The following is a 113356-nucleotide window of genomic DNA, read 5'->3' on the forward strand; positions in this document are numbered from 1 at the left end:
TTGTCTGAAATCCACTAACCTATCAGGTGTAAGACCCTGTTGTCCCTGAATAGCAGGGGCGTAAACAACGAATTTCGCCCCGCAGGTCGCATTCGGTCTTCACAGAGGTCCCGAGGGCCGCACTTAATATTGATTACATTTCCTCGCAGTCAAAAAGTGCAAAAGATAATATAACCTCTATGGATTTTCTTAATGCTCCCTGACTGTCTAGCTTTCGTTTTCGAAAGGGCCAGATTGAATGGGCTCACTGGGTCCATTTGCTTGACACCCCTGCTATATAGAGTACTTTTGACCAGGGCACGTGGTCTAAAGGAGTTCAGGATATAGGGGAATTGGCTGCCATTTAGGATGCCTCCCATGCTGCCTCTAAATCCTGCCTCCCAATAATACAAGCCCAAAGATATTTACACCACGGGCAACACGGTTTATAAAACTGAATTATGAGTGAGTTTTGGGCTTCAGGAACATGGCTTCCTACGGTTGACTGAGGTATGGGAGACTGAAATCTACAATAACTGAAGGAGGGGGGGGTAGATGAAATGGAGTTATTTACAGTGTGAGGACATGCGAGAAAGTCCAAAACACAGAGTTGAAGAACATGAAAGTTTAAGAAAAGGGATGGAGGGAAAACAAAAAGTATAATCAATAAGTACAAAGGGGAACAGCCATGACGGGTCAGCCACACAGGCAGCGTGAGGGTCACCTGTGGGTCTCGGCATTGTCTGCGCTCAGCTGCTTCCCCAGGACCCGGTGGGAGCACGGCATGGAAAGGAAAGCCTGCTGCTGGCGCTGCAGGGCCCCGCCCCCTCCCAGCTCCACCTCTTGCACCTGGATAGTCACCTGCTGCTGGGGCATGGGGACACCCCCCCCACGGGAAGAGGAGCAGGGCTGCTGCTGCTGGGGGGGCAGTGTGACGGGGCGGAGGCCGCAAGGGGGGGGACTCGCGCTGGAGGGCTGGTAGAGGGCGGGGGCGTGCTGGTACTGCACCGCTGATGGTATACCTGGGGGGTAGGAGGGAGAGATCAGTCAGTCAGGAGAGAGCTAATACACCTACAAACAGGTTATTTCAACCAGCACTTAGTCTTAATAAGGGATCATTAACAATTTTGTCATATTGACTGATCATTCAGTCCTTTAGTCCAATAAAAAGACAAGTAGGAATAAGGGGTGGAGTTAAAACTCACCGTGCCCCTGCATCATCGCTGTTGGAGGGGGACTCTGATTGGGCTGTCTGAAAAGGTGGTTGCTGGCATGTGTAGGCGGTGGGCTGGAGGGCTGGATATGCAACCTGAGGGAAGGGAGAGAACAGACAGGGATGTAAATAACACTTCAAATCAATAGAGCAAAACAAAAGCCTGGCTTGTTGGTGGAGCTTCTCTGATCTCCACGACATGTGTTTAGCAGACTATTGCCATAGAGTGTGTTCCTTTGAACCTGTGTGCATAAAAATAAATGCTTGTTTTTAGACACTAATGAGTATCATCAGTCTCTTGCTCAGAGTGTGCGGGTGTTGACAACTCAGGGTGTGTGTGTGTGTGGTGTTTTCACCTCTGGAGCTGGTGGGTAAGGTGACTGGGCTGGCAGTCTCCGTGTCCCAAAGACAGGGCCTGCAGAATGGAGAGAAAGATTTAGCTAATGGGGAAACTATTTAGGAACGCATAATGGCATGTGTTTACGGTGTTTGTGTCACATCGACCAGCATTTCCCAGTGTGTGAGTGTCTTTCACAGATGGGGACAGAAATGTCCCAGGCTCAAAGTGACTTGCATCTGCTGGTGTAGAAAACACTGCTCCAGCTGATACAAACCACGCAGTGTGTGTGTGTCTCTGTGTATGTGTCTGTGTCTTTCTCTGTGTGTGTGTGTGTGTGTGTGTGTGTGTGTGTGTCTCTGTGTGTGTGTGTGTGTGTCTCTGTGTATGTGTCTGTGTCTTTCTCTGTGTGTCTCTGTGTGTGTCTGTGTCTTTCTCTGTGTGTGTGTGTGTGTCTGTGTCTATCTCTGTGTGTCTGTGTCTGTGTCTTTCTCTGTGTGTCTCTGTGTGTCGTTCTCTGTGTATGTGTGTCTGTGTCGTTCTCTGTGTATGTGTGTCTGTGTCTTTCTCTGTGTGTCTCTGTGTGTGTGTGTGTGTGTGTCTGTCACCGCGTGCGCGCGCCTGTGTCGGTGTGTGTCACAGTGACCTGTATCTGCTGGTGTAGAATCTGCTGCTCCTGCTGGTACAGGAAATGCTGTTGTTGTGTGTGCTCAAGCAGCCTCTCGTCCTGGGGACAAGCGTACATCTTCTGCAGCTGCTCACACTCCTGGTACACATACGCGCACAAACACACAACAAACATATTGTTGTTAGAGACCACACAAAGAAAGACAGTGGAACCTGAGATATAATGAATAGCATTACTTGCGGTCACTTTCACACATCCGACGATAATATAGAACGCAACAATAAAAGAGATTCAAATCAATTCTTTGTCGCATGTCAAAAAGGCCATTTCATTATTATGTATTTTGGATGGGCAATAAAGCTTTTTGATTTAAATTGAATCCATTTCAGGGTCTATGAGGTTAGTGTGTAAGGCATGTGGTCCTTCCTTACACTTCTAAAATGGCTGTTAACTTCATAATACAGACCGGTTCTGAAGTCATCAATATAGAATTTTCCCTATTCCCCTTTTGTGTACTGTTACAACGACCTTGGAGATCCATCCGCCACCTCTCTAGCGCTAGTCTCTCATCACAGCCTCGACATTAAACTGTTCAATCGATTAGCTGATATCTAGCCTGGTCCCAGACCTGTTTGTGCTATCATTTTGGCATGACAAAGAGTTGACATGATAGCACAAACAGATCTGGGACAAGGCTAGCGGACTTGGTTCTGGGTCACGTAATGACTTTAGCTTTGACCAAGGGCAGAAGTGTTGGCGACATCAATGGCAGCTTGTTTTGTATTGACGCTCACCCCCGTGACCCAAACAGCCTAGTGTTTACTCTCACCATAACACCATCCCAAACTTGAGTCTGTGGGATTACCCCTTAATTCCCACCCCAGTGACATCAGCACCCTTAGGCCAATCCCAATATCCTCAAACCTGCTGAACCTCTTGATGCCCCCCACCTTGGAGCTGTGTCTATTACACACCGACTCGATTGCTAAAGCAGTTCAGTGTTTCAGTCCAACACTGCACAATCTGTCCTTGTGTATGGAATCAGACTAATTGAAGGTTAAGTGGGAGTAAGTGGATTACATCAAGTGCCTGCACACTGAGGTGCAGAAGGAAGATAGAGTGAAACAGAAGCGTTTGGGGTAAGGCAGGACAATGCTTAGGAGCTGCAGTGCTTACCCAAAGAAGTATTGTAGACTGCAGAGCAATGCAAAAAAAAAAAAAAAAAAAAAAGTTTGTTTTTGGTAAGTCTTTACATATTGCAATATAGTTGAACGCCAGCCTCGGGCGCTATGTAGAGGTGCAGGTGACAGAAGGTCGAAAAAAGATGGATGGAAAGAAAAAAAAAAAAAAGATGAAAAAAAAGTACATCGATGACTTGTTCTTTACATGGAAACATATTGAATGAAAAGCAGAAAATTAAAAATGTTCTTGGTTTCGGAGAATGGTAGAATGGTATGGTTTCTGGAAAAAAAGATGGATGGGAGGGAGGGGTCTTTAAGTATACAGACTAAACAAGAAGAAACCTGTGTTTTGGTGTCTCTACACTGGTCGATACAATGGAGCAGGTAGGTACGTACGGGTTAAGGCAGGACCAGCGGGAGCAGGTGGGTAAGGGGGAAATAAGGACCAGCGGGTTTGAGAGAATGAGAATTACAACAGGCCTTTCAACTGATGGGACCTCAATGGAGAGCCAGTTCCTGTGTTTCATACCACCTGGAACATCCAGAGGCAAAAGTAGAGCACTTGACAAGCTATTTAGCTATGTGCGTATGCAAGTGATTCTATTGTGACAAAGGCATTAATTGAATCACGGTAAGACACGCTCTTTTCCCCGGATGCGTTAACAAAATACTTTCCAGTGAGGCCAGACAGTTTAGTATGACGATAGACGACATCAGGGTGTCCGTCATTAAGACACCGGGACAGTACAAAGTGGAGACGTACACACTGACTACACTGAATCTTCTCTAAAGAGGCTCAGTATCTAAATCTGTCCTTTCACTGTGTAGGAAAACAAGTGGATGACGTCAAGGGAGGCTTGTGTGGCATTCACACTTGCGCCCCAGGGGTTGTGGGCAGTCTGGGCACCTATGTAGCAGCAGGTAGATACATTGGAGCAGGTACGGGGTAAGGCAGGACTATGTAGGAGCAGCAGGTAGATACATTGGAGCAGGTACGGGATAAGGCAGGACTATGCTCAGGAGCAGCAGGTAGATACATTGGAGCAGGTACGGGGTAAGGCAGGACTATGCTCAGGAGCAGCAGGTGCAGTGGGGCAAAAAAACGTATTTAGTCAGCCACCAATTGTGCAAGTTCTCCCACTTAAAAAGATGAGAGAGGCCTGTAATTTTCATCATAGGTACACTTCAACTATGACAGACAAAATGAGAATTTTTTTTTACAGAAAATCACATTGTAGGATTTTTTATGAATTTATTTGCAAATTATGGTGGAAAATAAGTATTTGGTCAATAACAAAAGTTTATCGCAATACTTTGTTATATACCCTTTGTTGGCAATGACAGAGGTCAAACGTTTTCTGTAAGTCTTCACAAGGTTTTCACACACTGTTGCTGCTATTTTGGCCCATTCCTCCATGCAGATCTCCTCTAGAGCAGTGATGTTTTGGGGCTGTTGCTGGGTAACACAGACTTTCAACTCCCTCCAAAGATTTTCTATGGGGTTGAGATCTGGAGACTGGCTAGGCCACTCGAGGACCTTGAAATGCTTCTTACGAAGCCACTCCTTCGTTGCCCGGGCGGTGTGTTTGGGATTATTGTCATGCTGAAAGACCCAGCCACGTTTCATCTTCAATGCCCTTGCTGATGGAAGGAGGTTTTCACTCAAAATCTCACGATACATGGCCCCATTCATTCTTTCCTTTAAACGGATCAGTCGTCCTGGTCCCTTTGCAGAAAAACAGCCCCAAAGCTTGATATTTCCACCCCCATGCTTCACAGTAGGTATGGTGTTCTTTGGATGCATCTCAGCATTCTTTGTCCTCCAAACACGACGAGTTGAGTTTTTACCAAAAAGTTATATTTTGGTTTCATCTGACCATATGACATTCTCCCAATCTTCTTCTGGATCATCCAAATGCTCTCTAGCAAACTTCAGATGGGCCTGGACATGTACTGGCTTAAGCAGGGGGACACGTCTGGCACTGCAGGATTTGAGTCCCTGGCGGCGTAGTGTGTTACTGATGGTAGGCTGTGTTACTTTGGTCCTAGCTCTCTGCAGGTCATTCACTAGGTCCCCCCGTGTGGTTCTGGGATTTTTTGCTCACCGTTCTTGTGATCCTTTTGACCCCATGGGGTGAGATCTTGCATGGAGCCCCAGATCGAGGGAGATTATCAGTGGTCTTGTATGTCTTTCATTTCCTAATAATTGCTCCCACAGTTGATTTCTTCAAACCAAGCTGCTTACCTATTGCAGATTCAGTCTTCCCAGCCTGCTGCAGGTCTACAATTTAGTTTCTGGTGTCCTTTGATAGCTCTTTGGTCTTGGCCATAGTGGAGTTTGGAGTGTGACTGTTTGAGGTTGTGGACAGGTGTCTTTTATACTGATAACAAGTTCAAACAGGTGCCATTAATACAAGTAACGAGTGGAGGACAGAGGAGCCTCTTAAAGAAGAAGTGACAGGTCTGTTAGAGCCAGAAATCTTGCTTGTTTGTAGGTGACCAAATACTTATTTTCCACCATAATTTGCAAATAAATCCTACAATGTGATTTTCTTGGATTTTTTTTCTAATTTTGTCTGTCATAGTTGAAGTGTACCTATGATGAAAATTACAGGCCTCTCTCATCTTTTTAAGTGGGAGAACTTGCACAATTGGTGGCTGACTAAATACTTTTTTGCCCCACTGTAGATACATTGGAGCGGGACTATGCTCAGGAGCTGCAGGTAGGGGTAAATCAGGACGAGTCTCTCGTGAAAGAAGAAAACATTCAAATGCTTTGTCTTTCGGGAGGCTGTGAGATACAGTGCTTTGAGAAAGTACTCAGAACCCTTGAGTGTTTCTAAAAGAGATTTTTTTTTCTTCTTCATACCCCATAATGAGAAAGCAAAAACAGGTTTTTACAAATGTTTGCAAATGTATTAAAAAAATGGAACTATCACATTTACATAAGTATTCAGACCCTTTATTTAGTACTTTGTTGAAGAATCTTTGGAAGCGATTACAGCCTCGAGTCTTCTTGGGTATGACGCAACAAGCTTGGCACATCTGTATTTGGGCACGTTCTCCCATTCTTCTCTGCAGATCCTCTCAAGCGCTTTCAGGTTGGATGGGGAGCGTTGCTGCACAGCTATTTTCAGGTCTCTCCAGAGATGTTCGATCGGGTTCAAGTCAGGGCTCTGGCTGGGTCACTCAAGAACATTCAGAGACTTGTCCCGAAATACTTTAAACTTGATATCATCAGACCAGGGAATCTTGTTTCACATGGTCTGAGTACTTTAGGTGCCTTTTGGCAAACTCCAAGCAGGCTCTCATGTGCCTTTTACTGAGGAGTGGCTTCCATCTGGCCACTCTACCATAAAGGCCTGATTGGTGGAGTGCTGCAGAGATGGTTGTCATTCTGGAAGGTTCTCCCATCTCCACAGAGGAACAATTGATCTTTGTCAGAATGACTATCAGGTTCTTGGTCACCTCCCTGACCAAGTCAATTCTCCCCCGATTGCTCAGTTTGGCTGGGCGGCCAGCTCTAGGAAGAGTCTTGGTGGTTCCAAACCTCTTCCACTTAAGAATGACGGAGGCCACTGTGTTCTTGGGGATCTTCAATGGTGCAGACATTTTTTGTTACCCTTCCCCAGATCTGTGCCTTGACACAGTCCTGTCTCTGAGCTCTACGGACAATTCCTTCGACCTCATGGCTTGGTTTTTGCTCTGACATGCACTGTCAACTTTGGACCTTATATAGACAGGTGTGTGCCTTTCCAAATCAAGTCCAATCAATTGTATTTACCACAGGTGGACTCCAATCAAGTTGCAGAAACATCTCAAGGATGACCAAAGTAAACAGGATGCACCTGAGCTCAATTTCAAGTCTTATAGCAAAGGGACTGAATACTTACGTAAATAAGGTATCTGTTTCCTATTTTTCATACATTTGTAAAGATATGTGAAAACGTGTTTTTGCTTTGTCATTATGAGGTATAGTGTGTAGATTCATTAGCATTTGTGTTTATTTAATCCATTTTAGAGTAAGGCTGTAACATAAAATGTGGGAAAAGTCAAGGCGTCTGAATACTTCCTGAATGCACTGTATGTACCAGGTGGGGGTGCACAGAACCAGGTGGGGGTGCACAGAACCAGGTGGGCGTGCACAGAACCAGGTGGGGGTGCACAGAACCAGGTGGGGGTGTACAGAACCAGGTGGGGGTGTACAGAACCAGGTGGGGGTGTACAGAACCAGGTGGGGGTGCACAGAACCAGGTGGGGGTGCACAGAACTAGGTGGGGGTGCACAGAACCAGGTGGGGGTGTACAGTACCTGTTTGAGCTGCCTGATGAGGCTGCTGTTCTCCAGGTGGATCTTAAAGGCCTGGATGGTGGTGGCCCCGTCGGAGAAGCGCCTCACGGGGGAGAAACGCTCCATGGGCAAGTGCAGGGTGTTACAGTCCTTGTAGATGGACCTGGGGAGAAGCGCAGAGCCGCAAACAAACAGACACATAGACAGGAGCCAGACATACATAGAAATGGATACAGAGGTGAAGTCGCATACAGACAGAAAAATGAAAGAATGAAAAATCACATTTACATGAGCTCCTCTGGTCTCTCTGCACCATCATAATGTCACTGTAAACAAACAGCTGATCCTAGAACCGTGAGCAGAGGATCCACAGCAACACACAGCAGGACTGCGTCGCGGTGTCGTCATACCCAGTCCAAACCAAGACCTGATCGACAAGGTCATTTGGAGAATCCAATACCTGAAGCGTCCTTCAGTTGCAGTCAAACAAGCAAAAAAAATGTCTATACCGAGAATAGCTAGCTAGAGAAATCAGAGAATAACTAGGCTGACTCAAACTGGCTGTAGAACGAACGGCTTGGAATAATTACAATAAAGATGCTTCTCCTAAACTGAGCTGAGCGTGTTCAATCAGTATCAGAAGACCAGCCGCATGTATCAAACGTCTCAGAGTGCTGATTTAGGATCAGATTTGCCCGGGTAAGATCCCAATGAACGAGATTAGATGGGGAGCTGATCCTAGATCAGCACTCTTACTCTGAGACGCTCGATGATATCTGTCCTCAACCAATGAGATGGCAACTTCCCCACAACCCAGACTGTCCAACGGCTGACCTGCAGCTCAGGAGAACTCGGAGCCCGGCGCAAGGCTCTGACAACTGGTTCTGTTAGCTAACCTACCCCTGGATCACTAGAAGTCCTCATGTCGTATGCTTCAAGCTGGTGACTGTGATAGTGTAACCTGCATGGTGCAATAGGGTCCAGGTTCCTGCTCCTGTGTGCTGGCTGGAGCCCATTCATGCCCCCCCCCCTGGTATGGACTTCCAGCTCATTATAGCGTGAGAATATGTGTCTCTGTGAATGTCTCCTAAGTTCCTGTGCCCCTTTCCCTGCCTCGCTGAATGCTGGCGCCCATGCACCCCCCCCAGTGAGGACTTTTGGCTCAGTGAAGGGGGTGTATGTGTGTATTTAGTGCTTGTGTCCCTATCTCTAGATACTGTCCCTGCTCCCTCGTTGCTGTGGGTCGGGGCCCATGCATGCCCCCCCTGGCCTGGGGCGGGGTGTCTGTCAGCCTCAGTGTGGGGCCCCTCACCGGCAGTGCTGCTCCGGGGCCCACCCCCTCTGTCGGGAGCCCTGGGGCCTCTGCGAGTCTGCCAGCGGCTCACCGCCGTGCGCCGTGCTCATGAGCGCGTGCGTCGTGTGCCGCTTGGAGCGGTTCGCCAAGTACCTGGGCCGCGGGGAGGGAGACAGGAAGCAGCACTGGTCAGCTCTCCGTCCTCATTGGGGGAGGGGGAAAAAAACCCATCCTCCCCCTTCCTTCAGGCAGGACGAATCACACATCAGATAACGCCCACAACCCCCCGTTCCAATTTGAGGATTGGATTGTTTGAGCAAGCTTAGTGTAAGCGAAGCCGTGGCGGGATAATTTGGCGGCATAATTTGAAATGAGAGAGAGAGATATTTTAAGAGGAGATTTAGAGAGGTAGATTTGGTAGAAGTTGGAGAGGAGTTGATTGATCGCCTTATGAAAGCCAGTTGCGTGATGAGAGGGGCGCACCGGAACAATAGTGGCCAGGTCCCCCGGTGGCAGAAAGCAGTGCTGCAGCCTACTTGCATCTCAACTCCCAGTAACCCAGGAACACCAGCGCTTCTACGGTCACGCTCCAAAGCCCCCCTGTCCCTGTCACCCTCCCAGGCTTACCTCTGCACCGCCTCCTGGTCGGGCTCCCCGTCAGAGCCCTCCTCATCCACCGGAGCCACAGCCGGGATGGGGTGCTGCAAGAGAGAGGGAGAGGGAGAACGGGACAAGGAGAGAGAGAACATGAGGAAAAACAATGTTGGACAGTGACACTCTGAAAACAGGTGGGGGGTGTATAAAACCACTGTCACCTCAGTAGACAGAGCAGGTAAATAGGCACTGACAGAGCAGGTACATAGGCACTGACAGAGCAGGTACATAGGCACTGACAGAGCAGGTACATAGGCACTGACAGAGCAGGTACATAGGCACTGACAGAGCAGGTACATAGGCACTGACAGAGCGGGTGCATAGGCACTGACAGAGCAGGTACATAGGCACTGACAGAGCAGGTACATAGGCACTGACAGAGCAGGTACATAGGCACTGACAGCGCAGGTACATAGGCACTGACAGAGCACATGGCATAGTAGACTGGACTAGACAAAAACTATACTCTTAAGTGACCTGGGTTTAAATAGTATTTAGGCTAACTTTTAAAGACATTTGAAAGTACACTTTAAAAAAAAAATATATATATATATTTTAACACAAGTAGTTGAATACTGGGATGTATTTGGAAATACACTGGGAAAGTACTGGCATGTATTTGAAAATACTCAAATACACAGTATATTTTCAAATACAAATAAATACTCCCATGCATTTGAACCCAGTATTTAAAATAATGGATTTGTAAATAAGTATTTGAAAATATTTTCAAATAGTTGGCATTTAAAAAAAAAGTATTTTTACCCCCTTTTTTCATGGTATCCAATTGTTAGTAGTTACTATCTTGTCTCATCGCTACAACTCCCGTACGGGCTCAGGAGAGACGAAGGTCGAGAGCCATGCGTCCTCCGAAACACAACCCAACCAAGCCGCACTGCTTCTTAACACAGCGTGCATTATACATAGAAAATAAGTATTTAAATAACAAATACACATGCATTTGAATCCAGTTCTGGCTCTTAAACACACACACACACTAACATTGGGAGGGCAGGGACTCACAGGGTTGGCGACCAGAGGGGACTGTCCCCGTGGCCTCTTCAGTAGCTGGGCGTGCAGCTGGATGTTGGCCCCACCATCCGAGGCCCTGCGGCCCAGGGGCCCCATGCCATTCAGCAGCTGCAGGGTGGGCGGCTGCAGCAGGGACTGCTCCTGGAGGGACAGAGAGCGGGAGGAACATCAGTTTGGCCCATACATATATAAATATATATGGACTATGTAACTATACTCTGTCATACCACACACACACACACACACACACACTTTCTGATCCCTCACCTTGTATTCCAGCTGCTGTGTGGGCTGTAGGTGTGGGTTCTGGGTGGGCATCAGTGTGTGCATGTGGCCCATGGTGGGGGGCATGGGGAAGGGGGGCTGGGGGGCCACACGGGGGAACCCAGGGGGCAGCTTCTGCAGGTCCTCCTGCATCTCCGTTCTGATAGAGAACACAGTCAGCAAAGAGATGAAAGCACACACGTACACACACGCACGCACACACACACACACACACACGTAAGTACACACACGTACGTACACACACACGGGTACACACACACACATTGTTAAAATACGGCCAGACAAACAGCCAGACAGACGGCAAGACAGAGAGACAGACCGACGGCCAGACAAACGGCCAGACAGACAGGAGAGATAAGGTGAATACAGTACCTGGGGTCTGGGACGCCCACAGTGTGACGCCTCATGGACAGGTAGCGAGCCATGGCCTCTGGAGACGGCTCCTCTGCGTCATCACTGTCCAGGGCCATGTTTCCGTCCGGCTACACGGCAAAGGACAAACAATATCTGTATGTGTAACAATGCATTAATTTGTGTATGTGGTATGCCAGTGTGTATCTGAGTAATTCAGAGTTGGATTTATGTGAATCACAGGGTTATATTAGTGTAGGATCCCACAAAACAACACAATTGCTGTGCAGTCTAGATTACAAGTTCTTAAATTCCTACTTAAAAAGGCCAGTGCAGTTTTATATATTTCCTCACTATGAGGTTGGAATAATACTGTGAAATTGTGGAAATTATGATTGATGTCCTTTTAGTGTAAGAGCTGTTTGAAAAGCACGCCTGAAATCTCTGCCTGTTTAGGTGGGATGGAGTTCTGGCCTGCCTGGTAAATTAGCTAATAGAACAATAAGATAGAGAGTCCCAAACGTCACTGCCAACAACAGCTAGTTTAGACTACAGTCCAAGCAAAATTCTTGCTTGAGAAATTGCTCTTTGCTAAAAAAGCTATCTTTGTTTCTTTTTGACCGTTTAATTGAAAACAAATCGCAGTACGGTACTTAAATTGTTACCCAGAAATGACTTTGTATCGAGATAAAAAAAAAAAACGTCTTGGACTTTAAAGAAGTGTATAATAATCTTACAGCGACCATAGCAAACAGGCCACCATGTCAGTGTCACTAGAGCAGCTGCATCGCAGGATTGTGAAATGGATGTGGGTGGACTCACTAACCTCAACGATCTGGTTCTCTGGGTTGATCAGCTGGACGTGAGGGACATTCATGCTAACGGGATTACCCTGCTGATCCGTCTGCAGGAAAAAGACCGCGCACACACAAACACGTACACACAGCTAAGGTCACTCCATGATCAAACCTGATTGGCTAGCAATCTGCTCTGGCCTGCTGATAGGGGGATGTGGGTCACTCTGTTCACGGATGGTGTGAGCATGGTGAAGTTAATTACACTTTGGATGGTGTATCAATACACCTGGTCACTACAAAGATACAGGCGTCCTTCCTAACTCAGTTGTCGGAGAGGAAGGAAACCTCTCAGGGATTTCACCGTGATGCCAATGGTGACTTTAAAACAGTTAGAGTTTAATGGCTGTGATAGGAGAAAACTGAGGATGGATCAAGAACATTGTAGTTACTCCACAATACTAACCTAACTGACAGAGTGAAAAGAAGGAAGTACTAAAGTAATACTGCAAAACATGTGGCAAAGCAATTCACATTTTGTCTTGAATACAAAGTGTTATGTTTAGGGCAAATCCAATACAACACATTACTAAGTATCACTCTTCATATTCACTCTTCATATTTTCATGCATAGTGTTGGCTGCATGTTATGGGCATGCTTGTATTCGTAAAGAACTGGGAATAAAAAATATTTTTTTAAAGAAAAATTTTGAAAAAAAGAATGGAGCTAAGCACAGGCAAAATCCTAGAGTAAAACCTGGTTCAGTCTGCTTTCTACCAGACACTAAGAATTTACCTTCAGGCAGGATAATAACAGTGAATGTTCCTGAGTGGCCGAGTTACAGTTTTGACAGATCTGCTTGAAAACCTATGGTAAGACCTAAAAATGGTTGTCTAGCTATGATCATTAGCCAATGTGACAGAGCTTGAGGAATTTTTTAAAATAATAAATTGGCAAATGTTGCACTATCCAGGTGTCAGGTGTGGAAAGCTCTTAATGATTTACCCAGAAAGACTCACAACTGCCAAAGGTCATTCTAACATGTATTGACTCAGGGGGATTGAATAGTTTTTTTCCCAATATACACTGCTCAAAAAAATAGAGGGAACACTAAAATAACACATCCTAGATCTGAATGAATGAAATATTTATATTCAATACTTTTTTCTTTACATAGTTGAATGTGCTGACAACAAAATCACACAAAAATTATCAATGGAAATCTAATTTATCAACCCATGGAGGTCTGGATTTGGAGTCACGCTCAAAATTAAAGTGGAAAACCACACTACAGGCTGATCCAACTTTGATGTAAATGTCCTTAAAACAAGTCAAAATGAGGCTCAGTAGTGTGTGTGGCCTCCACGTGCCTTTATGACCTTTGATTTCACAGAAGTGTGATTGACTTGGAGCTACATTGTGTTGTTTAAGTGTTCCCTTTATTTTTTTGAGCAGTGTATTTAACTAGGCAAGTCAGTTAAGAACAAATTATTATTTACAATGACGTCCTAGGAACAGTGGGTTAACGGCCTTGTTCAGGTGCAGAACATCAGATTTTTACCTATCTAATCAAGATACATTAGTGTTTGTTATTTATGATTATTGTATTTATTTTTACCAATGTTAGAATTTTGTGTAAATCATTGACAAAAAATTACAATTAAATCCATTTGAATTTCACTTTGTAACAACAAAATGTGGAAAAAGTCAAGGGGTGTGAATACTTTCTGAATACATATATTTTACGTACGGGTGGTCCCAGGAATCAAACCCACTATCCTGGTGTTGCAACTGCCATACCAACTGAGCTACAGAGGACCACTAAAGTACTAAAGTCCCTCTAGAATTGAAATTATATGTTTTTTAAGTCAACAATGGCCCGCATATTATGCGAGAGCTTGCACACTTTACCAATCACCGCACTATTTCCACATAAAACTGACCCATCACCGCAGTACAAAGAGGGCTTGCAATTTAAACCAATCACCGCAGTACAAAAAGAGGGCTTGCAATTTAAACCAATCACTGCAGTACAAAGAGGGCTTGCAATTTAAACCAATCACCGCATAATATGGTTCAATCAAGCTACACGTCAAACTTTTCCTCATCAAATCGTACAAAATCATTGCATGTTGCCATCCAAAATGTCAGAATTGCCGCAGCAAAATCAAGCATTTTTGCCTGCAAATATCACAAAAAAAAACATTAAAAATCTTGTTACTGTAAAGCACTAATCTCTAAACGACTAAATTAATAAACTACTAACCTCTTCCATAGTTTAAACAAGTGTGAGCTCTGAACTCAGTGTACTAAGTAGTCACATTCGGTTCTGCCTTTTAAAGATTGATACGGGAGTGAAATTTCAATCCTGTCAAGTCTTGTACATTTTTCCCTGTACTGTTCTGATCCCGCAACAATTCTATAACCCGGAACTTTCCTGTCCTGATAAAAATCACACATTTTTACGTGCAGAAATAGCTTCCGTTAGCTGCTCGTCTGTCTGTCCCCCCACCGCTCTGAAAGTGAGTAACCATAATAACTTCTCCGTTTGACTGGTGCTCAGCGCTCAAGAGACAGTTGCCTGCACAAACAGCTGATAATAACAACCACATTATGAGATGTTGGCAATGAAGGCAGCCCTTCTACTTACCCAGAGTCGGTTTAATTCACGGATATGAACTTTGGGCCTCGATTTCAAAACCTTTGCCCTAAACCAGATTAAATGGCCGGAGGTCTTTGGCGTCCATATCTGCCACCCTATCGTAGTACCGGCAATCCTCCTCTTCACCTCAGATGGATAAGGTTTAGTTAAATAGGCAAACAATTGGGCTTGACCGGTAACGTTGTCGGTAGTAAAGCAGCTAATGCCCCTTGTTCCGTTCTCCGGTTGGCATTTGATTAAACTGCAGTATTTTTATAAATTTTTTTACCTTTAACTAGGCAAGTCAGTAAAAAACTTATTAACAATGATGCCTACATGGGCAAGGCTGGGCCAATTGTGCGCTGCCCTATGGGACTCCCAATCACGGCCGGTTGTGATACAGCCGGTACTAGTGCTGCAAGGTAATAGTGCTGCAGTGACGCCTCAAGCACTGAGATGCAGTGCCTTAGACCGCTGCGCCAATTTGGGAGCCCAAGCCTTCTACTCAGTTCCTTCGTTGTCAAAGACAACTATCAAATGTTGCTAAAAACATCGCTCTTTCCTTTGAATGGCTCTGATGTTAGTGATGTGTCCTTGGCTGCAACGAGACGTTTCCATTCCTCTCTTGTAGGCTTCATCATTCACTGAAGTACAAAGGGATCTGAGGTAAAGTAGTGACTTACCGGAGAAATGCACGAGAGTGAACCGACGGAAGGGGGAGGGGAGAAATACAAAAATACTATTTATCTTTTTCTAAGGTGAACTACATTAGGCCAGTTTGCTCCACAAGTTATATACCTCTAACCCCCAAAAAGACACCTAATTGTATAACTAAACCATGATATGGTATCCGTTCCATATAATCTTAGTAACCAATCAAATCAGATTCCTTAGAATCTGTAGATCTGAGGGGCAAAGGTTACCTGTACAGCGTTGAGAGGGTAGCCAATGGGGCGGGGTGTGGTCGGGGCCACGCGCAGGGTCTTGTGTTTCTTCAGGCGGTCAGAGAGCAGGCTGTAGATGGCGCTGTAGTGATCGTATGCATCAGTGTGCAGAGACTGGAGAGAATGGGCGAAAGAGGGGTGAAACAAGACAACCATTAGCCAATGGCATTTCATATGCACAACAGCATTTGTCTACTGCAACAATCTTGTATCTAGTGTGTGTGTGTGTGTGTTGGTCCCACTTGGAGTGTGCGCTCGCGGTCCAGTCCCATCTCAGACATGGCCATCAGCACCTGCTCGTTGATGAGCTCTGTCTCCCGCTCAGACTTCACCTGCTCACATTCCACTATCAACTGAGAGAGAGAGAGAGACAGAAATTCCATTAAAACGTTGGGTCCATCCTTCATTGAAATCAAAGACAATGGGTCAGAGCAGTCTTGTCAGATCATCCAAAAGCAGCTCGATGGACTCAGAGTTCAGGAACTCACCCTCTCAAACTCTGGGTCGGGGTCTCCCTGCTTCATCCACTTGTTCTTACAGATCTGCTCCATGGAGAGGCGCCTACTGGGCTCCAGCACCAGCATGTGTCGGATCAGGTACTCACAGTCTGTCAGAGAGAACACGGCGTCAGAAGAGCAACACAACTCACAGCAGCCAGTCAGACCCCGTAGAAGACACCATTGTTTCAACTTGCAAGGTATTAGTGCTGGCATCGGGTCTCACCTGTGGACATGAAGAAGGGGATGCGGAACTTCCCGCTCAGCACCCGGGCCCTCAGGTTCTGGAGGGTGCTGCCGTCAAACGGCAAGGCACCACACACCAGAACATATAGCACCACGCCCAAACTCTACACAGAGAGAGATAGATAGAGAGAGAGAGAGAGAGAGAGAGAGAGAGAGAGAGAGAGAGAGAGAGAGAGAGAGAGAGAGAGAGAGGAGAGGGGATGAGGAGGAGGAATAATCCCTTATAGGTGAGACTCTCCACCCTTTTCCAAAAGTGGGCATAGACACACTCCCTGTTGGATTTGAAAGCACTGGATTGGGGTGTAAGTATGGGCTGGAAGGAATGTCGACCAATGTTAAATCTATGCCGGAAAGTGTGAACTGGGATGTAGCCATGGTCCAGTGTAGGCTATGAGGAGTAGCTGTGGTCATTTCTTATAGGAACTAGGATTACTAAGACTAGGACACTGACCCAGATGTCCACTTTGGGTCCGTCGTACTCCTTCCCTTCAAAGAGCTCTGGGGCAGCATAGGGAGGACTCCCACACCAGGTCTTTAGTAGCTGGCCTCTGGAGAACAGGTTACTGAAGCCAAAGTCTTCCATGGACAGAGGAGGGAAGTTCAAAAAAAGAGAGGAGGGAAAAAAAGAGGAGATAAGCGAGGGGGGGAAATCAACCTTCTCTTCCCGTGATCAACCCCAACACACTCCTAGAAATCAAGTGAAAAACTATACCGGCAATCTTGATGTTAAGATTGTGGTCCAGGAGCAGGTTTTCGGCCTTCAGGTCTCGGTGGACGATGTTGCGGCAGTGGCAGAAGTGGACGGCCGCCACGATCTGCTTGAACTTCCGCCGCGCGTCCTTCTCTGCCATCCTGCCGTGGGCCACCAGGTGGTCTGAACACAGACAGGCGAGAGGCCAAAGTTCAAATTCAGTTAATTTGCCTTTTACAGGGGTTTTGCTTTGCATTTCCCCGAGATCCACCACTTCACATCACATTGAAACAATGACGACGTCAAACGCAGGATCACAGACAAACAGATCGTCACTAGTCAGAGCCATTGACATGGGCAGTAAACCATACAATTGTGCACAAGTGGAGCATACAAAAAGACAATGGCTCACTACAAAAGACAAACTTACCAAAAATCTCCCCGCCACTGGCATATTCTGTTACCAGGTAGATCATCCTCTCGGTCTCCATTACCTTATGAGAGAGACAGACATTTGCATTGACAATATAACCGCTTCAGTCAACATCACTAAACATACGGCATCAGCAGTGTGGATCCAGTTTAGGGTGAAGTTGCCTGTAGACACTGATCTTGGGTCAGATTTGCATTCTCCATACAAACGGTTAAGGTTATGGTTGTGGGAAGGGATCCTAGATCTGTACTTAGAGCAAACTCCACCCCAGAGCTGTGATCTACTGACCTGGTAGAGACGAATGATGTGAGGGTGCCTCAGCATCTTCATGATCTGCACCTCCCTGAAGATCTTCTTCAGGTTCTCATCGTCCAGTTGGGTCTTGTCCACTATTTTGATGGCCACCTGAACAGAGACAGAAAGACAATGGAGTGGGAGTTAGTACAAGATATCTATTGAACCATTTCAAGCGAACCAAAACCATTTGAGCAAAATGACTCATCAATGAGTGACCATACCCGACTCATCAACAGGAGGTCAAAGTCAGAGCACTGATCAGGGACACAGTGGCACCCTATTCCCTATTGACTGCACTAAAGGTAGTGCACTGTATAGGTAGTAGGGTGCCATTTGGAACTCAGCCAAGGCAAGCTTTATCAAGCCGAAATTTGCTTCCTGCAACACAAAACCCCCAAAATTCTGGGACTGTAAAGTCCATGGAGAATAAGAACACCTCCTCCCAGTTGCCCACTGCACTGAGGATAGGAAACTCTGTCACCACCGATAAAGCCACTATAATTGAGAATTTCAATAAGCATTTTTCTACGGCTGGCCATGCTTTCCACCTGGCTACCCCTACCCCGGTCAACAGCACTGTACCCCCAACAGCAACTCGCCCAAGCCTTCCCCATTTCTCCTTCTCCCAAATCCAGTCAGCTAATGTTCTGAAAGAGCTGCAAAATCTGAACCCCTATAAATCAGCCGGGCTAGACAATCTGGACCTTTTCTTTCTAAAAATTATCTGCCGAAATTGTTGCAACCCCTATTACTAGCCTGTTCAACCTCTTTTGTGTCGTCTGAGATGCCCAAAGATTGGAAAGCAGCTGCGGTCATCCCCCTCTTCAAAGGAGGGGACACTCTTGACCCAAACTGGTACGGACCTATATCTATCCTACCCTGCCTTTCTAAGGTCTTCGAAAGCCAAGTCAACAAACAGATTACCGACCATTTCGAATCCCACCGCACCTTCTCCGCTATGCATTCTGGTTTCAGAGCTGGTCATGGGTGCACCTCAGCCACGCTCAAGGTCCTAAACAATATCTTAACCGCCATCGATAAGAAACAATACTGTGCAGCCGTATTCATTGATCTGGCCAAGGCTTTCAACTCTGTCAATCACCACATCCTCATCGGCAGACTCGATAGCCTTGGTTTCTCAAATGATTGCCTCGCCTGGTTCACCAACTACTTCTCTGATAGTTGTGTGTCAAATCGGAGGACCTGTTGCCCGGGGCTCTGGCAGTCTCTATGAGGGTGCCACAGGGTTCAATTCTTGGGCCAACTCTCTTCTCTGTATACATCAATGATGTCGTTCTTGCTTCTGGTGAGTCTCTGATCCACCTCTACGCAAATGACATCATTCTGTATACTTCTGGCCCTTCTTTGGACACTGTGTTAACAACCCTCCAGATGAGCTTCAATGCCATACAACTCTCCTTCCGTGGCCTCCAACTGCTCTTAAATACAAGTAAAACCAAATGCATGCTCTTCAACCGATCGCTGCCTGCACCTGCCCGCCCGTCCAGCATCACTACTCTGGACGGTTCTGACTTAGAATATGTGGACAACTACAAATACCTAGGTGTCTGGCTAGACTGTAAACTCTTCTTCCAGACTCACATTAAACATCTCCAATCCAAAGTTAAATCTAGAAATGGCTTCCTATTTTGCAACAAAGCATCCTTCACGCATGCTGCCAAACATACCATCGTAAAACCACTAGGCTACCCTGCCGCCCCATCTTGGCCAGGTCGCAATTGCAAATGAGAACTTGTTCTCAACTTGCCTACCTGGTTAAATAAAGGTGAATTAAAAATAAATAAAATTAATTCATATCAGATAATCAGACACTTCCTTTGGCTTAGATAAAGAACCACAGAAACACCAACACGGAGACAAAGAAAGCAAATATTCCCACCTCTCTCATCTCACACTATCCGCAAAAGCCAGGGAATTTGCCTCATAGGTTCGAGGAATTAGCCTAACATGTTCATCATAAAATAAATAAGACATGGATTTTATAAATAGCCTAGCGCCTGTCAAAGACTCAACGAGGGGCGCACGCCTACAACTAAGCTGAGCCCCCCAGCTAACCTGACATTGACCTTAGGGGAGGGGTTAACTAACATAATGGCACTGAAATAACAGGTCAGCGTATACAATCCAGGGGTGTCAAACTCAATTCCTTGAGGGCTACAGCACCTTCAGAAAGTATTCACGCCCCTTGACTTTTTCCACATTTTGTTTTGTTACAGCCTGAATTTAAATTGAATTAAATACTGATAAGAGTTCAGTGTGTCAAATCGGAGGGCCTGTCAAAGTGGAATTATGTTTTTCAAAATTAATAAAAAATGAAAATGTCTTGAGTCAATAAGTATTGCACCACTTTGTTCTGGCAAGCCTGAATAAGTGCAGGAATAATAATGTCCTTAGCGATGCACATAATAAGTTGCATGGACTCACTCTTTGTGCAACATGATTTTTTAATGACTACCTCATCTCTGTATCCCACACATACAGATAATTGTACGGTCCCTCAGGCGAGCAGTGGATTTCAAACACAGATTCAACCACAAAGACCAGGGAGGTTTTCCAACGCCTCACAAAGAATGGCACCTAATTGGTAGATGGGTAAAAAAAAAAAAAATAATCTTGAAAGCAGACATTGAATATCCCTTTGAGCATGGTGAAGTTATTAATTACACTTTCGATGTTGTACCAATACACCCAGTTACCACAAAGATACAGGCATCCTTCCCAAATCAGTTGCCGGAGAGGATTTCGGGGATTTCACCATGAGGTCAATGGTGACTTTCAAACAGTTTGAGTTGAATGGCTGTGATAGGAGAAAACCGACGATGGATCAACGACATTGTAGTTAGTCCACAATACGAACCTAAATGGGAGTGAAAAGAAAGAAGCCTGTACAGAATAACAAATATTCCAAAACATGTGTCCTGTTTGCAATTAGGCATATGAGGGTGCAGTCAGATACCCAGTGGGTTGGGCGATTCGTTTCTCATCAATCATTTTGAAAAAAATGTGTACCTAACTGGAAATCAACCAATTCCCCATCGTTAACACAATGGAAAGGTCAAATGCTTTATTATTTAAATGTTGAAAGTGCGCATGGGCAACAGAGAGAAACAACATGGTGCAGTTTGAGGCCATGTGGCAGAGAGTGTTACTGGCACTGGAGATGATGCTGTGATCAGGTGGTTCTGGGCAGAGTTGATATTGTGGATGTTTGTGTGCATCTGTATGTTGTCGTTTGTATGTTTTGTATTGTTAAAAAAAAAAAAACACATGTAATACTGCAAAAAAAACATTTCACAGCAATTACATTTTTGGCCTGAATACAAAGCATGATGTTTGGGGCAAATCCAATACATTACTGAGTACCACTCTCCATATTTTCAAGCATAGTGGTGGCCGCATCATGTTATGGGTATGCTTGTAATCGTTAAGAACTGCAGAGTTTTTCAGGATAAAAAATAAACAGATGGAGCTAAGCACAGGACAAATCCTAAAGGAAAACCTGGCTCAGTCTGCTTTCCACCAGACAATGGGAACACAAGGCCACATCTACAACGGAGTTGCTTACCAAGATGACAGTGAATGTTTGTCTAGGAATGATCAATAATCAACTTGACAGAGCTTGAATAATTTTGAAAAGAATAACAGACAAATATTGTAGAATCCAGGTGTGCAAAGCTCTTAGACTTACCAAGAAAGACTCACAGCTGTAATCGCTGTGTATTGTCTCAGGGGTGTGAATACTTATGTAAATGTATTTCATTTTCAATACATTTGAAAACAATTCTAAAAACATATTCTCACTTTGTAATTAAAGGGTATTGTGTGTAGATGGGTGAGAATGTTTTTATCCATTTTGAATTCAGGCTGTAACAACAAAATGTGGAATAAGTCAAGGGGTATGAATACTTTTTGAAGGCGCTGTGTGTTTTTGCTTGTTTTTGTTATTTCCTTTTTGTGTCTAATGAAGACCTAGACAACCGGGTGAGGGGTTCCTAACTAATCAATTACCTTAAATGTATCGATCAAGTACAAGGGAGGTGGGAAACCTCGCAAACACACGACCCTCCAGCAATTGAGTTTGACACCTTGCTGATCTAATCAATTCTGACGGTGCTATCTTTTACCACTAACTGTGACGTGTCAGCTCGACGTCAGGTTTTAGGCTAATGAATAAATGAATAAATTAGCCTAACAGTGTAATGCGATGGTCTGTCAAGAATGAGACGAAAACCTGCTCTCTAAACATCCTTGTGAGCTGGCTTCACATTCTGGGAATAGTGGTAATATCTGATGCTACTCTTCCCCCTCTCTGTTCTTGGCCGAGATAATAGAATGGGGCCATCTGAGAGCAAGCTGCGGGCCCATTTCCGGCTAGCGGACAGGAAAAGGAAGAGCCAGGCACATGGTGTTCTAGCACCCCTCCACCCCATTGTGGGTACGAGGCCCAGCATCTGGAGCAGAAAAACACACACACACATTGAACACCACACCACACACAGAACGAACACCACACACACACAAACACAAATTAACACCACACACAGAATGACCACCACACTACACACACAGTGAACACCACACACAGAATGACCACCACACTACACACACACACAGAATAACCACCACACTACACACACAGTGAGCACCACACAACATACACAATGACCACACACACACAATGACCACACACACACACACACACACACCACACACACACACACACACACACACACACACACACACACAGAGAGAGAATGAACACCACACACACAGAGAGAATGAACACCACACACACACACACAGAATGAACACCACACACACACACTGAATGAACACCACATACACACACTGAATGAACACCACACACACACAAACTGGTATTACACAGTAAAAACAGAAAAGCCCAAATGAGGGAGAGAGGTCATGGGGTATTGAGTTCACACTCCCGGTCTCACGCTGCAAACCCAAATACTTTGGGAACATCAAGTCCCTCTCCATGCAAATGGACTCAAAATAAGGAAATCGAGACGAAATCAAAACTGGAAGAGAGAGCTACGCTGGCCTATAAAAGCTGGCGCCTGCAGGATGTTTGAGAGAACATCATTTGGCCTGATAAGCTGAGCACCAATAGAGGAGTTTGGACACACTATCATAATGACTAGCGCAACTCATTTCCTCACACACGCAATTCAGTTCAATAGCCAGTTGTAGTTGGAACTACTGGCTGGTTTATAATGTACAGTTATAGTTACAGTAATCTACTTGGGAGGGGTGACGTGTCTGGCCTGCATTACTTTGGGAATTTTCCATTGAAAGATATGGATACAGAAGAGAGCCGGTTAAGCTGAAGTGTCACATAGCCCCCGCGATCACAAGACTGTTGACCTAACCATCGCACCACGCCACTGCTGAGACGTAGCAACCAGGAACAAAATGAACAGGAGAAAGAAATAGGTTAACCACGCCAGCAGATTATTTGGGGCAAGGCACTCTAAACAACGCGACTGTGCTGCTGACAATTACACCAACGGAATGTGGACAAGAGGACATATACAAACGACGACTGTCATCATGAAATTCCTTTCAGGCTTTATATAACAGCGGATGACCGTGGAGAGCTCAGAGAGTCGAATATGAAAAACAAAAAATGTCAATCTGGATATCGAAGACGGAATACAAATGATGTTTAAAAAGTTACAATAGAACAAAGGAGGTTAACACAAACTAAATGAAACAGACTGGTTTTGTGGATTTAGCCTGGCCTATAATGATATCATGTGGAATACACGTCATGTCAGTTTGCAAACAATGCAAAGAAATATACACTACCGTTCAAAAGTTCTGGGTCACTTAGAAATGTCCTTGTTTTCCAGGAAAACATACATGAAATGAGGTGCAAAATGAATAGAAATTATAGTCAAGACGTTGAAAAGGTTATAAATAATTATTTTTAATTGAAATAATAAGTGTCCTTCAAACTTTGCTTTCGTCAAAGAATCTTCCATTTGGAGCAATTCCAGCCTTGCAGACCTTTGGCATTCTAGTTGTCAATTTGTTGAGGTAATCTGAAGAGATGTCACCCCTTGCTTCCTGAAGCACCTTCTACAAGTTGGATTGGCTTGATGGGCACTTTTTATGTACCATACGGTCAAGCTGCTCCCATACCAGCTCAATAGGGTTGAGATCCGGTGACTGTGCTGGCCACTCCATTATAGACATACCAGCTGACTGCTTCTTCCCTAAATAGTTATTACATAGTTTGGAGCTGTGCTTTGGGTTATTGTCTTGTTGTAGGAGGAAATTGTCTCCAATTAAGTGCCATCCACAGGGTATGGCATGGCGTTGCAAAATGGAGTGATGGCTTTCCTTCAAGATCCCTTTTATCCTGTAGAAATCTCCCACTTTACCACCACCCCCAGACCATCACATTGCCTCCACCATGCTTGACAGATGGCGTCAAGCATTCCTCCAGCATCTTTTCATTTTTTCTGAGTCTAATGAATGTTCTTCTGTGTGATCCGAACACCTCAAACTTAGATTAGTCTGTCCATAACACTTTTTTCCAATCTTCCTCTGTCCAGTGTTTGTGTTCTTTTGTCCATCTTAATCTTTTAATTTTATTGGCCAGTCTGGGATACGGCTTTTTCTTTGCAGCTCTGAGGCCAGCATCCCGGAGTCGCCTCTTCTCTGTTGACGTTGAGACTGCTGTTTTTCGGGTACTATTTAATGAAGCTGCCAGTTGAGGACTTGTGAAGCGTCTGTTTCTCAAACTAGACACTAATGTACTTGTCCTCTTGCTCAGTTGTGCACCGGGGCCTCCAACTCCTCATTCTATTCTGGTTAGGGCCAGTTTGCGCTGTTCTGTGAAGGGAGTAGTACACAGCATTGTATGAGAGCTTCAGTTTCTTGGCAATTTCTCGCATGGAATAGCCTTAACTTCTCACAAGAATAGACTGACGAGTTTCATAAGAAAAGTCTTTGTTTCTGGCCATTTTGAGCCTGTATTCGAATCCACAAGTGCTTATGCACCAGATACTCAACTAGTCTAAAGAAGGCCGGTTTAATTGCTTCTTTAATTAACACAACAGTTTTCAGGGTTATCTAATGATCAATTAGCCTTTTAAAATGACACTTGGATTAGCTAACACAACATGCCATTGGAACACAGGAGTGAAGGTTGCTGATAATGGGCCTCTGTACTCCTACGTAGATATTCCATAAAAAATCAGCGGTTTCCAGCTACAATTGTAATTTCAACATTAACAATGCCTACACTGTATTTCTGATCAATTCGATGTTATTTTAATGGACAAAAACAAGGACATTTCTAAGTGAGCCCAAACTTTTGAACGGTTCTGTATATATATAATTGAGTTAATAAAGCCGCATGCAAACAGGCAGCTCCAAAATGCAGGCGTTTCAGCCTAGCTCAGTGCTTTCTGTGGTTGTGGGGCAGGCTAGCTGAAAATAGGAGCATTGCACCGTGATTGGCTCAACATTGCACCGTGATTGGCTCAGGGACACTACGTCACCCGCCTTTAAGGGTAGACATCAAGAATTTGAGCACTTTGGGTTCTGCTATAGACTTAGATTATTAGTGCCCATCCAAGAAGGCTCAAGGTCATTGGCCACAGATAAAATTACATCAAATCACATTTATCTACAGTAGCTTTGATTGGACTGATCATGTCAACATCTACCTTTCAAAGTCTTAGCTAGCAGTCATCATCAGTTGTCATCAAGTCGACAATCTACTGGCAAATCCTTTTAAATCCTTGTCAAATTAAGAGAAATAACGAGGATAAATTATAGATAAAACATATCGGTGCTCATTGGCCATGAAGAATACCCAACAAGTTGGAAATCGCAAATTCCACAATGAGTCGTTTGGAAGGAATCTGCAAGTGTTGCAAAGAAACCACTAACATTAGCCTGCTATTCAATGGAATGGCTGTGATTTTCTTTTCCAAGAGTTCCCACCATAAATTCAGAGAATGCCAGACTTTGATGATTGAAGTTTGATGACAAAATTTGCCCACAAAGGACCGCTGTGCCACCTTCACAAGGTGAGTCCAAAAATGTATTGTATGCTGCTGCATAAAGGATGTAATATGACAGGGAGATATGTTACTGTAGCTAAGAAAATAATATTAAGTGTATGTTGTGTAGTAAGCCGTTAGTAGCCCATGTGCCTCACCCTAATCATTTGGTCTATTTTCACCAACGTGGTATTGTAAACACATACGTGGCCTGGTGTGTACTTGATTGGCTACTGTATTGTACAACTTTGACAGTGCTACTGATAGTAGGTGGTAGAGGTCGACCGATTATGATTTTTCAACGTCGATACCGATTATTGGAGGACCAAAAAAAAACGATAACGATTATATCGGCCAATTCTTTTTATTTATTTATTTATTTATTTGTAATAATGACAACAATACTGAATGAACACTTCTATTTTAACTTAATATAATACATCAATAAAATCAATTTAGCCTCAAATAAATAATGAAACAAGTTCAACTTTGTTTAAATAATGCAAAAACAAAGTGTTGGAGAAGAAAGCAAAAGTGCAATATGTGCCATGTAAAAAAGCTCAAGTTTAAGTTCCTTGCTCAGAACATGAGAACATATGAAAGCTGGTGGTTCCTTTTAACATGAGTCTTCAATATTCCCAGGTAAGAAGTTTTAGGTTGTAGTTATTATAGGAATTATAGGACTATTTCTCTCTATACCATTTGTATTTCATATACCTTTGACTATTGGATGTTCTTATAGGCACTTTAGTATTGCCAGTGTAACAGTATAGCTTCCGTCCCCCTCTTCGCCCCTACCTGGGCTCGAACTAGGAACACATCGAAAACAGCCACCCTCGAAGCATTGTTATCCATTGCTCCACAAATTCCACGGCCCTTGCAGAGCAAAGGGAACAACTACTTCAAGGTCTCAGAGCGAGTGCCGTCCCCGATTGAAACACTATTAGCGCGCACACCGCTAACTAGCTAGCCATTTCACATCGGTTACACCAGCCTAATCTCGGGAGTTGATAGGCTTGAAGTCATAAACAGGTCAATGCTTGAAGCACACGAAAGTGCTGTTTGAATGAATGCTTATGAGCCTGCTGGTGCCTACCACCGCTCAGTCAGACTGCTCTATCAAATCATAGACTTAATTATAACATAATAACACACAGAAATATGAGGCTTAGGTCATTAATATGGTCGAATCCGGAAACTATAATTTCGAAAACAAAACATTTATTCTTTCAGTGAAATGCGGAACCGTTACGTATTTTATCTAACGGGTGGCAACCCTAAGTCTAAATATTGCTGTTACATTGTACAACCTTCAATGTTGTCATAATTATGTACAATTCTGGCAAATTAATTACGGCCTTTGTTAGGAATAAATGGTCTTCACACAGTTCACCAAGGCGGCCCAAACTGCTGCATATACCCTGACTGCTTGCACGGAACGCAAGAGAAGTGACACAATTTCCCTAGTTATAAGAAAGTCGTGTTAGCAGGCAATATTAACTAAATATGCAGGTTTAAAAATATATGCTTGTGTATTGATTTTAAAGAAAGGCATTGATGTTTATGGTTAGGTACACATTTGTGCCACGAGTGCTTTTTTCGCGAATGTGCTTGTTAAATCATCACCCGTTTGGTGAAGTCGGCTGTGATTCGATGAGAAATTAACAGGCACCGCATCGATTATAAGCAGCGCAGGACATGCTAGATAAACTACTAATATAATCAACCATGTGTAGTTAACTAGTGATTATGTTAAGGTTGATTGTTTTTTATAAGATAAGTTTAATGCTAGCTAGCAACTTAAATTGGCTTCTTGTTGCACTCGCGTAACAGGTAGTCGGCCTGCCACGCAGGCTCCTTGTGGAGGGCAGGTGGTTAGTAAACGGAAGGTTGCAGGATCGAATCCCCGAGCTGACAAGGTAAAAATCTGTTGTTCTGCCCCTGAACAAGTCAGTTAACCTCCCCACCTAGGCCGTCATTGAAAATAAGAATGTGTTCTTAACTGACTTACTTAGTTAAATAAAGGTTAAAAAATAAAAAACGGCCACAATCGGTGTCCAAAAATGCAGATGACCAATTGTTATGAAAACTTGAAATCGCCCTAATTAAATCTGCCAGTCCGAATAATCGGTCGACCTCTAGTAGGTGGTGGTGCTTGGCTTGCACATGTAAATTCAGCACACACAATATTCTATAATAGCAGTGTCGGGACTCTGCTGTTGGGACTCTCGGCCCTAACAGTTTGTGGGCATTGTTTGTCACCGTTATAGTGCAATTAATGTATTGTGTGGTGGCTTTGCTGGAATGCATCCAACATTTTTTTTTTTGCCCCACCAAGATTTACAAGCTAAAAATCGCCACTGGAGATACCAATATGTAGGGTAACAGCAATGTTCACCCTAAACTGTGCACGTGCAGTAGCCCAGGACTGCCGCCCAGCTCCTGGGCAGAAATATCAGCCCACAGAGAGAAGCATGAGTTTGAACTTCACTCAACTTTCTAGAGCAGTGGTCACCAACCGGTTGATCGCAAACATTTCCGTAAAAAATCCAACAATAAAGACTTGTGTTGTACACGTAGACTTGTGTTGTACAGTAGGTGAACTGTTGCTATTTTGAACCATTTCATGTCTCTGGAGGTACAAACGCTACCTTCCCGGCGGGCCCAGAGAGCAAATCATGTGCACTGTAGGCCTACCGCTGGCCAATCGGGTGGCTCAGATGACTGTCTGCAGTGATGTGGCAGGTATAAAAGAAAGCTACAGCAAAGTTAAGACAGATTTCAAAACCGTGAAGAGAGAGAGACTGTCAACAACTACAGCAACGAGATGCTGTTTTTATGACTGAGTTCATGTTTAAGTTCTTACTCAGCACTGTCAACACTTTATATTCAACACTTTTATAAGCCATAAAATGAGTATTCTTCCCATTTCCACTCTGCACTACAACAAGACCTGCAGCAGTAATGAATAAGTAGTGTATCTATGGGCTTGTGTTGATGTTATTATTATCTTGGGTCTTTTTTAATATCAAGGAATATTTCACTTTCTCTGTTCATAGGAGTAACAACGAACTTATGCATGAGGCAGAAATAATGCAGTGCAACCCGAGTTTCGCCATCATATGGAAGACGGTGTCCCTTTTTGGTCAGTGTCAGTGGAGGACAGGGAGAGCGGAGGGATGTTGAGGCGGACCCTCAGTCTGCTGCTCTCCCCATCAGCTGAAACTGACCATCAGTTGCAGGCACCATCAGCCCGATAAAATAAAAAGCAAATTATTTAAATGTACGCTCACTCAGCTGTGCTTCACAAGTAATACAACAACGGAGCTATAACCGGTGTGATCATATAACCTACCTCAAATTTTGAAATAGAATTGTAAAAAAAAATGTCCAGAACAACAATGCATTGGCAGGGCAATTCAAGCAAAGCCAATATGAGGTGATAATGTATTGGGCCTATAGCTTACTGCACAAACCTCATTGCTACAGTGGGTAGAAAGGCACCAGAGAGGATGGCTGACATTTTACGTGCTCCTAACCAACTGTTATTTTGTTAGGTTTTTTTCGCGTTGTTTAACTTATATTTTAACATCGAAGTGGCTGTAGTGGAGCGGGTCGAGAGTTAAGTTCCTTGGTGTCCACATCATCAACAAACTATGATGGTCCAAACACACCAAGACAGTTGTGAAGAGGGCACAACACCTTTTTAACACCTCAGAAGACTGAAAAGATTTGGCATTGGTCCCCAGATCCTCAAAATGTTTTACAGCCGCACCAGAGAGCATCCTGACCGGTTGCATCACCGCCTGGTATGGCAACTGCTCGGCATATGACCGTAAGGCGCTACAGAGGGTAGTGCGTACGGCCCAGTACATCACTGGGGCCAAGCTTCCTGCCATCAAGGACCTATATAAGGGGCAGTGTCAGAGGAAAGCCAAAAAAATGTCAAAGACGCCAATCACCCAAGTCATAGACTGTTCTCTCTGCTACCGCACGGCAAGTGGTGCCGGAGAGCTAAGTCTAGGTCCAAAAGGCTCCTTAACAGCTTCTACCACCAAGCCATAAGACTGAACAATTAATCAAGTGGCCACCAGACTATTTACATTGACTGACCCCCACGCCCGCTGTTTATTATCAATGCATAGTCACTTCACCCCTACCTATGTGTACAAATTACCTCGACTAACCTGTCCCCTTGCACATCGACTCGGTACCACCTGTATATAGCCTTGTTATTGTTATTTTGTGTTTTAATACATTTTAGGTTAAGGCTGTAAATGCAACAAAATATGGAAAAGGTCAAAGGGTCTGAATAAATACAATTTTATTGCATTGACACGGACTACTCAGCCCGTACTCTACACAGATCTGTGCGGCATAAACAATCAGAGCTGCAGTAGGCCTATATGCAAATAGACGCTTGCCATATATGGATCTGTGCCACTTACTTTGAACTTGACTGTGCTTACAGCATGGGCGGTCATGTGTAGATGCGCTTGTTTTGAGATGAAAGCGAGAGCTGCATGTAGCCACGTGTGCACATTTTGTTCATACCCTTTGCTAGTTTCTCTTTAATAATGGAATGGGAATAATAATGCCTTTTATTTTGTAAAGTGGATTCTTACATCAAACACCTCCTTGTCTGAAGGACAAGCAGATAAACAGGTTAATGTCAATCCCTGCAAGGTTTTTTTGTTTTTGTTTTTTTACAAAAGTCCCATGGAATGTAGGCCTACATTGAACATCACACATTGGCTGCAACTGTAGGCTGAATGATAGCTGTTCTATTTCCATGTTAAAATGTTATGGGATGAATTTTCTCCATTGTTATGATCAAATAGCCACAGTCACCAACATGGCCACTGTTAAAACTAACTTAAAGCAAGTACAGCCTCAGTGTTCACAGAAAATGCACGCTGGAAGTTGCACAGAATTTTCAATGTTCAAGTTTGCGCTCGGCAGACTAGAAATTTGCTCAGTGCTGAAAGAAATTTGAAGGAACATTGGCTAACAGGTGAGAGCGTTTTAAAAGACAGCCGTGAACATTCCATCTCAGCTGTCTGCAATGAGAATAGTCAAAGTTATTTAATCTTTACTGCAGTCAGTCAGTGAGGCCCAAAGCCGCATGGGCTCAGGAGCAATGCTAACCGACAGAGACCAGCACTGTGTCCTCATCTGAGAGGAGACCAAGACTCCCCCTCCAACTACACACATAAACATATATTTATTTATTTAACCTTTATTTAACTAGGCAAGTCAGTGAAGAACAAATTCTTATTTACAATGACGACCTACACCGGCCAAACACGGACGACGCTGGGCCAATTGTGTGCCGGCCTATGGGACTCCCAATCACGGCTGGTTGTGATACAGCCTGGATATTCAGTGGGGCAAAAAAAGTATTTAGTCAGCCACCAATTGTGCAAGTTCTCCCATTTAAAAAGATGAGAGGCCTGTAATTTTCATCATAGGTACACTTCAACTATGACAGACAAAATGGGGGGAAGAAAAAAAGAAGGATAAAAAAAAATTAATTATCGAGAAAATCACATTGTAGGATTTTTAATTAATCTATTTGCAAATGATGGTGGAAAATAAGTATTTGGTCACCTACAAACAAGCAAGATTTCTGGCTTTCACAGACCTGTAACTTCTTTAAGAGGCTCCTCTGTCCTCCACTCGTTACCTGTATTAATGGCACCTGTTTGAACTTGTTATCAGTATAAAAGACACCTGTCCACAACCTCAAACAGTCAAACTCCAAACTCCACTATAGCCAAGACCAAAGAGCTGTCAAAGGACACCAGAAACAAAATTGTAGACCTGCACCAGGCTGGGAAGACTGAATCTGCAATAGGTAAGCAGCTTGGTTTGAAGAAATCAACTGTGGGAGCAATTATTAGGAAATGGAAGACATACAAGACCACTGATAATCTCCCTCGATCTGGGGCTCCACGCAAGATGTCACCCCGTGGGGTCAAAATGATCACAAGAACGGTGAGCAAAAATCCCAGAACCACACGGGGGACCTAGTGAATGACCTGCAGAGAGCTGGGACCAAAGTAACAAAGCCTACCATCAGTAACACACTACGCCGCCAGGGACTCAAATCCTGCAGTGCCAGACGTGTCCCCCTGCTTAAGCCAGTACATGTCCAGGCCCGTCTGAAGTTTGCTAGAGAGCATTTGGATGATCCAGAAGAAGATTGGGAGAATGTCATATGGAACCAAAATATAACTTTTGGTAAAAACTCAACTCGTCGTGTTTGGAGGACAAAGAATGCTGAGTTGCATCCAAAGAACACCATACCTACTGTGAAGCATGGGGTGGAAACATCATGCTTTGGGGCTGTTTTTCTGCAAAGGGACCAGGACGACTGATCTGTGTAAAGGAAAGAATGAATGGGGCCATGTATCGTGAGATTGAGTGAAAACCTCCTTCCATCAGCAAGGGCATTGAAGATGAAACGTGGCTGGGTCTTTCAGCATGACAATGATCCCAAACACATCGCCCGGGCAATGAAGGAGTGGCTTCGTAAGAAGCATTTCAAGGTCCTGGATTGGCCTAGCCAGTCTCCAGATCTCAACCCCATAGAAAATCTTTGGAGGGAGTTGAAAGTCCGAGTTGCCCAGCAACAGCCCCAAAACATCACTGCTCTAGAGGAGATCTGCATGGAGGAATGGGCCAAAATACCAGCAACAGTGTGTGAAAACCTTGTGAAGACTGCCAACAAAGGGTATATAACAAAGTATTGAGATAAACTTTTGTTATTGACCAAATACTTATTTTCCACCATAATTTGCAGATAAATTCATTAAAAATTCTACAATGTGATTTTCTGGATTTTTTTTTCTCATTTTGTCTGTCATAGTTGAAGTGTACCTATGATGAAAATTACAGGCCTCTCATCTTTTTAAGTGGGAGAACTTGCACAATTTGTGGCTGACTAAATACTTTTTTGCCCCACTGTATACACAGACACACACAGAGACATTCAAAACACACATTCATACAAACATAGCCTACACACACACACACACACACACACACACACACACACACTGTGATTATTAACATTTGACAATCAGGATGAGTGGGATTGAGGACAGGGTTGGTTTGGGTACACAGAGTGCTACCAAGCGTGTGTATGCGAGTGACCGTGTTGCATGCGCGTACTTGTATTCTGCTGTGTGAGAGCAAGAGATGATCAGTTTGACATTGTTCTAGTATGGGGGGGGGGGGAATTATCATCTTTGCCAATACTGACATCAAAAACATTCACATTTCCGGCTAAAGGTCAGTTGAAATGGCGTTATCACAACCACTTAACAAGAACTGGTTAAGCTATAAACCGGTTATAATAACTTTATTATTTCGATCAGCTTTTCCCGCTGGGTTCCCTGTTGTAGAGGGTTTCCCTTCTATTCAGGTGTGCCATAAGCATCACATGATCACACAAATAAACCTGCATCATTTATTCAACCCATGTTGTTCGTTGCCTCTGCTTGATCCTTTCAGCGGCAACACGCCGCAGCGCTGCATGCAGGAGGTCCTCACCCAGGCTGCTCAACGTTCTGTCATCATGATGAAGACTGGGTCACCACACAGGGTGAAAGTTCAATTGAACTCCAGACTCGGTGCAAGGTTACCAGTAACGAGTCTCAGACTTTAACCTGGGGGAGGGGGGCAGTGTGGCGGCTGTGGCCTCGTTGTATCGACACGTGCTAGCTACCAACAAGCGGTCACCCTGCCCTTCAACCGCACAGCGGAGCCACAGGCTTTACGCACACCTCCAGGGAGAGAAAGACTGTTCTGTGTGTGCGTGTGCCACGCATGTGGGTGACTCAGCTCATAAGGTCCAAGTTCAGATATTCCTGCATGCGTCTGAACTGTAGAGCGTGTGTGTGTGTGTTCCAAAGTAACAGCCTACTCATATACATACGCATCAGGAGTGCAGGTGCTATTTTAACTGTGAATAGGTCTCATTCATCAATGAGGCAGCCAATACCCTAAATGGACAAACTCAGTCTTTCTAAAAAAATCAAAGCAAGCGAGCAGATAAGTAAAGAGGCGTAAAACACTAACAGACACAACCCAGAGGATAATCTGGATCAAAAAATGGGTAGTTCCAGTTCTGGATGCCGATTGGCTGAGTCCGCGTCCCAGTTGTGGGTATAATCATGATAGCCTATTCACAATATACCACAGTCTCTAGTTCAAATCAAATCAAATTTTATTTGTCACATACACATGGTTAGCAGATGTTAATGCGAGTGTAGCGAAATGCTTGTGCTTCTAGTTCCGACAACGCAGTAATAACCAACGAGTAATCTAGCTAACAATTCCAAAACTACTACCTTATACACACACAAGTGTAAAGGGATATAGAATATGTACATAAAGATATATGAATGAGTGATGGTACAGAACGGCATAGGCACGATACAGTAGATGGTATCGAGTACAGTATATACATATGAGATGAGTATGTAAACAAAGTGGCATAGTTTGAAGTGGCTAGTGATACATGTATTACATAAAGATGCAGTAGATGATATAGAGTACAGTATATACATATGAGATGAGTATGTAAACAAAGTGGCATAGTTTGAAGTGGCTAGTGATACATGTATTACATAAAGATGCAGTAGATGATATAGAGTACAGTATATACGTATACATATGAGATAAATAATTCCTTAGTAAATAGTTCCTTTTTGCTTCAATGGCCACGGTCACATAGGCCAAAACCTCCATCTGATTAAACCACCCACTTAAACCTCCATCAGAAAATATGGGCCACCTCCATTTAAAAATGAGAAGAGTTTTTCTATAGACAGAGTTTGCATTGGATCTTGAGATCAACCAATGAGTGTGGTACCCTGGTGGCAGCTGAGCTCCATACATGGAGAGGGGTCATGACGAGCATCAAGTCTCTGTTGTCCTCCATCTCTATGGATACCAACAAGATTCCAATGGAATTACCTTTCCCGGGGAGCGTGACGTTGATAGCACACTAACGTTAAGTGACTCTAATGTGTACGTCAACGTTGCCAACTGACTCGAGGGGGTGCCGGACTGGCACATGCGGACAGGCAATGCAGTGGGGCTATTAGTCAAGAGGCTAAATATAGCTGATGAGACAGTGTTGTACCGCATGGACCCAGACCATACAGTCAGTAAGACCTGAATGTAGGTGAAAGTCACCATTAAGGGGACTCCTACTAGGAACCTTTCTTTGGTAAAAAGGGGTAGGTTTGGACAATGGTATGGACTCAGTGACTATCAAAAAAGAAAAACCTAATGTTTAATTAAATAGCTGAAGGAATAGTCTACTGCAGGGGTACTCAAGGACTATTTGAGAACATCCGGTCATACAAATTTCCTAGGTGGCAAAGATCGGGATGATTATTGTCAATTATCGGCGTAATAACAAACCCACACCTTGCAACCCCAAACTGTTCATAGCGCATTTGATAGAGGAAAGAAAATTGTGCAGTTTTAAAGCTAACTTCCCACTAATTTCTACACATTTTGCATGGGTCAGGGATTTTTGCTGATTTAAGCTAATTTCCTGCAATTCTACACATTTTCCCATGTCTTATGTGTGTTTATATGATTACCAGGGGTCGAAGGCCGACGTATTTCTATTTACTTTGACCCTGTTCTGGGTCCGGGTCGCCAGTTGAGTATGGCCGGTCTACTGTATATGTGTGAGAATGTTTTTTCACTATAATCTAGCTAGCCTACTACCAAAGAGCTTAGTCAGATATGAAGTCATATAGCTACACACTATAAATAAGTAGTATGAAATTGCCTGTCAAAAACGACTGGTTTTTGGATTTTAAAAAACGACAAGTTAGACCAAGGCCAGATTCCACTAGAGCTAGTACTGAACGCACACCAACGAGAACTATGGGACATGAAGGTAGGTAAAGCAGCAACACCACCTTTATTCATACAAATTCAATCACAGCGTGACACGTGCGTTAGGCCTGTTATCTAACGTTGCCTGGACATCGTGGCTACTGCTCCTCCTCCTCCTCAATGCAAATCTAAACTGAGGAGGAGGCAGTAGGGGAGGAAGTCTGGATAGACACAGTGTAACGTGAGGAGACGGTGCGATGCACCGCAGACAAGCCAGAGCACGCCGGCTGTCATCTTTAACCATACCTGTCTGACTGTAGTGGAGCCAAGAGGAGGTGCCAAGTCTTCTGATAAGGAGGGGGAGGGAGGGAGCTAGGCAGTTGGCAGACATATTTAGGTTTATAAACACTTTTTTTTAAATTCAGGGGTGTGTGTGTTTTGTTGTTGACCTCGTCCCGAGCGTGTCAGGTCTGGACTAGCGGCTCTTGGAGTGTCCCTCTTCCAGAGCTGTGATGCCTTGCTTAGTCTAACACCCCGGCTCAACAATCCCCTTCTCCCTGGCTGATGTTGCAGACCGGAGCACTGAGCTAGAGCTCCGGTCTTTCACACCACTGATTAGGCATGACTAATACTGGCGGAGAAGGTGTGCAGTTAGAAGACTAGTCCAAATATGCTGAAATGGCTCACTTCTACGTAGGCTAACTGACTGCTAGGGAGGGTGTCATGCCAATGTTTGTGAGCAACATACACAATGAATTGTTTCAATTCAGTAGAAATTAGTTGATGTAGCTAGAAGAGGCTCATTTCTTTGTCTATAATTCCATTATCATGCAATTGCTCTTGAATCAGGATGTCAGCAGCTCTTCGGTTGCATAACATGCTCTTGCTTGGACTTTGAATTTCATAAACATGACCAGAAATATCAGCATTTGTAACCTTGAGTTGGTGAGAAGGCAGCACCAATGCACTGGTTTCAGGTGCTTGGGCATCTATTTTCAAAAACATTAGCTAGTCCCATTTAAATTGTACAAACAAACAAGGTGAACCTGAAGCATGTTGGCTGTCAAATGTCAAAAATATATCATGCTTCATAAGATGCAATGGGAGGGGCAAAAAACTGGGGACAAAACATGTTTTGGGTGGTGGTACATTCAATGACAAACCCAAAACAATAATATTTGGGCGAGCTACTTCCTCTAAACATTACATGCAAACCACACTGGCGATGTTGCATGCACGAGCGTCGCAAAATAAATATACACATACACGTTACTCAATCATTTCACCCACACCATTCTTGCGCATCTGCGTTGCCAAGTGCTAAAATATAACTTGGTTATTTTTTAGACACTCCACAAGCTGCAAGTCCCCCCTCCTTATCGGATATGAGGAAAATTACAAACCCACGTGGATGCTTGAAAGACAAACAAGGAGAGATTAATTAAAGATAACAAGGTTTCCCTTTAAATCTGTGGATTAACTGTTGTAGTAGAAAAACACCAGATTTTATATGACTCCGGGTCAAAATTCTACAAAGAACCACATGCAGGTCAGGGAAAATAACAACCCAATGTTCATCACCCGGGACAAACTAGCTAGCTAGCATTTTCAAATTGCACTAATGCAATCCATTCTACCAATCCAGCAGAATGCAAAATATCATGGCCTGTGTGGAGTCCCCCTGCGCAAAAATATCACTCAACAAAAAAACTTGCCCTAACAATCAAGAGATTGTAGTTTTTAGTGGTCAGTGTTTTATCAATGAATCGTTATGTAACTTTAAGGCACTAATATGTGGTTCCCTACAAATACATTTTCACAAGTTCTGTAGATTAGTTTAAGCTGCTTAGGCTATAGCCTAATATGTTTTTGAACATGTTCCAGGTAACCATGTGAGTTAATCTATCAGAACAGTCAGCCTCCATCACACATAGACGTAGTGAGGTTTTCTGTCTTATACACACTTTACAATCGTGATTCCCTTACAGGTAGCCTTCTGTTTATCCCTCTCTAATGACTCTGGCCTCAGTTCGATCCCATGAGCGTGTTGCAGATCCACAGTCTTATTAGTAGGAGTTGTCACAGGTTTAGTGGCACTGGCACAGGTTTAAAAGCATGGCCAGAGTGGGTAGGCTATCATTTGCCCTGCTCTACTCCTTGGTCACCTAGGTCGTTATTGAGAGAAAAAAATAAAACCGCTTCACAATAAGACACCTGGGAAAATAAAACTGAATGGTAATTTGTGTAAAGGCAAAACGTGGATTAAAAAAAAGTAGCCTACTGTTCATGCTAAGGTCTCTCAACAATAAGGATGAATGAGATGTAGGTAAAAATTGGGACTACTATGATTGTTTTTTTGTTTCAATATTGAAAAAAAAGATCTGTAGTCTCCAGTGCCTATCTGCCAGCAATGCATCTGCCTACAGACGCCCACACTATGCAACAGCATACGCACACTCAAAGGGATATCAATAAGCTATGACATATCTGAGGCAGCCCATAGCCCCTGCCTATACCCAAATGAAAATGCCACATAACCTGGCACAAACTAAAATACCAGTTCTTGAAAACACCCCCCTTATATTAAATGAATACACCATGAGAAAATGTTAAACATTCAAACTTTTTCAGTGAGAAAATACATTGTTAAGTCAACACATTTTTAGGGCTGAGATCTGGCCAGACAGCAATACGTTAACAGCCTGTCAAACCAGCTTGTTTTTTCAGTTAGTTACCTAGTCAACGATTGCCAAAGGAACATTCACTTCAAAATCTAACAAATATATATATATATATTTGCAGAAAATAACGTAGACAACACTACTGCCAGAGATATAATCTTATCACGTATATATATGCTTGCTAATGATACGTATAAACTACTGATGACATAAATTACATGATTCTTGTGATCCTACCTAGCTAATACATCATGCCAAAAATAGCTGGTCAGCTAGCTAGCTGATTGCAAACCACAAATAGAACAAATGTAACGTTAGTTAACTACCGCAGCCAAATAGCAAACGTTACCCTCGAAGTCCCCCTCTCCTCTTTCATCCCGGCGGTACCCTTCTCTCCGTCGACAAGTGACCCCCGCTGTCCTTGTTACATTAGAACTGATTTTTTCATGGTAAAAACTCATCGGAAAAACTACAAGGCGAATGGTTGCTTATGATGCCCCATGTTTACACCCCCGCACTGAGCACTGCGACCAAAAGCGGACAAGACGTTGTAACGTTACTCGCTCCCGAGCCCGAAGGCCCAATCTTCAGCCTAGATGAGAGTGACAGCGATAACACAGTCAAATGAGTACAAATCGTTGACAAGCTGTAATTGATCCCGTTCAAAAACCCTTTATTAATCATCGTACCTTTGCTTTGGTGATGATGTGTGTTGCCAATTTAACAACGGCGAAATTCCCCTTCCCGATGGTCCGCTCGATTTCGTAGTAGCCCACTCGGGCTGGGGGGGGCCTGCTGGCCGAGGGGTGGCCGGGGTTGGTGATGCACCCCGCAGCCGGGGTAGGTCGATTGGAGTGGCTGATCCCAGAGGATGGCTGTGCTCGGTTCTGGGTGCCCATGCCTGCGTGGGCCGGTCGGGTAGAGTGCGTAATCCCGGCCGCAGCGGACCCAGCTGCACCTCCGCTTGACACGGCCGCCATCTTCTCGCCTCTCTGCGGGAACAACAACCAGCCTTGCGCAGCGCGCATCGCGGGCACGCCCCCGCCCTGCGTCATATTACGTAGACAGCCCCTTCGCAGCGCCCTCGCTAGGTTGTAACTATAGCAACTATCAGCGTAACAATGACTTCATCCACAGAAACGGTTGCCTTGGCAACAGAACTGCGCATAATCGCGCTAGCGCAAGTCTGTGTGTGTTTCTTAACCGGGAACTGCCATGCAGTTTCACATGTCTGTCGAGTGTACATCACATGGTTGGATGGATTCAACATCTCTGGTTCAACTCATTCTAAATACTTTTTTGCCTGCAAAATGTCACGCATCACCTCATTCAGACGTTCCACCTGAAAAAAGTACAGTTATTATATTCTGGTCTATTCCATTCTATTCTGTTATTTTTCAACTGGCGACCTATACCTACAAACACACATACATCCCATTGGAAGTTATTTTTTAATCTGCATTGTTGGGAAGGGCTTGTAACGCAAACATTTCACTATGAATTCTTCACCTTTGTATTCGGCCCATGTGACAAATACAATTTGATTTGATGTCATGTCATGTCTCATCCATCATCTACGCAGTATTATGAAATATATTGTGAGGTGTCCAATCCCGCTTGAGTAAAATAATCAAGGGAATTCATTCAATTTACTTTAAAATGACCAAAATCCAATTGAAAATGTATAGAAATGATTCACCAACAGTACCAGACCAAGGTTTGGACACACCTACTCATTCAAGGGTTTTTCTTAATTTGTACTATTTTCTACATTGTAGAATAACAGTGAAGACGTCAAAACTATGAAATGACACATGGAATCATGTAGTAACCAAAAAAAGTGTTAAACAAATCTAAATGTATTTTATATTTGAGATTCTTCAAAGTAGCCACCCTTTGCCTTGATGATAGCTTTGTACACGCTTGGCATTCTCTCAACCAGCTTCACCTGGAATGCTTTTCCAACAATCTTGAAGGAGTTCCCACATATGCTGAGCACGTGTTGTCTAATTTTCCTTCACTCTGCGTTGCAACTCATCTCAACCATCTCAATTTGGTTGAGGTTGGGTGATTGCGGGGGCCAGGTCATCTGATGCAGCACTCCATTACTCTCCTTCTTGGTCAAATAGCCCTTCCACAGCCTGGAGGTGTGTTGGGTCATTGTCCTGTTGAAAATAAATGACAGTCCCACTAAGTGCAAACATGATGTGATGGCGTATTGCTGCAGAATGCTGTGGTAACCATGCTGGTTAAGTGTGCCTTGAATTCTAAATAAATTGCCAACAGTGTCACCAGCAAAGCACCCCCACACCATCACACCTCCTCCATGCTTCACGGTGGGAACCACACATGCAGAGATCATCCGTTCACCTACTCTGCGTCCCACAAAGACACAGTGGACTTTTCAGACCAAAGGACAGATTTCCACCAGTCTAATGTCCATTGCTCGTGTTTCTTGGCCCAAGCAAGTCTCTTCTTATTATTGGTGTTATTTTGTAGTGGTTTCTTTGCAGCAAATCAACCATGAAGGCCTGATTCATGCAGTCTATTCTAAACAGTTGATGTTGAGATGTGTCTGTTACTTGAACTCTGTGATGTATTTATTTGGAATTTTTGAGGCTGGTAACTCTAATGAACTTATCCTCTGCAGCAGAGTTAACTCTGGGTCTTCCTTTCCTGTGGCGGTCCTCATTAGAGTCAGTTTCATCATAGCTCTTGATGGTTTTTGTGACTGCATTTGAAGAAACATTAAAAGTTCTTGACATTTTCCGCATTGACTGACCTTCATGTCTTAAAGTAATGATGCACTGTCGTTTCTCTTTGCTTATTTTAGCTGTTCTGGACATAATATGGACATTGTCTTTTACCACAAAGGGCTATCTTCTGTATACCACCCCTACCTTGTCACAGCACAACTGATTGGCTCAAACGCATAAGAAGGAAAGAAATTCCACAAATGACTTTTTAACAACGCAGACCTGTTATTTGAAATGCATTCCAGGTGACTACCTCATAAAGCTGTTTGAGAGAATGCCACAAGTTTGCAAAGCTGTCATCAAGGCAAAGGGTGGCTACTTGAAGAATCTCAAATATAAAATATATTTTGATTTGTTTAACTCATTTTTGGTAACTGCATGATTCCATAAGTGTTATTTCATAGCTTTGATGTCGCCACTATTATTCTACAATGTATAAACATGTAAAAATACAGAAAAACACTCAGTAGGTGTGTCCAAACCTTTGGCTGGTACTATATATTAATCCAGTTTCTTACTGTCCAGCTGGCAAATAATCACTAGACAGTCAGGGATGATCAAACATTTAAAAAACGATGGATAGAGGCATAGATTAAAGAAAAAAATACTGCACTAGGCCTTCCTTAATCATGTATGAGTGGAGTAATACAAATTAAACTAATATTTTGACGGCCAGGAAATATAACACATTTATAACACCCCCATGTATCAGTCAGCACAGAAAGAAAACATCAAACAAGGCCTTAAGAATATCTCAACATGTTCACAATTTAAATTTAGGGTGAAGCAAATGTAAAGTGCATAACTGGGGACATGTTCTAAAGCACATCTTGGATGATTGGCTTTATATTTACACTTTTGGGAGAAAAACCGTTGGGATGCCTAAACAGGCTCATACATCAACGTTGTTTTCATCAGGAGGGTGCAATAGGTTAGGCTTGATGAAGACAAATTAGGGCCCTGAAAGGACAGCTCTTTATGGTGAACTAGAATGGATATAATAGGCCTCAATCTCTTACTTATGCATAATATGCCCGGTATTATGAGTTGGTGTAAGGGTATACAACTGTATTCATGGAGCACCACATTGATCAAAATGTACATCAAAGAGATGTAGGCTAGCATAATGGTTTTATTTGACTGGATATGTTGATTACATGACTTCACTATCAGAGAATCAGCTAGAATCTAGTGTTAAGCAGAGTGGAACAGGGGGACCCAAGAGCAGACTCAGATGAGGAGACTGGGATTAAGTAACAAGGTATTTATTGAAACACAAGGGGGAGATGGAGTGCAGGTCAAGGGGAAGCTCAGGCGGGTTGCTGGAAACCAGGTGCTGAGGCTGGAGCGAGAGGAGTTGAGACAGAGTAAGCATGTCCGGAAGGGAATCCAAGGGAGTGGTAGAGTGAGGAATCCAGGACAGAGTAGCAGGATGACGAGACGTTGGACTAGAGACAGGGACCAGTGTCAGAGCGGGCACAACTGTAGCGGAGAGAAAAACAGCATCAGGCAAGGACAACAGGCACAACAGCATAACAGGATCTGAATTGTAACAAACGGCTAGAACCGTGGACTGACTGAGCAGAGATTGTGATCTGGCAGCATGGAAGTGGCAGGGCTGAGTATTTGTAAAGGTCTTGATTATGGAACAGGTTGCAGCTGGTGGGGATCTGCTCTGACTCCAGCACACCGGTCTCCACCCACACAATCACACACACAGAGAGAGAGAGAGAGAGAGAGGGAGAGGGAGAGAGTACTGGGGGAATGGCGGCAGGTCAAGGAGAAACAGGATGAGCAGTAGAGGGTGTTACAGGAGCAGTGTGATATCTAGATCCTACAAGGGCCATTCACTTTTCTGAATCTAAATTGATCTAGTTCCTTTATCAATATTATAACATATTTCCTTGCCCACCACTAAATCAATTAGTATAATAAGACTAAGAATTTGATGACAATTGGAGAGCTAGTCAACTTCCTACTTTGATGGTAAAACTACAGAGGAAGCAAATATAAGAGTTGAGAGACGAAGGAAGAATGCAAACATTTTTTCTGCTGAATTATAACTGATGAGAAACCTTGCAAAAGAGACACAGCACTATTTCACTGTTATTGCCTAATAATTAAACTTTTTATTTCGGTTTAGGATCCAGATTTGGATTAGCGCCCGTTTCAAGTGTTGATCTAGTTGTGCTGTCCATGGGATGCTGATCATTCAAGTCTGTAGTAGACCCATATCTCACAGGTTGGTATTTATTGTCATGAATCTTGTTCTGGAGGCAGCTCTGGAGAGTGGTCACTAGCTGGCACAGACACAAAGTAATCTAAATCTGATTTTAAACCTAACTGTGACCTTACCCTTAACCTTAACCACACTGCCATCCCTAATGCCAAGCCCTAACCTTAAAAACCAACCAAAGAAATCAATTATATAGCCAATGTAATATATTAAATCTAATATTAAGGAAGTCTCGAGGATTTGCTCGCCTGAGGTAGAGTATATCATGAAACGCTGCAGACCGCACTATTTACCAAGAAAGTCGTCATCTATATTTTTCATAGCTGTCTATTTACCACCACAAACTGATGCTGGCACTAAGTCCGCACTCAATGAGCTGTATGAGGCCATAAGCAAACAGGAAAATGCTCATCCAGAGGCAGCGCTCCTAGTGGCCGGGGACTTTAATGCAGGGAAACTTAAATCCGTTTTCCTTCATATCTACCAGCATGTTAAATGTGCAACCAGAGGGGGAAAAAACTCCATACCACCTTTACTCCACACACAGAGACACGTACAAAGCGCTCCCTCTCCCTCCATTTGGCAAATCTGACCATAATTATATCCTCCTGATTCCTGCTTACAGCTAAAACAGGAAGCACCAGTGACTCGGTCAATAAAGAAGTGGTCAGATGACGCAGATGCTAAGCTACAGGACTGTTTTTCTAGCACAGACTGGAATATGTTCTGGGATTCTTCCGATGGCATTGAAGAGTACATCATATTAGTCACTGGCTTCATCAATGAGTACATCGATGACGTCGTCCCCACAGTGACCGTACGTACATACCCCAACCAGAATCCATGGATTACAGGCAACATCCACACTGAGCTAAAGGCTAGAGCTGCCGCATTCAAGGAGCGGGACTCTAACCCGGACGCTTATAAGAAATCCCGCTATGCCCTCAGACGAACCATCAAACAGCCAAAGTGTCAATACAGGACTAAGATTCAATCATACTACACCGGCTCCGACACTCGTCAGATGTGGCAGGGCTTGCAAAATATTACGGACTATAAAGGGAAGCACAGCCGTGAGCTGCCCAGTGACACGAGCCTACCAGACGAGCTAAATGCCTTTTATGCTAGCTTTGAGGCAAGCAATACAGAAGCATGCATGGTGAGCAGAAGCTGTTCGGGATGACTGTGTGATCACACTCTCCGTAGCGTCTCCGTCCAGAGCGGTATGACGGCTGCGTGGTCCCATGGTGTTCATACTTGTGTACTATTGTTTGTACAGATGAACGTGGTACCTTCAGGCGTTTGGAAATTGCTCTCAAGGATGAACCAGACTTGTGGAGGTCTACAATTTTTGGCTGATTTCTTTTGATTTTCCCATGAGGTCAAGCAATGAGGCACTGAGTTTGAAGGTAGGCCTTGAAATACATCCACAAATACGCCTCCAATTGACTCAAATGATGTCAATTAGACTATCAGAAGCTTCTAACGCCATGACATCATTTTTTGGAATGTTCCAAGCGGTTTAAAGGCACAGTCAACTTAGTGTATGTAAACTTCTGACACACTGGAATTGTGATATAGTGAATTGTAAGTGAAATAATCTGTCTGTAAACAATTGTTGGAACAATTACTTGTTGGAACAATTACAAGACGGTGTGCTAATACATTCAGTCAATCACAGAGACTGTCTTGTTTACCTTTCCACTAACCATCCCAGGGGGACTGTAGAAACTATTATCTAAACCGTAATGCAATTCCGATTCATTCAATTTAGATTTATAGACTTAATATTCTGTGTCCAGGATAAATCATTTTACCTAACTCATTCACACTATCACAGGAACAAGAAAAGTAACAGGTCCTTCATATTATTCACAGAATCCTGAAACTAATCCTGTAATTATTGAAACTCTGTTCATGCAGCACATGAAGCCTATGTACACAGGCCTTTCCTGAAAGAAATGAGGCATTTCCTGCATGCAGGATGGGTCTTACACCAGCAGAGGTACTGTTTCCAACTGAACTACCTTGTTATGTTCAAATCTAAATCAAATCAATTGTTATTTGTCACATGCTTCGTAAAGAATTGGTGAAACTGTGAAACGCATACTTATGGGTCCTTTTCCAAAAATGCATAGTTAAAAGATAAAGATTTAAAAATACAAATGAAAAACAGAAATAGTGATATGAGGAATAAGAAGACAGTGAATCATGTATGACAATAACGAGTAAAAATAACATGGCTATATACATGGAGTACCAGTACCGAGTTGATGTGCAGGGGTACGAGGTAATTCAGGTAGCTATGTACATAGGTAAGGGTAAAGTGAGCAACAGGATAATAGACAGTAGCAGCAGAGTATGTGGTGAGTGTGAAAGTGTGTGTGTGTAATCAGCATACATGTGAGCGTGTGTGTGTGTGTGTGTGTGTGTGTGTTGGGGTGTCAGTGTAAGTATGTGTGAGTGTGTGTGTATACAGGGACTACCAGTACCGAGTTCAGTGTGTGTGGTGCCGAGTCCAGTGTGTGTGTACATAGAGTCAGTGCAAGAGAGTTAGTGCAAAAAGGAGTAAACGCAGGTAGTCCGGGTAGACCTTTGACTAGCTATTTACAGTCTTGTTTAACAGTATTATGGCTTGGGGGTAGAAGCTGTTTAGGGTCCTGTTGGTTCCAGACTTGGTGCACTGGTACCCCTTGCCTTTGCAGTTGAGGTGAGAGACATGGGCAGGTTTACATTTATTGTCATGAATCTTGAACTGGAGGCAGAGCTGATCTATTTCCGTTAGATGAGCCAGCTGCAAAGTCAAATCAAATCAAATTGTATTTGTCACATGAGCAGAATACAACAGGTGTAGACCTTACAGTGAAATGCATACTTTACAAGCCCTTAAATGTACAACCAGTCGTACCTCACTTTCTTGAAATACCCTCACTTAGTCCAGTAGGAAAAATGTAGTAAAATGTGTTTCTCTTTCTATCAAAACAATAATAGATCTAATACGTGTTTTATTTCAAAGGAATATTGTATCTATTCCTTATGTCAGAATTTACTGCAATACATTTGGTCATATGCATTCTATTTCTGTTTGTGCTGAAAAGAATGACGTCATTACGCCGTGCTTGGTTTGTTTACTGCGTGCGTTGGGAGGGTGTGAGTGACACAGATTCATTCGCCGTGGCCAGTCGATTCAACAGATGCAAAAACAACGTTCACTTTACGGTACCTGATATGTCAACCTAAATGATCAAATGTGGAGGATATTAGTTGTAAACACCTTGGAGAGTAAATCTTTCGGGATCTAGCTCGTACAGTAGTAGTTGTGTTGTTATCGCCTAGCTAACGTTAGTTTAAGTCGCAGTACCGAGGAGTGGCTAGCTGGCGATGGTGAAACAGGAGGAGCGATGTGGATGTAATACATTGATCATTAGCTAGCAAATGTAGCTAGCTGGCTAGATTATCACACTACTGTAGGTAGTCGTTCGCTATCAACTGTTCTGTTGTGAATGATAAATTACAACTGAGCTGCCTAGTTAGGTAAGTTTGCCATTCATGCTATTATTGTCATCCGACGGGTCAAGTGCATTTTGGTCGTTTTGATCGACAAACTGTTGCTCAGCTACCACAGCAATTATTGACAAATCGCAAGGAAATGGTTTTGAGGAGCTGTTGTAAATTTGGCCCAGTTTTAGTCTGGTTCCGACTTGGTTATGTGGTCCTGTTGTGGTTATGTGTGACCCACTTGCGGTGCGCACGGGCAGAAACTAAAACGGTGGTCCAAAAAGATGCCGAATTTGATGTTACCTACAACGATACGGTTACCAGTGACAACCAAATCATCTATGCCTTTAATCACACCGTCTCCCGAAACAAGGTGAGTACATAGTTCAGGTCACAAATGCCACTTTGGTCTCTTAGATCCTGCTTTTGCACCGGCCGCCTAGTGCTAACACACCTGTTTCAACTAAATATGTTAGTACTAGGCTGGAATTAATCCTGCCCATCCGGTCCCCAAGTATTAGGGTTGAAGAACACAGAACTACTGTCTTGTTATGAGTGGCCTCATTTGGTTGTATAATAAGATAGGATTGCAAAAAGTGAAAAATAAAAACTTGAGTGTGTATGTTTGATGGGTGTGTGCGTATGTACAGTACCAGGTCGAAAGTTTGGACACCTACTCATTCAAGGATTTTCTTTATTTTTGTAAATGGTAGAATAATAGTAAAGACATCAACACTATGAAAACACAAATAGAATCATGTAGTAACCAAAAAAGTATTAAACAAATCAAAATATATTTTAGGATCTTCAAAGTAGTCAACTTTGCCTTGATGACTACTTCAAATCAAATTTTATTGGTCACATACACATGTTTAGCAGATGTTATTGCGGGTGTAGCAAAATGGTAGTGTTTCTAGCTCCAACAGTGCAGTAATATCTAACAATGTCACAACAATACACACACATCTAAAGGAATGGAATTAAAAATATATAAATATTGAACGAGCAATGTCGGAGCGGCATAGACTAAAGTGCAATAGAGTAGAATACAGTATATACATAGGAGATGAGTAATGCAAAATGTGTAAGCATTATTAAAGTGACTAGTGTTCCATTTTTAAGGTGCCCAGTGATTTCAAGTCTATGTATATAGGGCATCAACCTCTAAGGTGCTAGTGATGGCTATTTACCAGTTTGATGGCCTTGAGATAGAAGCTGTTTTTCAATCTCTCGGTCCCAGCTTTGATGCACATGTACTGACCTCGCCTTCTGGATGATAGCGTGGTGAACAGGCAGTGGCTCAGGTGTTTGTTGTCGTTGATGATCTTTTTGGCCTTCCTGTGACATCGGGTGCTGTAGGTGTCCTGGAGGGCAGGTAGTTTGCCCCCGGTGATGCTTTGGGCAGACCGCAGCACTCTTTGGAGAGCCCTGTGGTTGCGAGCGGTGCAGTTGCCATACCAGGTGGTGATACAGCCCGACAGGATGCTCTCAACTGTGCATCTGTAAAAGTTTGTGGGTTTTAGGTGTCAAGACAAATTTCTTCAGTTTCCTGTTGCGCCTTCTTCACCACGCTGTCTGTATGGGTGGACAATTTCAGTTTATCAGTGATGTGTACCCAGAGGAACTTGAAGCTTTCCACCTTCTCCACAATCAGCTCCTTTGTTTTGTTGACATTGAGTGAGAGGTTATTTTCCTGGCACCACACTCCCAGGGCCCTCAACTCCTCCCTGTAGGCTGTCTCATCGCTGTTGGTAATCAGGCCTACTACTGTTGTGTCGTCTGCAAACTTGATGATTGAGTTGGAGGCATGCCTGGCCACTAGGTCATGGGTGAACAGGGAGTACAGGAGGGGGCTGAGCACGCACCCTTGTGGGGCCCCTGTGTTGAGGATCGGTGAAGTGGAGGTGTTGTTTCCTACCATCACCACCTGAGGGTGGCCTGCCAGGAAGTCCAGGACCCAGTTGCACAGGGCGGTGTTCAGACCCAGGGCCCCAAGCTTAATGTTGAGCTTGGAGGGTACTATGGTGTTTAATGCTGAGCTGTAGTCAATTAACAGCATTCATACATAGTTATTTATCTTGTCCAGATGAGATAAGGCAGTGCGATGTCGATTGCATCGTCTGTGGATCTATTGGGGTGGTAAGCAAATTGAAGTGGGTCTAGGATGTCAGATAAGGTAGAGGTGATATGGTCCTTGACTAGTCTCTCAAAGCATTTCATGATGACAGAAGTGAGTACTACGGGGCGATAGTCATTTACTTCAGTTACCTTTGCTTTCTTGGGTACAGGAACAATGGTGGACATCTTGAAGCATGTGGGGACAGCAGACTGGTATAGAGAGAGATTGAATATGTCCGGAAACACTCCAGCCAGCTGGTCTGCGCATGCTCTGAGGATGCGGATAGGGATGTCGTCTGGGGCGGCTGCGAGGGTTAACACTAGAGGTCGACCGATTTATCGGAATGGCCGATTAATTAGGGCCATTTTCATAACAATCGGTAATCAGCATTTTTGGACACCGATCATGGCCGATTACATTGCACTTCACGAGGAGACTGCGTGGCAGGCTGACTACCTGTTATGCGAGTGCAGCAAGGAGCCAAGGTAAGGTACTAGCTAGCATTAAACGTATCTTATGAAAAAAACAATCAATCTTAACATAATCACTAGTTAACTACACATGGTTGATATTACTAGTTTATCTAGCCTGTCCTGTGTTGCATAAAATCGATGCGGTGGGAAGGGAAACTCGGGAAATTGTTTCACTTATCTTGCGTTCTGTGCAACAGAGTCGGGGTGTATGCAGCAGTTTGGGCCGCCTGGCTCGTTGCGAACTGTGTGAAGACTATTTCTTCCTAACAAAGACAGCCAACTTTGCCAAACGGGGGATGATTTAACAAAGGCGCATTTGTGAAAAAAGCACAATCGTTGCACGAATGTACCTAACCATAAACATCAATACCTTTCTTAAAATCAATACACAGAAGTATATTTTTTCAAACCTGCATATTTAGTTAAAAGAAATTCATGTTAGCAGGCAATATTAAACTAGGGAAATTGTGTCACTTCTCTTGCGTTCATTGCACGCAGAGTCAGGGTATATGCAACTGTCTGGGCCACCTGGCTCGTTGCGAACTAATTTGCCAGAATTTTACGTAATTATGACATAACATTGAAGGTTGTGCAATGTAACAGCAATATTTAGACTTATGGATGCCACCCGTTAGATAAAATACGGAACGATTCTGTATTTCACTGAAAGAATAAATGTTTTGTTTTCAAAATGATAGTTTCCGGATTTGACCATATTAATGACTTAAGGCTCGTATTTCTGTGTGTTATTATATTATAATTAAGTCTATGATTTGATAGAGCAGTCTGACTGAGTGGTGGTAGGCAGCAGCAGGCTCGTAAGCATTCACTCAAACAGCACTTTACTGCGTTTGTCAGCAGCTCTCAGCAATGCTTCAAGCATTGCGCTGTTTATGACTTCAAGCCTATCAACTCCCGAGATTAGGCTGACGATACTAAAGTACCTATTAGAACATCCAATAGTCAAAGGTATATGAAATACAAATGGTATAGAGAGAAATAGTCCTATAATAACTACAACCTAAAACTTCTTACCTGGGAATATTGAAGACTCGTGTTAAAAGGAACCACCAGCTTTCATATGTTCTGAGCAAGGAACTTAAACGTTAGCTTTTTTACATGGCACATATTGCACTTTTACTTTCTTCTCCAACACTTTGTTTTTGCATTATTTAAACCAAATTGAACTTGTTTCATTATTTATTTGAGACTAAATTGATTTTATTTATGTATTATATTAAGTTGAAATAAGTGTTCATTCAGTAAGTATTGTTGTAATTGTCATTATTAAATATATATGATAAATCGGTATTGGCTTTTTTTGGTCCTACAATTATCGGTATCGGCGTAGAAAAATCATATTCGGGCGACCTATAGTTAACACGCTTAAATGTCTTACTCACTTCTGCCACGGAGAAGGAGAGCCCACAGTCCTCGGTAGCTGGCCACGTCGGTGGCACTGTGTTATCAACAAAGAGGGCAAAAAAGGTGTTTAGCTTGTCCGGAAGCAAGACGTCTGTGTCCACGACCTGGCTGGTTTTCCCTTTGTAGTCCGTGATTGTCAGTCGACCCTGCCACATACTTTTCATGTCTAAGCTGTTGAATTGCGACTCCACTTTGTCTCTGTACTGACGTTTTGCCTGTTTGATTGCCTTACTGAGGGAATTGTAGTTTTATACATTTTGTATTTAACCTTTATTTAACTAGGCAAGTCAGTTAAGAACAAATTTTTATTTACAATGACGGCCTACCAGAAGGGAAAATGTCTTCTGCGGGGATGGGGGCTGGGATTGAAAAAAATAAAATGTATAGGATTAAACATCACGACAAGAGAGACACCACAACATAATTAGAGACCTACGACGACAACATAGCATGGCACATGAAAACACCGCGTGGTAGAAAGTAACACAACATGACAACAACATGGTTGCAACTCAACATGGCAGCAGCACAACATGGTAGCAGCACAAAACATGGTACAAACATTATTGGGCAGAGATAACAACACAAAGGGCAAGAAGGTGGAGTCAACAATACATCAGGCGAAGCAGCCACAACTGTCAGTAGGAGTGTCCATGATTGAATCTTTGAATGAAGAGATGGAGATAAAACGGTCCAATTTGAGTGTTTTTTGCAGCTCGTTCCAGTCGCTAGCTGCAGCGAACTGAAAAGAGGAGCGACCCAGGGATGTGTGTGCCTTGGGGGCCTTTAACAGAATGTGATTGGCAGAACAGGTGTTGTATGTGGAGGATGAGGGCTGCAGTAGGTATCGGGAGGCCTAAGATGGTTTTATAAATAAGCATCAACCAGTGGGTCTTGCGATGGGTATACAGACTTGACCAGTTTACAGAGGAGTATAGAGTGTCCTATAAGGAGCATTGGTGGCAAATCTGATGGCCAAATGGTAAAGTACATCTAGCCACTCGAGAGCACCCTTAACTTCCGATTAAATACACTGTTTGTATTCGGCCATATTCCAAGTCACCTTGCCATGGTTACATGCGGTGGTTTGCACTTTCAGCTTTGCGTGAATGCTGCTATCTATCCACTGTTTCTGGTTTGGGTAGGTTTTAATAGTCTCCTATACATTTCCTGATAAACTCTGTCAACGTATCTGTGTATTCATCAATGTTATTCTCAGAGGCTACCCGGAACATATCCCAGTCCGCGTGATCAAAACAAACATGAAGCATGGATTCCGATTGGTCAGACCAGCATTGAGTAGTCTGTAGTTCGGGTACCTCCTGTTTGAGTTCATGCCTATAGGAAGGGAGGAGCAAAATGGAATCGTCATCAGATTTGCCGATGGAAGGGTGGGGGAGGGCCTTGGGAGACATCTTGAAAAGCTAAGTAGTAGTGGTCCAATGTTTTCTCAGAGCAAGTGCAACATTCAATGTGTTCGTAGAACTTTGGTAGTGTTTCCCTCAGATTAGCTTTCTTAAAATCCCCGGCTACAATAAATGCGGTCTCCGATATGTGGTTTTCAGTTTGCATAGAGTCCAGTGTAGTCCTTTGAGGGCCGTCGTGGAATTGGCTTGAGGGGAAATATGCTGTGGCTATAACCAAAGAGAATTCTCTTGGGATGTAATATGGTCGGCATTTGATTGTGAGGTATTCTAGGTCTGGTGAAGAAAAGGGACTTGAGTTTCTGTATGTTATCACAATCACACCGTGAGTAGTTAATCATGAAACATACACCCCCACCCTTCTTCTTCTGGGAGAGATCTTTATTCCTGTCTGCACGATGAACTGAGAACCCAACTGGCTGTACGGACTCACAGTATGTCCTGAGAGAGCCATGTTTCTGTGAAACAGAGTATGTTACAATCGCTGATGTCTCTCTGGAAGGAGATCCTCGCCCTGAGCTCGTCAACTTTATTATCCAGAGACTGAACATTAGCGAGCAATATATTCAGAAGCGATGGGTGGTGTGTGCGCCTCCTGAGTTGGACTAGAAGTCCACTCCGAATACCTCTTCTCGGCCGGCGGTGTTTTGGATCAGCCTCTGGAATCAGTTCAATTACCCTGGGGGATATGAACAAAGGATCAAATTCGGGAAAGTCGTATTCCTTTTCGTAATGCTGGTGAGTTACAGCCACTCTGATATCCAAAAGTTATTTCCGGCTGTATGTAATACCACAAAACATTTTCTGGGCTAATAATGAAAAACGAAATATGCCAAGTTGCTTAGGAGCTAGAAGCACGGCTGCCCTATCTGTCAGCGCCATCATCGTTCTTTACACACTCTTGGCATTCTCTCAACCAGTATCACCTGGAATGCTTTTCTGACAGTCCTGAAGGAGTTCCCACATTCTTAGCACTTGTTGACTGCTTTTCCTTCACTCTGTGGTCCAATTCATCCCAATCCATCTCAATTGGGTTGAGGTCAGGTGATTGTGGAGGCCAGGTCAACTGATGTAGCATTCCATCACTCTCCTACTTGGTCAAATAGCCCTTACACAGCCTGGAGGTGTGTTGGGTCATTGTCCTGTTGAAAACAAATGATAGTCCCACTAAGTGCAAACCAGATGCGATGGTGTATCACTGGAGAATGGTGTGGTAGCCATGCTGGTTAAGTGTGCCTTGAATTCTTAATAAATCACAGACCATGTCACCAGCAAAGCACCATCACACCTCCTCCATGCTTCACGGTGGGAACCACACATGCGGAGATCATCCGTTCACCTACTCTGCGTCTCACAAAGACATAGCAGTTGGAACAAAAAAGCTCAAATTTGGACTCATCAGACAAAGGATATATTTCCAATGTACATTGCTTGTATTTCTTGGCCCAAGCAAGTGTCTTCTTCTTATTGGTGTCCTTTTGTAGTGGTTTCTTTGCAGAAATGTGACCATGAAGGCCTGATTCATGCAGTCTACTCTGAACAGTTGATGTTGTTGTTGATGTGTCTGGTACTTGAACTGTGAAGCATTTGGGCTGCAATATGAGGTGCAGTTAATTCTAATGAATTTATCCTCTACAGCAGAGGTAACTCTGGGTCTTACTTTCCTGTGGCGGTCCTCATGAGAGCCAGTTTCATCATAGCGCTTTATGGTTTTTGCGACTGCACTTGAAACTTTCAAAGTTCTTGATATTTTCCGCATTGACTAACCTTCATGTCTTAAAGTAATAATGCACTGTCGTTTCTCTTTTGCTTATTTGAGCTGTTCTGGACATAATATGGACATTGTCTTTTACCAAATAGGGCTATCTTCTGTATACCACCCCTACCTTGTCCCAACACAACTGATTGGCTCAAACGCATAAGAAGGAAAGAAATTCCACAAATGAACTTTTAACAAGGCAGACCTGTTAATTGAAATGCATTCCAGGTGACTAACTCATGAAGCTGGTTGAGAGAATGCCAAGAGTGTGCAAAGCTGTCATCAAGGCAAAGGGTGGCTACTTTGAAGAATCTCAAATATAAAATATATTTTGATTTGTTTAACTAATTTTTTGGTAACTACGTGATTCCATAAGTGTTATTTCATAGTTTGGATGTCTTCACTATTATTCTACAATGTAGAAAATTGTACAAATACAGAAAAACCCTGGAATGAGTAGGTGTGTCCAAACTTTTGACTGGTACTGTATGTACTGTATGTCGTTTTACATTGAGTTTCTCTAACCCTCTCCCCCTCTCTCTCTTCCTGCCCTGGCAGACGGAGGGGGTCCGTGTGACTGTGGACGTACTGTCAGAGGGGGCAGAGAGCAGTCCCATCCTGTTTGTGGTCAGACAGAAGCAGGCTGTGCTGTCCTTCCAGGTCCCCCTCATACTGCGTGGACTGTGAGTAGCCTAACCTGCTGGCACACCTGAGGTGCGTTCAGCAGGGCACAATGTTGTGGAACGTTCAGGCAGAAGCGTTATGTTATTTTAAACAAACATGCATCTCTGACATGTAGAATAAGGACTCAAGTCGGCTCTAATCAAGACATTTCTATCGTCAACGTTCCACAACGTTGTGCCCTACTGGCTGCAGCCCTGGCACATCCTGGTTCTGTCCCTGTGTTATATCACCAAACCATTTTATTATCTCAATATCCATTTGAGATACACCTGGGCATTTTCAACTAGAGTGGAGGGGAAGCACGATACGTGGTTATACTTTGGTATTCAATTATTCAGTTCTGTCAAAGAAAACAACCTAAACCAACAGGCCATACAGTTGTGTAGCCTAGTCCTAGATGTTGTAGAGGTTTTGTTTCTCCTTGAGTATATTTTTGCTGTGTCTCTCTTCATTATGTAGGCTAGATATATTGACTTAGTCATGGGTTGAAGATACAATGAGCTCCAAAAGTATTGGAACAGTGACACATTAATTGTTTGTTTTGGCTCTGTTCTCCAGCACTTTGGATTTGAAACGACACATGACGTGCAGACTGTCGACTTTATTTTGAGGGTATTTTTTTATCCATATCAGGTGAACCGTTTAGAAATGTCATTACTTTTTGTTCATAGTCCCGTCCCCCCCTCCCCCCATTTTAGGGGACCACAAGTTTTTGGGACAAATTCACTTAAGACTTTTAAAGTAGCCAAAAGTTTAGTATTTGGTCCCATATTCCTAGCACGCAACAATGATGACATCAAGCTTGTGAGTCACAAGCTTGGAATATGGGACCAAATACTAAACTTTTCACTACTTTAATACACATAAGTGAATTTGTCCCAATACGTTGGTCCCCTAAAATGGAGGAACTATGTACAAAAAGTGCCGTAATTTCTGAACGGTTTATCCGATATGGATGGAATTACCCTCAAATTAAAGCTGACCGTCTGCACTTTAAGCTCATAGTCATTGTATCATTTCAAAGTGCTGGTGTACAGAGCCTAAACAAAAACAAAATGTCACTGTCCCAATACTTTGAGCTCACTGTATTATAAACATTACAGAGAGATGGGAGTGGTGGCAGGGCAAGAAGACATACAAAGAAAAAGAAAACCGCAAACCCTGTATCTGGCGGTTAGGAGGGTTGGGCCAGTAACCGAAAGGTTATTGTTTGAATCCCCGAGCCGACAAAGTCAAATCTGTCATTCTGCCCTTGAGCGAGGCAATTAACTCGAATTGCTCCAGGGTTGCTGTCAATAATGGCTGATCCCTGGCTGTGACCCCACTCTCTGAGGGTGTTTCAGGGGGAGTGGCATATTCAAAAAATACATTTCCATTTCACACCTGTACATACAGCGAAACAGGACTATATAAGCACCCCCTAATTATTCTATGATATAGGTCTAAGTGTTTAGCCTGCATGCAGAGCCTACTTGTTTTTTTATTATACTGTAGCCCAGGGTCTCCTGAACTCCGTCCTCGGGACTCGAAGGGGTGCACGTTTTGTTTTTTTCCCCTAGCACTACACAGCTGATTCCAATAACCAACTCATCAGCAAGCTTTGCTCATTTGAATTAGCTGTGTAGTGTTAGGGTAAAAACCAAAACGTCCCGAGGACCGAATTTGGGAAACGCTACAGTAGCCTGTCTTTCATGGCTTAACAGAATCCCATGGACTTGCGCAATACCAGAACAACCGTGTCATGTGGTAAAGCCATCTAGTTGAGAGCGAGTCATCGTTGAACATTGAACTTTCACTTCCACATAAACATAAAGCATAGGCTTCATTTCCCCAGACACTAGCCATAATTACAGTACTTGCTAGGTTGTTGGATTTTGGGAAGTTGCAGCTTTTTTTCTTTCATTTACACACAGTTTTTTGTTGACACAATCTGACAGGCCAATTCTCAGTTCCTTTCACAGCAGGGGTTGTTCTTATCATCCTGTTCGTATCATAATTTTCCCACCATAGGCACTGCTATGAGCTGTCTGCAATGGTCATGGTTAAGTTCAACCTTAAAATAGCGTAGGCTGTGTAATATGAATTGGCATCCTATTTTCCCCATGTACCCTGCTCAAATGTAGTGCAATTATGGTACTGCATAGGGATTAGGGTGTAATTTTGGATGTGACCTAGTCTAATACAGGCCTTTTTATGTTCTATGAGCTCAAGTCTGTTATCATGATTTGTAAATTGAGCTACCCTCTTGGCCAGGTCTCCCTTAAAGAGGTCATCTGGGGCCTCCCAGGTGCCGCAACGGTCTAAGGCTCTGCATCACAGTGCTAGTGGCATCACTACAGACCCACGTTCGATCCCACGCTGTGTCGCAACCGGCCGCAACCGGGATACCAATGAGGCGGCGCACAATTGACCCAGCGCCGTCCGGGTTAGGGGAGGGTTTGGCCGGCCGGGGGTATCCTTGTACCATTGCACTTTAGCGACTCCTTGTGGCGGGCCGGGCGCACGCTGACTTCGGTTGCCAGCTGTACAGTGTTTCCTCCGACACATTGGTGCGGCTGACTTCCGGGTTAAGTGAGCAGTGTGTCAAGAAGCAGTGCGGCTTGGCAGGGTCATGTTTCGGAGGACGCACAGCTCTCGACATTTGCCTCCCCCGAGTCCCTACGGGAGTTGCAGCGATGAAACAAGACTGTAACTACCAATTGGGTACCATGAAAAAAGGGGGGGAAAGTATGACAAAAAAAAAATATATATATATATATATATATAAATATATATATATATATACAGTGCCTTGTGAAAGTATTCGGCCCCCTTGAACTTTGCGACCTTTTGCCACATTTCAGGCTTCAAACATAAAGATATAAAACTGTATTTTTTTGTGAAGAATCAACAACAAGTGGGACACAATCATGAAGTGGAACGACATTTATTGGATATTTCAAACTTTTTTAACAAATCAAAAACTGAAAAATTGGGCGTGCAAAATTATTCAGCCCCTTTACTTTCAGTGCAGCAAACTCTCTCCAGAAGTTCAGTGAGGATCTCTGAATGATCCAATGTTGACATAAATGACTAATGATGATAAATACAATCCACCTGTGTGTAATCAAGTCTCCGTATATATGCACCTGCACTGTGATAGTCTCAGAGGTCCGTTAAAAGTGCAGAGAGCATCATGAAGAACAAGGAACACACCAGGCAGGTCCGAGATACTGTTGTGAAGAAGTTTAAAGCCGGATTTGGATACAAAAAGATTTCCCAAGCTTTAAACATCCCAAGGAGCACTGTGCAAGCGATAATATTGAAATGGAAGGAGTATCAGACCACTGCAAATCTACCAAGACCTGGCCGTCCCTCTAAACTTTCAGCTCATACAAGGAGAAGACTGATCAGAGATGCAGCCAAGAGGCCCATGATCACTCTGGATGAACTGCAGAGATCTACAGCTGAGGTGGGAGACTCTGTCCATAGGACAACAATCAGTCGTATATTGACACAAATCTACACAAATCTGGCCTTTATGGAAGAGTGGCAAGAAGAAAGCCATTTCTTAAAGATATCCATAAAAAGTGTAGTTTAAAGTTTGCCACAAGCCACCTGGGAGACACATCAAATATGTGGAAGAAGGTGCTCTGGTCAGATGAAACCAAAATTGAACTTTTTGGCAACAATGCAAAACGTTATGTTTGGCGTAAAAGCAACACAGCTCATCACCCTGACCACACCATCCCCACTGTCAAACATGGTGGTGGCAGCATCATGGTTTGGGCCTGCTTTTCTTCAGCAGGGACAGGGAAGATGGTTAAAATTGATGGGAAGATGGATGGAGCCAAATACAGGACCATTCTGGAAGAAAACCTGATGGAGTCTGCAAAAGACCTGAGACTGGGACAGAGATTTGTCTTCCAACAAGACAATGATCCAAAACATAAAGCAAAATCTACAATGGAATGGTTCAAAAATAAACATATCCAGGTGTTAGAATGACCAAGTCAAAGTCCAGACCTGAATCCAATTGAGAGTCTGTGGAAAGAACTGAAAACTGCTGTTCACAAATGCTCTCCATCCAACCTCACTGAGCTCGAGCTGTTTTGCAAGGAGGAATGGGAAAAAATGTCAGTCTCTCGATGTGCAAAACTGATAGAGACATACCCCAAGCGACTTACAGCTGTAATCGCAGCAAAAGGTGGCGCTACAAAGTATTAACTTAAGGGGGCTGAATAATTTTGCACGCCCAATTTTTCAGTTTTTGATTTGTTAAAAAAGTTTGAAATATCCAATAAATGTCGTTCCACTTCATGATTGTGCCCCACTTGTTGTTGATTCTTCACAAAAAAATACAGTTTTATATCTTTATGTTTGAAGCCTGAAATGTGGCAAAAGGTCGCAAAGTTCAAGGGGGCCGAATACTTTCGCAAGGCACTGTATATACACTGCTCAAAAAAATAAAGGGAACACTTAAACAACACAATGTAACTCCAAGTCAATCACACTTCTGTGAAATCAAACTGTCCACTTAGGAAGCAACACTGATTGACAATAAATTTCACATGCTGTTGTGCAAATGGAATAGACAACAGGTGGAAATTATAGGCAATTAGCAAGACACCCCCAATAAAGGAGTGGTTCTGCAGGTGGTGACCACAGACCACTTCTCAGTTCCTATGCTTCCTGGCTGATGTTTTGGTCACTTTTGAATGCTGGCGGTGCTTTCACTCTAGTGGTAGCATGAGACGGAGTCTACAACCCACACAAGTAGCTCAAGTAGTGCAGCTCATCCAGGATGGAACATCAATGCGAGCTGTGTCTGTCAGCGTAGTGTCCAGAGCATGGAGGCGCTACCAGGAGACAGGCCAGCTACCAGGAGACGTGGAGGAGGGCAACAACCCAGCAGCAGGACCGCTACCTCCGCCTTTGTGCAAGGAGGAGCAGGAGGAGCACTGCCAGAGCCCTGCAAAATTACCTCCAGCAGGCCACAAATGAGCATGTGTCTGCTCAAACGGTCAGAAACAGACTCCATGAGGGTGGTATGAGGGCCCGACGTCCGCAGGTGGGGGTTGTGCTTACAGCCCAACACCGTGCAGGACGTTTGGCATTTGCCAGAGAACACCAAGATTGGCAAATTCGCCACTGGCGCCCTGTGCTCTTCACAGATGAAAGCAGGTTCACACTGAGCACATGTGACAGTTTGGAGACGCCGTGGAGAACGTTCTGCTGCCTGCAATATCCTCCAGCATGACCGGTTTGGCAGTGGGTCAGTCATGGTGTGGGGTGGCATTTCTTTGGGGGCCCGCACAGCCCTCCATGTGCTCGCCAGAGGTAGCCTGACTGCCATTAGGTACCGAGATGAGATTTTCAGACCCCTTGTGAGACCATATGCTGGTGCGGTTGGCCCTGCATATGCTAGACCTCATGTGGCTGGAGTGTGTCAGCAGTTCCTGCAAGAGGAAGGCATTGATGCTATGGACTGGCCCGCACATCTGGGACATCATGTCTCCCTCCATCCACCAACGCCACGTTGCACCACAGACTGTCGAGGAGTTGGAGGATGCTTTTAGTCCAGGTCTGGGAGGAGATCCCTCAGGAGACCATCCGCCACCTCATCAGGAGCATGCCCAGGCATTGTAGGGAGGTCATACAGGCACGTGGAGGCCACACACACTACTGAGCCTCATTTTGACTTGTTTTAAGGACATTACATCAAAGTTGGATCAGCCTGTAGTCTGGTTTTCCACTTTAATTTTGAGTGTGACTCCAAATCCAGACCTCCATGGGTTGATAAATTTGATAATTTTTGTGTGATTCTGTTGTCAGCACATTCAACTATGTAAAGACAAAAGTATTTAATAAGAATATTTCATTCATTCAGATCTAGGATGTGTTATTTTAGTGTTCCCTTTATTTTTTTGAGCAGTGTATATAGAAAATGGTCTTCTGGCCTCAATGGGACTTCCTGGATGAATAGAAATGAGTGGAGAAGTGCTATCTCTTTGCCCCCCTCCCTGCTACAGGTATCAGAGGAAGTACCCCTATGCCCATGTGGGCCGAACGCTGTGCCAGCCCCCCACCCGCTCCCTCACCGAGACCCAGTACTTCTTTGTGGACGTGTCCACCCTGTCCAGCTTGGGCACCCACTACCAGCTGAGGATCAGCCGCGTGGACAGCTTCACCCTCCAGTGAGTCATCTTCATCCGGGATCATTACCTTCCTGCTAGCTAGCCGAGCGGATGCATGATACCTGATATCTGGTTGTAGAACTATATGCCTTACACAGCCTCCCACAACAGTACATAGTCAATACTCTGAGTCATCATAGTTTATATCACTATTATGCTACTGTGCAGAGCTGGTCTAATTTGCATTAAACACTGCCTTCTTGCCTACACACGATCGTGACGGCCTATTTCTACAGCAAGCCAAGACACAACAGCATCACTCATAGAGTAGAGATGGCGTGCTGTACCAGTATGTGTGACCTGACTGGCTAATGTTATTGTTGAGTGTTTATTGTCTTCATTACAGTACAGACAAGAAGTTCAGCTTCACTGCTTCACCATCACAACCCCAGGTGAGAAACATAGCCACTCACACTCAAATACACGTGGATACATACGCACACAGCATATTTCCCATAAAACCCTTATACTGTGGCCATGAGAGGTGTGTGTGTGTGTGGGGGGGGGTTGTCTAAGTCTAAAGGCCAGGGCCAAGAAGGTGATTGAGATTAAAGACGGGATGTGTGTGCGTGATTTGTTGAGGTGTTGCGTAACAGCTGTCGAGACAGAGACGGAAGGAAATGTATATTGTTACATCACACATTTTGCGTGTACACATGTTTTGCATTTTGTATTCTATAGATTTGTCTTTCAAAACTGTAGATCTATATCAACATAGTAGAATAGTATTGTTAGGAAGTATGCATTACATTAAAAAAAATATTATAATAATAATCTGAATTATGACTTGTTCTGATAAATATGTGATCCTTTTTTTATAATTATAACTCCCGATTTTTCTCTCTTAGTACTTCAAATATGTGTTCCCTGACGGAGTGGACACGGTTATCGTCAAGGTCAACTCTGAGATGACCTTCCCGTGCTCTGTCATGTCCATCCAGGACATCCAGGTAAACTAACTTGACCAAACCTGTTCATTAGGCACCGGAGGTGGGACCAAGTCACTATTATTCCAGTCACAAGCAAGTCTTAAGTCACAAGTCGAGTCCAAAGTCTAATGGGTCAAGTCCAAGTCGTGCATTCTAAGAGCGTGTCGAGTCAGAAGTTTTCCCCAAAAAATTAATAATAAATCTGTACATGCAATGACTTTCTCAACTATAAATCTTGTATTTATTTATCGAGGCTCCAGGACAGCCCTTTTCATTATGTTGTCTGCAACATACCTTTATGTCATTGTAAAATAGGGACCTTGTGGCAGTCGTAAGGGCATGACATCAGCAGAAGCCAAGGCAGGTTGATGTGCTCGGAGTGTAGATTTATTTACAGGTCTTGGTGATTCAATGGTGAAAGCACCATATCATACCAAATATACACCTGCAATAGCCCAAAAGAAATAGCCTCAGGTTAAGCCTGATACAATCTGAATGGACACAGGTAGAGGGCAAGACTGTACAGCCTCCCCTTGAGAAACCAAATAGAATCTGTTTAACAGGAGCGGGTAGACCTGCATAAATAATATAAGCTCGGACCCCAGGACCATACAATTACCCAATTGGAAATTACATCCAATAAACTGATTCTACAATTTAAAGGCAATTTCCACATCCATTGGTACATTCCTCTTAATCAGACATAATGATATTTCAATCCTTTTACCTTATTCTACATTCTCCAAAGCCGGGAGCGCAGCCCACGTAGCCTATTTCTATATGCACTGAGGCACACGCACTGCTATTACACACAACCAGAATGACCGAGACTAATGGTGCTTTCAAGACAACTGGGAACTCAGGAAAAATACGAGGTCAAATCATGACATCAGTGATCTTCAGGTTTGAAAGTCGGAGCTCTAGAATCCCGAGATGGAATTCTGAGTTGGATGACCGTTCAAAACGACTCCAAATTCCAAATGCAAGCTTCATGAGTAAATTATCCATTTCAAGCAATTGTTACATACCAAAAGACCAGTAGGCCTATGCTAGTCATTGTTAGCCCATTGCTGATGAGCTTGCAAAGTAAACAGTTAATATTCTTGATAACCAAACTATTTTTGGAGCTGCATTTGTATTATGGCAATCCTCTTCCTACATTTTAAGGTTTACGCTGCACCCGATCCTATAGCTTGTACAGCAAATCAGCAATCTGCTTGCTCGCTCACCCGACCTGTGTTGATTGACAGTTTGCTGGTCCAATCAGAGTGCTGAGTGTTTGTTTCACTAGCCAATCTGTTGCAGGTTTTTTTGCATGGTCGGTGCTGCGGGTAATGCCTTTGGCTGCGTGTGGAATAATCCACGTAGACTCTGTGCCACAAAATGCGTGACGGACAAAACATTACAAAACCTGGCCATATAAATTCAAGTAATCAGTCTCAAGTCAAAGTTGAGTCCTGAGTGTTGAGGCTCCAAGTCAAGTTTCAAGTTGTTTTATTTTATATCGAGTCATCGAGTGACTCGAGTCCACAACTCGGAAGTAACTGAACTGAAACAGGGAGGGACTGTTGAGAAACGCAAAGATAAACACTTGTTTTAGTTTTCTGTTGCAAAACGCTTTGCTATGGTGTACCCTAATGACTGTGGTCCCTCAGCCTATTGTCTCCAATGGCTAGCCTCCGATATACCACACAAGGGCAGTGTTGAGTTCATTCTGAGCAACCCAGCAAACCCTAGACAGCTGTGGATGAACTTGTGAAATGCACTGGTTTTACCCTAAAGCAGTTTAAAGCTGTGAAAGAGAGGCGTTACTAAAACGCAATGTAAAGCTCTGTCAGGTGTGTTATCAGCTCACACACGGGGGGGTCTCTGAAATGTAGGCCAATATAGAAATCTGCATTCCACACACTTGATGGGGTCTGTTGCCGTGGCAACCACATTAGCCCTGGCTGCACCTGTTCTTCGCTCAGGCCGGCAGACACACACACACACATACAGACACACTTGTTCCTCTCTGATTGCTGTGTTCTACCTTATCATCAGTGCCCAGTGTATGACTTGGATAACAACGTGGCCTTCATTGGAATGTATCAAACCATGACCAAGACAGCTGCCATCACTGTCCAGGTAAAATACACACACACACTGGAGACATCAGGTAATTGATCAATAAATACATTTTTACAGCTCACTTGCCACAATGGACAACCATTTCATCAACTCTCTCTCTTCTCTCTCTCCTCTCTTTTTCTCTCTCGCTCTCTCTCTCTCTTGCTTTCTTTCTCTCTCCTCTTCTCTCTCTCTCTCTTGTTCCCCCTCTCCCCTTTTCTTATCTCGTGGCCCCCAGAGGAAGGACTTCCCTAGTAACAGTTTCTATGTGGTGGTGGTGGTGAAGACGGAGGACGAGGCATGTGGGGGTCCCCTGCGCTTCTACCCCCTCCGTCCAGATGAGCTCATCGATGCCGGCAACCGCAGTAAAACACTGGACGTGGTCGTCTCGCCCGCTATCAGCTGTGAGTCACTCAGCCAGGCAGGCCAAAGGACTTCAGCTCCATCAAACAGTACATCAATGTAGCAGAGAGAAATGTTACTGTCTGACTCTCTCTCTCTTTCTATTTGTCTCTGTTTCTCTCTAACATCTCTCTCATTTGCTCTTCCTCTCACTCTCTCGCTCCCTCTCTCCTTCCACGCTCTACCCTGTCGTCCCCCCCCCCTCTCTCTCTATCCCCCTCTCTCCGTCTCAGCGGATGTGTATGTGATGGGCATGCTATTCTGCCTGGGCATCTTCCTCTCCTTCTACCTGCTCACCTTCCTGGTGGCCTGTGTGGAGAACAAGAGGTCTGTCGATCGCCCCACTGTCGTATACAGTAAGTACATCATTTCATACACGGTCATATAGAGGCTTTGGAACTCAAGTGTCTCTCTCTGGGTTTTTTCTCTGGTCAGGATGCACAGGAGGCGGGAGGGGCTTCTGAACCCAGCGGACATGTCGCCCGCTGAGACAGGTATCCCAGCAACCCACTACAACGGCACACTCCGTTGTACTTCCTTGTCAGAGGGGTGTACAGGGAAGAGGGGAGAGAACCATCTCTGTAACTCTGTGTTTAAGATTGAAAAATGAGTTGTAGAAGGAATGCGTACCATTTAATAGTTGCCCCATCAGATGAAGGATTTACTGGTCTATTTCTCTTTAAGTTGTATATTTGAATTTGTCCATTTTTCTTTCTCCCCATGCTAAACTTTGGCTCAGCCTCGCTACTGGGTAAGAATGTTGGAGCAGTGGTATATTCCCTGTGACTGAGCCTCTCCCACAGTTTCACACTACTTATTACCTGTCCTGCATGCTATAAAAATTGTTACACCCATCTCACAGTCATTATCACCAGTATGATGTCATCCAGTGGAGGGATGACTGCTTATCATCTGGGTGGATGAGGAATCATCATCCTCATGCATGTCTAAACACTTGCCCATGGTCATGCTTTGGATGAAAGGATGGTTATGGTGGTTTGGTTCCAATGGGAGTCTGACTGAAAAGGACTTCTGTTTTCAATAGTCACTCTTCATCTCCCATTGGACTCGCACCCTAGGGCACCCTTGCATTAACCCTTGCCTCACTTTTCAACCTCTGAACCCACAGGGCATGGTGTGTCCTCTCTGACTAACCATTCATCTAGATGCTGTGGTAGAGTGTAGACTACTAACTGCATGTGTTTGGTGTGCGTTTATGTGACATGATCTCTACCTGTTCCCACAGGAAAGCCAGGTGTGACTCCAGTCTCCCCCTATGAATATGGCTCCTTTGGTGAGTGAGTGAGTGAGTGAGTGAGTGAGTGAGTGAGTGAGTGAGTGAGTTTATTTATTTATTTATTTATTTGGGGCGGCAGGGTAGCCTAGTGGTTAGAGCGTTGGACTAGTAACCGGAAGGTTGCAAGTTCAAACCCCTGAGCTAACAAGGTACAAATCTGTCGTTCTGCCCCTGAGCAGGCAGTTAACCCACTGTTCCTAGGCCGTCATTGAAAATAAGAATTTGTTCTTAACTGACTTGCCTAGTTAAATAAAGGTTAAAAAAATAACTTTACAAGTGTGATGAAACGTTTCGAGTGAAAATGTTGTAAATCAATGTAGCTAACCGAGGATGACCGGGCTTTCACTGTTCTAGGTCTGTTGTGTGTCTCATTGCTTTGTTTCACATGAGTCTCCTCGTGAATGTGCACTCCTTCACTACTTCCCACCAATCTAAAAGCATTGGACTGGAGGAGTCACGGACTAGCTGCACTTTTCACCATATTTCTTTTACCAGTCATTTCCTTTCAAATCCGTGAAGGGAAGTGAACAAGCGCACACTTTGGGAGGAAGGAAGGATAATTGGGACACATCCTTAGTGAATACTTACACCACTTCAAGCACGCTTTTAATGCTGTTTCTCTCTGCTGTTGTTTCTACAGTGGACAACGCCAGCACTTTGAGCTCAGAGGCCATCACAGACAGCATAGCATCAGATGCCAACTATGGATACATGGGTATGGAGCAGGATGACTAAATGCAGATGTATATACACACACACACACACACACACACACACACATACTGTACACACCCCGATGTGCAAATACACACAATGGGTCAACATGGCACAAAATCCGTCTTCACGTTATGTTGCACAGCATTTCACCACCAAACTGGCCCTTGATTGGAGGGCTGCGGAGTGCTCTTGTTTCTTATTGGTTTATCTGTGTTTGTTTATCAGGACAGGAGACTTTGAAACGCAGACCATTCCTAACTGCCATCCACCACGTAGCCATCCGCATTGGTGACGCTCACTGCCTTAATCAGCCAGCCAATCGCACCCCTTCACTGTATAAATCAGCCCCATGTCAATCACTTCAGAATGTGTTCAAGATCTATATACCTTTTGATGTAATTTAATGCTCTGATGACCACAGATGGAGACCTCAACCAAAACAATCACATATGGTCAACGATCATGTTTGACTGTATGCAGAGATAATGATGGAATGTTGAGGATGATTTCAATTGTACATTTTGTAATTATCACGAATGCGTCATTGGCCAGAATCACCAATCTATTGAATACGTCCCAAGTCATTTTTTTTTTTAAATCTTAAGCCGTAAAACCAATAAACTATCAAATTGAGAAATATAGCCCTGAGTCACTGACAAACGTACTGTTTCCTCTCTGTCTCTCTCTCTCCGTCTCTCAGAGCGTTCGTTGGAGAGCGTAGCGGGTCGTAGTCGACAGGAGTCTCTGAGCTCTATAGAGGAGGATGACTATGACACATTGGCCGACATCGACTCGGACAAGAACATCGTCCGCACAAAGGTCTGACACATCGCTCCTCCATTCCCCCTCTACCTCTCCTACATCCCTCATCCCTCCTCCATTCCCCCTCTACCTCTCCTACATCCCTCCTCCATTCCCCCTCTACCTCTCCTACATGCCTCATCCCTCCTCCATTCCCCTCTACCTCTCCTACATCCCTCATCCCTCCTCCATTCCCCCTCTACCTCTCCTACATCCCTCCTCCATTCCCCCTCTACCTCTCCTACATCCCTCCTCCATTCCCCCTCTACCTCTCCTACATCCCTCCTCCATTCCCCCTCTACCTCTCCTACATCCCTCCTCCATTCCCCCTCTACCTCTCCTACATCCCTCCTCCATTCCCCCTCTACCTCTCCTACATCCCTCCTCCATTCCCCTCTACCTCTCCTACATCCCTCCTCCATTCCCCTCTACCTCTCCTACACATCCCTCCTCCATTCCCCTCTACCTCTCCTACATCCCTCATCCCTCCTCCATTCCCCCTCTACCTCTCCTACATCCCTCATCCTCCTCCATTCCCCCTCTACCTCTCCTACACATCCCTCCTCCATTCCCCCTCTACCTCTCCTACATCCCTCATCCCTCCTCCATTCCCCCTCTACCGCTCCTCCCCTGTGCATCACTCAATATTATACTCATCTTCTGTTGTTTTTGTTTACCTTTTCCCTCCCAATGAAACTCATGTGGTCGCTTGTCCTTTTGCAGAAGTACCTGTGTGTGTCGGACCTCGCTCGCAAAGACAAGAGGGTTCTGAGTAAAAAGTACCAGATCTACTTCTGGTGAGTGGGGCGGAGAGTTTGCTCAAAATCTGTACATCAATGCTGGGGTTATGACCCTACGGCATCCCTCAGTCTGTCAGTACTCTAGTCAAATGCATGATAACAATTAGCTAGTGATCAGTTGCCTCTTTGGATAGGAGAGTAGCTTAGTTTTGTATCAGTGGGATTAGCAATTGTACAACTGTCAGTGTCATGGCAGTTAATGTCAGTGTTGCTCTCCTCAGGAATATTGCCACCATCGGTGTGTTCTACGCCCTCCCTGTCATCCAGCTGGTCATCACTTATCAAACGGTACTGTGTGCTGCCCTCACTCACACCCCAACTGCAGATTTACTACATTATTACAGAGTTATAGCTACATTATTACAGACTTATAACGTGTGCATTTGTAAAGGAATTGCCTTCGAGTGAGTAGATATGACTGTAGAATCCACACGTGGTGGGTGGGTGGCTAGTGTGTTGATGTTGACATGTCCCTGTCACCTCCAGGTTGTCAACGTGACAGGAAATCAGGACATCTGCTACTACAACTTCCTGTGTGCACACCCCCTGGGGAATCTGAGGTGTGTGTATGTGTGTGTGTGTGTGTGTGTGTGTGTCATAAGGGAAGAAGGCATATGGCTGTATGTGTAATGTATGACTTGTATCATTCATGACATCCATTCTCTACCCTCTGGTGTGCAGTGCCTTCAACAACATACTGAGTAACCTTGGTTACGTGATGCTGGGTCTCCTCTTCCTGCTCATCGTGCTGCAGAGAGATGTCATCCACAGCAGAGCGCTGGACCGCAACGACCTCAACGCACTGGTGAGAGATCAAACTGAGATGATGCTCTTGTATATTTTGGGGGGTATTTGTAATTGTTTTATTGACAGCTGTAGATTAGAGCATGTGACAGGTAGAAATCTGACGGGGGTACAGTACAGAGTGTGATATTGGTGAAACTGGGGGATCGAACTGCTGCTTCTAGGGACAGTATGTGTTCCAGGGGTGGCAACCCAAACCTCTATACAGGTAGGGTATTATAGCAGTGTGATCAATAATTAGAACTTGAAATGAACAGTTGATATTTCCATGTATGGAATTCATATCACCACCCATGGTGTTGACAGGAGGGTTTTGTCCAGAGGAGATTTCCTACACACTATGGAACGTTCCATATCACCACCCATGGTGTTGACAGGAGGGTTTTGTCCAGAGGAGATTTCCTACACACTATGGAACGTTCCATATCACCACCCATGGTGTTGACAGGAGGGTTTTGTCCAGAGGAGATTTCCTACACACTGTGGAACGTTCCATATCACCACCCATGGTGTTGACAGGAGGGTTTTGTCCAGAGGAGATTTCCTACACACTGTGGAACGTTCCATATTGACAGGAGGGTTTTGTCCCGTTCCATATCACCACCCCTGTGGAACGTTCCATATCACCACCCATGGTGTTGACAGGAGGGTTTTGGTGTTGACATATCACCACCCAGTTGACAGGAGGGTTTTGTCCAGAGGAGATTTCCTACACACTGTGGACATGAGGGTTTTGTCCAGAGGAGATTTCCTACACACTATGGAATGTTCCATATCACCACCCATGGTGTTGACAGGAGGGTTTTGTCCAGAGGAGATTTCCTACACACTGTGGAACGTTCCATATCACCACCCATGGTGTTGACAGGAGGGTTTTGTCCAGAGGAGATTTCCTACACACTGTGGAACGTTTCATATCAGTAACCAGGTTTCCAACTTTTTATGCGCGTCAAGTGTGACATAGAACATTTGACGACATGCCTGATGGAAACAGCAAATTTGTCAGTAAACTTTCCAAATGGCGACTGAACTAAATACGCTAGACAAGGTGGGTTTTGTGTAGGTTAAATTAATTATGTGAGAAATTGCGGTGGAAAAGCCTTTTATGCGCAAATGTTGCTAAAATAACATCATATGGAGTCATGCAGTGATATGTTGTGTGGTCCTCCCACTATGATTAGGGAAAGCATGGGGTTTATTAGGCTACAGATTAAAGAAGTTATGAATTTCACCAGGTGGTGAAAGTGAACAGTGATTTAGCTTGAGGCTCCTTTCCAATATATGTCTTATTCTGGTGACATGACGATCGATGCTTGGCTGCCATTTGACAAGTAAAAATTCTCGCTCTTTTGTCCATAAAATCTCATGTAGATTTTACCCGCACTGTATCTGCAAGCTGTTGGCTGGAGCGCTCGTGCCAAGACCATAATGGGCACATTCCCTCTATAACACAACATTTTTAGTGACAAAACCATCCGTTGAGTTGAAAATGTGATGGAAACCCATTTGAACTTGTATTTTTTTATTCTGTACATTGGAATTTAAACGCGTACGTACTCCCAGGGTGATTTAATCAGACGCACAATAACGACACCGTTTCCATCTGAGTTGGATCTTCGCCAGGTCATACACCACTGTGAAACACCGCTACTTAAATAACCTCTAGAGAAATGAACATTGGATGGTCATATGTTTCTCTTTTTCTCTACAACATCACACAGCCTTTTTTTTAATCCACAAGTCCCTTTGATGGAAACAGATGTCTGGTGGCAAAATGTGCATATTGTTTGTTTGTTTGTTTGTTTTTATGCTGATTTTAGAATGTTTGCATGAAAATCTGTCGCCAATTGGATGGAAAGCCAGCTAGTGACAATGATATACTGTAATTCTGAGCCTCTGTCTCTCCCTCCCTCCCTGTATGCAGGAGTGTGGCATCCCTAAGCACTTTGGGCTGTTCTACGCCATGGGCACAGCTCTGATGATGGAGGGGCTGCTGAGTGCCTGCTACCACGTCTGCCCCAACTACACCAACTTCCAGTTCGGTGAGACTAATGTCACGGTTGGATTATTGGGAGATCCGGAAGATGCTGTAACACAAATCCTTAATAGATGGCTTTCTCAATCAGCCGAAGTCCCAGATCGGTTCATTCTGTCTTGCCCAACTACATTGCTGTGACTCCAAGACAACACAAACAGATCTGGGACTCGGGCTACTTCACAGTAACTGTACTGGAAGGTATTCTGTACTGTAAGGTATTCTGTACTGGAAGGTATTCTGTACTGTAGGAAACTGTCATTAATGTCACCCTTTCCTCCTCTGTGTCCTGTCGGTCAGACACCTCCTTCATGTATATGATCGCTGGGCTGTGCGTGTTAAAGCTGTACCAGAAGAGACACCCAGATATCAATGCCAGCGCTTACACTGCCTACGCCTGTCTGGCTGCTGTCATCTTCTTCTCTGTGCTAGGAGTGGTGAGTGACTAGGAGCGCGGACACACAGACAGGCAGACTGACAGACAAAACACTACAAACACCCAACTATACATTCATGTACATACTACCTCAATTAGCCCAACTAACCGGTGCCCCCCCGCACATTGGCTACCTGGGATATCTGCATTGTGTCCCGCCTTCCACCACCCGCCAACCCCTCTTTTACACTACTGCTACTCTCTGTTTATCATATATGCATAGTCACTTTAACCATATCTACATGTACATACTACCGCAATCAGGCTGACTAACCGATGTCTGTATGTAGCCTCGCTACTGTATATAGCCTCGCTACTGTATATAGCCTCTCTACTCTATATAGCCCCTCTACTGTATATAGCCTCTCTACTGTATATAGCCTCGCTACTGTATATAGCCTCTCTACTCTATATAGCCTCTCTACTCTATATAGCCCCTCTACTGTATATAGCCTCTCTACTCTATATAGCCTCTCTACTGTATATCTCTACTGTATATAGCCTCTCTACTGTATATAGCCCTCTACTGTATATAGCTACTGTATATCTCTACTGTATATAGCCTCTCTACTGTATATAGCCTCTCTACTGTATATAGCCTCTCTACTGTATATCTCTACTGTATATAGCCCTCTACTACTGTATATAGCCTCTCTACTGTATATAGCCCTCTACTGTATATAGCCCCTCTACCCTCTACTGTATATAGCCCCTCTACTGTATATAGCCTCTCTACTGTATATCTACTGTATATAGCCCTCTACTGTATATAGCCCCTCTACTGTATATAGCCCTCTACTGTATATAGCCCCTCTACTGTATATAGCCCCTCTACTGTATATAGCCTCTCTACTGTATATCTACTGTATATAGCCCTACTGTATATAGCCCCTCTACTGTATATAGCCTCTCTACCCTCTACTGTATATAGCCTCTCTACTGTATATAGCCCTCTACTGTATATAGCCCTCTACTCTATATAGCCCCTCTACTGTATATAGCCTCTCTACTGTATATAGCCTCTCTACTGTATATAGCCCCTCTACTGTATATAGCCCCTCTACTGTATATAGCCCCTCTACTGTACTGTATATAGCCTCTCTACTGTATATAGCCTGTATATAGCCCCTCTACTGTATATAGCCCTCTACTGTATATAGCCCCCTCTACTGTATATAGCCTAGCCCTCTACTGTATATAGCCCCTCTACTGTATATAGCCTCTACTCTATATAGCCCCTCTACTGTATATAGCCCTCTACTGTATATAGCCTCTCTACTGTATATAGCCTCTCTACTGTATATAGCCTCTACTGTATATAGCCTCGCTACTGTATATAGCTCTACTCTATATAGCCCCTCTATATAGTCTCTCTACTGTATATAGCCTCTCTACTGTATATAGCCTCTCTACTCTATATAGCCCTCTACTGTATATAGCCTCTCTACCCTCTACTGTATATAGCCTCTCTACTGTATATCTCTACTGTATATAGCCTCTCTACTCTATATAGCCCCTCTACTGTATATAGCCTCTCTACTCTATATAGCCCCTCTACTGTATATAGCCCCTCTACTGTATATAGCCTCTCTACTGTATATAGCCTCGCTACTGTTGTTTTTCACTGTTTTTATTTCTTTACTTATCTATTGTTCACCTAATACCTTTTTTTAACTTAAAAATTGCACTGTTGGTCAGAGCCTGTAAGTAAGCATTTCACTGTAAGGTCTACTACACCTGTTGTATTCGGCGCACAAATAAACTTTGATTTGAACTGTAGACTCTGACATACAGAACCTACAGAATCATCACTCAGCAAGTGTCAAATTCCTGATGTATCCTGATGATGGAGGTGTGTCTACCTGTGTGTGTGTTGTGTCCAGGTGTTCGGGAAGGGCAACATGGTGTTCTGGATCGTCTTCTCTGTCCTCCACATCCTGGCCACCATGCTGCTCAGCACCCAGCTCTACTACATGGGTCGCTGGAGACTGGGTAAGGAGTCAATCAATCACATGTATCTATTTGTTATTTTTAAAAGCCCTTTTTTACATGAGCAATTGTCACCAAGTGCTTTCCTTACTTTACCCAGCCCAAAACCACATAGAGCAAGCAATGCAGAGGCAGAAGCACAGTGTCTAGGAAAAATGACCCTGAAGACAGGAACCTAGGAGTAGGGGCTAGGAAAGTTACAGGGCTATGGACAGGTGTCCGTCTATTCTATTTGTTTGTGTTTCAGATTCTGGCATCCTGCGCAGGATTGTGTATGTGATCTACACCGACTGTATCCGCCAGTGCAGTGGCCCCATGTATATTGTGAGTATACGTCAGGGGGGGGGGGGACTACTGCCCCCTCTCATTAAAGACACGGAAGTTCAAGGCCGACCGCGATACTGCAGGCATTGTTTGCATAAAACCAGAACCCCCCATTATAGTGAATGACCACGATGATTGCCATTTTTCCAATCTACTAATAATTGCTTCTAACAAACCAGATGTCCAGTATGTCCTTGAACCAATTTATTTTTCAATCCCACATAGAAGAAGTTTCATTTAGTTTCTAATTGCAGCCTTCAGTAGCCCGGTTGGCCTTCAACTTGAGTTACTCAATGAGGGGGGGGCAGCAGCACTGGGCTAGGCTGCAACGTCACTTCCTGGAGTAGCTCAAACTGCGTATCTTATGTCTCCATGAGACGCCATATTAACCGACTTAATTTGGCTTCAATACACTATTGAGTCGTCACATAGGAATGAATGGTGTCGCTTGATCGATGGCTTTGTCCCATTCATATATATACAGTCATTGGTATACTGTACATACACACACTGTATGGAGACTAATGTTACAAAAGATTCACAAATCCACAAGTAAACATTTCTCTCTCTCTCACACTGTGTTAGGACCGAATGGTTCTGCTGGTGATGGGAAACATAGTGAACTGGTCTCTGTGAGTATTTCCTTCATTCACTCACTATCTTATTCCGACTGGACTGCCTTTACTGCAGTGTTCTTTATATGTGACACATTTTTTCTTTTCTTGGTCAGGTTTGCAAGGTACAGATCTGGTATCTTCATTTGATCACTCTGTTGTCGCAGAGAATTTTCCTGCGCAGCATGAAATGCTAATTCTAGTGTATTAGGGTTTAAAAAGGCTTCTGTCCCGATTTCCGATTTAAAATGCCAGACTTGATTTGCCCGAGCAAAAAAATGTATCAACCCCTACAAAAATGTCCATGAATTATAATCGACGTAATAATTCACATTTCCTGTTGCTGAATGATTTTTATTTTCCTGCTGTGAGAAACGGGGTCGAATTAAGATGGCAGATCTGTACATTGTTTGACCTCATCATGCCGTGTTCTTTATCAAAGGTCTTTCACACCTACTTTAAGTGATTCATGTATATCCCTTTCTGTCAATGTGATTTATTGCGACTCACTCAGCCTGATGAGGCAAGGTATCCATTTGCTCTGTAGAACAGTCATTACACACCCACAACCATGGGTGGAGACTTGAGTAGAGTCGACAACTCATCACTGACATACATTGTGTTGTTGTGTTCTGTCTGTCCAGGGCTGCCTATGGGCTACTAAAGACACCCAATGACTTTGCCTCTTACCTGCTGGCCATCGCCATCTGCAACTTGCTACTCTACTTTGCCTTCTACATCATCATGAAGGTGTGTGTGTGTGTGGGGTGGGGTGGGGTGGGGGTGTCTAAGTTAGCATATGGGGTCTAAGCTAGCATATGGAATTGTTTTAGGACATTGTAGGATAAGGGTTTTTAAAAAATGGATAATAAATCTTAACTAACTTCTGCTACTACAAAATAAAGATCTGTCAGTGTGATTCAGAGGCAGACAATAAGTTCATCTCTGCAGCTCCTAACACCCTTAGAATAGCTTCCAGTTTCCTCCATCTCCTCATCATCAAAGAGCCACTGCTCGTCACTCCTCACCATGCCAACGCCTTAGTCCTCTCATGGTGTATGATGTTCAGGGTCTCTGTCACTCTCTAAAAGAGAAAACAGTGCCTCACCTCCCTGTACAAGTCGACCAGACGGCTCTGCCCCTGCACAGGCAGGTGCTGGCTGTGCTCAACGAGCATGGCCTTGTGGCTGAGCTGGTTTTGTCCAGTACTGCTCGTATTCCCACAGACCCAGGCTGCTGTGCGGTCCATGATGCCATCCATGGTACAGCCTGGACAAATCGCTGGATGTAGTCGCTCATTATTGAGAAATGGATCAATCTTTCAAAAGCAAGTCACACTTCTAGTCTTGAGGTTGTTGCCACAAACTGAGTTCCAAATCAACATGGGCACCTAACAACCAAACATTCTCAGTTCGAAACATGCTCTATTCAATTGTGATAAAATGTCAATGTATTTGTATGGTTTTAGACTCACCATGGGAATGAAAGAATGACTTTTAAATCATCAATGACTCTGGCTCTTAGCAACAGACATTCTAAATTTGAACATTCTACTTGAATGTGCTTTGTTTGACCTGTTTCCATATTCTAGCAGTATTGTGTGTATATGGAAAGTGCACATCGGACACATGAAACAACGTAGAACATGTTCCGGGTGTACAATCACAGATGATGTTGAGTTTCTGTGAATGTGTGTGTAGCTCCGTAGCGGTGAGAGGATCCAGTGCATGGCCATGGTGTGTATCCTCTTCACAGCCGTGGTGTGGGGCTTCGCTCTCTTCTTCTTCTTCCAGGGCCTCAGTACCTGGCAGGTCAGCACAGCCTTACAGATCAGTGGCTTCCACCACACGTCAGCCTTACACACCCCTCTTCGGGGGCCCCCAGCCATTCCATGTATTCAAACGGTTCCAGAGCTAGCACACCTGATTAATCAAACACTTGTCTGTGTAGGTAAGTTGAATCAGGTATGCTAGTTCAGGTGTACAACACAATTGTGAGTGTTCTGGGGGTCCCTGAGGAGAGGTTTGGGAAGCCCTGTCTTATGGGGGTCATCGTATCTGTAGTACCACACTTGAAAACATCACATGTTTACACATCACATGTCATGGTCACATAACCCCAACATTCACCTTTCACTGTGGCACTGACGGCTTTGTCCCCTCTCTCCCGCCATAGAAAACCCCCGCCGAGTCCCGGGAACACAACCGGGATTGCATCGTGCTCTCCTTCTTTGACGACCACGACATCTGGCACTTCCTGTCTTCCATTGCCATGTTTGGTTCCTTCCTGGTGAGTGTGTGTTTGGTGTGTGCGTGCACGCCTCTGGGGAGGGCCATGCGACACTCATTTCATAGTACAGTCGTGGCCAAAGGTTTTGAGAATGACACAAATATTAATTTTTACAAAGTCTGCTGCATCAGTTTGTATGATGGCAATTTGCATATACTCCAGAATGTTATGAAGAGTGATCAGATGAATTGCAATTAATTGCAAAGACCCTCTTTGCCATGCAAATGAACTGAATCCCCACAAAACATTTCCACCGCCTTTCAGCCCTGCCACAAAAGGACCAGCTGACATGTCAGTGATTCTCTGGTTAACACAGGTGTGAGTGTTGATGAGGACAAGGCTGGAGATCACTCTGTAATGCTGATTGAGTTCAAATAACAGACTGGAAGCTTCAAAAGGAGGGTGGTGCTTAGAATCATTGTTCTTCCTCTGTCAACCATGGTTACCTGCAAGGAAACATGTGTCATCATCATTGCTTTGCACAAAAAGGGATTCACAGGCAAGGATATTGCTGCCAGTAAGATTGCACCTAAATCAACCATTTATCGGCTCATCAAGAACTTCAAGGAAAGCGGTTAAATTGTTGTGAAGAAGGCTTCAGGGCGCTCAAGAAAGTCTAGCAAGCGCCAGGACCGTCTCCTAAAGTTGATTCAGCTGCGGGATCGGGGCACCACTAGTACAGAGCTTGATCAGGAATGGCAGCAGGCAGGTGTGAGTGCATCTGCATGCACAGTGAGGCAAAGACTTTTGGAGGATGGCCTGGTGTCAAGAAGGGCAGCAACTTCTCTCCAGGAAAAACATCGGGACAGACTGATATTCTGCAAAAGGTACAGGGATTGGACTGCTGAGGACTGGGTTAAAGTCATTTTCTCTGATGAATCCCCTTTCCGATTGTTTGGGGCATCGGAGAAGACAAGGTGAGCGCTACCATCAGTCCTGTGTCATGCCAACAAAGGATCCTGAGACCATTCATGTGTGGGGTTGCTTCTCAGCCAAGGGAGTGGGCTCACTCACAATTTTGCCTAAGAACACGGCCATGAATAAAGAATGGTACCCAACACATCCTCCGAGAGCAACTTCTCCCAACCATCCAGGAACAGTTTGGTGACAAACAATGCCTTTTCCAGCATGATGGAGTACCTTGCCATAAGGCAAAATGATAACTAAGTGGCTCGGGGAACAAAACATCGATATTTTGGGTCCATGGCTAGGAAACTCCCTAGACCTTAATCCCATTGAGAACTTGTAGTCATTCCTCAAGAGGTGGGTGGACAAACAAAAACCCACAAATTCTGACAAACTCCAAGCATTGATTATGCAAGAATGGGCTGCCATCAGTCAGGATGTGGCCCAGAAGTTGATTGACAGCGTGTTGCCCAGAAGTTGATTGACAGCATATTCTTGAAAAAGAAGGGTCAACACTGCAAATATACTCTTTGCACCAACTTCATGTAATTGTCAATAAAAGCCTTTGACACTTATGAAATGCTTGTAATTATACTTCAGTATTCCATAGTAACATCTGACAAAAATATCTAAAGACACTGAGGCAGCAGACTTTGTGATAATTAATATGTCATTCTCAACTTTTTGCCACGACTGTATTATAAAATGGAGGGGAACACACAGATTTCACACCATGGACATGGTTATTGCTGAGCATTGATGAAGACCTCCCATTCCTGACCCAAACATACCCAGATAGTGACTGACTCCTCTGCTTTCTCTGCCAGGTTCTCCTCACCATGGACGATGACTTGGACAACGTCCAGAGAGACAAGATTTTCGTCTTCTGAGAAAGCAACTCTCTGGCTCCGCCTTAACGTTTCCCGCTGGCCAATAGTGACACGGTGGCAACTGACACACCCAATGGCTTTGTCTCCCTGACTGCAGGCGGGCTGGGCATCTCTCAGCCAATCAAAGAGTTGGGATCTGTATGAACACGTGGCGTGCCAATCAATGAGTCTGGTTCACCAAGACATGCTGACATTTCTCCTTCCTGCCATCCGATATTACTGTGGTCATCGTGTTTTCTTATTGCGGATAAAGATGTTAACAGTACGAATGTAATTTATTTTATATTGCATCATTACTGACTTGCAACTCCATCAATGCATTTAAACATGTATAGTCTGTGTGCCTGTGTGGGAGTGAGAACACACCTCATGTCCAGTCTGTCGGTGGCCTTTAATGTTCTAATCATGTGGTCTGTATTTATTTCTATGGATCTGTCCCTGAGAGATCATTGATTGTATTGTAATTATTAACTATGTCCTTAGCTGGTGAGGAAAATATATTTTGCACTGTAGGATAAGAAAACTTGGGACTATGTGATGGAACAGTTACTGAATAAAGTTTGTTCACAATGATAAAGGTGTAATCTTTAGTATAATCTGTCTCTAGGTTTTGTATTTTAAGTTACTGACGAGCAGGATGAAAAGGAAATCCAAACATGGGTTGTGTTCATTAGGCACCAAATGGAAGAGAATTGACAATCAGGGAAAGACTAACTGAACTTGTCCAAGAAATTCAAATTTTCGTTGCGTGTCCCAATGAATACAACCCTGGTAATTACTTTAATGCAGACAAATGAACTATTGAAAAGCTGTTTCATGAAAAAGAATGAAAGCTTGACATGGACATTATGAATATACACCACTTTACATTTATTAAAATATTTATAAAAATACTGTAAAAATTCCACACATCTGCACAGTAAACACACTGGAAGAGGGTCTCTCTTACCAGAATTTCATACAGACTGAATGCTTTACAAGTTGTCCTGCCCTTGTAGCGGTTATTATGGTATGGCTTGAACTTCTCATACAGCACAATTACAACCTGATACCATGACAATGATCTTTAGTCACTTATCACATCAGTTATGAGGCTTATAAATGTAAGATATCAACGGTATCTCTCCTAATAAAGTGAAGCACCTATTGAATATGTAACAACTATGCATTCTGTTTTTGAAACATTTAAATAGCTCGAGGCAAACAAACTGATTTGTTGACTACGGGGCTACTGTCGCCATACTCCCAAGCTATTCAACCTTGCATGCCAATGGAATGAAATTACAGAGACCACTGAAACCGCCCTAGTGTCCTCTTCTGTCACACAATCACAGTTAAACCTGAGGACGAGGAGTACACTGGAGGTCAGATGTCTTAAATGTTTCTTACAGTAATCTGATATGGAAATTTGGTTGCAGGGGAATCCAAGCTCTGGTCCAGGGTGTTCCTTTGGTCCACACATAGTCGAGGGCGGTTCCTCTAGTAGCGCCCTGGACCAGAGCTAGAGGGATCCCTGCATTAAAAGTGAATTTTTAAAAACACACCCCTGTCCTTAGCCCTTTTTCAATAACAATACAGCTTTATCTGCTTGTGTTGATCCTTGCTCTTTATGTAACTTCTCCCTCGCCCTTTAGTAATGGTACACTTTAATCTGGTTGTTGTCATCCAGGCTCAACTGGACCAGTCCACTCATAGTTGGGGGGGTCCGATAACGCGTGAACAGAGGTCTGATGAAAGCCTGTTAAGGAAATGTACAAGATTGAACCAAGCTCCATTATAAGTTGTGCTATGTGGCGTGTGTGAGCATGTTTACAGAAGGATACACACTGGGGTCTTTCCTGCGTGTCTCCAGCCATCTCTTGTTGCCGTCGATCAGGCCCTGAAGCCTCTGGCCATCCATCTCCACTGCCTTAGGCTGCATGGAGGACAGACTACGAGCCTGCTCACTAACAAACACACATTTCTGTAGTACCTTCCTTCAACAAGATGAGACTACTGTGAAAGGGATGAGTGACAGTCTAGATTATTTTTTTTTTTAAAGAGGAGTTTCCATCATTTTCATGTTTGTTATTTTCATATTTACCTTGCAGGACTGTACCCTGAATAAAGTGCATTGGTCCGCAAGGAACTGGTGGCTATGGACTCAATAGGAGCCCCTATAGAAGGGACAAAGAGAAGTGTACTCTCGTTAATTAAACCAACAACTCCACCGACCTGAAAGTACACAGACAACCCTGAACGGGGAGTTCTACAGTCCACAGAACTAAATACAACGCATATTTATTATAACATATATGATTTTGGATCTCTTTGGTTGAGATGTACCAGGGAAGAGCTTGGCCCAGCGGCTATTGAGCAGGTCCTCAGAATCCCGTAGTGGGGTGGAGGTGCTGTGAGGGGCCCACGCCCAGGAGGGCCCAGACAGAGGCATGGAGAGCTGTGAAAGAGGCATTGAGGTGGGGGTTCGGGGCTGGGAGAGGGGCAGAGGTAGGGGGAGAGGCTGGTAAGGGGTCTGGCGTTGGGTCAGGGAGCCCAGGGCCCCCAGGACTGTGTTGAGCTGGCCAGAGATGTGCTGGAGCGACTCGGCTAAGTGCTGCACCTTAGCTGGCACTGTGGGCTCCCCACCTGGAGAGGAGAGATAGAGAGAGAAAGGGAGCAAATGTCAGAAAAGAAGAAGACATAAGGGAGAAAAGCAAGGAAGGAGAGGGTGAAAGAGAGGAAGGAAGGAGAGGGTGAAAGAGAGGAAGGAAGGAGAGGGTGAAAGGGGAAAAAAGGAGAAACGATGAAGGGGGAGAGACGGAGCATAAATAACAACACGACAGGGGAGGAGTACAGGCCTGTTATGAGGGTGTAAGGAATGGATACTCCCGTATGTGTGTCTCTCTCACCTGGGCCATCATGGCCGTTGCTGACGCTGCTCATATCCGATTCAGTCACATCAAAGGTCACCTTCCTATCATCAGCCAGTCTGCCCTGGTCATCATAGTAGTGATGATGGGAGACCTGGGCAAGGGAAAGCAAGAGAGAGAAAAAAAGACAAAAAAACTCCATACTTTTGTACTTTCTAACACGAACACTTGTCTACTCTTAACATCAATGATTTAGCTGATAACTGCTTTATTGAGGAACGTTTTCCTTACACCGATTGGCTTAGCTAGCTACCTTAAGTTGAACACACTGACTGTAAGACGCTCTGGATAGGACTGTCTGCTAAATGACCAAAACGCCATTGAAAAATGCATACAAAATATGTATGTGTACAAAACATTAGGAACACCTTCCTAATATTGAGTCGCACCCCTCTTTTACTTGAAAACAGCCTCAGTTTGTCGGGGCATGGACTCCATAAAGTGTCGAAAGCGTTCCACAGGGATGCTGACCCATGTTGACTCCAATGCTTCCCACAGTTGTGTCAAGTTGGCTGGATGTCCTTTGGGTGGTGGACCATTCTTGATACACAAGGAAAACGGTTGAGTATCAAAAACCCAGCAGCGTTACAGTTCTTTTTATTGAACCTTTATTTAACTAGGCAAGTCAGTTAAGAACAAATTCTTATTTACAATGACGGCCTACCCCGGCCAAACCTGGACGACGCTGGGCCAATGGGACTCCCAATCACAGCCAGATGTGATACAGCCTGGATTCGAACCAGAGACTGTAGTGACGCCTCTTGTACTGAGATACAGTGCCTTAGACCGCTGCGCCAAATCGGGAGCCTGATTCTTGACACACTCAAACTGGTGCGCCTGGCACCTACCACCATACCCCATTCAACTTAAATCTTTAGTCTTGCCCATTCACCCTCTGAATGGCACACATACACGATCCATGTCTCAATTGTCTCAAGGCTTAGAAATCCTTCTTTAACCTGTCTCCTCCCCTTCATCTACACTGATTAAAGTGGACTTAACAGGTGACATCAACAAGGGATCATAGCTTTCACCTGGACTGACCTGACCAGTCTGTCATGGAAAGAGCAGGTGTTCTTAATGTTTTGTCCCCTCATTGTATAGTGTGTTGTTTATTAGCAATCTATTGAAGTATGTATAACGTTATGGGCACGGTATGTAATACAGGTGGTGTACAGGGGGCAGGTTATGTGGTATATAAACGTGTTATGGTGTACTACTAAGGCACCTCTTCAGCTACGGAGCTCTCTAGCTGTTGCAGTCTCTCCTCCTTCCTGCGTAGCAGCGAGATCCCCCTCTGCACAGTCACCCTCAACTCCTCCACGTCACTGGCCTCCTGAGGAAGAGAAGCGGAAACGAAAGAGAGCGACAGAGAGAGGGACGACCCAGGGACCGTTACACACGGAGGTCAAGCATACTCTCTCACTTCATGAATGTTCCAACATAGGACAGGGTGTAGGAGTCCATAAGGGATAAGGAAGGGAGTCACACTTACACGTACCTGCTGCAGGTTCCTGTACATCTCCTGTGTGGCCTGGGCGTGGCTGGTGGTGTTGGGGTACTGAGAGGAGCTGGATTGGGCCTGCGCTGCCTGCAGCGCTGCCTGTCTCTCACTCAGACGACCACTCTCCCTCTCCAGGAAGCGCCGGGCCTTCTGCAGGGACAGGCCCTCAGAGGAGATGTACTGATGCAAGCTGGGAGAAGGACAGGAAGAGAGAAACACACACACACATAGAAGTTAGTCAGGATAGAAAGGTGCAACATGCATGCTCCCTCCCCCTCACACACACACACACAGAAGTTAGTCAGGATAGAAAGGTGCAACATGCATGCATGCTCTCTCACACACACACACACACACATACTCGTCCAAGCTGCTCTCGCTGTCTCTGGAGATGGGGGAGAGAGGTTCTTTCAGGTGTTCCACATGCAGCACTTTCTCCTGTCCAGCAGAGGGCGCTGCCTCACAATCCTTCTCCTTCTTCCTCTCCTCCTCTGTTCTGTCCAGTCTAGTAGAAGGCCTCTTGATCTCGCTCTGCTCCAGATCACTGCAATAGAATCATGTGTTTGTCCCTGAAAAAGTACCGCTTGAGAAAGAGCTCAATAGTCTGGCAAGCTAGAATTGAAGTCTCCCACTAAGTCTGGAAGACATGCACTGTCAGCTGCAAGGTGACAATGAAACAGTGTGAACGGAGGTTGACCCCAACTAACGGGCCAGATGTGTGTGTGCGTTTCAGTGGAGGCTGCTGAGGGGAGGACGGCTCATAATAATGTCTGAAAACCGTGTGTTTGATACCATTGCATTCACTCGATTATTATGAGCCGTACTCCTCCCACCAGCAGCCTCAACTGGTGTGGGTGTGTACCTGACTCTGCGGCCCAGCCGATCACAGCGCTCCTGCAGCAGCTCCACCTTGCTCTCCAGCCGGTCCCGCTCCTCCTTTATCCTCCTGCTCTCCTCTCTCGCTTTGTCCCTCTCCTCCCTCATTCTCTCCAACTCCTCTCTCGCGTTGGTCCTCTCCTCCCGCCCTCTCTCCGCCTCCTGCCTCGCCCTGTCCCTCTCTCCTTCCACCCGCTCCAGATGCTCTCTCAGTCCATCTCTCTCCTGCATGACTCCAGGCAGAGCCTGAAAACATCACAGGCTTAACATCTAGAGCACGATGAAGACCGAGGTGGTGGTGGTGAAGATGATGAATCCTCACCTCGATTCCTCTGTCTATCTCATCCTCTTCATCCCCAAGCTGCTGCCTCCTCTTCTTCAAATTCGCTGCCTGAACATTGGCAAGCGGATATGTCCTTTAATCAACAGCGGCCAACCACACACATACAGTTCATTCCTTTCCGAAGCCGAGGCCATCCCTAAGCGTTCCAGATATTCACGCAGACACATATCAGCGCAACAGTGACTGATTACCTGGGTCTTCAGTGTTGTCTCCTGGCTCTTCAGTTCCCTGGCCCTCAGCTCCATCCTGTCCCCCAGCTCCTGAATCTCTGCCTCCTGAGGGATGACAGGTGTTTAGAGATGATACATGTGTGTGTGTGTGTGTGTGTGTGTGTGTGTCTCTCTCTGTCCTCACCTTGCGTGTGTGCGTCTGGCGGGTCTTGCAGAGCTGGGAGTCTAGCTGTGTACGGAGTCTTTCCAGCTGGGCGCTGTGTGCGGCCAGCAGGCGATCCCTCTCCTCCTGCAGGACACACAGCAACTGTTCTTTTTGGACAGCCTCCTGGAGGACAGAAGCACACACAGAGAGACACACAAATTTCCAGATCATTTCCACGATATTTAACCACAGCATTACATGTCGGGACAACAGTGCAGAGGCAACAGCCAAAGCAACAATGACAGTAGCAGCAGGTAGGTTACGAGAAGCGGTGACCTTTGAACTGTCTCTCACCTGGTCCAGATGACTCTCTCTGATAGAGCTGAGTTCTCGGTGGTGGTCGTCTTTGAGCTGCCCCAGCTTCCTGGCGTGGTCACGCTGCACTTCCTCCCTCACTTCCTGGAGCACGTCTCCCAACTGGTCCAAGTCACAGTCAGTGGGAGGGATTCATAATGTCACAACGCTCTAGAGGGTTGAGACTGACATACTGGTAATATGTGTATCTGCAGTCAGGGAGATGAGGGCTATGGTTTTGTGTATCAAAAGTGGGAAGTAGTGTGTGTGTGTGTTCTATCACCTCTCTTTGGTACTCTGCTAGATGCTGCTCTGGGCTACGAGGGCTCTTCAACTCCCTCCACCGCTCACTGGCACTGCTTCTCCCCTAAGGAACACAACAACACACTGTCTTCAACCATCACCTGTGTGACAACACCCTATCCTAGACTCACTGCATGTATTTCCCTCACAAAAACCGAAACAATTTCAGTTATTTCGAGTGCACGTGTGTATTAGAAGGTCCCTCTCCTATATCTCCCCCTCCCAGCTCCTCTCCTACCCCCCTCACCTCCTGTTTGAGGGAGCTGAGTTGCTCCTCCCGCTCCCCAAGCAGTCTCCGCTTCTCCGCATGTAGCTTCTCCTCTGACTCCTCCCTCAGTCGCTCCAGGTCCCGCTTCCTCTGGGCCTCTATCCTCTCTCGCTCCGCCTCCAGGGTGGCACGCAGCTCTCTCAGCATCGCCTCGCCCTCCTCCCTGATGAAAACAACACACACACGAACGTAGCAAGCACACACACACAATCATTTTTAGCGCAAATCTTTTTTTGTCTTGTTTTTTTTTGCAGTGACCGAGCGGTATTTCTATACCTACTGTAAGTGTAGAAAGAACGGTATCGCCTAAGCACAGAATAGTTATGTGAAGTCATATTAATACGGCTGGGGTTGCTGAGCATGTGATCTAACGGTCAATGGAGCACTCCAGGGAGATTGCTGTCATATGAATGTGTGTGTGTGTGTGTGTGTGTGTGTGTGTGTGTGTGTGTGTGTGTGCTTAAGCAGATGGATGAATAGTAGAGAGAGATGAGTCACCTGATGTTGCATTGCTGGTTCTCTCTCTCCCTCCGGGCCATCTCCCTCAGCTCCAGTAGCCTGCTTTCAGACTCCACACTCAACCTGCTCTCCTCTTCCCTCCCCTTACTCTGGAGCCTCTCCCTCAGGCTCCTGGAAGACCGGTCAGGACCAGAACACACACAGCAGCGGGTGAGATAACCAGCACTGTCACACAGCCATAAGCATCAACACTGAGTCACATACTCACACATCACAGCTCACAAATACTACTATAACAGTGGACATAAGTGGAGAGGGAGGTTGACCACTCTGTGGCCTGCTGCCTGAATGCCTACCTGACCCTCTCCTTGCTCTCCTCCTTCAGCCTCCGTTCCTCCTCCTCCTCCTCCCGGCTCAGCTCCTCCTGAAGGAGGCGCCCCTTCTCCTGCCTCTCCCGCAGCGCACGCTCCTTCTCCTCCTCTATCTTCCTCTCAGTCTCCCTCCTCTCCTTCTCACTCTCCTCCTCCTGGGCCCATCTGCTGTCCTCCCCCTGTCTGGGGGCTTCCTCTTTGTAGTGGGCGTTGGGGCTCCTAACCAGGCGGCCTCTGGAGGTGTCAGGCCGCTGGACCCCCGGCACCCCTAGGCTGGCGCTGGTGCTGACCCCCTCGGCCCGCGGCCGGGGTTCCGGCTCACAGTGGGAGGACCCTGTGGTCTGCTGGGATTCACTGGGCTGGCTGGGGGGCCTGTCCTCCATCACTGGATCCTCCCTGCCTGCACCATGGAGACGCCTGCAGAGTTTGGGAGAAGGGAAGTAGGGAAGAGAGAGAGTGGAGAAGAGGGAAAGAGGGGAGAGAAAGGGTGAGAGAGAGAGCGAGGGAGGAAGCGAGAGAGGAAGAGCGAAAGAGGGGAGAGAGAGAGAAAGAAAAAAAGGGGAGAGAGAGAGCGAGAGAGAGAGAAGAGGGAAGGAGGGGAGAGAGGAAGAGGGAAGGAGGGGAAAGAGAGGAAGAGTAAGAGGAGTCAGATAAATGATTTGGCTCAGCTCTAGACTTGCAGATCTTTGTGAGAAACAGACTACAATGACACTGACAATATGCTTGTATCACAACGTGTGTTTGAGTTCAGAGAGGACATTTCACTGAAATATGGGCATTTATCAGAAAGGCTTGTCTGCCAACCTCTCTGCAGCTTCTGCCCTCTTCCTCCGTTCCTTCTCCTCCTCCGCACTGACTTTCACTATCCCCACTTTGTCCTGGGGAAAATACAGACTTTTTTTTTAGGTGAATAGCAAAGGCTAACATAACTCTACATGGCATGACGTGAGTGTTCACTCTCAAAATAAAACATCGGTACAAACAGTGCCTACAGACTCTACAGCCAGAGGAACCACTGTGACTGAGGAGAGAGAGTGTAGCTGAGGAGGAAGGAGGTGAAGAGGGGCGAGCGAGGGAGAAAAAGAAAGGTGAGGAAGAGATGGAGAGAGTGTGGTACCTGTAGGAGTGGACTAACAGCAGGGGAGAGATCCTTCAGGTCCAGGACTTTCTCTGACAACCTGGAGCCAAAACCAGACTAAAGGGAAAGTGGAACACAACACTGTTTGCCTTTACTCAACACACCCCTTGATATTATCTGCTTAAATGTTACATTATAAAGCCTCTATTCTACAGGCCTATCTACTGGGACATGATCTCAATCCATAACAAAGTACCTTGAGGTCCTCGGTGGAGGAGGATGCCACCTCCATGTGCTCGCTGGCCTCCGACTGCTGATGTAAACACACTCAGTCACTGACGTGAAGCATAGTGCGACCGTGTCACCTCAAACACCGTACACACACACAGACACAGACACACGCATGCACTCACGACACAGATAGAAAACGTGGATGAATACTGCCATTCTCAGCGGCACACAGCAATTATGAAGGCTCTCGTAGTAGGGCAAAGCAAGTACAGCAGAAAAGGGACAATAGACTAGCCAACAGCACAGAGCAGCCATCCCATGGCTTGATCAGCAAAGCTTGGGCAGACAAGAGGCAAATAGTGAGACTCTACCACACAAGCACAGGGCTGGTCAAGCAGGCAGTAGAGACAGAGAAACACAGGCTACAGCACTGCAAGTTTGGACTGAGAGGACCGGCTGCCTTGGGGGCTGTATAAGAGGATGGGGCTGCCTTGGGGGCTGGCTGAGAGGATGGGGCTGCCTTGGGGGCTGGCTGAGAGGATGGGGCTGCCTTGGGGCTGGCTGAGAGGATGGGGCTACTTTGGGGAATGTCTGAGAGAATGGGGCTGCGTAGGGGCTGGCTGAGAGGATGGGGCTGCCTTGGGGGCTGTATAAGAGGATGGGGCTGCCTTGGGGGCTGTCTGGGAGGATGTGGCTGCCTTTGGGATTGTCTGAAAGAATGGGGCTGCCTAGGGGCCTGGCTGAGAAGATGGGGCTGCCTAGCGGGCTGGCTGAGAAGATGGGCTGCCTAGGGGGCTGGCTGAGAGGATGGGGCTGCCTTGGGGGCTGTCTAAGCAGATGGGGCTGCCTTGCGGGCTGACTGAGAGGGTGGGGCCGCCTAGGGGCTGTCTGAGAGAACGCTAGGGAGCTATCTGAGAGGATGGGGCCACTTAGGGGGCTGTCTGAGGGGATGGGGCCGCCTAGAGAGCTGTCTGAGAGGATGGGGCCGCCTAGGGGGCTGTCAGAGAGGGTGGGGCCGCCTAGGGAGCTGCCTGAAAGGATGGGGCTGTCTGAGAGGATGGGGCCGCCTAGGGAGCTGCCTGAGAGGATGGGGCTGTCTGAGAGGGTGGGGCCGCCTAGGGAGCTGCCTGAGAGGATGGGGCTGTCTGAAAGGATGGGGCCGCCTAGGGAGCTGCCTGAGAGGATGGGGCTGTCTGAGAGTATGGGGCAGCCTAGGGGGCTGGTTGATAGAATGGGGCTGCAGTGCTCAGCTCTAGAGGAGGGATGGAGGCAAAACTGGCAACAAGGGGACCAGAATGTTCCAATCCAGTCCTCAGAGCTGACTGCATATACACATATTACCAAAGACACCAATGTGATGTGAGAGGGAGATCATGGGGGGCTGGATTCACCAGGGTTGGGACTTGAGCCAACACAGCCCCTCAGGGAGTGGAATGGTGTCTCCTTTGCCTGAGAGAGGGGCGGAGGTGCATGCAGAGGGGGAGCACACAAGGCAGGGGCCACGACATGGTCAAAGCACACCAAACCCCTACCTCTGCTGGTAGAGGGCTTTGTTTGGGCACATTCTTCTTCTTCCCCACATACACCTCCATGTTGTCACTTTGTTTAAGGTCTGCTAACTTCTTCTTCTTCCCCAGGGACTTAGCTTGGACCGTTTGTTGTTCGAGTCTCTCGATTACTTCCTCTGAGCTTGCGGATGTTTTGGGTTTCGGTGAGGCTTGCACGGTCTGAATGCAGTTTTCCACCACCTCATCACTGTCTTCTTCAAGTCTGTCTCCTTCCATTTCTTTTCGTTCTCTTTTGAAGCACCCCTCCACCTCCCTGCTCTCCTCTCCTTCCCTAGCCTGTTTTTCACTCAGCGAGCATCTCGCAAAGACTTTGTCATTTTCCTCCCCTTCCTCACTTTTTACACACCTCTCCCTCACCACCTCACTCTCCAGCTCCTCAGGTTCATCTTTACCCTCCTCCCCTTCCTCACTATTCACACATCTCTCCACCACTTCACTCTCTCCCTCATCAGCCTCCTCTTCGCCGACCTCCTCTTCCACTTCCTCACTTTTCACAGACCTCTCCAACACTTCACTCTCTCCCTCCTCTTTACCTTCCTCTTCAACACTTTTCACACACCTCTCCACTACCTCACTCTCACCCTCCCCAGCCTCCTCATCTTCTACCTCTTCCTCACTTTTCACACACCTCTCCACCACCTCACTCTCACCCTCCCCAGTCTCCTCATCTTCCACCTCTTCCTCACACCTCTCCACCACCTCCCTCTCGCCCTCCTCAGCCTCCTCTTTCAACCACCTCTCAACCACTTCCTCACTATCCTCATCTCCCTTTGCCTCATCTTCCTCCTCTATACTGTCTCTAACAGTCTCTTCCTTCCTTTCCACATGCTTCCTTTTGAAATATCTCTCGCCCACTATCTCACTTTCCTCATCTCCTCCCTCCACCTCTTTCATATATCTCTCTACTACCTGATCACTCTCTTCCTCCTGTTCCCCCTCTTTTTCCTCTCCTGCTTCCTCACTTTTAGTGTCTCTCTCATCACTCTCTTCTGCTTTTGGTTCCTCTTCACTTTTAACACGGCTCTCAACTAGCTCATTGCAGTCCTCCACCTGTTTGTCATGACCCACCTCTAGTTCTTCATTTGTAACACACCGCTCTACTACCTCATCACTCTCTCCTTGCTCTCCAAGATATCTCTCCATCATTTCATCACTTCCCCCTTCTCCCTCATTTGTATTGACATTTTCCTCAACTACGTCACCAGTCTCCTCTTCCTCCCCATCCTCACTTTTTACACACCTCTTTATGACCTCATCACTTTCCTCCTCTCCCTCCTCCAACTTTCCTTCACACTCTACCTCCTCACTGACCTCGGCCTCAACGTCCTTGCCCTCCCCCTCCTCTCCTCTCTTCTTCTCACTCGCTTGCCCTACTTCTCTCTGGTTCTCCTCTTCACCTCCTCCCTCCTCAGCCACACTCTCTCTGTCCTCTCCCCACCCATCCTCATAATCTTCTTCCTCCTCTCCACTGTCTCTAGTTTTAGCAGGCTGGGGGTCTGGGGTAGGGAGGCAGACCCCAGCAGCACTACTGCAGTCCCTGCTGCCTCCGCGTGGTGGGGTGGAGAGGAGGTGGCGTCCACGAAGGGAGTCCTTGGGTGGAAGGGGATGATGGTGGCCACCAGAGAGAAATAGAGGGAAGACGTGCATAGACACAAACACAAAAATAAAGAAAGGAGGGGGAGGGGTTGGGGATAATGTGACAAGGAGAAGACACAGGGACCCGAGCAGCATGCAAACCACTCACGCATTCCGTAGGTAGAGCTCATCGAAAGAGAACAGTCACGTCAACAACAAACAACACAGAGAAGTGTGACAAAATCACAGGAAGTGCAGAGTTAAACACACACAAGAGAAAGACCAACATAAAGGGTGATCAAATGAAAAACTCAGATGGCAAAGCAATAACAGTGACAGTATGAGGACAAGAGGACCAACAGAAAGAAACAGTGGCAGCCGTGACCATAGCACAGCTCCCACTGACACAGCAGCTACACAACCAGGAAGAGATAGACACACAAGAACCCGAAACACATGTTTAAAGTCACACACACACACACTTATGAGAGTTGATAAATGACAAAGATGTTATGTCTGAATGAATAAATAGGCCTACACATTTTCCCAATGATAGCTTACACTTTCCATCCCTCAAAGTGTTGGTTTTGGTTAAAGGCAATCTAGTAAACCAGAGTAATTCTATCTAGGTCTGCATCTTGTGATCTCTCTTCAGATAGACCTGATAACATAGTCATAGTCAATATATCTAAGTATACAGCGCATTCTGAAAGTATTCAGACCCCTTGACCTTTTCCACATTTTGATACGTTACAGCCTTATTCTAAAATTGATTAAATCGTTTTTTTATCTCATCAATCTACACACAATACCCCATAATGACAAAGCAAAATCAGGTTTTTAGAAATGTTAGCAAATGTATATTTTAAAAAATGGAAATCTTATACAGACAGGTGTGTGCCTTTCCAAATCATGCCCAATCAATTGAATTGACCACAGGTGAACTCCAATCAAGTTGTAGAAACATCTCAAGGATGATCAATGGAAACAGGATGCACCTGAGCTCAATTTTGAGTCTCATAGCAAAGGGTCTGAATACTTATGTAAATAAGGTATTTGTGTTATAAAAAATGTATACATTTTCAAAGAATTTAAAAATAAAATTTTAAAAATATATTTTTAAAACTTTGTCATTGTGTATAGATAGATGAGGGAACAAAATGTTTCATACATTTTTAAAGAAGGTTGTAACGTAACTGTAACGTAAATGTGGAAAAAGTCAAGGGGTCTGAACACTTTCCGAATGCACTGTAGGGTTTAAACTACTAGAAAGTCCTAAAACTAACATACACCACAGGATCGACAGTGGGATGAAAAGAGAGAAAAGAGACAGTGAGAGAAGTAATAGATTGAGCCACATCAGTAGTGTGTGAGTTACCTGCTGAGAGGGGGACTCAGGGCTGTGCTCTCCAGACAGGGCCAAGTCTCGTAGCTCTGCTTCTGTCTTCCCCTCTGGTGGGGCCACTCCACTGGCCTCGCTGTCCTGTTAGCCACACAACACACACGACTGAGCCTAAATCCATTATACAGAGAGATTTTCTAATGTAATAATGACATGGGACTGTGCTTATCTGCACTGGTATCATACACTGACAGAGTTGAAAGTAGGTGAAAAGTCCTAAAGGGGCTATGCCATAAAATAGACATGGTGTTGTTGTGCATCGTGAAAAAGGTAGTGTACCTCATACTGCAGCCCTCCTCCCAACGCATCCAAGTCCAGGTGCAGGTTCTGTAACAGTCTGGCCGAGCCACGACGACTCTGCAAACAGCATCACTGTCATACATCTAACTTATGCTCCACAAATTACACACTTCTATTCTCCAAATATTCTGTTTCACGGTGCCCAGAAAGGATAAGTATGCACTTTGCCAGTTGAAAGTCATACCGGCTGCTCATCCTCTGAGATGTTATCCTCGTTATCCTCGAACCCAGGCGGCGAGAAAGCCACACGCTCCTCCTGTTGCCCTCCCAGCAGACTGGACCCGAGGCTTGAGAGAGGACCCTTAGGGGAGGGAAGGAAGGAGGAAAGACAGAGAGCGAGAGATAAAAGGTTAGAGACTTTCAAAAGCACACCATAAGAATAAGGGTAATACAGTACATAAGGTAATGAACTATCATCAAGGTGAAAACTCTTACCCCAAGGGGAGTCTTCAGGGGCTCCAGCCCTCCAGAGCTGCTCAGGGACCCCCTCAAGGCCAGGCCATCAAGACCCCGTAGAGGAGCAAGGCTCCCCAGGCTCCCCAACGGGGCCTGCAGTGGCCCGAGGGTCAAGCTTAATGGCTGAGAGACAGAGAGAGACACACGTGAACAAATATGTTGTGTAGAGAGGGTTCAGGTTAATCGTAACCATCATGATATTCAAGCATCTTATCGAAACTCAGTCAAATTTGGTATACTGCTCCTATCGTTCACCTGCTTCTACCAATCCTTCTCCAATAATTACAACAGTTCCTTTACGCTCTGAGGCTGTCTTACCATTTCCTGTCTGTAATCAGTGGTCCTACCTGCAGAATCCCTGCACTGCCCTGCTGGATCAGCCATGCTCTCTCCCATCCCGTCTCTCGGCTGAGAGGTAGGTAGGGGGACATGGGGCCAGGAAAGAGACAGAGAGGGGCCAGGCAGGGGACGAGGCCCTGCTCACAGTCCCTAGCATCAAGTAAGTGAACTCCTAGGATGATCTTTCCCTTCTGCTTGGCCTTCTCTTCCCTCATATGTTTCCGTCATCACTGCCCCAGGTGTAGAATGACCATATGAAGGCATTTGGGGTTCAACAGCCTTTCCTTCCTCTACCTCCACTTCTAAACAGACCCCCTTGTCGCTGAAATCACTACTGCTCTCCCTGCCCTCTTCTGCTGCCTCCCTCCATTCCACCACCTCCTCAGTGACAAAGCCCTCTGCTCCCCCCTCGATACTACCATGACTAACTGCATCAGCTTGACTCTGTGTTTCATCAGTGGGCCCTAGGCCACACCCCACTGCCCTGTCTCATTCCTCATTGTATGGTGCTAACCCCCCATGTCAGTTTGAACCCCCTACCAGGGAACCTTTCACTGTTCTCAGGGGTGTTTCTGTCTGGCTCTCCTTCAATACAGACCTTTCCCCTTTGTTTACAGACTGCTAAGAAAGGATACACATAGGAAATGGAGAATGACTTAGGACAATGACTTATAACTCTATAATCACTACCATAATCACTATATCGGTATAACTGTATCACTTAGCAACTGGGGGCATGAAGCAACCAAGCATAAGGATGTGACTGTTGTGTTGATGACCAAGACAATATAAAATAATAATGTATTGGTTCAGCCAAGCCACTCTAAACGCCTCATCTTTGTACTTTGTTTCCTCTCTATTTTCTGCTACGCCTCAGTGACTAAGTGGAATAGCCGTGCTTCTTTGACATTATTTAGAGTTGAAGCTATTTCCAGACCAATACATCTACACACAACAGCACTGCAGTGTTCTGAGACATCTGTGAGTCACTTCATGCGCTTGGTGTATTTCAGAACATAACAAACGTCCACTCACTCCTGGTGGCTTCAGGAGCTCTTGGTCTTTTGCCTTCTTCTTTTTCTCCTTCTTGTCTTTTTTCTTTTTCTTCTCCTTTTTAGCGGCGGTGATGGGGGGCCCATGAGGCTGGGTGCCGGCTCGTTCTCGCTCCTGATTTACCAGGCTGCGGTATTGCTCGTCACACGGGTGGTCCCAGGTGGACTGGCCCGAGGAGAAGTTGAAGTAGTACACGTCCCCCGTCACGTCTTGACTGCGAGAGGGGGGGGGGAGAGTCACTTCAGCACCTCAGAACTCAGAGAAGGGAGAAGAGACCAGTGGACATATGTTGTCTGGGAATACTGGGAAGTCTACCAGTGTTGACACACTACTTGGGGCCAGAGATGGAGTCAATGTCAGGCGTCTTCAAACTCAGATCACAGTAAAAAAGATTGTGAATCGAGACCACGACCGAGACAAAACTGATCCATGCAGAGAAGGGTGACATTGTGACCAGTCAGTAGTAATTTGTGGTTAATGAATCACTATCAAAAAAGTACTGTTAAAAATAAAATGTAAAGTACTGTTTTATTGCAATTAAAAAAACATGCATTTATGAAAGTCAATGTTGGGGTAGCACAAAAAGCATCCCCCATCTACAAATATTTTGACCATCCATACACAGGTGAGAATATTTGTGTTCAGGTTTCAAATTCACTTGATTGGATGTTACTGACCGACGCCACCAGGTTCAGACTCCATCTCTGGTACAGTGGCAGATGCCTGCCTGCCTGCTTACCAGGGTTTCCATTCGGGAGGCAGTGGGGCAACAATGCCCTCTCTGGCCAGCCATAGGAGCTCGGGCTCCCGATTGGGATCAATGCCAATCTCTCGTGCATACTCGTGGATCTCTGACAGGGGAGGGGAAGAAGCAGTGAGGAAAATCTCCAGATAACATTACATGACTTCTCACACAACCAAAAATAAGTTAGTGAATGTGTCATATGTGGCTTATCTATGTAAAGCAGAGCATTGCTTGGTTTTGAGATGTGCCTATGTGTTTGATGCCCACCACAACACTTTGCACCATGCTCGTGTAGTTGTTTCAGCAATGTAGCTTACAAGTCAGTCTACTGATCTGTCAACTAGAAAGGGAGCCGTACTGCCACTTCTGTATCCTTCTGCTCTACCTTGTTCAGAGGGGATATAGTTCTCATCGTAGTCCTCTTCCAGGATCAGCTGGTCTCCAATCTGCAGAGCAGCAGCTGCTGTCATGGTTACTTAGAGGGGAAAATAGTAATGTCGTAGATGCCATTTGAAAATTGTAACTATGTTCTATTGTATTTTCAGTAGCGCATGCATCACTACAAAACAAACCCCATATGGGACCTCTGTGTACAGTCATATACATCTATGCTATTATCCACGTAGCTAGTTGGCTAGTTAGCTAGCCAATGTTCAATCCTCAACCACGGTTAAAAGAGGAAACCTTTTCAAAAACGAACTAGTTAGTTAACTAGTTCGTTTTTTAAAAGGTTTAGCGGCTTTAGCTACGTTATTTAGCTAACGAGCTAGCTACATTAGTTGGCCATTAAATTAGAATAATAACTCCAATAATGTTGTTGACATGGTTTCATAGGTAGCTACAGTAACGTTAACCGTAGGTTTCCAGTGACAGACCAATGCGGGGTGGCGCCACATCGCAGAGGAAAACGTTACAGTAGCTAGCTAATTCGCTAACATTGGCACATTAGCTAGAAACTTCAATTTGTACAAAAAACGTACGATTTACCTACCTGACTACAAGTTACTCTCCTATTCCAGTAAGGGAAAGATCAGTCAAGCGCGATTATTATCGACATTTTCCCTTACAAATGAGTAGAATGGTTTTACTGGGTCTGCTAGCAAAACAACAACATATCAAAACAGAACCCGCTGATGGAGCGTCCAGGGACGCTTTTGTCCGTTTCCGGTTCCAACACCCCTAGCAACCATGTCGCACCCACCTACCACTCAGACATATCGCGGTAGATTGGACAGAAGTGATGCAGAGGACACCTCTCATTGGACCTAATCACCGCCCAACAAATTATTTACAGTACTGTAATTTACAGCTAGTACAGTATAATCCCGTTAGCAGGTAATCACATAGTTCAATATGATAGTGCTTTCATATGTCCACATTCTCATTGGAAACTTTAATGCAATTTACATGAATACATTTAGCAAAATACATGTAACCACGGTCAGTCTGTCAAAAATAAATGTTCGGGTTTCTGTAATTGAACCAATCACATCAGTTTTTTGTTTGTTTTTTTCCCTCTGTGATTGGTCCCTGAGCCCATAGGAGGCAACTCTAAAATGTATTTTCTCTTTCTGTAAAGCCCTACCTTTATCCACTTCCACTGTCTTCCAAGAGTTAGTTCTGCTTCACTTCAGTTTGCTCCTCAATTCATGCACCTTGGTTGGAGAGTGAGGTAGTGTTTCTCCCTTAAACACAGGTCAAATGAGTTCAAATTGAAGACTCCAATTTGCATGCAATTAATGAAGTATTGCAGAGCCACTTCCACATGACACCAACAACATTAGGAGCCTTCCAGTATGAGGAGGTGTCAAACGGTTGTCATAAAACGTCTTCTCAATGAACTGGTTCCTTGACGAATGTATCCTGCTTTATTGTGGGCAAAGTGATGTTATTGACAGCAACCAAAAGGTACTCAGTTCCGTTTTAGCCACCATTAATTATTCATCAAAATGATGTTTTTTTTTACTGTAATTATATCCTGCATTACGACACTATAGATTGGTTTGTCTTTTCTGAATCCATTAATTGAGGCTTCCTTTTCAGTAGGCTCAAGCCTAACAATAATATAGTTTAAAAGTATCTATCTGATTTCAAAAACATTGTCACAATACCTGCTGTAAAAAACAAACAGCATAGACCAGCATATGCTTGCCCAGCTAAGACCAGCTTAACCAGCTAGACCATGCTGGTCCGACCAACTTGACCAGCATCAGAACAGCACTGACCAGCATGGACCAGATTGAAATGAATGCTGGTCTATGCTGTTTTTTAAGCAGGGTATTGCTACAGTGTAAGCAGTTTGTTAGGCCCGTAAATCCACACAAGCATCTACCATAGGGTGGCAGCAAATCAGTCAGAGAAATCCTCTGCTTTCGCCACTGAGCATTGACTTTGTTCATTGGCTTTGCTCCTAATAAAAATCTGAAAGATACTCCTGTGTCTCACCATCACTGCATCATCACCCAGTTCCTCTGCAAAAAAAACACCCACCAGCCATTTCTACTGTGGGATCCTCCTGAAACTGCAGAAGACAAATCACGGAACTAATTGTTTATGGGGCTTGTGCAAGACAGCAAATCAAATTGAGTGAAATATTATGCTTATTGTCGCTGTCTTTGAACATGACCTCCATGAACTTGAACATGATATTTCTACATAATAGTCCAATCTACACAGTAATTCAATTCTTGGCTTTGCAGTCCTCTGCTATGAGAAATAGATAAAGATCTTGAAATCTAGATCACTCTGATGGAATGAAAGCCTCACACCCAGTTGGCATGACTGGTTCAGTTTGTGTCCGCTATCCCTCCACTGGTATTTTCAGCAGATCCCTGATCTAGTGGCCGCCAAATCCGAAGGTAATTGACTGATGGTCCTTGTCACAGTTGTGTAAGATCTGTGGCAAAGTTTGCAGAATTCTTTCCAAAATGGATAGATGGATAGGCATCTACATTCTTAGAAAAAAGGGTTCCCAAAAGGGTTCTTCAGCTGTCCCCATAGGAGAACCATTTTTTGTTCCGGGTAGAACCATCTTTATTTCCAGGCAGAACCCTTTTGGGTTCCATGTAGAACCCTCTGTACAAAAGGGGTTCTACCTGCAACTAAAAAGGGGTCTTTATAGGGTTCTCCTATGGAGACAGCTGAAGAACCCTTCAAGATTCTAGACAGCACCTTTTTGGGCACTACTTTATCTTTCTTTTCTGTACTACATAATGTGTAGGTGGTTTGGCCGAGGTCCTAGGTGAATGCCCCCTTAATTCCCGGCAGTGATAGGCACTAGTACACAAACATAGGCCTTGGAACTTAAATAACAACATCTACACAGCTAAACACACAACATCTCTTGCTTATACATTTGAGTTCTTGTATCTCGAGTACTCAGACTTCAAGGAATTGAAACAGTCACAGATTACTTTTAAAAATCAATGTGTAAATTCAAATAAAATGTATGGGTCACTTGCACCGAATACAACAGGTGTAGACTTTTCCGTGAAATGCTTACTTACGAGCCCAATACAGTGTAGACATTGTTAATGTTGTAAATGGCTATTGTAGCTGGAAACTGCTGATTTTTAATGGAATATCTACATAGACGTACAGAGGCCCATTATCAGCAATCATCCAATGAAACGTTGTGTTATCTAATCCAAGTTTATAATTTTAAAAGGCTAATTGATCATTAGAAAACCATTTTGCAATTATGTTAGCACAGCTGAAAACTGTAAACTGAAATCTGAAGCAATAGAACTGGCCTTCTTTAGACTAGTTTAGTAATTATTTTTATATACATTTGGTTAAGTTGTGAACTAATGTGAATTCAAAGTGAAATCAACAAAAACAGTCACCATGACATTGGATTTAGGTTAAACATTGGGTGAAAAAAAGACTAAATTCCCTTACAGTGATTACTTTTTTTGCAAATCCAATCAGTTTCCCACATTGATTCAACGAAATCACACGGATTATTTTTTGTTGAAATTACGTGGAAACAACGTTAATTCAACCTGTTTTTGCCCGTGGGAAGGTTTTGATACTAATGTTGTTATTTCCTCTTTTATTTAATCTCATATCAGGTAACAAATGGCAAGTTTCCTGGGTGGAGGAGACAGGCCCCATCAGCCACTCTGTCTTCAGCCGCTCATAAAGATCAATGGGGTTTCAGTGCACCAACAGGGGGGAGTGATCCAGGAAGAATAGGGAGAGTTGGGGGTAGAAGAAGACATGGGGGAAGGAGTGTGAAAATATGCATAAAAAAGAAGAAAAGAGAACAGGAAGTAGGGCATTTGAATATGCTGAGAAAGAATAGATGCCTAGGCAGGGGGTGGCAGGTAGCATAGTGGTTAGAGCGAATCCCCGAGCTGACATTGTAAAAATCTGTCATTCTGCCCCTGAACAAGGCAGTTAACCCACTGTTCCCCAGTAGGCTGTCATTGTAAATAAGAATTTGTTCTTAACTGACTTGCCTAGATAAATTAAAATAACAATAATTAGCAATGCAGAGGTTGGGAAGGAAACACATTCAAATATACCATTACACGCAGAAGAAAGTCATCTCACTGATTTTGTATGGCACAGTAGGTACTGAGAATAATGATTGTCCAAGGCGGTGTAAATCCATGCAACTCAACAATGACAATGTGTTGAAATTAGGGCTGTCGGAGTTAGTCAGATAACTGAAGTTAACTTTTTGTAATTTTTGCACACTTAATCGCATTGTCTGAAAGCATTCAAAATACACTTAAAACATTCAAAGTACATCTATACAGCTAAAACAATCACAACAATGTGATGTCAAAACAAGTGGACATTTGAGGTTAAAGAAAGTGTGCTTTATCAATTTACGTCATTTTGATAACCGTTACTTTTGGACAAAATCAAGACATCAATATTCTTGTAAGGCTTTTTGTATAATTAAAAATATATATATTCCTCAATTTGAGCAATTTCTGAATTTGCGATTAATCTTCATTGATCACAGCAAATCCTGTGATTAACTCAAACAAAAAAGTGTTGCTTTTGACAGCCCCTGTTGAAATGTATTGCATGTTGCATGGGGAGCTGTGCTGCAGTAGCTATTTCTCTATCTACTTATGAGTTGTTTTGAGGGAAATAGTGGGATGACATCCCGCTGGACACAGATGTCAGTTCAATGTCTAGTTTGATTTACATTTGATTCACTTGTCAACTAACGTGAATTCAATGTGAAATCAAAAAAAAAAAAATTCACCATGTCATTGGATTTAGGTTAAAAGTTAGGTGAAAGAACAAAATCCTCTTACGTCGATGACTTTTGGTAAATCCAAGAAGTTTACCACATTGATTGAATAAAATCACATTGATTATTTGTGTTGAAATGACATGGAAATAATGTTGATTCAACCGTTTTTTCGCCAGGGGGGAATCCATTATTAATTTTACTTCATTTTGATGAAAGTGCTCTATCAGATTCATAAGTAGGAGCGCTAAGATTGAATCTTACTACACCGGCTCTGATGCTCGTCGGATGTGGCATGGCTTGAAAACTATTACAGACTACAAAGGAAAACCCAGCCCAGCCGTGAGCTGTCCAGTGACGTGAGCCTACCAGACAAGCTAAATGCCTTTTATGCGCGCTTTTAGGCAAGCAACACTGAAGCATGCATGAGAGCACCAGCTGTACCGGACAACTGTGTGATCACGCTCCCCGTAGCCAATGTGAGCAAGACCTCACTGACATTTTCAACCTCTCCCTGGCCAAGTCTGTAATACATACATGTTTCAAATAGACTACCATAGTCCCTGTGCCCAAGGAAGCAAAGGTAACCTGCCTAAATTATTACCGCCCCGTAGCACTCACGTCGGTAGACATGAAGTGCTTTGAAATGCTGGTCATGGCTCACATCAACACCATCATGCCAGAAACCCTAGACCCACTCCATACTGCCCCAACAGATCCACAGATGACACAATCTCAATCGCAATCCACACTGCCCTTTCCCACCTGGACAAAACTATATGAGAATGCTGTTCATTGACTACTTCAACACCATAGTGCCCCCAAAGCTCATCACTAAGCTAAGGACGCTGGAACTCAACACCTCCCTCTGCAACTGGATCCTGGACTTCCTGAAGTGACTTCCTGACTATTTACATTGGCTTGTAAGTAAGCATTTCACTGTAAGGTCTACCCCTGTTGTATTCGGCACATGTCACAAATAACATTTGATTTGATTTGAACAATTTTACTATGCTGTGGGGATGTTTTTCAGCAGCAGGGACTGGGAGACTAGTCAGGGTCGAGGGAAAGATTAACGGAGTAACGCACAGAGAGATCCTTGATAAAAACCTACTCCAGAGTGCTCAGGACTTCAGACTGGGGCGAAGGTTCACCTTCCAACAGGACAATGACTCTAAGCACACAGCCAAGAAAACGCAGAAGTGGCTTTGGGACAAGTCTCTGAATGTCCTTGAGTGGCCCAGCCAGAGCCCGGACTTGAACCTGATCAAATATCTCGGGAGATATTCTTGAGAGAGACCGGAAAAGGGCTGTGCAGCGGCGCTCCCCATCCAACCTGACAGAGCTTGAGAGGATCTGCAGAGAAGAATGGGAGAAACTCCCCAAATACAGATGTGCCAAGCTTGTAGTGTCATACCCAAGAAGACTTGAGGCTATAATCGCTGCCAACGGTGCTTCAAAAAAGTACTGAGTAAAGGGACTGAATACTTATGTAAATGTGATATGTCTGGGTTTGAAAAAAACAATAATTTGCAAAAATGTCTACAAACCTGTTTTTGCTTTGTCATTATGGGATAGTGTGTGTAGATTGATGAGGGAAAAACACAATTTCATCCATTTTAGATCAAGGCTGTAAGGCAACAAAATGTGGATAAAGTCAAGGGGTCCGAATACTTTCCGAATGCGCTGTACAACGCCAGTCAAATTTATTTAGAATTCATGTTCTACTTGAACAGTTTTCATACATCAACATGCTCAAAGATCAGCTAGAACTCAAGCCCATGGGTCTGCAGGGATGTCCCCTTAATAAATGAACAAGTTCTACGGAGCTCACTAATCCAGTGAGGAAAACTAGAAGTTCAAATCAAGTCAAATGTATTGGTCACATGCACAGAATAGGACAGATGTAGACTTTACAGTGAATTGCTTACTTACGAGCCCATTTCCAACAATGTAGACTTAAAAAAGTAAGACAAATGTTTGCTAAATAGAAAGGAAATAGTTACACAATAAAAACAATAATGAGGCCATATATAGTAAAACTATAAACAAGTTCGCTTACAATATATCAATAGATTTCTAATGACACACAAACACTATGATGACAGACACTCTATCCTCTATCCCAAGGAAATTCCAATTCCGCCGATTGACATGGAGCCACATTGACAAAGTCCGTCGATGACGGAACAAGTTACAGCTCAACACTGACCCTTTAACCTATTAATCACCATGGAGCATGCGGCACACACATACAAACACACACACACTCCCTCTCCCTATCTCTCCCTCTCTCTCTCTCTCTCTCTCTCTCTCTCTCTCTCTCTCTCTCTCTCTCTCTCTCTCTCTCTCTCTCTCTCTCTCTCTCTCTCTCTCTCTCTCTCTCTCTCTCTCTCTCTCTCTCTCTCTCTCTCTCTCTCTCTCTCTCTCTCCTCTCTCTCTCTCTCTCTCTCTCTCTCTCTCTCTCTCTCTCTCTCTCTCTCTCTCTCTCTCTCTCTCTCTCTCTCTCTCTCCTCTCTCTCTCTCTCTCTCTCTCACTCACTCACTCACTCACTCACTCACTCACTCACACACACACAACTCGGGGCTCCCGAGTGGTGCACCGGTCTAATGCTCAGTGCTGTATCACCACTGGCCGTGTTTGGGAGCCCCATAGGGTGGCGCACAATTGTCCCAGCGTCGTCTGGGTTAGGGTTTGGCCGTGGTAGGCCGTCATTGTAAATAAGAATTTGTTCTTAACTGACTTGCCTAGTTAAATAAAGGTTAAATAAAATAAATAAATACAAATATAGAAACACTGTGTCCCATCGGAAATTACAACATGCTCTATGACACTGGGGTTTATGGCCCTGGACCTGATGTCCTCTCTCTGTGTCTTATCTGTGATCTCAATCAAGCCAGCAAACGCTGTCCAACCCCCACACAGGCTCCAATGCAACAGTCAACACACAAGAGAAGGAGTCATAATTGATAGCAGAATGTTATTAGGCTGATTGCATTCAACTTACTGTCTTCTCTTTGACTGTGTTCCAAAAGGTCTACCAGATCTATATAACTTGTACATAAAAACATGAAGAAAGAGATACATATACATGCTGTAGGTCTCCACAAATCAAACAATAGAGCCAACCAATAGCGATAACCCAGTATTTAACTGGTCACCTTTGACCTCTTTAGAATCTTGTTATATACGAGCATGTTTCTTTTTGCTTATTCTCATTGCTGAATCGGGGACAAATCTCATGTGTCCCTCATTTGGTAACCCTAATCCCTCCAACAATGTATAATCCATTCTCTTCTTAGTGAACAATGTTGTGAATAAATTAACAAGATAACTTGAGGCTAGCAGATGTTCCTCCTTGGTGAAAGGTCTTTGGTAGCATCAAGATGCTAATGCATCCTCAGGGTGCTCCTGTCACCTCTCTCTCCCCTGCTGTCTGGCCCATCTCCCTGGTTCTGGCCCTTTCATGTCTCATGATAATGCCACAGGAGATAGCAGCTCAGATAGTCCAGCAAGGCCAGGCAAGAATGGCCATTGTCCTGGAGGCCAAATGTCCCGGGAAATCATGGAGCACATGGTGGTTGTATTGTGTGTGAAAGTTTTACCATCGCACAAGGTGATTGAGTTGATTGTGGCATTGAGCACAGCCAGACTCGAGATTGTAATTATTCGCCTGAAAATGAAATCATATCACAATTAGAATAGATAGCCATTTAGAAAGACGTAAAATAGGGTCGAGAACATTTGATTATCCATGATAATGCACACACAGACAAGTGTGTGTGCATGCGAGTGTGTGTGTGCGCATACACTAGTGTGGGAGTGTGTGTCCACAGAGTTTCACTTTGCTGACTCCCCCTGAATGTACTCTGCAGGTGACCATTGTACCCGGCTCCTCCCGGTGAGACGGTGTGGGGGTGAGGTCCACCTCCACGGAGGCACACAACCTCTCACACCTCTCCCCCCTCCTGCTGCTCCAGCCCTATAAAAAAACAGAGCTGGCCCTCCTGTTCCCCAGTCTCATAACGACCAATCACCCACCAGGTAAGAGAACAACTGGGAGAGCTAAGGGCTGGGGCTAGAGGTCAAGGACTTGGTCTGCATAGCAGAGGATGACTGAGGAACTAGCAGAGCGAAAGGCAGACTAGAACTTTCCGGTTAACTTTTTTGGCATCTTATTTTGAACGCTTATTACCACTTTGATATGAACTGTTGCAAATACATTGGGCAGCAGTTATCAATTTAGCAATACTTCTTCCAGACAGTTTACGATAATTTACTAGAGAGATGCGAGGGAACAATGGAGAAATAATTGTATTAAATGTCCTAGAAAAAAAGACAAGCTCATTTTCTTCCTATGGGAATTAGGTGGAAGGAGTTGAGGGTTAATCTCATTGAAGGAACAGTATAACTCTATCCAGCTCTGTGTAATCTGACCAGATTAGAGGTCCTTTCAATAGGCTGACATATGGCAAAGCGTCAACTGATTTAGGGCAGCCTGGAGTTGCGTGTCTTTGGGGGTTTGCTCCTTGTGCTTCTCCAAGTGAATTATTGTCTAGTTTGCTTTTGGTGACATTTAAAGTTTGATATAGAGTGTTTTGCAATTAGTGATTTGTTACACTGTTCAAGTATTGTTCAACTCTAAATCTATTCTTAACCATTCAATGTTGACTTCCCATGGTTTACATTTTCAATTGTGGCTATTTGAATTCTTGTCTTGCTCATTGTTCATCATCTGTTCTCTTTTCCCCCCTCAGACCACCATCATGCAATTCCTGGCTCTTGCACTCACCATCCTGCTGGCCGCAGGTTAGTATCCCATGCTCTGGTATATTGAAAAATTCTAAATTGAATCTTACTCAATTCTATTAAAGTGCTGGGCCATTCACCACTGTTGCCCAACCAATGTCTGACCCTCTCTCCTCTCTTTCCTCTCCCAGCTACCCAGGCTGTACCCATGCAGGCTGATGCTCCCTCTCAGCTGGAGCATGTGAAGGTAGCCATGATGGAGTACATGGCTCAGGTGAAGGAGACCGCACAGAGGTCCATCGACCATCTGGATGACACAGAGTACAAAGAGTACAAGTAAGAACATGTTGCATTTCATCTTCTCTATCTTCAATGGTGCCCAACCTCCACATATAACTAAAACAATCTCTCTCTCTCTCTCTCTCCCTCCTCTTCTTGGTGTTCCTCTCAGGGTGCAGCTGTCCCAGAGCCTTGACAACCTCCAGCAGTATGCCCAGACCGCCTCCCAGTCCCTGGCCCCCTACAGCGAGGCCATCGGCGTTCAGTTGACTGAAGCCACCGCCGCCGTGCGCGCTGAGGTCATGAAGGACGTGGAGGAGCTGCGCTCCCAGCTGGAGCCCAAGCGAGCCGAGCTCAAGGAAGTCCTGGACAAGCACATAGACGAGTACCGCAAGAGGCTGGAGCCCCTGATCAAGGACATCGTCGAGCAGCGCCGCACCGAGCTGGAGGCCTTCAGGGTTAAGATAGAGCCCGTTGTGGAGGAGATGCGTGCCAAGGTGTCCGCCAACGTGGAGGAGACCAAGGCCAAGCTCATGCCCATCGTGGAGACCGTCCGTGCCAAGCTGACCGAGCGTCTGGAGGAGCTGAGGACCCTGGCCTCCCCCTATGCTGAGGAGTACAAGGAGCAGATGGTCAAGGCTGTTGGAGACGTGCGCGAGAAGGTGGTGCCCCTGACCACCGACTTCAAGGGCCAGCTGGGCCCCGCTGCCGAGCAGGCCAAGGAAAAGCTCATGGCTTTGTACGAGACCATCAGCCAGGCCATGAAGGCATAAACACGCCCTCAACCGGACCCCTCCCTCTCTCCCTCCCTTCTCACTCACACGCACCATACGTACCAAGTGAATGCCAAACTGATGCACTTCCTCTGCAGCGACATGGCAGACTCTTACTCTCTCTAACCACCACATGCGCTCAAGCACCTGCAAGCGCAGACACTAACACACTATTGCATACATTCAGTTTTGAACTGTGTTCAGGGCCTGTGTGCACAACCCTAGGCTTGCACAATCTCGACTGTACTATGAACATCAAGTGTGAATATTCTTGTGTTGCTGCTTGTTCAAGATAGCTGTGTGCTTCGAAACAGCTCAATAAACACCATACTGTTTCATACTATTTTATTCTCTGAGTTTGCCTTCTTTGGATTGTATTGTTTAGAACAAGATTTTATTTATGGCCCTCACAACTAACATGGCGCTTTGTGACAAAACAGCCATGTTGGGTTTATGTGTTCTACCAATATGTGTTCGATGACAGGATTTTGAACCACAAAATAATGTCGTTCTTCTTTAAAGTCTCCTCTCTCAACATGATCAATATGTAACTTCATAAGCAATATACACTTATGACAATGAACAAACACATGTCTCTTCCACAGATACCATGTCACTGTAACAGTGTTTATTCGCATTGGTTTAAAAGAATGGTTCATCTAAAAATGATAACTGATAAAAACAAAAACAAATGAACTTAAAAAGCCAACTGAAAGCCTGTGACCATTCATGGAGATCATGGGAGTTCAGTCTTACTGTTGGTGGCCATAGAGCGTTGGTGAACGGAATAATGAGGAAGAGGTGTCAGTGTATTGGTAGGCAGTGACCCGGTAGAATATCATTAGAGATGGTGATGATGGGGAGCTAACACCGTTCCATCACCGAGTATGTGCACATAGACACACACACGTACACACACACACGTACACACACACACACACACACACACACCCACACACATACACAGTTTATACTTCTTGAGTTATAAGGTTGCTTAACAATCATGCCGTCTAGACGTAAGTTGGTTCTCTATAGAGTAGACTTCCACCAATACCAACTTCTGTCCCTTCACATGTAACATCACTAGATATTAAGCAAGAGGGTAGTGATGGGTGAGGCCTTCAAGGGCTCAGTTGGTAGAGCATGATGTTTGCAACGTCAGGATTGTGGGTACTGTTATCTGCACTAGCAGCGTTATGAAATCATATCTGCTGCTATCTACTGCTAAGTTGCAATAGTTTTGATAATAAACGTGTACTAACTGTACCATAAACTTGTATCGGCTGCTATTTGGTTTTGGTTTGTTTGTAATGTTTGTTCATTGTTTTTTGGTTTGTCTTTAATTATGTGAGTTGCTTTGGATAAAAGTGTCTTCTAAATGGTATATATTTTTCAGGACGCTGTCTTTCAAAGATAATTCGTAAAAATCCAAATAACTTCACAGATCTTCATTGTAAAAGGGTTTAAACGCTGTTTCCCATGCTTGTTCAATGAACCATAAACAATTAATGAACATGCACCTGTGGAACGGTCGTTAAGAAATTAACAACTTACAGACGGTAGGCAATTAAGGTCACAGTTATGAAAACTTAGGACACTAAAGAGGCCATTCTACTGACTCTGAAAAACACCAAAAGAAAGATGCCCAGGGTCCCTGCTCATCTGCATGAATGTGCCTTAGGCATGCTGCAAGGAGGCATGAGGACTGTAGATGTGGCCAGGGCAATAAATTGCAATGTCTGTACTGTGAGACGCCTAAGACAGAGCTACAGGGAGACAGGACGAACAGCTGATCGTCCTCGCAGTAGCAGACCATGTGTAACAACACCTGCACAGGATCGGTACATCCGAACATCACACCTGCGGGACAGGTACAGGATGGCAACAACAACTGCCCGAGTTACACCAGGAATGCACAATCCCTCCATCAGTGCTCAGACTGTCCGCAATAGGCTGAGAGGGCTTGTAGGCCTGTCGTAAGGCAGGTCCTCACCAGACATCACCGGCAACAGCATCGCCTATGGGCACAAACCCACCGCCAGATTCTGACTGTTACTTTTGATTTTGACCCCCCCTTTGTTCAGGGACACATTATTCCATTTATGTTAGTCACACGTCTGTGGAACTTGTTCAGTTTATGTCTCAGTTGTTGAATCTTGTTATGTTCATACAAGTATTTGCACATGTTAAGTTTGCTGAAAATAAATGCAGTTGACAGTAAGAGGACGTTTCTTTTTTTGCTGAGTGTTGTGTGTGTGTGTGTGTGTGTGTGTGTGTGTGTGTTGTGTGTGTGTGTGTGTGTGTGTGTGTGTGTGTGTGTGTGTGTGTGTGTGTGTGTGTGTGTGTGTGTGTGTGTGTGTGTGTGTGTGTGTGTGTGTGTGTGTGTGTGCGTGTGTGTGATTATTACATGTCAGTGGCTTCATTACAGTGTGATGGATGAAGTGGGATCCAGGGTCCCTTGAGTGTCCAAGCCTGTATAAAGCCTGCTTGGTGTTCCAGTCCGCTGTCCCAGACCCAGTCAGTGGTACCCTCAACCACACAGACACTCTGCTTCTCCAAGCACAGCTAACGGTCTGAGACTAAATCAGGGAGCTTTGCTGTGGTCAAAGAGCTACTCTAAATTGGACAGCAGACTGGTCAGTGAACAGTGGAACAGCAGAGCAGTACAACCAACTGGGGGAAGTTGAAAGTGGACAAATCTGAAGCGTTGCCCACCACTGGAGATTCTGACTGTAACACAAACAGTATGGATGGTACTGGAGCTTCATTGCATTAGTTTGAATTCATGGTTCCTACCTCTTTTCTTGTGAAATCCTGTTTTTCATGTGTTTTTTCCTCCTCTTCTCCACATTTCCTCAGTTGTCTCACAGGTGTGCCCTCACGCTGCCCTGCTGTGCAGAGGCTTTTTGGGGTCACCTGTGCCAAAGCCCCCCTGGTCACGGGGGTCACAGTTCAGCTGGAGATGCACACACACATAAACACACACACACACTCACTGTGGTTAAACTAATCACTGTGTTGCTGCGGTGTCCTGCATGGTCCTTGTAGGAGGATGATGTTCTCTACATTCCAGGTAAGTATCTCAGGGATGGACCCTGCAGCGGAGTATGTGCAGCTCATGGACTTCATCCCTGTGGATGACAAGAGCTCCAGGTGAATTTTCTCCATAGAGTTACATCAAATGTGATTTATAGGATCTGTGGTTTTACCCACACTCTGCCAGCATAAGAGACATGCACTAGATAGATCTACACATAACGGTGTTTGTGGGGAATCATCATACAATATATTGTGCTTATGATGTACTGTACAGTCATACTCTGGCAGCCTCTTCTTGATTGTACAACATAATATGTACCAGATAATGCACATAATCTTAAACAGCAAGAATTCAGAATGCATTGAGTAGAACTTTCACCCTGGTATAATATACCCTGGTGCACCCTGGTGCAACCTATGAATATAGTATCTTTGCTCTCCTGTATGTAGATATGTATTCCACAGCTCCTCGTGTCTGGTGGCAGGCAAGGCCGACGTGGCGCCCCCGGGGAGGATGGACTTCCACCCAGACTTCCAGTGGATGAAACAGATGGTCTCCTTCGACACACTCAAACTGACCAACGACCTGCTGGATGACAATGGACATGAGCGACAAGCGCACACACATACTGTACACACGGACACAGACCAGTCCAGACCAGACACAAACACAGACACACACACTGACCAGTCCAGACCAATCACAGACACACACACACACATACCGACACAGACCAGTCCAGACCAGACACAGACACACACACTGACCAGTCCAGACCAAACACAGACACACACACACACACATACCGACACAGACCAGTCCAGACCAGACACAGACACACACACCAACCAGTCCAGACGCACACACACACATACACACAAATCTTTACAAACAGTACTTGCTTAAGTTCTTATACATTCTTTGTATTTCTGAGTCTTCATTCCTGTGTGTGGATGTAATGTGCATTGTGTTTGTTTGTCACACACCTCGATGATTTTGAACTCCATGCAGTGATCACAATATAGTGGTTATATCAAGAAAAGCCAAAGTTCCAAAAGCTGGGCCTAAAATAGTGTGTAAGAGATCATACAAAATATTTATCTGTGACTCTTGATGTGGATGATATTACAAATATTTGTTGGTGAGGAATTGATGAGGAATTGAAAAACTGTATGGTTGAAAGAGTTGGGGCAAAATGAGTGGCTAATAAGTCACATCTGACTGGCTGATTTACCTGACTAAACTCAACAAAAAGAAGAAGAAACTGTATTATGAAGCCAAGATCAATGATATAAAGATTATGGTATTTTTTCGTTGTTGAATACATTAAATGAAATTATGGGCAGAAAGACAAATTCAGGCCTCTCGAGTGGCGCAGTGGTCTAAGGCACTGCATCGCATTGCTAGCTGTGCCACTAGAGATTCTAGGTTCGAGTCCAGACTCTGTCGCAGCTGGCCGCGATCGGGAGACCCATGGTGCGGCGTACAATTGGCCCAGCGTCGTCTGGATTAGGGTAGGGTTTGGCCGGCAGGGATGTCCTTGTCCCATCGTGCTCTAGTGACTCCTGTGGCAGGCCGGGCGCAGTGCATGCTGACACGGTTTCCAAGTGTACAGTGTTTCCTCTGACACATTGGCTGGCTTCCGGGTTAAGTGGGTATTGTGTCAAGAAGCAGTGCGGCTTGGTTGGGTGTTTCGGAGGAACTACCAATCGGATACCAGAAAATTGGGGAGAAAAAGTGTGGGAGAGGTGGAAAAATAATTTATATCAATCAATAATGACAAACCTCCTATCTGTCATACATTTAATCTGAGCCTAGAGGAAAGTGTTTGTCCTCAGGCCTGGAGGGAAGCCAAAGTCATTCCTCAACCAAATAATGGTAAAGTGGTCTTTACTGGTTCTATCAGCTGGCTGCCAGCTCTTAGCAAACTGTAGGAAAAACTATGTTTGACCAAAGCCAATGTTATTGCTATGTGAACAAATTGACAACAGACTTTCAGCATGCCTATAGAGAAGGGAACTCACAAATGACTGGTTGCTGGTTGAAAGAAATTGATAATAAGAAGTTTGTCGGAGCTGTACTGATTTCAGTGCAGCCTTTGAAATGTTGACCATAACGTTTGTGGTATGGCTTTACAACCTCTGCCATACCGTGGACTCAGCCATTTAGTTTGTCCATGATGTGTACGCCGAGGAACTTAAAACTTTCCACCTTCTCCACTACTGTCCCATTGATGTGGATGGGGGCGTGCTCCCTCTGCTGTTTCCTGAAGTCCACGATCATCTCCTATGTTTTGTTAACGTTGAGTGAGAGGTTATTTTCCTGACACCACACTCCGAGGACCCTCACCCCCTCCCTGTAGTCCGTCTCGTTGTTGTTGGTAATCAAGCCTACCACTGTAGTGTCGTCTGCACACTTGATGATTGAGTTGGAAGCGTGCATGGCCACGCAGTCATGGGTGAACAGAGAGTACAGGAGAGGACTGAGAATGCACCCTTGTGAGGCCCCAGTGTTGAGGATCAGCGTGGTGGAGACGTTGTTTCCTACTGTCACCACCTGGGGGCGGCCTGTCAGAAAGTCCAGGAACCGCACAGGGCGGGGTCGAGACCCAGGGTCTTGAGCTTAATGATGAGTTTGGAGGGTACTATGGTGTTAAATGCTGAGCTGTAGTCAATGAACAGCATTCTTACATAGATATTCCTCTTGTCCAGATGGGATAGGGCAGTGTGCAGTGTAATGGCGATTGCATCGTCTGTGGACCTATTGGGGCGGTAAGCAAATTGGAGTGAGTCTAGGGTGTCAGGTAGGGTGGAGGTGACAAGCCTCTTATAGCACTTCATGATGACAGAAGTGAGTGCAACAGGGCGAAACTAAGAGCATTGTATTTGGTACAAATGATTCCCTAAGTTCTAGACCTAGATGAATCTGAATGGTGTCGCTGTTGAGCAAGTTGAGTAGACTAAATTATTTGGCTTTACATGGTCAAAACATATAGATTCAAAGGTTGTAAAGATGGGGAGAGGTCTGTCCGTGATAAAGAGATGCTCTGCTTTTCTCACAAAGAAAATCCTGCAGGCTCTGGGTTTTATCTTATCTTGATTATTGTCTAGTCATATCGTCAATTTCCGCAAAGAAGGACCTAGTTAAGCTGCAGCTGGCCTTGAACAGAGAAGCACGTTTTGCTCTTCATTGTAATCAGAGGGCTAATATCAATACTATGCATGCCATGCATCGTAAGAGTTAAGGAAAGACTGATTGTATCGCTTCTAGTTTTTACACGAAACAATGTATTGGAAATTCCAAACTGATTTCATAGTCAACTTATATACAGCACTGACACACACACTCACCCCACCAGACATGCCACCAGGGGTCTTTTCACAGTCCCCAGGTCCAGAACAAATTGAAGGAAATGTACAGTATTATACAGAGTCATGAGTGCATACGTTGAACACAAAAGTCAAAGTACAACAACAAAATGCAGACATTGAGAACTGATTGTCAGATTCAGATGGCTTCCCTCCTACAATTAATATCTAATCTAGATTGTTCCATGGAAACGCTCAATTAAATAATAACTGTACCATTGTACATCCTTATCGCTCTCGCTCTTATCACCTGATTCAGGTTAAGGAGCAATCGCAATAGGATACCTGATCTTTGACACTGGCGTCTACATATGACAACACAACAGACACTCAGGTAGCCTAGTGGTTAGAGTGTTGGACTAGTGACCAAAAGTTGGCAAGATCAAATCCCTGTTCTGACAAGGTAAAAATATGTTGTTCTGCCCCTGAACAAGGCAGTTAACCCACTGTTCCTAGGCTGTCATTGAAAATAAGAGTTTGTTCTTAACTCACTTGCCTAGTTAAATATAGGTTAAAAAAAATAGGCTTGATGAAGTAAGACATTGGTTACTAAGGCCTAACATGATAAGGTGACTGATGTTTTTAACCTGTTGTAATTCTGCCTGACTGTTCTTTGACTGTGTGTTCAGGGTGGTCAGCGCCAGGCCCATGCCTCACTCTCTGCCCACCTGGCAGCCATGAGTTTGGCAGTATGTCAGGAGAGCAGTGAGCACAGAACCTAGAGTCTATCAAGTGAGCGACTGAGATCCAGGAATCTCCCTGTCCTCCTCCCTCAAAACATCAGTGTCACAGTGAAATACTGAGCACGTTTTAGACAATATTACAGCCCTTAATACACAGGGTTGGGTAGGTTACTTTCGAAATGTAATCCGTTACAGTTACAAGTTACCTGTCCAAAATTGTAATTAATTACGTAACTTTTGGATTACCCAAACTCAGTAAAGTATTCTGATTAGATTCCGTTACTTTTAGATTACTTAAGAAGACAAAAATGTACATTACCAATTAAAAGACATGTATTGCAGGATAAATCAGTGTTAAAGTTTACGTAGCTGGCCATATATGGATGTTAAATTTTATGTTATGGATTGGTTATGTAGGCTTCTTCTAACGCATCGCTTTCAACTACATAAAATAATACGATAACATATCTTCCATAGTTCCATTACTACAGATCTTCCTACGGTAGCCCAC

At 44.6% G+C, this 113356-nt stretch overlaps 5 protein-coding genes across 20 annotated transcripts in view; 3 read left to right on the forward strand and 2 right to left on the reverse strand.

Moving 5' to 3' along the window:
- The window catches only part of LOC112266841 (serine/threonine-protein kinase SIK3 homolog), a 45372-nt gene extending 5959 nt beyond the window's left edge, over positions 1-39413 (reverse strand). Inside the window, exons 1-20 of one of the 3 annotated variants that reach the window (XM_042297207.1) lie at positions 39086-39413; positions 17780-17896; positions 17489-17552; positions 17080-17241; positions 16819-16943; positions 16348-16471; positions 16113-16231; positions 15867-15977; positions 15604-15738; positions 12071-12148; positions 11266-11375; positions 10876-11032; positions 10600-10749; positions 9550-9623; positions 8941-9075; positions 7650-7791; positions 2176-2295; positions 1549-1607; positions 1185-1288; positions 704-1001 (exon numbers count right to left, since the gene is read on the reverse strand). In XM_042297207.1, the coding sequence (XP_042153141.1) occupies positions 704-1001; positions 1185-1288; positions 1549-1607; positions 2176-2295; positions 7650-7791; positions 8941-9075; positions 9550-9623; positions 10600-10749; positions 10876-11032; positions 11266-11375; positions 12071-12148; positions 15604-15738; positions 15867-15977; positions 16113-16231; positions 16348-16471; positions 16819-16943; positions 17080-17241; positions 17489-17552; positions 17780-17896; positions 39086-39376 (2675 nt within the window). In that variant the 5' untranslated portion in view covers positions 39377-39413. Of the gene's footprint in view, positions 1-703; positions 1002-1184; positions 1289-1548; positions 1608-2175; positions 2305-7649; positions 7792-8940; positions 9076-9549; positions 9624-10599; positions 10750-10875; positions 11033-11265; positions 11376-12070; positions 12149-15603; positions 15739-15866; positions 15978-16112; positions 16232-16347; positions 16472-16818; positions 16944-17079; positions 17242-17488; positions 17553-17779; positions 17897-39085 lie in introns of all 3 variants that reach the window. The other 2 variants (XM_042297206.1, XM_042297208.1) reach the window with 2 other exon arrangements.
- A 7108-nt stretch (positions 39414-46521) lies between these two features.
- Positions 46522-78865, forward strand: LOC112267373 (SID1 transmembrane family member 2). Of its 8 annotated transcripts, XM_042297211.1 has the most exons (27): positions 46522-47259; positions 54645-54769; positions 60782-60946; positions 61293-61338; positions 61795-61896; positions 63919-64002; positions 64223-64388; positions 64620-64713; positions 64822-64880; positions 65126-65137; positions 65633-65680; positions 66324-66398; positions 66626-66688; positions 67101-67219; positions 67925-67998; positions 68223-68289; positions 68488-68561; positions 68683-68806; positions 70730-70847; positions 71141-71277; positions 73160-73268; positions 73513-73589; positions 74175-74221; positions 74848-74953; positions 75904-76014; positions 76379-76492; positions 78226-78865. In XM_042297211.1, the coding sequence occupies exons 1-27, from the start codon at positions 47038-47040 to the stop codon at positions 78286-78288; spliced, it is 2601 nt and encodes an 866-aa protein (XP_042153145.1). In that variant the 5' UTR covers positions 46522-47037; the 3' UTR covers positions 78289-78865. The 8 variants fall into 8 exon arrangements, with proteins under 8 accessions (XP_042153145.1, XP_042153148.1, XP_042153146.1 ...); XM_042297214.1 differs by lacking the exon at positions 66626-66688; XM_042297212.1 differs by lacking the exon at positions 65126-65137.
- A 269-nt stretch (positions 78866-79134) lies between these two features.
- On the reverse strand, positions 79135-95916 carry LOC112266842 (centrosomal protein of 164 kDa). Of its 7 annotated transcripts, none has more exons than XM_024444707.2 (29): positions 95729-95915; positions 95123-95212; positions 94732-94843; positions 93975-94206; positions 92580-92723; positions 92329-92445; positions 92124-92201; positions 91821-91925; positions 88832-90457; positions 87325-87378; positions 87108-87185; positions 86795-86868; positions 85976-86407; positions 85659-85790; positions 85140-85323; positions 84873-84956; positions 84590-84712; positions 84275-84418; positions 84112-84195; positions 83900-83968; positions 83564-83823; positions 83063-83245; positions 82693-82891; positions 82426-82533; positions 81177-81291; positions 80614-80913; positions 80372-80444; positions 80112-80234; positions 79135-80015 (listed from the first exon to the last, which is right to left on the reverse strand). In XM_024444707.2, the coding sequence occupies exons 2-29, from the start codon at positions 95205-95207 to the stop codon at positions 79919-79921; spliced, it is 5415 nt and encodes a 1804-aa protein (XP_024300475.2). In that variant the 5' UTR covers positions 95208-95212; positions 95729-95915; the 3' UTR covers positions 79135-79918. The 7 variants fall into 7 exon arrangements, with proteins under 7 accessions (XP_024300475.2, XP_024300476.2, XP_024300474.2 ...); XM_024444708.2 differs by having other exon boundaries at positions 82699-82891; positions 87325-87381; XM_024444706.2 differs by having other exon boundaries at positions 87325-87381.
- An 8012-nt stretch (positions 95917-103928) lies between these two features.
- On the forward strand, positions 103929-106097 carry LOC112266843 (apolipoprotein A-I-2). The gene is made up of 4 exons (XM_024444712.2): positions 103929-103997; positions 104711-104762; positions 104894-105038; positions 105154-106097. Exons 2-4 carry the CDS (start codon positions 104720-104722, stop codon positions 105752-105754), a joined length of 789 nt encoding a protein of 262 aa, XP_024300480.1. The 5' UTR covers positions 103929-103997; positions 104711-104719; the 3' UTR covers positions 105755-106097.
- A 660-nt stretch (positions 106098-106757) lies between these two features.
- On the forward strand, positions 106758-112884 carry LOC112267374 (T-box transcription factor TBX1-like). The gene is made up of 5 exons (XM_024445655.1): positions 106758-106770; positions 108625-108718; positions 108803-108907; positions 109244-109424; positions 112792-112884. The coding sequence occupies exons 1-5, from the start codon at positions 106758-106760 to the stop codon at positions 112882-112884; spliced, it is 486 nt and encodes a 161-aa protein (XP_024301423.1).
- Positions 112885-113356: the final 472 nt, after the last annotated feature.

The sequence above is a fragment of the Oncorhynchus tshawytscha genome, linkage group LG14, assembly GCF_018296145.1.
Source record: "Oncorhynchus tshawytscha isolate Ot180627B linkage group LG14, Otsh_v2.0, whole genome shotgun sequence".
In the NCBI taxonomy this organism is placed as follows: domain Eukaryota; kingdom Metazoa; phylum Chordata; class Actinopteri; order Salmoniformes; family Salmonidae; genus Oncorhynchus; species Oncorhynchus tshawytscha.

What these genes read in the sequence shown, in the direction of transcription:
- LOC112267373 (XM_042297211.1), top strand. Translation starts at nt 47,038, where the DNA reads ATGGTTTTGAGGAGCTGTTGTAAATTTGGCCCAGTTTTAGTCTGGTTC. An exon ending in GCAGTGGCCCCATGTATATT is followed by an intron (nt 73,590 to 74,174) that starts GTGAGTATACGT and finishes ACACTGTGTTAG; the next exon opens with GACCGAATGGTTCTGCTGGT. An exon ending in AGGGCCTCAGTACCTGGCAG is followed by an intron (nt 76,015 to 76,378) that starts GTCAGCACAGCC and finishes CTCCCGCCATAG; the next exon opens with AAAACCCCCGCCGAGTCCCG.
- LOC112267374 (XM_024445655.1), top strand. An exon ending in GTGGATGACAAGAGCTCCAG is followed by an intron (nt 108,908 to 109,243) that starts GTGAATTTTCTC and finishes TCCTGTATGTAG; the next exon opens with ATATGTATTCCACAGCTCCT. An exon ending in GACAAGCGCACACACATACT is followed by an intron (nt 109,425 to 112,791) that starts GTACACACGGAC and finishes CTGTGTGTTCAG; the next exon opens with GGTGGTCAGCGCCAGGCCCA.
- LOC112266843 (XM_024444712.2), top strand. Translation starts at nt 104,720, where the DNA reads ATGCAATTCCTGGCTCTTGCACTCACCATCCTGCTGGCCGCAG. An exon ending in CACCATCCTGCTGGCCGCAG is followed by an intron (nt 104,763 to 104,893) that starts GTTAGTATCCCA and finishes TTCCTCTCCCAG; the next exon opens with CTACCCAGGCTGTACCCATG. An exon ending in ACAGAGTACAAAGAGTACAA is followed by an intron (nt 105,039 to 105,153) that starts GTAAGAACATGT and finishes TGTTCCTCTCAG; the next exon opens with GGTGCAGCTGTCCCAGAGCC.
- LOC112266842 (XM_024444706.2), bottom strand. Translation starts at nt 95,207, where the DNA reads ATGACAGCAGCTGCTGCTCTGCAGATTGGAGACCAGCTGATCCTGGAA. An exon ending in AACCAGCAATGCAACATCAG is followed by an intron (nt 85,324 to 85,658) that starts GTGACTCATCTC and finishes TGTTTTCATCAG; the next exon opens with GGAGGAGGGCGAGGCGATGC. An exon ending in AGACAACACTGAAGACCCAG is followed by an intron (nt 83,969 to 84,111) that starts GTAATCAGTCAC and finishes GCCAATGTTCAG; the next exon opens with GCAGCGAATTTGAAGAAGAG.